Source organism: Talpa occidentalis, unplaced genomic scaffold (genome assembly GCF_014898055.3).
Source record: "Talpa occidentalis isolate TD23 unplaced genomic scaffold, MPIMG_talOcc4v2.1 talOcc4.8, whole genome shotgun sequence".
Taxonomy (NCBI): domain Eukaryota; kingdom Metazoa; phylum Chordata; class Mammalia; order Eulipotyphla; family Talpidae; genus Talpa; species Talpa occidentalis.
The window spans coordinates 40,369,305-40,513,483 of NW_023605194.1; the positions used below are offsets into that span (position 1 = coordinate 40,369,305).

Here is a 144,179-nt window from a genome sequence, read left to right on the forward strand (position 1 = left end):
TATAAAGCCAGTCTGGGCTTGAAAAGTTCCAATGGGGCATCATTTACCAAACCTTGCTCTCCTTGCAATTCTATTACAGGATTTAGTCCAGTCAAGACTGGAAGGAACACTGGAGAGCAAGACATGATTAAGCCACCTCATCCCCATCTCCAGGATCTAGGTAGCCTAGCCAGACAACCTTGCTCTTCAACTTTACTGCAGTAAAAAGGTAACAATCCCTGGGATGAAAACAGATTTGGGAATGACTAGATGTCTATCTACACTCTTCTGTAATGTCACAACAAAAAAGCCCAATCCTAAGAATGATAACCCAGATAAACAGTACTTGTCTTTATCCACCAATGACCGTGGTTTATCTAAGGAAGAAATGTCCCACTGGAGACCATCTTGTTCCCAACAAATTAAGAACCTCAAAGAGGGCCTCCCCGGTGGCGCAGCGGTTGAGCACTGGGTTGCGAAGCTGCCCGCTGCCTCTGCAGCGCCGGTTCGATCCCCGGCTGCTCCCCGGCCACCAGAGGAGGGTCCCACATGGCGCGCAGACCTCTCCTGCCGCCCGCTGCTCCCCTCAGCAGTGTCCTTCGGTCCTTCTGCCTGCTCTGCTCCCCGCTCTGGCTCTGGTGAATTCTCTCACCCTCCCGCGCTTCTGACTGTACCCAGTGCTTGTATAAATCAATTAATCAATCAACCTTGTATAAATAAATAAATAAATCTTTAAAAAAAAAAAAAAAAGAACCTCAAAGAAATGGAGACCTGCCAGGCAAAAGTGAAGGGACATTAAGCAATGCTTTTGATGATGCTTGACTAGGACAACAGAAGCACTACATAGGTGGGAAATGCTAGCTATGTTTTCAAACTAACTCTGAGAAGTCACTCGATGACTCTTAAGGTCAAAACTTGCTTCCCATTTTAGACAAGAGAGATGCACCTTATACCAACATTAAATCTGGAGTGATGCCACATATAAGACATTTGAAGAGAACAGTGTGCTGTGTGAATCTTGAGGTTTTTATTGATAGTGAAGTTAGAAACAAGGAAACAAAAAATAAATGAATCACTGTCTATGGGAAAAGCATTCTGGGCACTTCTCATTCTGATTATTACAACTGTGCTAAGATAAAAGAATGGGGCTAAAACTTAACTGTCTAAATTATCAAAACACATTGTCCTTAGGAATGAAGATTCTGTAACAAAAACAACTCTCATGGAAGGTTTTTCTTTCATTCCCAGTACATACAGTACAGACAGTTCCTGACCTATAAGGAACACACAAGAACAGCTGCTGATCTGCCTGAAATTGGAGCCAGCCCCTCTACATCCTCAGATACTTCACTCCCTCCTACCCCATCCTCAATATGGTTAAATGAAGAAACAGCAGAAAGGGCTATGGTGGTGATTCGACCCAGCTAACCCCAGACAGGAGAGAAGCCTGGAGATGCAGGACTTTCAGTGACCATCCAGCTGGGATGGTCCCAGGTAAATCAGAAGGAGCTGGTCATCCTAAACAGGAGGGAAATCAAGACATGCAGACCAGTTCTGGCTCTACCTCTCCTTCCCTCCACCAGCAATAGTCTAAATCCTTTCCCTTTCTAAGCTTTGGTCTCTTCACCTACAAAATGACAGGTGTGCCACTGACCACTCAGATCAAATCTGAAAATATTTTGTGAACCATGAAAAAGACAAAGTCAAAGTAACAGTAAGTTACTATTACCCATCCCTCCCCCAAGATGGGTGAGAACTACCCAGGGCCCAAAACACTGTTTTCCCTGGGCTCAGAGAGGCATGGGGCTCAGGATTATCATTAATTCTTTTGAGGTTAAAGAACTCCTGTGGCCAGGCCTGTGTATCAAACTCTAACACAGTGACATAGAAGTAGTATTCCAAGTTCTAAACCCAATCTGTATGTAAACTGGGGATTCTATAAATATCAGTTCAAATTTTCAACACAACTCAACATATCCAAAGACAATTTCCCACAACCAAAAACCCCATTCGAAGCCCACAGTAGTACTCACAGAAATAGAAGCAGTGGGATCCAGCTGATATTTAGCTGCAATACCAAAGCGAGTGCAGTTGGTACCTGATGTCCAAGCAAGGTTTACTGAAGTGTCAAGATCTTCACATACTTTCTGATAAATTGATCCTCCAAATTCTGTCCCATCATTGCTAAAAAATATTTTAAATCAGTATCTCTAGAATAGACAATATAATAATGTCTAAGGCACTAAGCTAATATTGTATGACTACATTTAAATATGAGCCATTGCTCTCATGGGTCTCTAGTATCCTACTAAAATCTTGAAATATTTAAAAGGTCTCTTTTTTTTCCTTTTTTTTTTTAAGATTTATTTATACAAGAAGTGGGGTACAGGCCAGAGGCGCGGGAGGGTGAGAGAATTCACCAGAGACAGAACACGGAGCAGAACAGGCAGATGGACCGAAAACACTGCTTAGGGGAGCAAGGGGCAAGGCAGGAGAGGTCCGCTGCGCTCAACCTTCACAGCGCTGCTCTCAATCCACTGCGCCACCGGGAGGCCCTATAAGGTCTTTTTTCTGCCTATGTCCCAAAACAAGGATTGATCAAATAAACCATGGTACAATCATTCAATGGGATTACAACAGAATTACACATAATCATGTTGTAGAATACATAATGTTGTTGGAAAATGATCAAAATGTTTATTAAGTAGAGGAAAAAGGATTATAAAATAGGTTTGTCAGTATGTATTTTATGTATATACAATTAAAAAAAGGCAAAACACCAAAACATTAAAAAGATTATATATCTAGATGGGGGGGGGGTTATGGTAAATTTTGGTTTTCTTCTTTGTACTTCTGTTATTTACCATTGTTTTTATAAGAAAAAAATAAAATTTTGTCAAGTCTGTCCCATACACCATGTATTTGAGGCAATCCTGGCAAATCAGCCTCTCAAATGTTACAAACAATTAAGTCAAATGAATGCTGTACTCTCTTCTGAAAAACCAAAGCACAGCAAATCCCATGTGAAAACGAACATTTACTCTCTCTGCATCAAAAGTTAGTCTAGGGCCTCCCTGGTGGCGCAAGGGGTTAAACACCACACTATGATGCAATCCGCAGCCTCTGCAGCATGAGTTCGATCCCTGGCCGGCCAGGGAGAAACCCACATGGTGAGGCAGATCTCTCCTGTCTCGCCCACCGTTCCCCTCAGCAGTGTGTTTCAGTCAATCTGCCTGTTCTGTTCCCCATTCTGTCTCTGGTGGATCCTCTCACCCCCCACATCTCTGGCCTGTGCCCCAGCTCTTGTATGCATACATAAACAAATCTTTAAAAAAAAAAAAAAAGTCAGTGTAATGTTTTTTACTGTATACCTTTGAGGGGCACCCTAGAAATGCCCAAGGATAGTGATATTTTAATGTAAAAAAGCCTTTAGATTGTACCTAGATTAAAAAAAGTACTCACACATTAGTGTGTAGCTGGAAGTCCCCAGTCCTGTAGCCCACTGCAAAGTTATTCCTTGTCAGTTTTGATTTGGCACTATCAAAGGTCATCTGGTACCCAGCAAGCCAGCCCTCATAACCAAAGACAGCTGAACCATGGATTGCAGGTCCAGCAAAATCAAAGTCAACATCACAACCAAGGTTTATACACTCTCTCTTGTAAGAAGACTTGATTTTACCACTTTTCTTTCTGGAAAAAGAAAAAAGTGACTTAAAAACAATGCCAATGGGACAGATAAATACATTACTTCTCCAGAAAAGTCACAAAATAAACTGCAGTATAATAGGAGAGTAAAACAAGTAGCAGAATAATCATAAAAGGGAAAAGAGAAAAAAAAACCTCCAATTGAGCACACAGGGGCAAATGGGGTAATTAGACTGCCACCACCTTAAGAAGACTGCTCCAAGAACTGGCAACCACTCACAGGTCTCTCAGAAACATGCTAATTACCAAAGTCAGCACCACAATAAAAAGAGGCAAATATTTGAAAGTAAGCCAATGGTCGTGCTCCAAGGCAGAAACAGAAATTTGCCAAGGCAGCTGAGTACACTATCAAACACTAAATCTGCATCTTTCCTAAATATACAGAAAAGGAATACTTTTAATTTAAAGGATTAAAAAATACCCATGCTTACCCTGTGTTTGGTGAAAAAGTGGTATCAAATGTCAACTTCAAACCTTGACAGATCTATTTTAAAAGAAGAGTTTATTTTCAATTTTACAGTCTTCAAAATACAAAAATAAAATAAAGCAAGCACATTGTCAAAATGTTACCTGGTCTTCAATAGCAATTTCTGTTCCCAGAGTGTTATCAGTGTTCCATTTCTCTGTGAAAGTCAGACCATACTCACACCACTTATATTTGGTCTCCAAGGTCCCAGTAACTTTACCAGTGTCTGTATTAGATGAACCAGATGTTGAGAATTCCTAATAAGACAATAAAGAGCTTCATGATTTTTCTTGTAAGCCTAGAATAAATCCACTGTTTAACTTACACAAAAGTCATTAACCAAAAACCCCACTGTAGCACTTTGTAATTTTAAGCTCCCTGAATACTCTTACTCTCTGCTACTGAGTATTTAGAAGAGTGACATATTAGCTTTTAAGTTACCGATTGCCACCTTGGATTACAGCGACCATTTCTAACCAATCAATCACAAGTTAACCTGTATCTAATTCTCAAGTGAACAATAAACTGTACCCCTCTTAAGAAACTACTAAGGTGAACTGGGGCCTGGTGGTGGGGGTAGGGAGCTGAAAGACATAGATGTTTTGCCATTGCATTCAATCTACGAAATACTGAATAAAATATTAATTGATATTCTATTGTGAAATGTTTCCTGAAATTTCTTAAAGCAGAAGCACCCCACTATAGGACTCTATGTGGAGAACAAAAGATGTTTTTAAAAAATTCCTGGTAATCCCAATATCTGGTTTCTGAGAGTCTTTACCAGGTTTCATGCCTTTCCAACCACATGCACACACTCAATTAAAAAAAGTAGAAGGAGGGAATTATACATTTACTCTACAACTGGTTTATATTGGCGTAATAGGAACTATACTGTGTACAACAGATGACATTAGTGGGGAAGGATATCTAAATATAGGGATCAATTTTAAATGTATTATAAGTGTATTATATAATGATGTATGTGTAGCAAATAAAAGCAACTTTCCAATCCCTAATTGCACACTAACCAAAAAGGAAGGCATAATATAAAAGAGGGTTTTGAAATTTAAAATCTGCTACAGATAATCCAAAAATCTAATTGAGAAAGTATGCAGACAAGCTACTAAAACCTTCCAATATAAAATATCAAAACGCCCTCAGAAGTTCTGATCCACAAGTTGTCTTCTAATCATGGTTACATGCTCTGGGCACTGGAAACCAAAGTTTAAAGACAGCTGATAGGAACTAACATAGGACTTCAACCTGAAATTATGATAGCTCCAAGATTAAGGAAATATCAAAAATTGTATCAACAGAAGAAAAGGCCAAGTATCTTTCACTTAGAAAATAAAACATTTGTATAACTACTGCTTTGCAGTGAAGCAAACTTAAATACTTACGTCTTTTACACATTGTTCTGAAATTAGAGATTTTCTTTAACAGGAATTTCAAGTCTAACTTGACACTCAATGCCTATACTAAATTGCACTGGATTGTGTTAAGAAAGAACACTGGATATAATAAAATAAGGAGTCCTGGCATCCAGTTCTGGCTGTCTCACTAAATGAACAACACCGAAGACAACTTTTTTTTGGGTCTCAGTCCTGCCTGAACTGTAATAACAAAACCTGGAGGACTAAAATGAAATGACACTGTGAAAGCGCTGCAAGTTTTCATATGCTCTACACAAAAGGAAAGTATTATTAAAACAATATATATGAAGCATGTTCTAGCAGATACTTGGAATGAAGAATATGCATGAATAGCTATTTTTATCTTGAGGGACACGTCTTGAGACCCTTCCCATTGTCATCCATCATCATCATCCCATAGATTAATAGCGAGCCTATATACATGCCAAGGAATCCTCAAGATACAAAACCAAGACCACACAATGGGAACAAAATTGGGTCAGATGACATCACTGGGAGAGTTTACACCCTTCACTCCATCACCAACTAGGCTTCTATATTCTAGGGTGCCTTGGACATTTCTGCATTTCAGATGCGAAAACAGAAGCAGGCATTAACAGGACTATCTGGGACTAGGTACTTACTTGATGAATACTACACATAAAATGAAAATAAGGACATACTTTGTCTAATCTAACCCAGCTCTTACACATCTTTCATGATCTTAAACCTAATTCCATGACACTTTTTTTTTTTTACCATGGCTTTCTTTTTTTTTTTTTTAATTATTTATTTATTTATACAAGCACCGGGTATAGTCAGAAGCGTAGGAGGGTGAGAGAATTCACCAGAGCCATAGCAGGGAGCAGGACAGGCATACTGACGAAGTACACTGCTGAGGGGAGCAGCGGGCGGCAGAGGAGGTCTGCATGCCAAGTGGGACCCTCACCCAGCGGCCGGGGATTGAACTGGCGCTGCAGAGGCTGCGTGCAGCTTCGCAAGCCAGCGCTCAACTGCTGCGCCACCGGGGAGGCCCCTACCATGACTTTCTTTAACCCAGTCCACAACAAGCCTTTACTTGCCAACAAAGATCTTGATTTATCAAACAAACTGATACTTCATATACTTCTCTGCTTAAAATTTATTTTGTCTCTCCAACCAGCAAGTAAACTTTTTAAACACAAGAACTGACTTCTACTTTTTTAAAGGTCTTTTGTGTTTCGATGTGTTTAAGGGGTCTCAACAGGTTAAGAGTGAGAACATAGAAACGAGTCACTGCTCTGTGATCTGTCACCATAAGCTAGTAAGTCACTCAACCACACTGAATACTCAGCCTTCCTTTCAGACCAAAAAAAGCCAAATGACAAATGTGACCAGAAATCTAAGTCTAGGCAGTAAGAAACTGCAACATGGTTAATTTTTAAAAATACCAATTATACGCAATTATGTAGTTAACAACTATAAGCAAGAATATATCAAAATAACCAACAATGTTCTATATGCACACATTCCAATCCCTAAAACAGAAAAAAAAAATTACACAAGACTAAACTTTATTCCCTTTGAGGAAGTTTGCTAGGAAAAAAAAAAAATCAAATTATCTAAATTCCTCTTTAAAAATACCCAAATCAGGCCTCCTCTGGTGGTGCAGCAGTTGAGCACTAGGTTGCGAAGCTGCCCGCAGCCTCGGCAATGCCAGTTCAATCCCCGGCCACCGGCGAGGGTCCCACATGGTGCGCAGACCTCTCCTGCCGCCCGCTGCTCCCCTCCGCAGTGTACTTCGTCTGTCTGCCTGCTCTGCTCTCCGCCCTGACTCTGGTGAATTCTCTCGCCCTCCCGCACTTCTGACTGTACCCAGTGCTCATATAAATAAATAAATAAATAAATAAATCTTAAAAAAAAAAAAAAAGAAAGAAAGAAAAAACAAACCCAAATTAGGCACTCTAAATTCACAAAACAAATGTGGAAATCCTCCTCAAGGAAAACCACTATATGGTCATTATGTAAATTATTAATACACTCAAATTAAGAGTTACTGAATATTTTTATAATCAGAACACTTAATGATTTTAATAAATAAATGAAAGACTTGCAAAAAAAACCTAACAGATATCCTGCCTTCCAGCTAGTAATCTTACTGAGTAAACAGAGACCCACATGAACAGTCTTTCCTGAGTTCTTAGTACATATAAAGTAATATGAAAAACATGAAAATCAGAAATTATATTCAAAGCCAAAATTTACTATTATACAAATTCCTTAAATATACTTAACTTCTGCCTCTCTAAAATAAAATGATAAGCATCTTTCAGTAATGACTATTTTATAGATTGGAAATTATATAAAGGGTCATCAGAACTTAGAAGTCATCTAACACTCACCACACCACTGCATGACTTTGTTTTCACATCCAGTTTCACCAACCCAAAACCTTCAAGTAGAGAGCAAAAGGTAACAAAATTATTCTTTTGCATAAAAGATGAGCACCAATAATTGTCTATACATTAGAAAATGAAAGCTCTCACATACTCAAGAGAATAAATTGTGTATCAATATGATATTTCAATGAAAAAATTTGTAATTATTCTATGTAAACCGACACGTAAAGGACAGAACATCTCTATGACGCATGGCTAGTGTTATGGTGTACGGCTGGTACCCCTCAAAAAATGTTTTCCATTTTAAAACTAAGTATCAGATCAGAAATCAACTGAAACTGAACTTAAATCAACTGAACTTAAATCTCAAGAATACCAATGTTCTGAGGATAAACATTTATCCCAAAGAGGTATCTCCTCGTGAAGTTAATAATCTAAACTGGGAAAATAATCAAAAATGGGGATGACGTACGGAATGGCAACAAAATCTTCAAAAAGAAAACCCAAATTCACCTGAAAAAGTTTATAACCCTTAAGACTCACCACCACCACAAAAGTAGAACAGTAGTACATCATAATTCTAGTCAATCAAGGCCTAAAATATATCTGAAGGAAAATAAAACAGCTTTTTTTTTCCCTGAAGTTACAGAACTATTTTATTAGAAATTTTATCTGAGGGGCCTCCCCTGGTGGTGCAGCGGTTGAGTGCTGGGCTGCGAGGCTGCCTGCAGCCTCTGCAGTGCTGGTTCATTCCCTGGCCACCAGCGAGGGTCCCACAAAAAAAAAAAAAGGAAATTTTATCTGAAATGCATGTAACAGAAAAATTAATGTAGCAAGATATTTACAATATGAAAAAAAATTAATTTCCCAAATCCAAATACATATTTAATCTAAATCACATTTTTACTTCTCATGTAAGTTTTTTTTAATTCTTACCAAATCCTTTGTTGAAAATATCTCTGGCAGCTTTGCCAAGGTCAGCATATGATGGAGGAATACACATCGCTGGAGGGAAAAAAAATTCCAGTGTTAATATTACTGTTGTCTCACTTTCTGTACAAGAACCAGTTCATGGGGCCTCCCTGTGGCACAAGGGGTTAAGTCTCAGCACTATGAAGCTCTCAGCAGCCACTGCAGCACTAGTTCGATTCCTGGCCAGCCAGGGAGATACCCACATGGCGCAGCAGACCTCTCCTGACTTGCCTGCTGTTCCCCTCAGCAGTGCATTTCAATCAGTCTGCCTGTTCTGCTCCCCACTTGGTCTCTGGTGAATCCTCTCACCCACCCCCACCCCCCTCCTCTGGCCTACACCCCAGTTCTTGTATGCATAAATAAATAAATGTTAAAAAAAAAAAGAACGAGATCATGAACCCCATGATGATCTTTACATCAAGCTGTCCAACCTGTTGTAAATGGACCACCAGCAATTACAATAAAATGATCCATTAAGGTTTTTACCAACAAAGGCTTATTTCTAAAATGGATAACCCCAGTAAAGTAGCTACACAACCGTGAAAATACATTTCAAAGTAAAAAAAAAATACTTTCTATCCCCAAGTATACACAGTACCTACAGACTCACCTCCTAGCACCATTCTAAAAAAAACAAAACAAACACATATACATATAATTTGCCAAAATTCACTATACTGGACTAATTCAACCAAATGATAGAGTGAAAACCTAAGACAATACTCTGACCCCCAATATATCCCACAGTATCTCACGGAGATAAAAACTAACATTAAAGGGCAGAAAGAGACTCTGAGTATGTAAATATTAGAACTTAAAAAAAGCACAGTCAGCTACACTTCACTTAAGTGTCTACATTAACTAAATATCAAATGGCACGTTAAACATATTAACGACGACAGTCAAGTCATCCGCCAATGCTGTGTGCTTATATCAAGCAATCTGAGCAGGTTACACCAGCTCATTCATTCTACAAAGCACGTCCACGCCCTTAGGAGCACATGTAATGACCTTGCCTTCTCACAAGGGGGGTTACTACTTCCTCTAGGAAACTGACACAACCCTCCAAAGACTGAATCCCAAAATTTATAACTTTTTGCTTTCTAGTTCGTGAAAAACATGTCCAAAAGCTTTAGGTGAATGAGGCCACCGACCAACTCCCCCCGCCCCCCCCAAGTCTACCCTCCATCCGAAATCCAGCAGCCCAGCCCCTCCTCCGCAGTCCGCGTGCAGTGGCCACTGAAAGGGACGCCAATCCAAGCCCTTGGAGAAACCGAGGGGTAAGAGGAGACTGCGGTTTCCTGGTCGACAGGATTCGACTCCCCCAACACGGTCGCCACAGAGATCCCCGCTATACTTACTCCGCGGGCAGCTCGATCCGTAGGACGCCATAGCGAGGCCGCGGGAAGAGGTGATCTGCGGGAGGGACAAAAAGTGCGGTCAGGGAGGGTGAGCTGGGTCAAGGGAGCAGGGGGTGTCTCCGACAGAGAGGGGCAAGGGGCCTAGGGGCCGCGCGGCCATCTTAGGGAGCCAGGGCCGACCCCGAGTCCGGTTCAGGCCTCCAGCTCAGCCGCTAGGGCCTAGGCCCTAAGGGAAGAGTGATGCGGCCAGGGCTGTACCTGATGGTCTCCTGAGGGTGGCGGCCGCCGCCGTTCCGCTCGTAGCTGAGGCCGGTCGGCTAGCTCGAGGTCCGGCTGCAGCTGCCGCGGCTGGAGGGCGAAGTGAAGGAGACACCGTTCCGCCCGCCGCAACCCTGTCCTCCTCCCTTCAGGACCCCGCCAGTGCCCTCGGGGCTGCCCGCCGCGCCTGCCGCCTCAGCGTCCCCCGCTGTCCACTCCACCCTGTTCCGGAACGACCACGTGGACCGAGGACAACCTGTCCTCCAGGGTGGGCTGCTCCCGTCTGTCGGCGGGGACTAGAAAGGTAGAAACTGCCGCACTTTCGATCAGGCAGCGACGAGGACAGCCCCACAGGCGAGGGGGCGGGAACGGCGGAGGCAGCGAGGAGGGGACCTCGCGGGCGGGGGATGGGGCGGAGGCCTCGCGCGCGCTCGTCACGGGCGGGGCGGGGCGTCAGGCGCGTGCACGCACAGGGCTGGGCGCGGCGGCTCGCACCGTGGGTCACGTAGATCTTAGCGACTCCCTCTCGCGGATGTGCTTCCCACATCTTGCAGAGACTCTTCCTGTGCGGGGCATCTGGAAGGAGTCAGATGCGTTTTACGCTCAGCAAATGCTTGCTGCGCTTGTGTAAGACATTCTCCCCCGGCCCCTGGAGAAACAAGTGAGGCGCAGGGGGGCCACCTCCAGCACCTCACTCCCTTTCTTCGTCCTCCCACCGCGATGTAATTGCCATGCAGGGCTGGGCTCCATTTGAGAGGCCCTCTTGGCTGCCCGTCCTGGAACAAACTTGAGCACGTCTCAGGGTGCCCCTCCCTGTCTCATGCTGTAATAGGGTGGTCCCCTGGAAAGGGGAAGGAGTTCTTCCCACTAAAGTCTCATGTGTTTTGTGTTGATGCTGCGGATGGCAGAAACCATTTAGAGCAGGCAGGTTTTGGGGGGGTCTGGGGTGCTCCTCTCCCTGCCCTGTAACAACGCCTTTGAGATCCCTTTTGCCACCTGTTCCCAGCTTCGGGATGAGGCTGCTTTACACCCGCACTGAACCGGAATGGGGTGGATGAATCAAACCAGCTGACCAGACATTACGAAACTGCACTGAAGTTCTCTGGTTGTGGATGATGAGTGAGGGAGTCAAAAGAATAAGAAATAAGCCGTCTAATGAGATAGAAATGGGGTCAATTGAAGCTCCGAAATCAATCGCCAGTCCCAGCAACTTAACCCATCGGCACCCCAGTTTCCCCATTTGCAAAATGGCAAGTGTAAATGAGATGTAGTGGTCTCAGCATTCAGCTATAACTATGAGCAAAAACCCTTTCGCTCTGATTTCCCCTGACTTTGAAAGCCACCTCTGCTCATATGCAGCCAAGGTTCCATGCTCCTAGAGGAGAAAGAAGATGGCTAGATAGGTTTCCATAATCCAAATCCAGGTAAAAGCTGCAACCTGATGGATGTCCCTCCCACGAGCACAGTCAGCAATCTTGCCTGGTCTCAGTTGGGATTACTCATATAAAGGTTAAAAGTGTGTTCCTTAGAGTCCAGACACCAGGTTGATTCTTTTATTCAAACTCAGACAGCATGGTCTGAAAATTAGTCTGCCCTGCTGGCAGCTGGTCTGCTCTGGCTATGTTTGATGCTATTATATGGCTAATGTCAGGAAATGAAATGCCATCCCTACTGCAGCATAACACATCACCTCCCCCAAAAACCCAGTCTCTGCTCAGTCACCTCCATTCCCTGAAGTAAGATTCATTCACATTATGAACTAACTGTAACATAAACTCCCAGGGAATTTTATTTTGCCATAGTACAAAGATTTGAGGTTTCTACAAACCCAAGGAATTGTATACAATACCTGTTAACCAGAATAATCAGAGCAATGTATCTCGAAGTTGGATTCGGTAAACCCAATTGAGTGCTACCATTCAAATGGACTTTTATCCAAAGTCCATTAACCCAAAATAGCATCAGTAGCAGTTACCACTTAGAGAGCAACTACTATCTGCCACCCACAGGAGATGCAGAGTTCATTCAGACTCAATTCTCAGCCCTCAAGGCACTTAAGAGTCTGAGCAAGTAGGAGGACAAAAGTTCTACTCACTGTGGGAAGGGCCATAGGAAGAGGGACCAGGGTGAGAATAAAATGGATGATTCCATTTCAGGTAAGTATGAGGAGCCAGGGGCCACATCTAAATGGAGTTGTCCAATAGGCAGTTATTAAGTCTAAGAGAAAGGTCCAGGTGGGAGACGCTGACCTGAAATTTTTAATTATGCTAACCATAGGTGTGATTAAAATCAATGAAAGGTGGGATAGGAATAAAGACAGAAGGCTTAAGGGTACTGGTGTTTCAGGGATAAGCATTAAAGAACTAATGAAAACCATTAGTTGGCCAGTAGACTAAAAAAAAAAAACTAAGGATGACTGCTTTCCTGGATGCCAAAAAGAGAGAATAGTGGGTGAAAGAGGGAGTGGTCCACAGTGTCACATCCTGAGGAGTGGTCAAGTGAAGGAAGGAAACTATTAGTTACTGTTACCCCCAAACTTGACATTTTTTTAAGATTTACTTATTTATACATACAAGAACTGGGGTCTAGGCCAGAGGTGTGGATGGGTGGGTGAGAGGATTCACCAGAGACAGGGTGGGGAACAGCACAGGCAGATTGACTGAAATACACTGCTGAGGGGAGCAGTGTGTGAGACAGGAGAGGTCTGCGCACCATGTGGTTTAGCTTCTTGGATGGGGATTGAACTCATGCTGCCGTGACTGCTGGTAGCTTCATAGTACTGAGACTTAACCCCTTGCGCCACCAGAGAAGCCCCTGCAAACTTAACATTTTAAGACAATAAACATTCTACTTTCTGAGAGTGTCTGTGGGTAAATATAAGGGAGTGACTTAGATGGCTGATTCTGGGTCAGGGCCTCCCATGAGTTTGCAGTCAAGATCTTAGCTGGGGTTACCACCATCTGAAGGTTTATGCTAACAAATTGCTTTCAAGATAGCTCCCTTTGGGCCTCCCCGGTGTTGCAGCGGGTTGAGCGCAGCGCTGTGAAGCTGTCCGCAGCCTCTGTGGTGAGGGTTCACTTCCCGGCTAGCCAGGGAGATACCCACATGGCACAGCACACATCTCCTGTCTCGCCTACTGATCCCCTCAGCAGTGTTTTTGGTTGCCTGCTTCTTCTGCTCCCCACTCTGTCTCTGGTGAATTCTCTCACCCTCCCGTGCCTCTGGCCTGTATACCAGTTCTTGTATAAATAAAATAAATCTTTTTTTAAAGATACAAGAGCTGGGGTACAGACCAGAGGCATGGTGGGGGGGTGAGAGGATTCACCAGACACAAAATGGGGAACAGAACAGGCAGATGGACCAAAGTACACTGCTGAGGGGAGTAGCGGGCAAGTCAGGAGAGGTCTGCCGCACCATATGGGTTGCTCCCTGGCTGGCCGGGGGATCGAACTTAGGCGGCAGAGGCTGCAGGCAGCTTTATAGGTTGCGTCTTAACCCCTTGCACCACCAGGGAGGCCCTAAATAAAATGAATCTTAAAAAAAAAAAAAAAAAGCTTCCTTCAGCATGGTTGGCAAGAGAAAAAAAAAGATGGCTCCCTTCTGTGGATCTTGGCAAGAGGCCTCAGTTTCTCACCATGTGGCTCTCTCCATGGGCTGCTTGAGTTCTTCCTGATATAGCAGCTAACTTCTCCCAGAATAAGTTATCGAAGCTGTGGTTATGATTACAATGTGGGACACTGGGTTTGGGATATATGGTTGGTAAGTAGCCATGGAAGGGTGAACTGGAAGTGAGGTTCACTGGAGTTGAGGTGCTCAAGGACAATGGGTGAGGCTAGATTCCTGGAGCTGTCTAGACAGCCCACACACGTCCAATATGCAATGGTGGCATAGGCACAGGTTGTTGGCAAAGATACTAAGGTCACCAGGACATTGATATGATAAGAGGTAGCAAGGAAAACTATGTGTGAGTCAGGTGCCAAAGTCCCCAGGGAACACGGGAGTGACCAGGAAACTGGGAATAAGTAATGGCAAGTAGAGATTACAGAACTTGTGTCATGAACCTCAAAGGATATGATTTTATAGGAGGGTGGAAGAATGAAGAAAGTGGTCATCCTCAACACCAGGTCCAGTCCTAGGGTAGGAATGGGCATAAGAGAATGAGTGTCTTGGGATCCATTATCAATGGGAAAAGGTAGTTTTTTTGCTAAGGCGAGGAGAGCAAAAGAACATTTGGTAGTGAAGCTAAGGACTTAGGTAGTTTGTTTATGATAGAAAAATGTTCTAGAGGGCACTGCGAGATAAGTGGCAGGAAGGGTAGCAGTGGCATGACAAACTAGGAAGGAAACAGAGACAGGAGTGGTCTGCTGTGCCATATGTGGGTTAATTCCCTGGCAGGGGATCAAACTCAGGTCATAACAGTGATAGTGCTGAGACTTAACCCCTAGGCCACCAGGGAAGCCTGAAAACTGTTTCTTAGTCAACTCTATCCCCACCCATTCATCCACTATATAATAATGACAGTGGTAATAATAAACATGATCAAAATAATAATGGCTAACATATACCAGGTACTTTCTTTGTGTCAGGCACCACTCTAAACATTTCATATGCTTTATTTAATTCTTTTAAAAACCCTAAGAACTACTGTGCCCTTCTAATATAGTAGGAAAGTTCAAGGAACTATAGATGAAAAACATGAGCCTACCAAGTTTAGGTAACTGGCCCAGTGTAAGTGGTAGTGAGAAAATTTAAGCCCAGCTCTGAGTCTAGTTCACATGCTTAACCACCTTTCATATTTCCACCCCAGTGTCACAGCCTTATCCAGTGAGAGTGACTAATCATATTTGTGAACATTTATTTTTTTTAAGATTTTTAAAATTTTATTTATACAAGAACTGGGGCACAGGCCAGATGTGTGGAAGGGTGAGAGGATTCACCAGAGACAGAGGGGGGAACAGAACAGGCAGACGGACTGAAATACACTGCTGAGGGGAGCAGTGGGCGAGACAGGAGAGGTCTGCTGCACCATGTGGGTATCTCCCCGGCCCACCGGGATCAAACCCACACTGCAGATGTTGCGGACAGCTTCACAGTGCTGCTCTCAACTGCCTGCGCCACCAGGGAGGCCCCATATTTGTGAACATTTAAATGAGTCCACTATTTTGGACTTCAAAGTTTTTGCCTTCAAAATTTCTCCACTAAATTTGTGAGGGCATGAGCCTCCACAATGAGGGTAAAGAAGGAAGAAGGAAGCTGGCGTCTCTAGATCTGTCACTGGGTCACTGCTAGACATCTCATGGCACATATCCCATAGCTACTTGTATCCATGGTGGTGCTGCCCTCAGTCTCTGGGCCTGTTGTGGGAAGCAGTGGAAGGAGGGTGAGAGAGTGTTCCAAGGCCAGAGAAAGTCATGAGGGCAGCTTGGCTGGCAGCCACCTGGACGCTCAGTACAAAGGGAAGCTGAGGAGGAAACCAGAGGGACAATGGACTATTTGACCATAGGAGGTGGGTCAATTTGATATTGGATGACCCACCTTCCCTCCCACTAATTTGAATTCTCCTACCCTTCTGGTTGGAAGTAGAGCAATTGAATTTAAATGATTCACATGTTATGTCTGGAGACTAGAGGCATCCTCAGGGCTGGTTATGGTTATACAGACCCACCCATGACTAACTTTTAGAGCCACCCTCTTGCTCTAAGAGTGGTGTGGGGACTACACACCACTGCCAGAATATACAGCTGAGTGCACGACTCCCCTCCATAAAACAACCCAGTACCAAGTTAACTACAGGCTAAAGCCCTCCACATTATAGCCTAAACCTGACTTTCTAAGCCAATACAGTGCTTTGTTGAACACTAATTATATAGGGCATTAATTGAATTTACATATTGTATTGGGGCAACTAGGTGCAGGGTGGGCAGGGAGGTCTGGGGCCAGTGAGGTGGGCAGCAACCAAGCCCCATGTCCCCAACCCCCAGTGAATGTTTTCACTTTCTTTCTAGGCTCTTTCTGGTGTTCTGTCAAGGTACTGCCTTTCCTGTAGTCACTCATCCTCTCGTAACCATTCTCCCGTAGCTATCCTCTGTCTCTGAGTGGTGCTGCCCCTCGCCCTGACCTCTAGGCTCAGGTGCACACACTTACACATGCACGCACACCCATGCGCCAGGTGTCCACAGTCAGGCACTTGTGCCCCACGCCCACTCTCCCAAGCGCCTTCTGCATTAAAACAATCAAGGCAGCAAGTGATAGCCGCAGAGGCTAGTGGAGCAAAAAGCCTGATTAGTTCACTTACCCTACACATATATAGAAAAAGCCCTATGATCAAATAGGTGTGGGAACGGTTGGATTAAACCAAAGTTTAATGCACTTTAATGTCTTAACGTGCAATTTCTCAGTCTTGAATTTTTGTGCATGATGAATCTCTGAAAGAAGCGTGTCATATGTTCCAGCTTTTATTTTATTTTTGCATAAAAGAACTGGGGTATAGGCCAGAGGTACCGGGATTGGAGGGAGGAAGGGGGGGGGGCGTGTGTGTGTGTGTGTGTGAGAGAGAGAGAGAGAGACAGGATTCACCAGAGACAGAGTGGGGAGCAAAATAAGTGGATTTACTGAAACATACTGCTAAGGGAAGCAGTGGGCGAAACAGGAGAGGTCTGCTGTGCAATATGTGGGTTAGCTCCCTGACTGGGAATCAACTCAGGCCATCTCGATGATAGTGCTGAGAGTTAACCCCTTGCACCACCAGGGAGGCCCCCCACATGTTCCAGCTTTATCAAGGAGGAATTAAAAGACTAGTGTTGGAAGTGTGCCTTCTCAAATGTCATTCTCAGTATAGTTATCCCTGAAATTTAGCCAATTCTTTTAAGCCTATCCAGGCAGCCACCAAAAATGCACTGTTCATATCTGCTGCTGTGATAAGCACATCATACCTTAGTGAAGTCTGCCTGCTAAAGCCAGTGAAGTCACACAGGATGCTCCCTGCTGATGGCTGAGCATGGAAGGATAGTCATGCAGTAGGACTGAAAACATGGGACTCTTCTAACAGGCAAGAATGAGGATGCCTCTTTGGCCTGGTTGAAACTTTCAAAAAACTGTAGTGCCATCTGAAATGCTTCCTATTCAATCTTCTTTCCTTCCTTCCTGTATTGAAACCTTTTATCCTGCGTTTTTCTTCTTTGTCCATCACACACCTATACCTCAATAATCTCTTGCACATCAAATTCCATCTTGGCATGTACTACTACTCAGAGGATGTGAACTAGCATACCCACCTCAAAAGATTCCTAAAGTTTTTCCAGATCCAGCTTCTCCTTGGAGTCTCATGTCAGTTTTATGGCCTCTGTCTTTTATGATCTTCACTGAGAGGCCTCCTAGGACACTAGGGAAGTTCAAAGACTCTGGAAGACAGATTCAAATCACTTACTAGTAGTAAACCTTAACAATGTTCCTCAACAAGCTGTAAAATGGGGGATTGATGTCATTATCTTGCAAAATCTGCAAGGATTAAATAAAACATTCCATTCATACAGCAGATGCTCAACAGAATGATTATGATCATTATAGTCATCTGTGTTTTCTCTGCTTTCTACTATTAGATTATTAACTCTTTTTTTAAGATTTATTTTTTATTTATTCATGCATACAAGAACCCGGGTACAGGCCAGATGCGTGGGAGGGTAAGAGGATTTACCAGAGACAAAGTGGGGAGCAGAACAGGCAGATCCACTGAAATACACTGCTGAGGGGAGCAGCGGGCGAGACAGGAGAGGTCTGCCATGCCATGTGGGTATCTCCCTGGCCGGCCAGGCTTGAACATGCGTTGCAGAAGCTGTGGACAGCTTCACAGCACTGTGCTCAACTGCTTGTGCCACCAGAGGAGGCCCTCTGTATGATTCTAAATAAATACGAGACTCTCCTTGGAGGTGAACTACCCTTTTTTGGCGTAGTCCCTCTAGGTCTCTCATTGTTCTGGACGTGGACTCTGAGTAATCCATGTTCATCTTGCCACCACACATCGTAATGAGACAAAAGCCAACTCCAGGAAATTTTCTCAGAGTAGAAAAGTCATAGTTGGAAGAAATGCCCAACTCTGCCCTGCACTAATGGCCACTCTGCTCTCCCAATTGGCAAGTATGTTCATGAGTAGCAAAGGTCTCCTTCCCCAGGCAACACCCTCCTGTTCTAACATAATGAGCTTTCATGACCATTCTGCGTTTCCCTTCATTTAAAACCTTATGCTACAGGACAACTCCATGGGCATGAATTGTGGACTTTTTTTTTTTTTTTTTTTTTGAGGTGGAGAAAGTCGGGAGAGGTACCTGTTAAGAATCAGGGCTGCCACCACAGCTCCCCTAGAAGTAGAAAAACCACCAAATTAATGAGGTTCAATTCTAAAAGCCAAAGTGTTCAAAGGACACCTCTTTCACTTCCTCCATAATAACATCACTTTTCTGTGAGTTTCCAGTAATTTTATGAGACAAGCTACAAAACACCATTTGAATGACTCACTGTTCTTTGCAATGCTAAGGACTTCAAGTATTCTTAATTTAGATTAACTATGTCCAGCTGACAAGAGTTGGTTTTACTGAAAATGTATCAAGAGAAAATCAGATTTATTATCTTCAGGAATCTAGTAGAACTATCCTAATAAGCTGCTCCTGACTGTAGGTCTTAAGGGAAATAGGTTTTAATGAACAAATGAGAATATTTTTGTAATTGAGGCTATCAATTGTTAATATGAAAGGGTTAGTTGTCAGATGTTTAAGTTACTTGAAATGCTTGGTCTTATCTATACTATACCACAATATTTTAGTTGAACAAACCTTATGTTTATAAATGGCATAAAATAAACTATCCAATTTGTCATCCTAAATTAGTGAAGTCCCAGTTAATGCCTTAATAGCCGTGTTAGCAGGAAATAAATTTACGGTACTCAGCCCTCAGAAGGCACACTCAGCCTTTGCATGGGCTGTACTTCCGGCCAGGGTCCTTCTATTCGTTCAGATTTTGTGACACGCAACATTCCTCCTTCTCTCCCTTTATAAATGTTTATTAAGCAACTGGTATGTGTCAGACACTGTATGGGGAACGAATTAAAAAATTAACAATCTCATGGTCTAGAAAGAACAAACATGAACAAGCGCTGTAAACTACTATATACACGAACAATTATTATAAAGGGTATAAACAGAGGACAGTGGTGTTACAAAGGGAATCTATTCACTCTTGGACTATCGGGAGGTCTCAGAATTACATGGATTCTTAAAAATAAAGGATGTATTTGTGTAGAAGATGAGGGGAAGGGAAGCACATAAGGAAAAATAAGCAGGTGTGACACAGCATGGCATGGCAGCTCAGCAAACTGCAAATAATATGGCTAGAATGGAAATTGCAATAGACAGGATGTTAGAGAAACAAGTTAGCAGATGAGAGATTATTTAGCAAGGCCAGGTTGGAGAAGTCAGCTGAGCCCAGATCACAACGGACTACAGAAAGTGCCTGCTCAGGTTTTACCTCCTTCATGGTATGGCAAGCATGAACTGATACAGCCCAGATCAAGGGGAGCTGGCTGTCCTCAGTACTGGGTCACAGCACAGCTGGAGTATCATATTTAGTATAATGATGGCAAGCTAGGGGGCATCGATGAGTGGAAGAGTTTATCTGGTCCTTTTTACTCCATCTTTATCATAGAGAGGTCTATTAAAAGTGTATGATATAGTGCATTTAATTCCAGACAAAGCCAAGTAAGCACCAATAAACTTAACAAGGACGTTGCATTCAAAATACAACAGCCTCAGGGACTCCTGGTGGTGCAAGGGTTAAAGACTCAGTGCTATCAAGCTATTGCCATCCATTGTGGCATGAATTCAATCCGTCATGAGTTTGATCCCCAGCCAGGGAGCTAAGCCACATGGGACAACAGACCTCTCCTGTCTTGCTCGCTGCTCCCATCAGCAATGTATTTTAGTAGATCTGCCTGTTCTGTTCCCCATTCTGTCTCTAGTGAATCCTCTCAACCCCTGCAATTCTGGCCTATACCCCAGTTCTTGTATGCAGAAATAAATAAATCTTAAAATAAAAATACAACAGCCTCAGAGCCAAGACTAGCCTTCTGAAAGCAAATTTCAAGTCAGTGTGGAGATGGATATTGACCAATATGTCTTGAAAAACACACTCTGACTTCTTAATGAGTAGAACCGGACCTTGCAAGATATAGACCAATTTTAAGGGGCTTTAGAAATGTTAGGTGTCTCAGTTACCTGTTGCCACCTAATAAACCATACCAAAATAAAGTGGATTAAAACTGAAGTTGCAATTCTGTATATTGACCGGACAGTTCTCCAGGTCTCCCTTAGGCTTATTCACACAGCTGCATCAGCTGGGGGTCAGCTGGGTCCCTTTCTCTTTACATCTGTCATCTCTGGTTCCATCATGGGCTGGCAGGTTCACAGCCAGCACTACAAGAGGGTGAAAGTAGAAGTTGCAAGGGCTCTTTAGGCCTAGCCTCATGAGTCACATAATAGCACTTCCACCAAATTTTATTAGTCAAAGCCAGCCACAAAGACAGGGGTGAGGAAAGAGCTCCTCTGAGGGAGCGTGAAGTTACATTGCAAGTGGATATGCAGTCTACCAGAGAACGTGGTACTTAGGGCAAAAACACTTATATGGTATGGGGTAAGTGCAGAAAGGCTGAAAAGCACAGAAAGCCTCCCCCATGCCACCGGCTGCAGAGACAAAATATCAGAAAAAGTGAGGGAAAGGTGGCTATTAACACTTTTGCAGTCTCAACCAAGGACTTCAGTATAATTTAGAGAATCTAGAAGGGCAAACATAAAGGTCAGCAAGGGAGGCCTCTAAGAGGACACACTGCTTACTCATATATCCTGACTCTCCAAAAGAAGTCACTTTGTCGGGATGTTTGGTTCAGGTATTGTAACTCACAAAATAATAGTATCATCTTATACTCCAATACCTTTCTATAACTGGGGTATTAACTGTCTTCTTTCAAGAACCTTGGGAATTGAGCAGAACAGGGACTCTTATTCTTTTTCTTTTAAAGATTATTTATTTATGCATACAGTAAGCTGGGGTATACACCAGTGGTGCGAGGGTGTGGGAGTATTCACCAGAGACAGAGTGGGGAGCAGAACAGGCAGACTGACTGAAGTACACTGCTGAGGGGAGCAGCGGGCAAGTCAGGAGAGGTCTGCTGCGCCATGTGGGTAGCTCCCTGGTGGAGGAACAAACTCATGCAGCAGTGATAGCTTCATAGTGCTGAGATTTAACCCCTTGCGCCACCAGGGTGTCCCTCTAATTTTTCTAATGACAAGGAACATAAGGCCCGGAGCGGCTACTCTCTAGTCCCCCAGAAGGTTGGCACAAGAGTGGGCTTCTTGTAATTCCCTCTCAGGTCCCATGCCAGGGCATTGTCCTAGCCCTTGATGCTTACTGAGGCTTCCTTCCAAGAAGATAATTAAGTCATCCCCTGTGGTGTGACATCTTCAGTTTAGTTCACTAGCATCTAAGGCTTTGTATAAATAACCGGGGACATGTTCACCTGCTAGTGAACAAAGGAACTGGCTGGGGCTTACTGGGGCCTTGACATTTAAAGCAGTACCCCCCTCAACCTTATAGGATAGATATCACTTTTTACTTTCAAAGTACTGTTACAGTATGAACCGTTGGATCCTTGAGTTCATCATTCAGTGACAGTGATGCTCTTTCCAAGTTTAGTACATGTGCTGCTGAAGTGAGTACAATGACAATATTTAACAATTGTTACTTACCAGATGCTTTAAAATCCTTTGCCATTTATTAACTCAATCCTCATAATAATGCTGTGATGGTACTATTACCACCTTAAAACTGAGAGACAGAGAGGTTAAGTAACTTCCCAAGGTTATACAGCTAGTAAGTGAAGGAATCAAGATCTGAATCCAGGCACTTGGCTTCCAGTGTCACTACCCTTAGCCACTATATTACAGCGCCTTCCAAGTATTATCACCTGTTATATCAAATGAGGGAAATGAGAAAAAATGGCCTGGTGACCCGCCTAACTCACACAGTACTGCTACATCACAACTAGGAGACAGAACTCAGGTCTCCCCTGTAAGTCAAGCACTATTACACTGTGATGGTTGAGGTTACCAGTCATTGCTATTTTATTTTTTTAAAGATCCATTCATCTATGCATACAAGAACTGGGATACAGCCCAGAGGTGCCGGGGGATGAGAGGATTCACCAGAGACAGAGTGGGGAGCAGAACAGGCAGACTGACTCAAATATACTGCTGAAGGGAGCAGCGGGCGAGTCAGGAGAGATCTGCTGCACCATGTGGGTATCTCCCTGGCTGGGGATTGAATTTACGCTGACGTGGCTGCGGATAGCTTCATAGATTGCATTTTAACCCTTTGCACCACCATGGAGGCCCACTGTTGCTATTTTATTTTATTTTTTTATTTTTTTTTTTTAAATATTAAATTTTATTTTTATATTCCCCCATACAATTGCAAACGCCCCATTCTGACCCCAATCCTTCCCCTCCCGCCCCCCACCCCCCAAAAAGTGTCTCTGGTTCATAGTTTTTTGTTGATTTTGATTTTCACTTTCTTATATTCATTTTCCTGGTCCCTTATTTAAGTTTTCTAGATTCCTGCTATGAGTGAGACCATCCGGTATTTTTCTTTTCTTTTTGGCTTATTTCGCTGAGCATGATCCCTTCCAGCGCCATCCATGTTGCTGCAAATTGCATGTGTTTATCTTTTTGAATGCTGAGTAATATTCCATGGTATATATGTACCACATCTTCTTGATCCAGTCATCTACTTTTGGGCATTTGGGTTGTTTCCAAAGCTTAGCTATTGTAAACAGTGCTGCTATAAACATAGGAGTGCAGGTGCTCTTTGGAATTGATGTTTCTGTGTCCTTTGGGTAAATACCTAGGAGTGGAATTGCTGGATCATATGGAAGCTCTATGTTTAGTAGGTCCAGAAATCTCCACACAGCTCTCCATAGTGGTTGGACCAGTTTGCACTCCCACCAACAGTGCAGAAGAGTTCCTTTTCTCCACATCCTCGCCAACATTTGTTGTTGCTAGTTTTTTTAATATGTGCCATTCTCACTGGTGTGAGATGGTATCTCATGGTAGTTTTGATTTGCATTTCCCTGATTGCAAGTGATGTTGAACATTTTTTCATATGTCTGTTGGCCATTTGCATTTCCTCTTCAGAGAAGTTTCTTTTTAGCTCTTCTGCCCATTTTTTGACTGGATTATTTTCTTTGTTGTTGCTGAGTCTCATCAGCTCTTTGCAGATTTTTGTGATCAGTCCTTTATCATTAGTGTTGGGTGCAAAAATGTTCTCCCAGTTGGTGGGGTTTCTCTTTGTTTTTGTTATTGTCTCTTTTGCTGTGCAGAAGCTCTTTAATTTGATGTAGTCCCAGCTGTTTATCTTTCTCTTCACTATCACTGCTTTGGGTGATGTGTCTGTAAAGATGTCTTTGATGTGCAAATCCCGTAGTGTTTCGCCTATATTTCCTTCTATGTATTTTATGGTTTCAGGTCTTATGTCTAGTTCTTTAATCCATTTTGAGTTGATTTTTGTGTATGGTGTGAGGTAGTGGTCAAGCTTCATTCTTTTGCATGTAGCGACCCAGTTTTCCCAGCACCATTTATTGAACAAACTTTCTTTGCTCCAATGCATAGTCTTTGCTCCTTTTGTCAAAGATTAGTTGACCATAAATCTGTGGGTTTATTTCTGGATTTTCTATTCGATTCCATTGGTCTGTATGTCTGTTCTTGTTCCAATACCATGCAGTTTTGATGATTATGGCTTTGTAGTAGAGTTTGAAGTCTGGGAGTGTGATGCCTCCATTCCCTTCTCTTTTTTTCAGTAGAGCTTTGGCTATTCGGGGTTTTTGGTGATTCCATATGAATTTCATCAATAATTGTTCTATTTCTTTGAAGAATGCCATAGAGATTTTGATTGGAATAGCATTGAATCTGTATATTGCTTTTGGTAGGATGGCCATTTTAATAATGTTTATTCTTCCAATCCATGAGCAGGGGATGTCTTTCCATTTCTTTGTGTCTTCTTCTATTTCTTTTAACAGTGTTTTATAGTTTTCTTTGTATAGGTCCTTTACCTCTTTTGTTAGATTTATTCCCAAATATTTGATTTTTTTTGTTTCGATAATAAAAGGGGTGGTTTTTTTTGATTTCTTCTTCTTCAGATTTATTGTTTGTGTATAGGAAGGCTACTGACTTTTGCGTGTTGATTTTGTATCCTGCCACTTTACTGAATTGATTGATGAGTTGAATTAGTTTTTCTGTGGAGATTTTGGGGTTCTCTATGTATATTATCATATCATCTGCAAATAGTGATAGTTTGACTTCTTCTTTCCTATTTGGATTCCTTGGATGTCTTTCTCTTGTCTTATTGCTCTGGCTAGGACTTCCAGTATTATATTGAAAAGCAGTGGTGAGAGTGGACATCCTTGTCTTGTTCCAGATCTTAATGGAATTGCTTTCAGCTTTTCACCATTGAGAATGATACTGGCTGTTGGCTTGTCATAGATGGCCTTTATGATGTTGAGGTATGTTCCTTGTATCCCAAGAATTTCAAGGGCTTTTATCATGAATGGGTGTTGCACTTTGTCGAAAGCTTTCTCAGCATCTATTGATATTATCATATGGTTTTTATATTTCTTTTTGTTGATGTGTTGGATAAGTTGATTGATTTTCGGATGTTAAACCATCTTGTGCCCCTGGAATGAATCCAACTTGGTCGTGGTGAATTATCTTATGGATACATTGTTGGATTCTGATAGCTAAAATTTTATTGAGGATTTTTGCATCAGTGTTCATTAGGGAGATTGGCCTATAGTTTTCCTTTTTTGTGTTGTCCTTATTCGGTTTTGGTATTAGTGTAATATTGGCTTCATAGAACGTGTTTGGTATTGTCCCTTCCTTCTCAATTTTTTGGAAGAGTTTGTGTGAAGGATAGGCACTAATTCGTCTCTGAATGTTTGGTAGAATTCATTTGTAAATCCATCAGGTCCTGGGCTTTTGTTTTTGGGGAGGTTTTTAATTACCATTTCAATTTCGCTGCTTGTAATTGGTCTGTTTAGGTGTTCTATTTCTTCTTTATCTAGCTTTGGGTGATTGTAGAGTTGTAGGAATTTGTCCATCTCCTCTATATTGTTGACTTGTTTCCATATAACTGTTCATAGTAGTTACTGATTATTCTTTTGATTTCTGCTGTGTCCGTTGTGATTTCTCCTCTTTCATTTATGATTCTGTGTATTTGTGCTTTCTCCCTTTTTTCCTTTGTGAGCCTGGCTAGGGGTTTGTCTATTTTATTTATTTTTTCAAAGAACCAGCTCTTGGTTTCATTGATCTTTTGGATTGTTTTTTTAGTTTCAATTTCATTTATTTCTGCTTTGGTTTTTATTATTTCTTTTCTTCTACTGGTTCTGGGGTTATTTTGTTGTTCTTTTTCTAGATCTTTGAGCTTCGAGATTAGGTTGTTTCTTTGAGTTCTTTCTTGTTTTTTGATGTGAGCTTCTATTGCTATATATTTTCCTCTTATTACTGCTTTTGCTGCATCCCATACATTTAGGATATTGGTGTCCTCCTTGTCATTCAATTCAAAGAATTTTTTAATTTCTTCTTTGATCTCCTCGTTAGTCCAGTGGTCTTCCAGTAATGTGGCTTTTAATCTCCATGAGGTAGGATAGTTCCTTGCCTTCTTTTATGATTTATTTCTAGTTTGATGCCTTCGTGGTCAGAAAAGATGGTTGGTACGATTTCAATCTTGGTGTATCTGTTGATGTTTGTCTTGTGCCCCAGTATGTGATCGATCCTGGAGAATGATCCGTGTGCGCTTGAGAAAAATGTGTACTCCGTTTTTGTTGGGTTTAGTGTTCTATAGATGTCTGTTAAGCCCAAATGCTCTAGGTCCTTATTTAGAGCTTTAGTTTCTTTACTTATTTTTGTCTTGTTGATCTATCCATTGTTGATAGTGGTGTGTTGAAGTCTCCCACTACATATGTGTTTTCTCTGATGTCTGTTTTCAGAGAGGACAACAGTTGTCTGATATATTTTGGTGCTCTTTCGTTTGGTGAGTATATGTTAATGAGTGTTATTTCTTCTTGAAGTATTGTCCCCTTAATCATAATGTAGTGACCATTGGGGTCTCTTTTATTTTTTTTGAGTTTGAAGTCTGTTTTATCTGATATAAGTATAGCTGTTCCTGCTTTCTTTTTTGGCCCATTTGCTTGTAGGATTGTTTTCCATCCTTTGATTTTGAGCCTATTTTTATCTTTTGTAGCTAAATGTGTTTCCTGGAGACAGCAAAAGGTTGGGTTTTTTTCTTAATCCAGGCTGCAACTCTGTGTCTTTTTATTGAAGAGTTTAGTCCATTTACATTTAGAGTTAATATTGATATGTTAGCATCTGTATTTGCCATTATGTTTGTCTTTCCTTTGATTTTATTTATTTATTCTTTTAATAACTTTTTTTTTTTTCTGGTCTTCTTTCGTTGTTATTCGTCCCTCTGAGGTTCTGGCTTTAGGATTCCTTGTAGTATTTTTTGGAGTGGGGTTTAGTCGCAATGAAATTCCGGAATTTCTCTTTGTCTGGGAAGGTCCATATTCTTTCTTCATGGAGGAAAGAGAGCTTTGCGGGATAGAGTATTCTTGGTTGGCATCTGTTTTTTCTTGGAGTCTGTTGACTATGTCCCTCCACTCTCTCCTTGCCCGTAATGTTTCTTCAGAGAAGTCTGATGTCAGCCTGATTGGTTTTCCTTTGAATGTTATCTGTTTTCTTCCTCTTGTCAGCTTCATTATTTTTTCCTTGTCCTGGATTCTTGGAGCTTTACTATTATGTGTCTTGCTGTGTTTTTTCCTTTCGTCGTGGAAGTTTGGTGTTCTTCTTGCTTCTTGTATATCAATTTTCAGCTCCTTCTTCTCATTGGGAAGTTCTCTTCAATTATATCCATGAATAGTTTCTCTGTTCCTACATCTCTCTCCTCTCCTTCTGGAATTCCTATAACTCTTATATTTCCTTTCCTCATGGAGTCAGATAGTTCCCGAAGTCTTTCTTCATTCTTTTTCTTCGTACTTCTCTTTCCTTTTCTGTTTGGTTTCTTTTATTTCTGTGTCTTCAAGATTACTTATTCGTTCTTCCATTTCATCTATTCTGCTTTCATTGCTTTTCCCAGAGTTCTTTTAGTTCCTCCATTAATTCTTTGATCTCTGCATTTCTCTTACTTCCTCTTTAGGGACTCAATTTCCTTCTTCTGATCTATCACTTTTTTAATCATGGCAATTTAAATTCTCTTTCTGGAAGGCTCAGAAGTTCTTCCAAGTTGCTGTCGTTGCAATCTGGGGAGTGGTTTTCTTTTTGTGGTGTGCTTCTTTCCTGAGGAGTTTTTAGGTTGCGTGTGGTTCTTCTACTCCCTACTGTCTGTTTTCTAATTTGTCGTATGCGTTGGGACACTGTGTTGCTCGGACTGACTGACATCTTGGGTGAACTTCTCCGCTCCCCTCTGGCTCTTCCAGGAGCCATCTCTGTCTTCTGGGGGAGCTTTCTGCTGGTTTTAGGCAGTTTTTACTGAAGAAATGTCCCTGTTCTCAAATGGCGAAGCGGGATGCAGTCCTGCGCCTCCGGTTTCAGGCACACTCTTCTGCGCACCCGGTCTGCCCCCGACGTGGGTGCCTGCTCCCTCTGTGGGCTCAGACTGCTGGTCGGAAGGGGCCTGGCGTGGAATAACTTCCCGGCTGGCCACTGGGTCCTCCAGAAACCTTCTGCCCTTGTCAAGCAGTCTTAAGAAATGTCCTGTTTTATAGGGTGTTAGTGACTTTTTTTTTTCCTGGTCGCTAGGTGGCGCCAGAGATCTCTCCTATTGTCCTTGGGGGGCTGTTTTTCGCCTCCCCACCCCGTGGGACAGAGAACAGAGCGGGAATGGTAGGGTACACCTCAACAGCTTTGGGGTGCTGTGTCTGCCTTGTGCCCCCGTCGTGGAGAAACCACGCCCCGAATTTTCGTGCCCCGGGTCTCAGTTCAAAGCCCTCAGTTCCAGGACGCGGGCTGTAGCCCAGTTCAGTGGCGAGGGAATGGCGCCTTTTGCACCGCTCCCGTGCCTGGGCGCCTGGTTCCTGCTCACTCAGGGAGGGACCTTCACCTCAGTGAGGACCTCCGCGCGTCTCCCCGCAAGCCTAGGTCGTCTCCCCGCAAGCCTAGGTCGCAGGCGCGGGGACCTGGGCAGCCGCGATCCAGGTCTGCACTTGCTTTTCAAGCGCGCGAGCGCGCCGCTATCCGCGCAGGCTTACCAGCAGCCCGGGCTGTGTGCGCGTCTCCCCGGGGTCTTTGTTCTTCTCTAATGGCGCCCGGAGTGTGTTCGCTCACCGCCGCGGTGGATCCTGCAGGGTTCGCCTCAGCTCCCGTTCACGGGGTGTGGTGGCTGCAATAGTTCCTTTCCACTCACAGTCCCGCTTGCTACGTCGTTTGTTCTTGTGGGCCGTTTGGTTTGTTTGTTTCCTCCTCTCTGCTGGTCGGAGAGTGCCGCCTCTGTGGGCGGGGGAGGGGAGCAGGTTTCTGCGCTTCCCTCCCTTCTAGTCCTCTTTTATGGCCAGTTTTCTTCTTTGGGCAGTTCGCTGGCGTCACCCGTTTATCTTCCGTGGCCCAGTTCTCACTGGGACCTGCCGCTTTTCCTCCCTATTCACTTTTTTAATGGGAGATCTTACTCGCAGCGTCTCCTCGCCGCCATGTTGCTCCGCCCCCTCCACTGTTGCTATTTTAAATGAATTTCCTAACAGGAAGAATTACAAAGGGTGATATAGGTGGAGCCCAGAGTTGGAGGTCAAATTTTGAATTTTGAATCTATGCCAAAATGTGCTACCCTATGGCTAGGGAAATGAAAATGTAGTGTATTTAAGACTTTCTTTATTCCTTGGCAACATGCTGATATGTTCCTTGCAAAGAAATAGGGTTACCTTTAAGTTTAGAAGTAGAAGATGAAGTTGTGAAAATAGTAGCAGCTTAGTGAACAGTCCCCAGAAAAAAGGTTTGGTAAAGAGAAGGCTAAGGGAGTTCATGCACCTAGTGCCTATGTATGAAGACATCAGGAAGGGTGCAGGGAGAAACACAAACACATTATACTGCCCCCAGATGCCATTTATCCCAATTATTGTCCAGGAAAGGACACATCTCATGTCCCCTGCTGCCTAAACTACAGCCTAACCTGTTGCCTTCCCCTTGCAGCCATGTATGAGCATGCAGCTACTGATACTCATGACCTATCTAATGTTCTGAGAGCCACCTTCACCTCTGCTAAACCCTGGCCTATGCCAACACTGAATCCAAGAGTCCTCTCGGATGCTACAACTTAAATACTTGAACCACTCATGAACTCCTGGCTCAGGGTGGCAGAATTGTGCTAAAGACCAGATTCTTCTCTCTTGGCTGGAGCCAAACCTCTCCAGTGTAGGATCTGGTAAGGGTTCTATCTCTAGATCTGGCCCATGAGAATAAACTTTCATCAAAGCTAGGGTTCTCTCATTTCAGGGCCAGTGTCTTATCATCACAAATATTTTTCCCCTGAGAGTCCTGTGTGATTTAGGATTCAGAATACCATCAACTGCTTTGTACATTGGTCTGTTATTTACTCCTCAATGTCATGACAGAATGGGGTCAGCTGATCTGATTCTGACCACCAGTGAAACAAGAATTGAAGATGGAATGAGAGAAGGACAAAACTGTGCCCATCCACTGATGATACTATCTACAACTTTGTAAAATATCCTAAGGAATCATGACTTTGACAAAGTCACAGGATAAGGTCAACATCCAAAATTAATTGTATTTCTGTATATTGGTAATATACTATTGAAAATCAAAATTAAAAGACAGAATGAAGTAAACAACCTGAAAAAACTAAGAGATGTTTGCATAAATTCTACAGTTTTACAATTTACAGGATACTTTCACTAGCATATGGAGGAGAACTACGGAGCTTTGTGCACACATGCATTCACACTCCACCCTTCTGAAATGCCCTTGGGAGGGTGTCTCAGATGTAAAATCTGGTCACCTCTAGATGTGAACCAACCTGATTGAGAGCATGAACTCACCTGGGAACCCGACAAATGAAAATTCCTCCCTTTGACTGTAACACACTGAGGAGATAGGATCTAGCAATGTGTTCTAAAAGTCAGGTGATTCTGATTGTACATTTTTTTCAGAGCAGCAACTTCCATAGCTAATTCTGTGCCTAGTGACAAAAGCACTGAAGCTGCAAGAGGTTTGTAGCACCCTCTGCTGGTGTCCACTTGCAGATGCTGGCCTCTGAACCAAAAACAAGGCTTTCATAAATCTTGTTTACCAGTCAGTGGATTTCTCCTTCAAGTGAAGAAAAATTTAGGAAAAATCTTATTATATCCACTGCCTCTTCCACTGCTGACTCCATTCTGTCATGATATTCAGGAGCAGTTTTTATTTCCTTCATTTCCCCTGGATCCTTATAAAGGACCCAGAGGAGCTTTATGAAACTTTCAGGGATGAAACATTACCCAAGGCTATAAAGTTGCCCCATATGAAATGAAGCTGGCCTTCCCTACGTTAGCCTAAAGGTAGTGTCATTCTGGCTCCAGCGAGGATGTGGAATGAAGATTCCATTCCCCTACACAAAACCAAAATCCCTCAATGGCTTCCCTTGACACTTCAAACAAAATCTAATTTTTACCAGGACCTTTGAGGCCTGCATGATTAAAGCCCTTTAATTTCAATTTCTAATCACCCTTCCCTTTGCTCACCCTTAAGACAAACTGGCCTCTTGCTTGCAGAACATGCCAAGCCTATTGCAGAGGCCAATACATTTGCTATTTCCTCAACCACTAGAGATAGCCATACGGGTTTCTTCCCTCACTCCATTCAGGTCTTTGCTCAAATGCTGCCTCCGCAGAAGGCCTATTAGTGCTGTCAGGCAGCCAGTGCTCCCTGTCACACACTATCCTTTTACCTGTGTTGTACTTTGTATTTGTCAGAGCACTTTTGGCTACCTAAAGTGCTAATTACCACCAGCTAAAGATCACCAAGAATATACAATAACTTATTTTTTATATTAAACTCGTTGCAGCAAGTGACTAAACTCAATAGAGAAGAGTGGGGAATCTCAGAGATAGTTAGAAGGAGCTAATACAGGACTTGGGCTTGTGTTGGGTGAGCTTTCAAAGAGCTCAAGAAAACAAGGAAATAGAATACTTGTCTGGATTTGAAGTTTTCACAAAGCTGGGGCAATTCACTATCTTAGCTTTTATGAAGGAGGCAAAGAAATAATTATTTGTATTAATCAGAACAGGGTATATGGTTATTTTCATGTTGTGTAGTGTCTGTGCAGGCCTCATTACAAATGAAGATGGTATGGATCCATCACGGTCACACAGAGTCCTTACCTGATGGTGATATTCTATAAAATGAACATTATTTAAGTGTTCAGTAGGGGAAAGCCACAATAACTAGGCCAGTTCCTAACTGACAGCTGTCAGGCATATGCTTTTCTTTTTCATGTATTTGTTTATTGCCTAAAGATTCCTGACGGAAGCAACTGTTTGGTTTACTGCAAAAGTACCAGTGCTTAAATAGTGCCTGGCATAGAGTAGGTGCTCAACAAATGTTCAATAAATATTTTTTCCCATCTTCCATACCTCAAGCACGACACATCTATAAAAAATTCTTCGGTCTCCCTGGTGGTGCAAGGGATTAAGTCTCAGCACTATGGAGCTATCAGCAGCCACTACAGCATAAGTTCGATCCCCAGCCAGGGAGCTGACCCACATGGCACAGCAGACCTCTGTCTCACCCGCTGCTCCCCTCAGCAATGTATTTCAGTCAGTCTGTCTGTTCTGCTCCCCACTGTGTCTCTGGTGAATCGTCTCATCCCCTGCACCTCTGGCTTACACCCCCATTCTTTTTTTTTTTAATATATATATATTTAAGATTTATTTATACAAGCACTGGGTACAGTCAGAAGTGTGGGAGGGTGAGAGAATTCACCAGAGCCAGAGCGGGGAACAGAACAGGCAGACTGACGAAGAAATACACTGCTGAGGGGAGCAGCGGGCGGCAGGAGAGGTCTGCGCACCATGTGGGACCCTCGCCGGCGGCTGGGGATCAAACTGGCACTGCAGAGGCTGTGGGCAGGTTTGCAGCCCAGCACTCAATCGCTGCACCACCAGGGAGGCCCTACACCCCCATTCTTAGACACATAAATAATCTTTAAAAAAAATTAATGCAGCTTATTTACATAGAAAGGGAATCAGATAACATTTGCAAATTGGCAAAAATACTAAAGTTTAATAATACGTTATTTTGGTGTGAACAGGCAAATTCATACATTGCTAGTGGTAAAACAAATTGGTACAGCTAGTGAGGTCAACCTGACAATAACAAAATTTAAAATGCACAAAGTGGGAGAGGGGATGGGGTAAAAAAATGCATAAAACCTTTGATCCAACAACTTCACCTTATACAATGGGACAGCATACTGCATCATCCAGAATGAAATAAAGAAAAAGATTTTACAAAGTAAAAAATCAAAGAAAGAAACAGGAATGAAACAAAGCCCATTCTTTATGTATATAAGTGGAAAGAACTAATGCAATATATGAAAAAGCAGCAGTAGGCCTCCCTGGTGGTGCAAGTGGTTAAGCACCGCACTATGAAGTAATCCGCAGCCTCTGCCGCACAAGTTCTATACCTGCCGGCCAGGGAGCAACCTACATGGCGCTGTAGACCTCTCCTGACTTGCCTGCTTCTCCCCTCAGCAGTGTATTCAGTCAGTCTGCCTATTCTGTTCTATACTCTGTCTCTGGCGAATCCTCTCACCCCCTGCATCTCTGGCCTGTACCCCAGCCCTTGTATGCATAAATAAATAAATCTTTAAAAAAGAAAAAGCAAAAGCTCTCAAACCATCAAGCTAGAAACTGGTGTTGCTCAAGCTGGCCTGGTATGCACAGCTAAGCCTTGTTTTCTGTAAACATAAAAAATGATGTTCTCACAGAATATCAACACCAGAGATCTGTGAAGCATGATCTGTTGAGATCACTACAAAAACAAGATTACTCAGTAGTCATGTCTGAACAGACAAAAACACAAACGAACATTACAGAAACACAAAACCAGTATCCCTCTATCATGGCTAATATGAGTGAGTGCTTTATTTATTTTTCCTGCCCTATTATAGATTAAGATATGTAATAGAATTGCCCCACAACCTGAAAGCACCCAATTCAGAGCAAATTCTCACTTCCTTAAAACTCCCCCTAAATTACCTAACATAAATCAAAACTCTCTAAGATGTCCTTTCCCCCACCCTCTGAGATGTGCTCCATGGTGTGCATTCTCCTCACTGCAACAGACAATACACCCAATTTATTCAACAAAAAGTGTGTTCTATACATAAGTATACACTGTATATTGTGTAAAATAATGTAAAACCAAAAAAAATGTATTTGTATATACATAGAGTATCTCTAGAAAAACACACTTGTGGGGCCTCCCTGGTGGCGCAGGCAGTTGCACGCAGCACTGTGAAGCTGTCCACAGCCTCTGCAGTGCCAGTTCGATCCCCACTGGCTGTGGAGCAACACACATGGTACGGCAGACCTCTCCTGTCTCGCCTGCCGCTCCCCTCAGTAGTGTATTTCAGTCTGTCTGCCTATTCTGTTCCCTGCTCTGTCTCTGGTAAATCCTCTCACTCTCCCACACATCTGGCCTGCACTCCAGTCCTTATATAAATAAATAAATCTTTGGGGGGAAAAAAAAACACTTGTTAAAAAAAATTGCTACTTGGAAGAACTAAACACCTGGGCACAATGGTAGAAGTTAAAGTTTTCAGTATATAGTTTTTAGCACATTCATAATCTATTTACTAAAACCTAGTTAACTTCTTTAAAAGATACTAAGAATCACATGCACCACTGTTTGAAGCAATAGTAAAGAAAATTCAGACTCTTGACTGGGTAATTGAGGTTATGAAATTTCTGCATGTGAGAGTTCAACTGTGTTGCAGTCCTTTAAATTGAATCACTACTGCCAAAATGTACTTCAGCAAAGCCTCTAAAATCAATCTGTTTTTTTTAAAGATTTTATTTATGCTAAAAGAGCTGGGGTGCAGGCCAGAGGTGTGGGGGTATATGTGAGAGGATTCACCAGAGCCAGCTCACACTCCACTTCATGCCTCAGTCTAACAATCCAACAAACAGCTTAGGTGCATAGCCAGAAAGAGAGATGATTCTAGATACAGAATATAACATACCTAGATTTGTATTAAGTCAATCTGCAGTAGTTAGCGGCTTACTTGCTTGGTGTCTTTACCTTCCTCTGCTGAGGGCAAAGACCTCCTGGTTCCTTCATGTACTATCTTGGGGCCTCTAGTCTTTCCTTTATTTCCAGTTTAATGTTTTATGTACTTTCCACCATCCTCTTTGACTTATGCTTTTGCATTTTACCAATTCTGCATTTTACCTGTTTTACAGAACTACTTATATCTGGTCCCACAATTTAGACACTTGCAAAAGGCATTCCCAGTGCTTCCACTTATAATAAAATTAACAAGCATACTTTGTCAACACACTCTATCAACAGTTCACTAATATATGCATAAATCCAATTTTTTTTCCCTGCATGATAAATAGAGTCATTTAAACCTGTCATCATGTCCTTATTACTTTTTCTTCAGGGAGAGCTTTGTTCAAGTTTCACAGGTTAGTGGACTTTTCTTGGATCCCTCAGTGCCCAGTAAGCCCACCCTCTCATAAACTACCATTAAATGAAGACAGTAAAATTGACTGTTAGTTCCGTGGTTTCCTAAACATTTTCTTCCTCTATCCTCAAATGCCTTTGTCAATGGAAAAATGAAACCCAAATATGTAAAATTCAAGCACCAGATGAAAATGGCAAACCCCAATCCCTTCACATACCTTTAAAACATTCAGCCAGGCAATTTTAAAACTAATGGTCTATGTCACCATGAAATGTTGTTAGTGTTTTTATGTCCTCTTCCCGGAAATACATAGATACAGATAATTCTTGGGGGCACAGGCCCTGTTTCATTGACTTTAAATTCAGTTAAAATTTCAACATTATGAAACAGGTACTGAGCCAGCTAGGCTACAGTACTATCTTAATCTGGTCCTTAATACAACAATGAAGTAGGCATGTCTCCCCACCCCTCATCTTACACAAAAGAATATGGTGCTGGAAGAAGATCCAATTTTATCAGTAGATTAAACTCATATCCGGGGCCTCTCTGGTGGCACAAGGGTTAAGACGCAACCTATGAAGCTATCTGCAGCCACTGCAGCATGAGTTCGATACTCGGCCAGGGAGCAACCCACATGCACAGCAGACCTCTCCTGACTCGCCTGCTGCTCCCCTCAGCAGTGTACTTCAGTCAATCTGCCTGCCACTCTGTCTCTGGGTAATCCTCTCACCCCCCACACCTCTGGCCTATACCCCAGTTCTTGTATGCATAAATAAATAAATCTTAAAAAAAAAAAAAAAAACCCTCATATCCAGGTTCCCAAATAAAGCATTTCCTATCCACTAAATAGCTTCCAGGTCTGTTCTGGACTTTTCTGTCCTACTGTGCACAAGCAGCTGGGGCCAGCACCAGAGTTCCTCTAATTAATGATCATAAAGATAAGCCCAATCATGGATTAAGTACCTGTGGCCCTGTACATGTGACAATGCTCAGTGTTCTAACTACTCCATGGTTCTGGGCTACCGGGCTTACCCCAGCAACTGCTCTCTCCCTTCTCCAAATCTACCTGACAGGATGATATAATCTTCCTTTATGATCTACAGTTGTAGTAAACCAAAATCAAACTAACAAAAATGTTATGTCCATGAATAAGAAGCTATTTGCTTCCTTTCCCTCCTTCTCAAACTTAAATTACAATTATTCAAATGCCCTCAGAAAGGTCATTTAGCTTTCTAGTTTAAAGGGAGGGGAAAGAGCAAATGTTCAGCCTAAAGGAAAACAAAATCAGTAAATGCCAGCGACTAGATACTACATTAGGTTTTAAAGTTATAGGGTGCAATCATTTGTAAAAACAAAAATTCACTATGTGAAAAACAAACCAGCTACATTAAAAATGCAGACATTAAATAAGAGACTGAAATCCAGGCCTCCCCTGGTGGCACAGCGGTTGAGCGCTGGGCTGCGAGGCTGCCCACAGCCTCTGCAGCACCGGTTCGGTTCGTTCCCTGGCCGCTGGCGAGGGTCCCACAAAAAAAAAAAGAAGAAGAAGAAGAGACTGAAATCCAACTTTCAAATGTTTTATTTTTAGTGTTTTTAAACATTTTAATACAACAAAGATATAAAATAATATATATTAGTTAAATCTGGATTTAATTTAGAATTAAGATATTTACTTATGTACAATACTGTGCTTCAAGGTATGGCTACCACAGGAACTTTCTTTCACATCTTCAAGTAATACTACTTTCTCTGCGGACAAGGGTGACCTTTAGGTAGAATTCATAGAATAAAACATGCCCACTTTAATCCAAGGTAATTTTGCTTCCCCCAGTAAAGTACCAGTTCTTACTTCCTTTATTTCATGTCATAAACACATAAATGTCCTAACAATCTATAGATTCTTTGATAAAATAACTTAAAATTAGGCATTTTTAAGATGACATTACTGACTGATAATATCATTTGGCTATGTTCAGACAACCAGTAGTTCAGATTGGAACAGGCCTGAAAGAACAATGAAATAAAAACAGTATTCCTTCTCCCTCCCTATGAGGCACAAAGCTCCCTTATGTTTAAACATAGGCTATAGACTGAACAGAAAAAAACCTTTGGTTAATTTAGGGTAGAACATATTCTAAAAACCAATTTTTTTAGTAGCTGAAATATGGATTAAAGATTTCACAGATATTTTTACTAATCTTGATGCAAAGTAATATATCACATTTTAGTTATTTGAGATAGGTGCCAATCACTGGGGCAAGGGATAGGTCAGAGGGGAACGAAAGTCTAATTCCATAGTAATTTCAATCATTCAAAGCCACTTAAAGATAGAAAAATAAAAAAACCAAAAAACTCAACCTCTTTCCTTTCTCATTGGTCACCCAAAGTTTTTGACTTTTGATTTTACTAACAATTCTCCTCTACAGAGGTTTAAGGGGCAATTTGGGCTAAATTTTACAGTTTTACAAATGCAAAAACTGTCTTAATTGTCAAGTAAAATTGGCAAAGTGACATGCTTTCTTGGCTTTGAAACTATACAAATGAAACCAATACTGTTTAAGAAAGTAAATGGACTATTCTAAAAGTATCTCAAATGCCTGAGCACCTTAAAGAACTGACAAATGAATATTATAATTACTTTTAAAAAGGGATAACTTAAATATAAAGAGACTATAAATTTATTAGTACAGAGTTTAAAAAAAATATGGTTATTCTTAAGTATTTTGGCAATAAAATCCTGAAAAAAGTTCATATGAAATTGCCTTTTGCTGACTACAGTCAAAGCAGATTAGGTTTATGAATGATTTCAAATATATGAACAACACTTTCCAAACAAATGTCTCTAAAACAGATTGTTTCATATCAGGAACAAAAGGATTTGGAAATTCTGTTCTCAATTTACAAATTATAACATTTTTAGAATTCTAAGGAACAATACTCAGGCATGTACAGGACACAAAAGAATGCTACATGCAGTGTCAGAGTTATATTAATCAGCAGGTCTCTTGCTCAGTGGGTCTTTTCGCTTGTCAACAGTCCACACTTACCTAAATGACTATTTCTAAGACTAAACTCATTGTTTTCTGACTTAAAAAAAAAAACAACTAATAAACAGACCCAACATATGGAAACTGTACTTTTATCCCAGCAATTCTGGCCACAGAGAACTATGGAGATGATACCTACATAGAGAATTCTGTAACAAAGCCAAAAACCTTTCTCCCCCAAATTTTGGTGTTAACAGAAATCTTACCTTCTTCAAAATCTCTTAACCCTTACAAACTTCAATTACCCTTGAGTAACATTGCCTTGCATGAACTTTAAAAAGAAACATAACAAAAAAGCAACACTGCCCCCAGAAACATAGAAAAGGTTTATTTTCTATGGCCTTGAATCAAAGGCTTTCAATAAAACCAGAAGTTTGCATTCCAAACTAAACTTTCTTGGTTATTTCTATATTAAGGATTCAATGATGCAAGTTGCTAAAGTTTGGAACTGTAGAACCTAATACAAGGTAAAAAATATGTAGATCTAAGGCATGTAGCTTCTTTACCTAGCCACATTCACACCCCAAATGTAAATTTTAATTGCTACCTTGACTGTGGTTTAGATTTTAAAACAACAACAACAAAAAACCACAAAGACAAAATCTGGAAATTTCTGGACAATACAAAAAAAATTTCTGGACAATACAATACAACTAAAATATAGGTTTCATATTTAAAAGTCTCAAACTTTTCAAAGCGAGACTTGAAGATGATTAATTGATGTAAACACGGCCTTGTAATAGTTAAAATAATAAATTATAAATCTAGCTTACCTTTTTCTCCAAAGATAAAGCAATGTTTTTTTTTATAATCCTTATTGCAGTCTGCTGTTAGGCAATCTCAATAGCTCTGCAAAGCTATTTTTTTTTCTATTTTATTCTAGAATAGAATCCACATGAAGGAAATAAGATCGACATTCAAAAACTTATCATTATTTAGTATTTAACACTCTTGAATTAATGTTGCTACAGATTTTTTTTCAAACACTTCCTCCAAAAGTCTCAGTCTAGTAAATTAGATCCTCTACTGTCATTTAGGAAAACTGGCAGTAACACATCTTTAGACCACAAGGGTCAAATCAGTCTAAGTGAGGAGAAAAACATTCTTCACCCTTCATTATTTTGCAGTTTCTTCAGTTGTAATGTTAGCATTTTTGTCCCTATGTCACAGAATCAATAGTTTAAGATGTAAAATTCTGAAGTATAAGATTTAAAGGCATAACTTGAATTGTAATAGTTAAAATTATAGTGTGCCATTTCTCAAAATGAGAAATAAAAATCATTGTTCAGAGCAAACCCCAATTGGGATCATTTTGCACTGGTCAAAACTTGTTTGTATAATATTCCTTTCATGACAATCCTTTTATCCCTCTGTAGTTTATATAGATGTGGGAAAATTACCCAAAGTGCAAAATTAAAAAATTTCACCCATATAAAGAGCAAGATTCTGCCAGAGTGGCCTGATTTTAGACCTTAATATGCCAGGCACTTCTGCTAGGTTCCTTGCTTTAAAATGGAATGCAAAAACTACACAATTACTATTCCAAGTAGTTATCATTTGGGGTTCTAATTCCAATTCCACAACCATTCTACTGTCATAACTACTATACAAAATCATTAAAAGTAAAGTGACTAATGTTATCACAGAGGTCAAATTACTTAAGGTACTAAAGTTAGTGTTATAAACAGCAACTAAGTTATATCACCTTCTGACTGCCAAATTCAGACTAAATAGAAAGAATGTATGTACACAACCGTATTGAAAAACAAAAAGCAATGAAACTTTTTTTTAATCCAAGTATGTCTGAGATGGCTTACTTCTAATGGTCAGAATGAGAAATTTCAAAAACCAAAATTTATATTATGCTTGCAACCTGTTATAAATTTCTTTTCAGAGAGAAAAAAAAACATTCTTTGCATGCAGGCCTCCCTATTTAAAAAGACAGAAGAACTTTAACATCTAGTAAAACACTCCACTATTTTGCTCATTAGATAACAGCATTAAAGAAGCATAAAACTGGGGTGTCATCTGTCTAACAACTATAGCACAAAATTATTCCAGGTACCTATATAACTAACATTAAGCCAATTTTACTTTGTGGATGCAACCATTTTTCCCTTATGAATATTTACTGATAGTCATACTGAACACTCAGAACAAAACAGCAACTCCAGTCTTTTTTTGCATCTTTGGTTAAAAATGCCAGCTCTCTATTTGTATTAATAAGGACACCAGTGTTTTCATCACAAGTACTTCATCACCTTAAGGATAGTTCCTTGCATTTTTTTCTTGTTCCAGACACCCTGATATGTTCAGTATGCTTTTCTTAAAAATGGTTCAGAATGGATCTCTTTTAAGAGTTGTACTTTTAAAAAAGACACAAAGATTAGTTCAACTGAGCACAAATACTACTCAATTGGTGGAGCTTTTCTTTTGAAGACAACTAGAGTTTCAAAAATTATTTCTTGACCAGAATCCTACTAGAAAAAAAATCCTTTAACCAGCAAATTGCTTAAGTTAATTTGCTTAAGTTCAATAAGCAAATACTCAACACGTAAGGATAACAGGCCAACTTCAATCACAACATTAAGTCTGCCTAAAGATAAGGGGCAGAAAACATCTACTTAAACTTTCTGTTCAAACAGATATATAAGGACTCTTGATTGTTCTTCCTGGCTTTCTGTAATCACAGACTTGCTCATAACAGGGAACTTTACTTTGTCAACATGTAACACAGAAAGCAAGGCATCCAGGAACAATCTAGAGGGAGAAAGCAAAGTTATTCATTTTCAACAGTTACTGTACATTTAATCATGAATCCATTACACCAAGATGATCTCATCCAATTAGTCTTTTCATTATTGCTGGTTTTGAAAATGGCCAACAATATTCATTAGGTACTGTACCATTAACATTACATTCAAAAAAAGAAAACATAGGAAACCAAATCCTCGCTCTCCTACTTTGCTGATATGCTCTGGTATTGGCCAGAGTATGGTAGTACAAAAAGAGTCTTGTGGTGATATAAAAGGCAATAAACACATCAATGGAATAATGTTCATGGGCAGCCAAAATGAAGAAGATTCCAAAGAGGTTGAGAACCCAGGATAAAGTGTGCAAGAAATTCCAGCTTCTTGGTGTATCTGGGAAAAGGACAGAAAGATCATTTTAAAACCACATTCCTTCTAATGCTTCTTAGTCACATGTTTCTTAGTCTGTTTCCTCCTATGTCATACAACTTGACACCCTATAGTCACTCAACTAGTTACCTAATGTACACAGAAATAGTAAAGATATACTTACATTCAGTGACAAAGAAATTCAGCATAGTTAGGACAACCGTGTGACCACTGAACATGTAATCTCCACAAGTGTGAACACCAGTCAGAGTCATACCAAAGCCACTCCAAATGGCAAAGGCCCGGTGTAGTTTCTCCCATACACTGCCATATATCTATAAAGAAAACATGAATTAGTGCTTCAAATACTTAGAGCTTCTGAATACCCACTCCCATTGAAATTTAAAAGTTGAATGACTTACAAGTAAGACCTAAGTAAAATCATCAGACTTCCAGTCTAATCAATTTCAGACATCAAAAATGGGTGGTCATGTTTGGCTGTACTCAGAAATATTTTGATATTTATATGAAATCAATATAACTCAAACTCCTCTATTACAAGTTTCCGTAGAATCCAGTATCACATTAGCATTTCCTCGGCAGTTCTTGCCAATAAGAAATAGGTTATGACAGGGACCAATTGGTACCATTCAATATCCATTCTCCCTTTCTTCATTGGTAAAGAGAATCTCAAATTTATCTGAAGTGGCTATAAACTCAACCAAATTATTGTACTTCCCAAACTCCCTTGCAGCAAGGTGTGGCTACTGAGTGTATGATAAAATGTAAATGAAAGTGTAAATGATGTCTGGGCTCCAAGAAACCAATTTACAAAAATTAGTTGTGTTTCTATATGCAAACATGAGCTAAAAGAGAAAGAAAGGAAGAACACAATCCCATTAACTGCAGCAAAAAGAATTAAATACCTAGAGGTAAACTTAACAAAGAGATAAAAAGGCCCTATACAGTAAAAATTGCAAGCCATTGTTAGAAGAAACAAAAGACACAAAGAAATGGAAAGATATTCCCTACTCACAGTTTGGAAGAATTAGCATTGTTAATATGGTCATCTTAACCAAAGCAATAAACAGAAAGATTCAATGCAATCTCTATCAAGGTTTTGTATTCTTCAAAGAAACAGAACATGTTACTGAAATTTATATGGAACCACAAAAAATTCTGAATAGCCAAAGGAATCCTGAAAAAATAAACACCAAAAAACAATGTGTTTTTTGTAGTGTCATGCTCCCAGGATTCAAACTATACTACAAAGCTATAGTAATCAAAATGCTATGTGCTTTTAACAGCACAACACAGGTGAACAGAGGTAAAACTGTATTGGAGTAAGAAATGAGAACTGGGGGTTGGGAAACTAAGGGAAGAAGGATCCAACAGACTGGTGGAGGATTATAGTGCTTTGGTGGCAGGTGTGCTATGGTAGCATACATCTAAAAAGATATGAACCCATACCTCAAAATCATATACAGGGTTATAAACCAAATTTACCTCAATACAAAAAAATAAAAAAATAAATAAAAAACAACAGATGACACCTGAAATCTACAGGAGCAAATGAAGAAAACTGTAAGGGACGAGTAAGCAGGTTTAGATAGAAAACTCTTGATAGACTTTTTATACTTTTTATATAAAGTTTATTTATATACTACAGGCATGTGAGAAAATGTTCATCATTTAGAATTTAGAATGGCTCATATCAAAACACCAGAAATAAACAAGAGTTTGTGAGAATGTGGAGAAAAATGAACCCCTTCTCACTGTTGGTTAGGAATGTAGACTGCTCTAGTCCCTATGAAAAACAGTAAGGAGGTTTCTGAAAACATTAAAAATACATCTGCCATATGATCCAACAATTGCACTCCTAGGTATCTACCCTAAAAATGCAAAAACACTAATTTGAAAGTATATATGCACTCATTTTAGCAATATTTACTCATTGCAGCACTATTTATGACAATCAAGTAGAGAAACAACCTTAAGTGCTCAAGGACTAATGAGTGGATTAAGAAGATGTGGTGTATAAACACACAGTGAAATACTCAGCTATTAAAAAAAAAAAAGGTGATAGCTTGACAATTGTGACAAGAATGAGGGAACTGGAGGGGGTTGAGCTACTTGAAATAAGTCAGAAGGAAAAAGGCAGAAGCCAGACAGTTTCACTTGTAAATGGAATATACAGAAATAAAACCACAGGGTCAGATAGAACAAAACCAATTTCGAACCCTAGAACTATAGAAAATGGAGAGAAAATGGAAAGCAGGATTTGGAGGGGGTCCAGTGAACTCTGAGTGCCTTGGTGGTAGGTGTGATGTGGTAACATACATTTGAAACAATGTGAAGTTATAACTAAATCGTTGTAATCCAATGTTACCTAAATTTAAAGAAAAAAATTCTGGGCAGTATTATTTATAAAGGAAAGAGAGAATAGCTAGGAGGAAGTCTTTTCTATTTTCTCTTTTATCCTACAACTCAAACATGATAGCTGAAGTTCTAGCAGCCATCTTGGACCATGAAGCAGTCTTCAGAAAGACAGAAGAATCATGGTTTTTTTGAAGACTCCATAAAGTTCACAACACTTGACATGGAGTACCTACTTTCAGACTTCTCTTATGACAGAGAATAAACCATTGCTTCTTAAACTACAACCATATAGAATACTTTGTTATTAGCAGCCCACCCAACCCTGACTTCCACATGTAAGATTAAAAAGGAAATCTATTGAGGATGAATTTGAGCAAGAGTCATAAAAAACATTTAACATAACAATACAAAAATTGCTAAAATATTATGAGCATTTACTATGTGCAAGGCATGCTGCTGAGTGCTTTGTTTATTACTGCATTTAATTTTCACAACAATACTATGAAGCAAATTAATTGTGCAAATAAGCAACTGGTTAAGAGGGGTAACATAACCAGGATGTGAACCCAGGAAATCCAATTCCGAAGACCTATGTCCTATGGATTTGACTATGTCTAATGAACAAAAGAAACAACTCTGTCAGATACCACAATTTTATCAGAAGTCTCAGCTACTGACCATACACTACACAGCTTTACTTTTCTGTCTCAGTTGAGGGCAAGTAAGGGAGAGGAATTTATTATTGGAAAAAGAAGAGAAGTTATAAACATACACATGGTTTGGTTGTTACATGACTTCCAATTAGAATAGGGTTTGAGATGCTACTCTTCTGGGGGAAAAAAAGGCTGGGAAGAACAGAGACTGCTAGAAAATTGTCTCAGACAGGAAACAAGTGATGCCCATGAAAACAAAGCAATTTCTTGCTCAATTATTCAAGTTTCCCTATCCTTTCCAATTATAAATGTACCAAATATTCTCCCAGGAGGGGAAAAAAAATGAAGCACAACATGAGTAAGATGCTCTCATGATAAGGTGTAAAAATTTGTTTTAAGTGCTTTTTTCCTGAAGGGGGGGGTGGGGTCCATTGCTAAATTTCAAAAACAGGTATGATTTGATTCTGTCCCCAAACCTACTTCTGGGAATTTGCTTTCAAGCAATTAATTTATTACAATGAAAGTACTTTAAGAAGCTCACAGTAAGGGATTTGAATGCTAGTTACTATCAAGTAACTTTCTATTTTTAAGGATTTCAGCAAATAATGCAGGTCAATAAGTAGGTTATATTACAGTCCAAAGCAATTAACAGTATTTAGGACAGATTTTAATAGAAACATCCATATATAAGTAACTTATAATGAAAAACAGTTATTAGAGACAGAAAAAGGACTGTCCAAACTGTAGAGGATGGTATTTATTTTTGTAGCACATGTTGCAGCCCTATGCACATATATTCTTTCTTTTTAGTAGATGACCCACAATTAAATCCCTCAGCTATGGGAAATTCTCTTTTGAATGTAGTAAGCTTACATTTTTCTTCTTTTAAATCTCTTCTAAGCAGACATTTTTAGCAAAATGTATAACAATTTTTTAAAAATTTATTTATTTATACATACAGGAGCCGGGGTGTAGGCCAGAGGTGAGGGGGAAGTGGGGCAGTGCAAGGAGTCACCAGAGACAGAGTGGGGAGCAGAAGGCGAGACCGGAGAGATGTGCTGCACCGTGTGGGTTAGCTCCCTGGTTGGGAATCGAACTAGTGCTGCAGTGGCTGTCAACAGCTTTTTAGTGCTTAACCCCTTCCACCACCAGGGAGGACCTGTATAACAATTTTAATGTGTATGTTCTAGATTGCAGAATTCCACTTCCAGGAATTTATCATAAGGAAATTATTAAGTAAAAAAGTATATATGTATAAAAATGTTTAAGATAGTACTGTTTATAAACAGTAAGATTTAGAAAGAACATAAATATGCATCATTTACAAACTAGTAAATCAAACAATGAAACAGAACACTATGCAGTTCTTAAAAAGATAATATATATACTAGATATTTTTCACCACAAAAAAGTAAACACTATTAAATAAGCCACAGATTATTATCTGTAGTATAATCCTATCTTTTGTTTTAAAAGTATTTACCTATATACCTATATATTAAACTTATGTGAAGGCCTCCCTGGTGGCGCAAGGGGTTAAGATGCAACCTATGAAACTGTCAGCAGCCAATGCAGTACAAGATCAATCCCAAGCCAGGGAGCTACCCACATGGTGCAGCAGACCTCTCCTGGCTCGCCCTCTGCTCCCCTCAGCAGTTTGTTTCAGTCAGTCTGCCTGTTCTGTTCCCCACTCTTTCTCTGGTGAATCCTCTCACCTCACACCTCTGGCCTAGTACCCCGGTTCTTGTATGCGTAAATAAATAAATCTTAAAAAAAAAAAACCAGGTGTATATGTAAGCATGCTTAAAACTAGTCTGTGGCTATATACACAACTATTAACAGAATTATTCATATGGTAGGGTGACCAAAAAAAGAAATTATATGACCTTTTACTTTTTAATTTATTTACTTTAAAACTTTTTCTATAATTTTCGCATTTTTACAGTAAGCTCACATGATTTTGTAATTGGAAAAAAAGGTTTTCCCATTTTTGGGAATAAAAGAAATAAAACATTTCCTTTACATTTAATGTCATATTAAATTTCCTCCTTTTCTTACAGGTCAGTTAAGCATTCCTAATACCAGGAGAAAGTTTTGTTGCCCTTCACCTCAGACTATTATTTTTAGCTCTTGATCTCCTTTGGCTGCTTAAACTTCCCTAGTCGGCATGTCAACTATTGATATTACAGTAGAAGAGCTGACACTTTTTGTTTCCCACTTTACAAACAACATTAAAACAACAACAAAGGTATTAATATATACATTTGAAAATTCGGGGACAAACAAATAAAGCATGATGGTTCAGCAAGGTAGGATAATAAATTCTTTTGTCTAAATTTAACAAGTCACAACAGTTACATTTTGTATATAAAGATGATTTTCAGGTGAATTTTTTTTTAAGTATTTCATTACACTGTTTTTTTTTGGGTGGTTGTCTCAACCTTCATAAATGTTTCTTTTTCAAACTAACCAGAAGAGGTATGTCTAGAGTATATCTATAACAAAAAGTTATACAGTTTAATACAAAAAAACCCCACAAAAACATTATTTACTATATTCCCCCAAAAGTAAAGTAATGATTGATGACACAATGAAAGGACCAGTCACATTATGCGGAACATCATAATGATGCTGAGGGTGGGAAAAGAAAATGATAATTGAAAAACTTTTTTCTACAGTTCCACAGCATAGAACTACCACTATCAGTGTACAGAAGTTCAGAGAAGCAGATTCTGGCTTAAGATTTTTTACCAAATAGGGACTCCCTGGTGGCGCAAGGGGTTAAGCACCGCATTATGAAGCAATCCAAAGACTCTGCAGCATGAGTTCAATCCCCAGCCAGGGAGCAACCCACATGGCACAGCAGACCTCTCCTGCCTCGCACACCACTCCCCTCAGCAGTGTATTTCAGTCAGTCTGCCTGTTATGTTCCCCGCTCTGTCTCTGGTAAATCCTCTCACCCCCCCCCCACATCTCTGGCCTGTACCCCAGCTCTTATATGCATAAATAAAATAAATCTTAAAAAAAAAATTACCAAATAATTTGTAGAGGCTTACTATAAATATTATATACAAAAAAGCACATTTTAATACTAAAAGCAAAGTCCTAGACCCATTGCATAAATGATGCCATTAACCCACCAAGAACAAGAAGAAAAAGCATGATAAAGAAGGTAGCAGGCTACCTTTCCAGTACACTGCAGATGCTGTCCTGGTACGGAGAGGGAAGTCACAAACATGGTAAAGCAGCGAAGCAAGAATACAGTGCCCATCAGACTACAGAGCCTTCGCAGAAGGATTGACCTGTAAACAGAGCGACCAAAAAGGAAGAAAGATCAGAAGAAAGCAAACCAAAACACGCCAGGCATGAAATGTTTACTTAAAGGGAGAGTAAGCAGGAAAGCCACTAACTAGACTCTTGGAAGAGATTGGACATCTCAAAGACCATCTAAAACTTCATTGCTGAGCCTCCCTGGTGGTGCAAGGGGTTAAGCACAGCACTATACAGCTATCCACAGCCATTGCAGCATGAGTTCGATCCCTGGCTGGCCAGAGAGTTACCCACATGGCACAGCAGACCTCTTCTGTCTCGCCCGCGGCTCCTCTCAGCAGTGTATTTCAGTCAGTCTGCTTTTCTGTTCCCAACTCTGTCTCTGGTGATTCCTCTCACCCTCTGCACCTCTGGCCTAGTACCCCAGTTCTTGTATGCATAAATAAATAAATCTTAAAAAAAAAAAAATCATTGCTAAATAGAATTGTCCCTAATGATGGAAATGTTTTATAATGGCATTTCCTATAACTATCTACAAGCAGTACCTGAGCACTTTAAATGTGACCAGTATAACTGAGGAAGTGAATTTTACTTTTATGACATTTTTATTAATTAAGATTAAATTGCCACATTGCATCTGCCACATTGGACATTACAGATCTAAGAGCATTACTTTATGGATAAGGAAAAGTAAGAGCTATTCAAGAGGAAAACAATTAGTATCTCATATGACTCTTAGCTTAGTGTTAGGTCAGGTGCTCATGAATTATTTATTGAATGTAAGGGAAAATAAAATGTGATTCTTGGGATTTTCTGCTCATTCATTACATTGTAATTTGGTTAATGATAGTAGATATGTAGCTTCTAACTCAAATTTAAGTTATAAAGGCATAAGTGTATTGTGTGCTTATTTTTTACTGTGTTAAGCAAAATAGACTATGAAATTCTTAGGTATACATATTATGCACTATACATTTTTAAAAAACGTTCCTTCCTCAAAAACACCACCAGACACAAGATTAGGTGTATTAGCGTATGCCCCTGGGATGAAACCTAGGAATATGCAGTTTAACAAGTGGTACAAAGACACACTTTAAGAAACACTGATTTTTATAATTAAACATCAATACTTGCATTTAACTGGCCACTGTTATGCTTTGCTGTATGTATCAAGAATTCTTATAAGGTCAACTCTTGTTTTGAACAGTGGAAAAATTCAAATCTGTGGTTTGTGAGAAAACTTTACGCCAGAAAGCAGTAATGATACTATGGTTTGAAAAACATAAACCTATGGTTTTAAGCAATCCACACTTTCAAATATTGCTATAAAACGGGAGAATGAACTACAATCTGTGTGCATTTCATAGTGTGACAAGAACAGTAATCATGAAACTGAACAAAGGGTCAGAGAAAAAAAGGACAAAATTAGTAGGCAAATTATATTGATAGATCTGAGACATACAGCATGGAAGGGGGCTGGAGAGGATTGCTACAAGAGAGAGAAGAGCACAAGTGACTATGGTGATGGTTCATGGGTGAGGTGGTCATGGGAAATTTATGGGGATTACACCTGAGGGAAGAAATCAAATATTGTGCAAAAATGAACAATTTAAGAAAGATAAAAAAGGGGGGGCTGCTCTGCAGGGCCTAGACAGAAAAAAAGAACAGCAGTCATCAACTTTTCCTTTCATGTCCAAAGCACTGAAACAACTGCTGCTTAGGACCCAAAGCCTATGACTATAGTTTACCTCAGGTACTCCCTGGTGAGACAAAAGGGTCAAAATTCAAGAGTGTCCTTATTCCTTTTCATTGTCCAAAGACATAGTAGTTCTATATATTTAACAGTTTTTTAAATTTTTTCTTCACCACATGTTATTTTTTAATCTTAAACAAGTAATTTCTGCCCATTGAAGTGGAAAAGAAGTCTCCTCTTAAGTTTCTCATGTTGGGGGCGGGGATCACTCCCTTTTTATTTCTTGCTGAAAGTACAAAAAAAGCACTCTCCCTCTTCACCAATTTTCCATTGCATCTGAACCACAATGACTAGAAATGCAGAGTATGTAAAATAACCTTTTTAAAAATGGATCTCCTCTGGGCAGAGAAAATCTTTTCCATCCAAACATTTAACCAAAGACTATCCTTGGGCGAGCTTGTATTCTTCTACAGAAAGTGACATTTTCAATTTGCTTTTTTTTTTTTCAGGGATTTATTTTATTTACTTATGCATACAAGAACTGGGGCGTAGTCTGGAGGTTGAGGGGTGGTGAGAGGATTCACCAGAGACAGAGTGAGGAGCAGAACAGGCAGATTGACTGAGATACACTGCTGAGGGGAGCAGCGGGCGAGACAGGGAAGGTCTGCTGTGCCACGTGGGTCAGTTCTGTGGCTGGGGATCGAACTCATGCCAAACTCATCCCACAGTGGCTGGCAATAGCTTGATAGCACTGACACTTTAACCCCTGCAACACCAGGGAGGCCCTCAATTTGTTTCTAAAGAAAGATAAAGCTAGACTATCAAAGGCTGCTCCACAGCTGATCATCCCCATCCTCTGATCTTTCCCTGCAAAATACATTCAGAATATTACTAAATGTGTAGGTAGTATGCCCCTAGGCTGTCTCCTTTACTGGTTAGTTTCTCTAAGTCACTATTATGCCACAATGACTAAAGAAGGAAATTAACAAAGAAATAGGAAAGGGAGAGACAAGATTTGAGGACATTTACACAAAACAGACAAAACACTTTGAGTCTTTTAAATGGAGTAAGTGAGGTACCTGTGCTTGTGAAGAAGAAGAACCAGGAGCCAAATGTAGCACAGAATCATACCACATACTTCTGTCATGGCAAAGGCCCATGGGATTCGTGGAACACTGGAAGAGGGAGGGAAAATAACATTTTACATTTATTTTTCTTTCTAATTTTTTTAAATTTACACTTTATACTGAAGAAAAGTATACGCATATAAATTACGTCACCCTTTTCAATAAGATATTCTTCTAATAACTTCTTTCTGTAATATGTCTTTTGAGAGACGGTATTTGGAGAAACTGGGGGAAAAAAGTACTCTGTGTATCAGAACCTGTTAGTTGTTTGTGATACCCATCCTGAGTCTATGTAAAGTAACAACCTTTTCTCCCTTAGTAGAGTATGGGAGACTTAGACTACCACAAAAGAAACTGGGAGGAAAGCTCGCTTTTTGTATGATGTGCTCACTTCAGGATCCAGACAAGCAGAACTTGAACTTGATTCTTGTTTTAGAAGCACTAGAGTTTTTGTTTTGCTTTAATCCTTTATTACTGTTCTTTGTGGTTTCCTGTTCTCTTTACCTTTTCTATTGATTCCTCTTTCCTTGCCAAATTCACAGCTCCTATAGTTACCCACTAGTAAAAGGCACATGGCATTTCTCAATTTAAAAAAGAAGAAATGCAAATGGCTAACAGGCATATGAAAAAATGTTCAACATCACTTATTATCAGGGAAAAGCAAATCAAAACCACAATGAGATACCATCTCACACCAGTGAGAATGGCCCATATTAAAAAAAAAAAAAAAAAAACTGGAAACCATGAATGCTGGTAAGATGTGGGGAAATAGGAAGCCTCTTACAGTGCTAGTGTAAATGCAAACTGGTGTTTAGCGGAGGTTCCTCAAAACACTATAAATGAATCTACCAAGTGATCCAGCAGTACCACACCTAGGAATCTACCCAAAGGACACAAAAACCTGCACACCTATCTTTATTGCAGCACTGGTCACAACAGCCAAGATAAGGAAACAGCACAAATGCCCCCAAACAGGTGAATGGATCAAAAAGCTGTATTATATATACACAAAGGAATACTACTCAGTGATGAAAAAAGATAAACTCATTCCAGTTGCAACAACCTGGATGGAACTGGAAAGTTTTATGCTAAGCGAAATAAGTCAGAAGGAAAAAGATAAATATAGGATGGTTTCACTTATATGCTGAATACAGAGACACTAAACAAAAGGTCAAGAAAAAGACAAAAATTGCAAGACAAGGCATACAGCAAGGGAAGGGAAGGGAGAGATGTCAAAATGGGGGAGGGAAGAGCGCAAGAGAACACGGTGATGGTTCGCAGGGTATATGGTAGTGGGAAAACCAGGGGCTCTACACCTGAGGGAGAAACTACTGTACACAAATGAACAACAATGTAAGAAAAATAAATAAATTTAGTGGAGGGGGAAAGGAAAGAAAGAGAGAGAGAGAGAGAGAGAGAGAAGGGAAATGGAGGAAGAGAGGGAAAAGATGTAAATGAAAAAATCCAAAAAGGTCACCTCTGAGTAATAGGATTGTGGATGGTTTTAATCTTAGTATATTTTCATTAAAAACATTTATACAATGCCATGTTATTAATAGCTAAGTATAAAGGTATTTTGAAAAAGAAAACATGAAATTTGAATTAATAGTACTAACAGTTTAAACTTTTATGGAGTAACTGAAGAGAGTCAATCATCTTCATTCAGGGACTCATCTTTTACCCATTAACCTCAGAAAAAAAGACTCACCTAATGTCTGACATTATTGGGGAAGTGGTTATTTCAACATAACAGAATATTTCAGTGTAAAGAAAGACTCCTTTAAATAACGTCTAAAAATATAAACTTGTTAAGATGAACATTACAAAAACCCAATCATATATATTTGATAGATTTTATAATGCTTATGATGAAATGTCTTCTGCTCTACTGCAAACCTAAACCTAATTTCTGATCTCCAAAAGCAATCATTTTCACTCTTCTAGCTATTTTATTTGGCATCAATATAACCACACACATGTGCACACATACCCTCTCTTTTCCCCACGCTCTCAATATTATTTCACAATTTTAAGATAACTTTTGGCTTTCACTTAATATATATTATACTTATCATCCATAGCTAAGTCCGTAGAGGGTGATTAACTCAAAATTCTCTATTCTTTTTCAGTTTGCTGTTTCTTATGTGACTAATACCAATTCAATCATCAAATTACTTTTATCAATTTCAACTTTACTTCGGGAGAAATGTTCCACAGAGCTATTCCCCCTCATTCCAATTTAGAATGATTGTATTTTCTTGTGCCGAGGCGTAAGTATTTCTTGGAATAAAATGTAACCATCCTCATGGGAATCCCTGTCTACACTAAATTATCGGTTTCCTGATTTCCACACCTCCTCTTTCTCAGCTTACTTCTTAGTTTTGATGGTACATATTCCTCTAGTTGTTTTCTGAGAAAGATAGGTTGAATGATAACCTTGTTTTTGATGTCAGATTTAATGTGATTTATACCCTTTTTAGCCATACAGTTTGCTGAGATTTGACAAACATATTCAGTGTGTGGCCAGCACCAAAATTAAGATCAACAGAACAATTCCATCATCCCAATGATTTCCTTGTATCCCTTTGTAGTCAATCCCCTTCCTTACTCCCAACCTGGGGCAACCACTGATCTAATTTCTGAATTTTTTTAATAGCTCCTTGCAGGAAAGCATATAAATAGATTCATACAATATTTACCTACCTTTTGTATAATAATCATACATATACCTAGTCATACATTCCAAAGTCATCCATGTTACTTCATGTGTAATTCTATCAATTCTTTCTAAGTCCTAGATCCATTCACTAGTTGGTGAGTATTTAGGTCTATTTCTAATATGGAATGAGATTGAATAAAGACCACAAACAGGTTTTTGCATGAACATACCTTCATTTCACTTGGGTAAATACCTAGAGCAGTAGAATTCTTGAGTCCTCTATTAAGTGGATGCTTATCAAGTTGTTTTCAAAGGAGTTGTACCACTTAACATTTCTATTATGTAGTAAGAGTAATAATTACTCAGCATTCTCATCAGGACTAGGTATTGTTGTGTTTTTTTTTTCCATTTTAGCAATTCTAGTATGTGACGGGTTGGAGAGAAAAAAATTTGAGACTTACACATTTAAACATATCCGTATCTGCCTTATATCTAACTGAGAGCTTGCATGGAGAATTCTCAGTTATACTTTATTTTTTCTCAGAATGTTGAAGATATTATTCCTCTACCTTCTAACTTCCGTTGCTCCTAAGAAGTTTGATCCTATTTGGATTCTAATCTATATATCATTTGTTTTCTCTTAAGTTTTTAGGATCTTCTGTTTATATCCACTGTTCTGCAATTTCACTATTATAGAACGTGGAGTTGTTCAACTTTAATGTATTGTTCCTCCTCTTCCTTTCAACCTGTAAAGTCATATCCTTTAGTTTTTCAAAACTTCCTCTATAATGTAATGTATGTGGACTAACTGAATTGATTTAAATTTTTCTTCTCTACGTTTCATCTCTGATCTACATTTTATATAACTTCATCAAATCTATATTCCAATTATCCTGCTGGGTTTTAAATTTCTACTCTGTTTTTCATTTCCCCAAAATTTTTATGCCTCACTTTTTTAAGCACTTTGTTAATTTAAATGGATATCTAATTGCAAACTACTTTTAGGTATACAACATGACTCATTTGAAATCATTGAGAAAGATTATAAATATATTACTCTTAACAATTTTCAAATATGTGATACAATATTATTGCCGGTAAGAGTCCATGCTGTGCATTACACCACTTGATTTACTTACTTTTATAATGGCAGAATTTGTATCTCTTTGATCCCCAACAGTTTTCTGTCCTCTATATTTTTCCCTTTTTACAGCCTCATAGAATGCAACTTCTCTTATCTCTCTGACAATATTTTTTATTAAGTATTCTTCTGGTCCCTATTGTGTTTCCCAGCTCCCTTTCTCTGTGTTGGTCTGTTTATTCCCAAATGTCTCGTGATACCTGACTGACCATTCATATTAGACAGTGAAGTACTGAAAAAATAATTGGACAACCTGTGCATGAACAGAGCAGCTTGTCAAATTGTATATTTCACTGCAGAATGATTGGGCATAAGTCTGACTAATTAGATTGGGATATCTACCTTAATACAGCATCTACAGTCTTTTACTCTTATAATTGTTTTACCTGTTTAGAAGATTGGGATTGGGTGGCAATGGGAAATGAGACTTACTTCTTAAGGAAAGCAGTTGTCAGTCTCAGTGATCAGTAAGCAGACTTACAGTTAATCATCTTGAAAACATGTACTTTTATTCTCCTCTGGGCATGAGAACATGGGCATGGTGTCCTGAAGTCCAGAGTCCCCTTACATTCAACTACTATGAAGAAAATACAACCTGTCTTCTGTTGGACCTGTGCAGATCTGACAGTATATTGTTGTTTTTTTTTAAAGATTTATTTATTTATACAAGTACTGGGTACAGTAGGAAGTGTGGGAGGGTGCGAGAATTCACCAGAGCCAGAGCGGGGAACAGAACAGGCAGATGGACCAAAATACACTGCTGAGGGGAGCGTGCCATGTGGTACCCTCGCCGGTGGCCGGGGATCGAACCGCCACTGCAGAGGCTGTGGGTAGCTTCGCAGCCCAGCGCTCAACCGCTGCGCCACCAGTGGAGGCCCTGAAAGCTTCTTAAATCAACTTTCAACCAATTCTTTCATATTTAGCATCTAACTTTACCTGAGCCTAGAGTTACTGTTTGCTGCCTGTTTTGGGTTTAGTTCTATTGTACCTATATAAATTTACCTCTTGAACACTGCTAGCCTGCCAATCTCACAACAAGCACTTAACTTTCTATTTACAAAACTCACGCTGTCACAGTTTTTGCCTTCATGGGACATATGGTGTCTCCCACCCACCACATGCACACTTTTCACTCTCATTTTGGTGGAATGTTGTGAGGAAACTCTGAAATGGGCACTTAGTATCTCATTTATTTTGATGTATTTCTAAAATGCATTACACATGAACTTTTTTCTGGATAGAATTTTCTTGGGTAATTCAGAATCATTAGTGTGAACAAGGATTATTACACTGAACAAGGTAATGACCTCAGGGACTACTGAGAAATGAAAGGCAGTTAAGCCCCAGATTAATATAGTTTTGCCATTATTTATGTTTGCTAATTGGGTCTGCCTCTAGGAGCATCTCTATCTCCTTCGAATTTTCTGCTTATGACACACTGAAGATCTTGGAGTTGTGTCAACTAAAGCTTCAGAAGCAAAAATGAGCAGGAAAGCAGTTAGGAATATTCCCAGGGGACAAGCACAGAGTAAAGAGGAAATGAGATGAGGAAGGCAAGGAAGTAAGGCAAGGGTGAGGCATCAAACAAAGCCCTGTGGGGAACTCAGGCAAAGGTAACTTTGGTTCAGTTATGTGGGGAATTTGGGTGACAGTAACATTCTAACCTAAAAGTTGTCTCAATTAGGGTGAAGAGAAATGAAATATTTATACACCTCATCAACCTACTAAGGGATGTAAATTTCCAGGTATTTTTGGCTCTTCTTCCAAGCAGGCAAAGTGTGTTCCAGTAGCCCAAGAGCTCCAACAAAAAGACAATTGTTGAATGTTGGAAATAACAGTGTACAGGACAATGGAAAAGAGATACAAAAGGATATAGGAAGAAAACTGTCAGGCACTTGCTACCATTCTTTTAGGAATAAAGTTTAGGTACTAAAGAGTAGTGGGTGGCAATGTAGAGTTAGGCAAATTTTGGTTTCAAATCCCCACTGCAAATGGAAAACAAGTTTAAACAAAATCTTTGTACACCAATATTGGGAACACACATTATTAATAGCAGTCCCTAAGTAGAAACAACGCAACACATTTACAAACTAATGAAAAAGTAAAATGTAGTATTATTTCATTCAATGAAACAGTACTCTGTAACAAAAAGGAATGGGGAAAAAAATACGTTGCTAAATGGGAAAAAAATTTTGGGGGGCCATTCTTGTACAGAGGAGATAGTCATGTTAATCTTCTCTGTATTAATCCAATTTCAGTATTTTTAGTATTTAAGTATCAATCCAATTTTAAGTATTTGTACTGATGACGCAAGCACTATAAGAATACTCTTGAAGATATTATCTAAATGAAAGAAACTAAACACAAATGAAGTCACATGTTCTGATTCCATTTATAAGAAATATCCAGAATGGGCAATCCGCAGAAAGAGAAAGTAAATTACTGATTGCCAGGATCTGGAGGAGGAGGCAATGGGTATAACTAATAATGGATAAGAGTTTCTTTTGGGGGAGATGAAATTATTTTGGAATTACGGTGATCATCGCACAACTTTGTAGATATACTAAATGCAAATGAATTATGCACTTTAAAATCAGATCTTCATTGCTTTTTCAGACCATCTTCTTTCTATTCTCCCATTATGCCTTGTTACAGAGCCATTCTACAGAATCTCAACATCCATTTTCAAGAATTTAGCCTCTGGTTCACTGTCATTGTTTCAAAAACTTTTGTAATATGTGTTGTCACTCATTTCTCTTTTTACTCCTCCTTTTATCCATGTCTTTTATTCTACTTCAGTGAACCAAATCCATGGCTATAACCTGGACCTTGTCATTACTAAGATAACACCTCATAATTTCAAGAATCCTATGCTAATCAACTCTGTCTTTCCATCTTACTCCTTATACTCCAAGTTCAATAATTCTAAAACCTAAAATACATTGCTCTTATAACATTTTCACTGCTCTTCACATACCTCACATCCCTCCCTTATGCAATGAGTTCATGGTCAGTTATTATAATGTCTCCCTTGCCCTTATTCCTTATTAACTGGACAAAACTTCAACCATTCTCCATTCCTGTTATTTGCAGTTGAGTGTACAAAACGTACAAATATGACTACTAACTTGAAGAACTTTAGTGCTGCCACACCACACAAGTCAATTCACTTTCCCAGATGACTATTTTATATTTCATTTTCTCTTCAAATCCCCATGCTGTTCATAGAAGAAATAAAAACAATCAGGAAATTACTTCCCTGTGTACCACTGTCACATCTAGCACCTTCTACCATTATATTTTCATATTTTCTACCTTTCCCTCTGTTGTGATGAGCATTGCATGCACCTAGAGGCCAGTTCTCTCCCATCTATTAGATTTCATCCCTTTTCATCCTCCCAAAGGCATGACTACAACAACTACATCCTGTCTTTCCTCAAACATCACTCCTCTCCCCCCAATTTGGGTCATTCCTATTATCAATACAATAAACATGATATAATATACTTATTCCCCTCACCCCTATCCCCACCCCTACCCAAAACCCCACAGTGATTCCATATCCTTTCTCTCTCTCCCCAAGCTCCAGCTTCACTTCTCTGCTGCCTTGCAGGAAGACTTGTAAGACCTGATAGTTTCCAATGTCTCTCTTTCCATTTGCCTTCTCATGGTCTCCTCACCCATTTTTTTTTTACTTTTAAAATTGTGATCTTACTAAAGAAACGTTGAAAGAATAAACACTTTATATTCTTTACCTAAATCCATAAATCGTTTACAATAATTAACATTTGGCCACATTTGCTTTATTTCACTTTTTGTACATACCAACATATGCATACACACATGCTCTTTAGGAGGAGAATGAACCCCCAAAGTAAGTTGCAGATGATGATACTTAACGCTAACTATTTCAATATGTATTCCCTAAGAACCAAATACACTATTAAACCCAGGAAACTGTTAGCATTGACTTATATGATTATTTAATATGCAGTTCATATTCAAATTTTCCTAATTGTCTCCGAAATGTCCTTTATAACAGTGCTTTTGTTTTTGGCTTGATAAAGGAGTCAATTAAAGTTCATGCATTGTTCTTGCTATGACTCTTCAATTTCCCTTGCAATTTCCCCTGGCTGGCTTACTTCTGCCATGACACTGACATTTATGAAAAGTCCAGATCACTTGTCTTATAGAATGTTCCATGTTCTGAATTTGTCTGAATATTTCCTCATGAGTAGATTTAGGTTAATCTTTTTGGGGGAGGGGGGCAGGGAAGACTGTTACCATAGGTAATGTGAATATAACATCTAATGCACATAACCAGTTTGTCTCACTGTGATACTACTTTTGATCATCTGGTTAAAATGCTGGATTGTCAATTTGACAAAATTCAATACCCATTTATAATAAAAACTCTCAATAAAGGACACATAAAAGGAGAGTATCACAATATAATAAAACCCACATATAACAAATCCACAGGCAGCATTATATTCAAAGGTGAAAATTGAAAGCTTTTGCTCTAAGATCAGGAACAAAATGAGCATGCTCACTAACACATTATCCAACATAGTATTAAAAATCATAGAGCAATTAGATAAAAAAAGAAATAAAAAATTCCATTTACAGTTGCACCAATAAAATACCTAGGATTAATTTTAACTAAAGAGGTAAAAGACCTCTATAAGCCACTACTGGAAGAAACTGAAGAAAATGAAAGATAATCCTGTGCTTGCAGATTGAAAGAATAAAAACAGTTAAAATGGCCATTTTACCTAAAGCAATATACAATGCAATCCCTTTGAAAATCCCAATGGTATCCTTCAGAGAAATAAAACCCAAAAAAAAAAAAAATCATAAAATTTATTTGGGAACATAAGACTCAAGAGCCAAAATAATCCTAAGAATGAAGAACCAAGTGGAGGTGTCATGTCCCCAACTTCAAACTATTCTACAAAATGATAATAATCAAAAAAGCATGGTTTTAGAATAAAAACACACAGAACAGTGAACTGAACTGAGAGAACATAAATAAACCCACAGATATGTGACAAATACTTTATGAGAAAGGAGCTAAGAACCTAAAATGTAACAAGGTAAGTTTCGTGTTGGGAAAACTGGACACTTATAAAAAGAATGAAACTACACTACAACCTTATACCATACACTAAAATAAACTCGAAATGGACTAAACACTTGACTGCAAGACCTGAAACCATATAACACATGGGAGAAAACACAGATAAGTTCTTTAACATCAACTGTGGCAGTATCTTTGTGGATGTCTCTAACAAGGGAAACAAAGCAAAAGTACATGAGACTAAAAATTAAAAAGTTTCTGCACAGTGAAAGAAACCATAATTAAAACAAAAAGGAAACCCACTGAATAACATATCTGCAAATCATATACAGAGAAGGGGTTATTAGCTATAATATATAAAAAAATCATAAAATTAAACAATAAAAAGTAACCAGATTAAAAAACAGAAAAGACATAGAGATACCAACAGGCACATGAAGACAATCATCATCTCATTACTAGGGAGAAGCAAATAAAAACCACAATAAGGTATCACCCCATACCCAAGAGAATGGTTACTGTCATAAATAAAGGGAACCTTTGTACACTATAGAAATATAAACTGGTATCATCATCATGGAAAACAGTGTGAAGATTACACAAAAACTTAAGATAAACCATCATATTTATTCCACTTCTGGATATTTACCAAAAAAATCCAAAACACTAATTTGAAGAGACATATGTACCCCCATGTTCACTGCAGCATTATTTACAATATCCAAGAGTTAGAAACAACTTAAGTTGCCATCCACAGATGAGTGGATAAAGATGTGGTATATAAACAAAAAGGAATACTACTCAGTTGTTTCTGTAAACAGACAAAATCCTGTCACTTGTACCACAAAGGATGGAACTAGAGGGTGTTATGCTTATTGAAATATGCTAGACAGAGAAAAACAAACACTATATAATGTCACTAGCATGTTGTAGACAAAGAAACAAAACAAATGCAATCAGACTAATCCCCAACCCCCCACCAAAGACAAAACAAATGAATGAATAAAAACAAAAATTTCTTTCAGAAAAAGTTCATTTTTAAGAATAAATAGTAGTTACCAGAAGGAAAAGTAGAAAGAGGGTCTGTAAATTGGGTGAAAGGGGTCAACTGTATGGTGATAGATGGAAACTAGAATGTTGGTGCTGAACATAATGTAGTATTTATTAAGCCATATATCTCAAACCTGTCTATTAAAAAAAATGTTATTTGAAAAATTTAAAAATGTTACATGCCTCATCTTGCCATAGTTAAGTTATCCCTCTGTAATTAAGTAATAGATGAGATGATTCTTTCAGATCAAGTGACTATCCTGCTCCCCAATGGCCTTTCATCTAATGGATTTTAGTACCCACTAATAGCATGCTTGAATCAATTATTACAATGGAGATCCACATGCTTTCTTCCTTACATCAGTAGTAAGTCCAGTTCAGTTGGAAAAATTATAAACAGCAGAGGAACTAATAGCTAATAGCTTCTTCAGCAGTTTTCATGAGTCTCCTTATTTTAGTACCACACTTTGATGTGCAGTATCCAGAGCTTTGAGAAATCTATAACACAAATTGGGCTAGTTCTCAGTTTTCACAACTACTGTTTTAAAATTAGGTTATTTTAGGTCTGCCAGTTGCCACTCATCATCTCCTTTTCAAATTTTCAAAAATGTATGGCTGTTTTCTCCTCTTATCTTATCTGCCCATCCTTGTGGGCCTATGACTTAACAAAAAAACCTCTTTACTAGTAGCCTAGGTTTGAGAGGAGACAAATGTGATTTGTCTATCACTCTGCCATCTTAATGTAGACATTTTAATTCCCATTATTTAAAAATGCATATACTGGGCCTTCCAGGTGGCACAGGGGTTAAAGTCTCAGCGCTATCAACCTATCGCCAGCCACTGCAGCATGGTTCAATTCCCAGCCAGGGAGCTAACCCATACAACGCAACAGACCTCTCCTATCTTACCCGGTGTACCTCTCAGCAGTATATTTTAGTCAATCCACCTATTCTGCTCCCCACTCTGTCTCTGGTGAATCCTTCCACCCCCAGCACTTCTGCCCTATACCCCAGTTTATGTATGCAAAAATAAATCTTTTAAAAAATACATATACTATAAAGCACATTTACTACAGGGCAAAATGTTTTCTAAAAAGAAACAAGAAAACACTACAAACTCTAAAAAGGTTTTTAAAATCAGAAATATGAACACTAATAGTTGAGTATTTGTTCCATTTTTATTTATATGTATTGCATTCTTTTTTATGCATCTAGCATTTAATAAAAACAATACTATCAGTGAATCAGCTTACATTATTTGTGATAATTCCAATTTATCTGGTGATAGAAGAGACCACCCACATTTTTGGAAAAGCATAATAATCCTATTCATCATTAAAAAAATTGATTTATTAAAAACAACATTCCAGGAAACTGTTTTAAAATCTGAAATGCCCAAGGAACTATTGCTATAGGTTAAAAATTAAGCAGTGGTTTTGTGCACTCACCTAGTTGTAAGGTCTAATTACTTTAAGAGAAAAAAGCAAGTGCAAAGCATATTTTTATATTCTTTGCATACAAAAAATATACCACCATATAAAGCCAACAAAAAATATGCATCAATCAAAACAACGGTAAAAACAAAAACATGTAAGTATCATAAATTTATTATCATTATTGCTATAGCACTCTTCTACAAATTTGGCAACTATAAATAAAACTTACCTGTCTAAGAATATATCTGGGAGTGGTGGATAGGTCTGCATGTCAGGCACTCGTTCATGGACTATAACCATAATGAAAGACGTAAACCCGAATACTATAAAAACATATATACAACTCAATATGGTCTTCCAGTACTCTGGGTCCAATCTTCGAATAGAATGTTTGTTTTTACCATTCATGTACTGGAACTGATCAGAATTCAAATCAGTGATGGGTCCGTCACAGTCATGTGAAGGCTCCCCATTACAGAGCCACTCTGCACTCTGCAGGGCACTGATGAAAGGAGTCATGGAACCCAGGGGGCTGTCGCTGTTGTATCCCATCTCTTCTAAAACATCAATATGTATTTTCTGCAATTTTCGGACTGACAGCATTAACCTTTTAATATCCCCTAAGACTTTGATTTCCAGAGGAGGAGACCGGAGATCATATTCAGTCAATGTTAGCAATGTGATTCCATCAAGTCGGTGCTTATTGCATAAAATATCCACATATTCAAAAAAGCCTTCATCCTTTAACCAAACAGCTACATGCTTGGTGGTCCATCGGCGAATGCAAAGTTGATTAGGACCAGCCATTTCCTCTTCTACTTTCTGTCAAGGGAAAACAGGGAAAAAAAACCCAATAACTTCAGTGGGTCCAAACAACTGCTTTGAAGACCAAATATACACAAGCATACCAGAAAGAGTAATTCACCTACACTGGCCTAAGGCTTCTAGAAAAAAGGAAAAGAAACAAAAATTACTCAATAATGAGTGGTATTCAAAAGATTGACATCCGAACACATCTATGTATATAACCACAACAGCACAAGGAAGGCTAATGACCATTAGAAAAAGCCTAGGGCCACCCTGGTGGCGCAGGCAGTTGAGCTTAGTGCTGTGAAGCTGTCCGCAGCCTCTGCAGAGCTAGTTTGATCCCCACCCCACCGGCCTCAAAGCAACCCACATGGCGAGCAAGACCTCTCCTGTCTCGCCTACTGCTCCCCTCGGCAGTGTTATTTTGTCAGTCTAACTGTTCTGTTTTCCCTGCTCTGCCTCAGGTGAATCCTCTCACCCTCCTGTGCATCTTGCCTGTACCCTGGCTCTTGTATAAATAAAATAAATCTTTAAAAAAAAAAAAGAAGAAAAAGCCTACTCTTGAGAACTGAGAAGAACACCCTTTAAAGGAATCTTATAAAATATAGAAACTTCAGTTATATGTAAAAATTAAAATTCAGAGATCTTCAAGTCTTGGAATAAGTATCTCCCCCTTCTTGGAACAGAAAACCACAAAACAAAACACTACAAGTAATTTCAGCAAAGTCCATATGTCAAGTTTATTATATTTACTATACATATAACAATTTTTAATGAACATCTATATGTAAACTTAAAGCTAAACAGCCAAATTCTTTCTATACTTTGAATCTTCTATTATAGAATTGAACAAAGAATTTCCTTCTTAAACTACCACTGAGATTTTAGTGATAACACTTTAAAAAGAAAATTGTCATTTCAGTGTACCTGTAAATCCAGGGACCAAAACTTTATAATTCAGTTATAAAAGTCCAGTAATGTACTGCTTTCAAAAACACTAATAATTTTTACCATTTGATCCCACATGACTGTTTATTTTCCCTTTTTTTAAAAAAAGATTTACTTATTTATACACACAAGAACTGGGATGTAAGCCAGAGGTGCAGGGGGCTAGAGAATTCACCAGAGACAGAGTGGGGAACAGAACATGCAGATCTCCTGAAATACACTGCTGAAGGGAGCAGCAGGTGAAACAGGAGAGGTCTGATGCACCTCTGATCCCTGGCCAGGGATGGAACTAATGACGGCAGTGGCTGGTGACAGCTTGATAGTGCTGAGACTTTACCCCTTGTGCCACCAGGGAAGCCCCTATTTTTCCTTAAAATTGAGTTACTTGGCCCTACACCAGCTTTATAAATTTTATCAGATACACAAGACAAAGACCTACATAGGAAAAATCTATTTTTTCTCTAAAGTGTTATCTCAGTTACCAAAGAGTGGGAATTTTGGTATTTTTCAAATCTCTAAAGACTAAATCTGACATGATTTTTAAAAACACAGTAGGAAAACTGAAGGATTTTTTTAAAAAAGAAAATGATACAACAAATATTACACTCTTCCAATTGCAAACACTGTTTATTAATCTGGGCATGAGTTATATCAGTAAGTTCACTTTGTGAAAATTCATCAAGCTGTATGCCTATGATCTATATACGTTTCTCTACAATATGTTAAAACTTTATTTTAAAAGTTTGCTTTAAAAAATAAAAAAACATCAATGCAAAAGAATATCGCTCCCTGATGGCTTTCCTTTTTTCTCCTCTAAGATGTAATAATTCCTGATTTGGGGAGCTATCATTCCTTTATAACATGAATTTTCCGCTATGAAAAACCTTCTATGCTTCCCTATACTGAGGAAAACAAAAATGCATTCTTCTCACATTCACAAACTTGTCATGAAGACTTATACTCACTTGAAAAAAGAATTAACTATAAAAGCATTACTTACACCATCAAAAATGTTAAGCAAACAAGAAATACACTCATTAATTATTTATTTATTACTCAAAAGCAATCCTACTTTTTGAAAGACTTTTGGAATAAGATCTATTTCGTGCCAATAGAGCTTTTAATATTGTCAATCTACAAAAGCCTTTCAGTCTTAAAAAATTAACAGTAAATCCATCCATAAGAAGTTGACGTTTTAAAAGTCAATTCTTATATACTTTAGAACTACAAAAACTCTTGCTCAGCTCTTCTTTGTAACTATAGTATATCATCACCATCCCAAAAGTCAAGGAATTATAAATTACTTAACAGTGTTAAAGTGTCAGACACTTTAACATGGGACTTAAAGACAAGAAGCACATAATTTTATATTGCTTATAATCATATATAAAATTCCTTTAAAATATGATTTTGCTGTGTTTTACTTCATATACATAGACAGACGGTTTCATCCTATCCATTATATCCATCAGTCCCCAAGGTATGATCTGAATAAATTACTTCATCCTTGAATATGCAGTAAGAACAGGCTATAGATTCTACAGTTACAATGTAGCAAGACTAAGAAGTTCCACTCACAGAAATTACTACAGAAATTAAAAAAGATTTTTAAAAATTGTTACTTGGCTACCCTTCCTCTTTCTTTAATAGCTTACCACCAGTGGGTTCCAAGTCACTCCCATCCTTGTAGCATTAATATTCAATACATTCGTCTTGCAGACTGCTTAAAATGATCTTCTCATACGTTTTCTTTTCCATCTTAGATCACCAGTTCTTTACACCCTTATTCAGGCTAACAAACAGACTTTGATGTTGGCATTTTAGTGGCTAGAAAGCATGAATTATCATACAAGGAAGGCTCCTGGAAGTCTTTGAGCTTCAATGCCCTAAGATGATGACACACATTCCACTGTTGTGCTTCAACAGGTCAGGGCATGCCCTTTAATTGCATGCTACTACATATAGTTAGAGGCCTATATTTAGGTAACACTGTAAAAATCGGCAAGCAAGAGGCATATTAACAGAGGATAAAAGCTTCGGGGTCAATTTCATATTTATATTGTGCCATAGGAAGTACAAGGAATAGGAGACTTTGAACAAAGAATGTAACTATAGGTCTCATACAAATTCACAAAATTAAAAAAAATCAACTTAGTAAATGGTTAAGAACACTTTCAGCTTTAACAAATAATATGAACCAATTATCAGTTAAAGGGACTTCTGCTTCTGGCCAAGATACATTAAGAGGAAAAGAGATTTAACTTTCCCACACAAAACGGCCAAAAAATAAGTGGAAATACTAGGCATCCGACAACAAAGGAGATCCCTAAGATCCCTGAAAAACAAGTTAGGTGAGCCCTACTGACCCAGTATACATCTTTAGAGTTTTGAAGCCATGAGAACAACAGCACAGAAACTGGAGGAGGTCTCACAGATTCACTGATATGGAAAGATGGAGCTGAAACCTGGGGAGATCAAAGTGACTAGTACTCATGGACTAGAATGCTAGAAAGAAAGATGCACAGAAAACTAGTTACGAACTGCATGTTTATGAGCGCCTCAAATTCATATCTGGAAATCCTAACCCCAATGTGATGGTATTAGAGCGTGAGTAGGACACGAAGGGTCTAAATGGAATTAGTGTCCTTATAAAAGATACCCCTGAAAGTTCTCATACATCCCTTCTGCAATGGGAAGTCACAGCTTTAAAAAAAACACAAAAAATAAATGGAAATTCAAAACTAGAAGAGGACCATGGATGAACCAAAGTAAATACCCTTATCACACCAAATCTACTGATGTTTTGATTTTAGCCTCCTCAGCTTCCAGAACTGTGAGCGAAAAAAGTAAGTCACATCACACAGTCTACGGTAGTTTTGTTATAGCAGCGCAAATAGAGTAAGATGAAACTACAGACATCTGTAGAGTGTATCCCTTGAATAGTCATGCAAATGCTCACCAGCACAAGTTAAGTGCATGAATCAAATAAGATTGAGGAAAGAACCACCCAGAAATATTAGAAGGCAATACCCAGTGCTCAAACAAGGGCAATAAAGGTGTCTATCCCAAATTATCAGACTCAAAAAAAAAAAAAAAATTTACAATCCACGGGGCATTGGGTTGAGTACACAGAAAAGAGGTGGCCACAATAAGGCAAAAAACAAAAACCAACAAAAAACCCTAAAGAAATCATTCTCTATAGGGATAATTCCCCCTAACCCCCACCCCTGCAACATTAGGCAATTTATGGAGAAAATTTTAGTTGTCACAACTTGCAGATGGGGGCCATCTAAAGACCAGAGCCTAGGGATGCTGTTAAATATTCTATAACGCACATGATAGCCTTTAACAACAAAGTAATTATCTGACCCAAAATGTTATATACAGTACTGACACTGAGAAACCCTGCCCTAGACTAAACATGCCACCTGAACAAATCTTAAAAGAAACTCCCCAAAGGATCAAATTGTTTTAATTTAAAACCAAATCCCACAAGAAAGTGCAAGAATTCAACAGATAAAATTCACAATGCCAGATCTAATGAAAGATTACCAGGTAAAGCATAGAAGTAAGAAAATTTATATATACTAATACAAAGTTAATCAATCAAAATTGACCCAGAATTGACAGGATTAACAGACAAAAAAAAATATTAACAGTTATGAAGATGGTATAATATACTTTCAAAAAGTTAAACAAAGAGGGCCTCCCTGGTGGCACAAGGGGTTAAGATGCAGCCTATGAAGCTATCCGCAGCCACTGCAGCACAAATTCAATCCCCGGTCAGGGAGCTACCCACATAGCGCAGCAGACTTCTCCTGGCTCGCCTGCTGCTCTCCTCAGCAGCGTATTTCAGTCAATCTGCCTGTTCTGTTCCCCACCCTGTCTGGTGAATTCTCTCACCCCCCTCACCTCTGGCCTGTACCCGAGCTCCTGTATGCATAAATAAATAAATCTTAAAAAACAAAACACACACAAAAACACACACACACAAAAGTTAAACAAAGACTGGACAAACAGGGGGATTCTCTGGTGGCCTAGGGGTTAAGTCTCAGCACTATCACCTCTACAACCTAAGTTTAGTTTCCAGCCAAAGAGCTAATCCACAAATGGCACAGCAGACCTCTCCTATCTCACCCACTGCTCCCCATAGCAGCATATTTCAGTAAATCCACCTATTCTGCTCTCCAGTCTGTCTCTGGTGAAGTCTTTCACCCCTCCCCGACATTTCTGGCTTACATCCCAGTTCTTCTATGCAAAAAAAAAAAAAAAAACCACCACACACACCCCAGAATCTAAAAAAAAAATACTGGACACATTAAAAAAGACCCAATATAAACTTACAGAGATGAAATTACAACATATGTAACAAAAAACACACTGGGTAGGATTAACATCTGATCAGAAGTATAGAAAATGAGTAATAAATGTGGTAAAATAGAAAATAGTCAAAATAAAATCGGGAAGAAAAGGAATATTAGTCAGACTTTAAAAGGAACCATGAAGGTAGTGTGTCAAGTGAAATAAGCCGGATACAAAAGGATAATAAATATTATATGCTTTGCTTAGATGAAGTACCTTGAATCATAGAGACAGAAAGTAGAATGGTGGTTGCCAAGGGATGAGGGTACGGGACAATAGTGTTATTGTTTCATGGGTGGGTACAGAGCTTCCAGATGAGAAAGTCTAGGAATGAATGGTGGTGATTTGCAAAACAATGTGAATAAATTTAAATTAATTATCACCGAATTATACATTTAAAAATGGTGAACAAAAGTTTGTTATGTATGCTTTACCATGATTTTTAAAAAAAGGAGAAATACGTAAAGAATTTCTGTGATAGAATTTCAAACTGTGTAGTAGATATGTAAGTATAAGGAGAAGAGAAAGAGAAAACAACCATGGCCAGAAATTTTCCAAATTTGGTGAAAACTATAAACATATATCAGAAAAACCCCAATAGGGCCCTCTCTGATGGGATTAAGTCTCAGCACAATGAAGTTATTGGCAGCCACTGCAGCCTAAGTTCGATCCCCAGTCAGGGAGCTAACCCACATGGCACAACAGACCTCTCCTGTCTCACCTGCTGCTCCCCTCACCAGTGTATTTCAGTCATTCTGCCTATTCTGCCCTCTACTCTGTCTCTGGTGAATCCTCACCGCCCCCCAGCACTTCTGGCCTGCACTCCAGTTCTTGGAAGGATAGATAAAAAATCTTTAAGATAAATAATCAAATAAACAAAAAGCTCAATAAATCCCAAACACAAGAAACACAAAGACTATTCCAAATCATAACATAATCAAATTGTTCGAAGCCAGTGACAATGGGATAATCTTTTAAGCAAAAATGAGAATATAGACTCATCATGTACACAGGAGCAAAGATAAGAATGACAGCAGATTTCTCATTAAAAGCAATGCCAGCTAGAAAACAGTGAAACACCTTTAAAGTGCAAAGGGATAAAAACTCACCAACCTATATTTCTATAATCAATAAAGCTGCTTTCCAAACAAAGGTAAATTATTTTTCAAACACACAAAAGCTGAGCAATTCATCACCAGCAGATCTGCATTACCAGAAATATTAAACAGAAGTCCTTCAGGCAAAACAAAAATAAAACTGACTATCCCCTAAATTTTTCAACCCAGCCCCACTAAAGAGCTACTTGTGAAGCTTGCCTCCAGCCCCACTGAGGCTGACTCTGGCTGTGGTTCCTTGGAGCCCATCAGTCAGGAGCCCACCTTGACTTCCATGCAGGTCCAGTCTGGGCGGGGGCTGAGCTTTACCCTTTTTTAGCAGATGCCAGAATACTGGAAGTGGGCTGAAAATGTACCAACTTGATTGGAGTTTAACCTGCACCAATCAATCGCTGGGATTGGAAGCCCCCTCCCCTCGGCTCCTAGTGTTCAGTTATGAAGTCCAACAGGTACAGTCTCCCCTCCTTCCCAGTTTGTACTTATGTAAATTGTAAACCTCCCAATCTGATCTGGAGCTCTCATGGGTGCCAGGGAACTAAAAGGAGCAATCAGGTTCAAAAAATCAGGCACCCTGGAGGATATTTAAGTCAGGCTCCAACCAGCTTGAGGTGTATGAAAAGTGAAGAACTCTTGGAGAGGTAGTTGGAGAGGCAATCAGATTCACCCAGAACTTCACTGAGCTGTAACACTGAACCCTGTCCCCTGGCATCATGCCTTTGAAGACCTGACCTCCCACACTGCCTCCATTATTGCCTGCTGAGTAACACCATTGCCCTTCACTAAGTATTCCTAAAAGAGCAGGTTGGTTTTATGCTCAGCATTTCTGAGACCTATTTGGTCCCTGCATCTGACACGTCTGGCACCAATCCCTGGTGCTGCTGCCTTTGGTGCTGACAGGTCTGGTGCGCAGTGCCACCTGCTTAGCTTTCGGACTACTGTTGCTGACTCAGATCGCTCTTGTTTAGACCTTTGTGAACTTCAAGACCTTCTAACTCTTCTCTTTCTCCCAACCACTCTCTCTCTCTATCCCCTTTGTAGATAAACCCTGCTGTTACTGAACCCTGAGCCTGAGTTGTGTCCTGTAACTGCAGTTGAAGCACATGGAAAAGAACGCACCAAACGTGCTATTTTGGCTTTCCCAGGCCATTTGGTTACACTACCACATTAAAACAGGAATTCACACAGGCAACAGAGAATACCAGAAATGGTAACTAGAGGGATAAAAAATAGACAACAGCAAAGTCCAACATCCATTTATGATGAAGGTCCTTGAAATTCTCGGGGTAGAAGGAACACACCTTAACATGATAAAAGCCATATACAACAAATCCACCGCCAACATTATTCTCAATGGCAAAAAGCTGGAGGACTTTCCTTTAAGATCAGGAACAAGACAAGGATGTCCTCTCTCACCACTGCTCTTCAATGTAATACTGGAGGTCCTAGCCAGGGCAATAAGACAAGAGAAAGACATACAAGGAATCCAAATAGGTAAAGAAGAAGTAAAACTATCACTATTTGCAGACGACATGATAACATACATAGAGAACCCTAAAAACTCCACAGAAAAACTACTCAAAATAATCAACCAGTTCAGTAAAGTAGCAGGATACAAAATCAACACACACAAATTAGTAGCCTTCCTATACACAAAAAATCAATCAGAAGAAGAAGAAATCAAGAAAACCATCCCTTTTATAATTGAAACCAAAAAAATCAAATACTTGGGAATAAACCTAACAAAAGAGGTGAAAGACCTATACAAAGAAAATTATCAAACACTGTTAAAAGAAATTGAAGAAGGACCTCCCCTGGTGGTGCAGCGGTTGATCACCAGGCTGCAAAGGTGCCCGCAGCCTCTGCAGCACCAGTTTGATCCCTGACCGCCAGTGAGGGTCCCACATGGCGCAGCAGACCTCTCCTGCTGCGCCCACGGCTCCCCTCAGCAGTGTATTTCGTTGGTCTGCCTGTTCTGATCCCCGCTCTGGTGAATTCTCTCACCCTCCCATGCTTCTGACTGTACCCAGTGCTTGTATAAATAAATAAATCTTAAAAAAAAAAAAAAAGAAAAGAAATAGAAGAAGACACAAAGAAATGGAAAGACATCCCCTGCTCATGGATTGGAAGAATCAACATTATTAAAATTGTCATCCTCCCAAAAGCAATATACAGATTCAATGCTATTCCAATAAAAATCCCAACGACATTCTTCAAAGAAATAGAACAAATGCTGATGAAATTCATATGGAATTACAAAAAACCACGAATAGCCAAAGCCCTACTGCTAAAAACAAAGAAGAAAGGAGGTATCCCTCTTCCAAACTTCAAGCTATACTACAAAGCCATAATAATTAAAAGTTTGATATTGGAAACAAAACAGACACATAGACCAATGGAATTGAATAGAGAGCCCAGAAATAAAGCCACAATTATATGAACAACTGATCTTTGACAAAGGAGCAAAGAATATGCAATGGAACACGGACAGTTTGTTCAATAAATGGTGCTGGGAAAACTGGACCTCCACATGCAAAACAATGAAATGAGACCACTACCTCTCACCATGCACAAAAATCAACTCAAAATGGGCAAAAGAACTGGACATAAAATATATAGAAGAGGGCCTCCCCAGTGGCACAGCGGTTGAGCGCTGGGTTGCGAAGCTGCCCGCAGCCTCTGCAGAGCCGGTTCGATCCCCAGCCGCCGGGCAAGGGTCCCACATGGCGCGCAGACCTCTCGGGCCGCCCGCTGCTCCCCTCAGCAGTGTACTTCGGTCCTTCTGCCTGTTCTGCTTCCAGCTCTGGCTCTGGCGAATTCTCTCACCCTCCCACGCTTCTGACTGTACCCAGTGCTTGTATAAATAAATAAATAAAATCTTAAAAAAAAAATATATAGAAGAAAATATAGGTAAAACACTACAAGACATACATCTCAAAAATATCTTTAAAGACTCATCACCCAAAGCAGTGATAGCGAAGGCAAAGATAAACACCTGGGATTACACCTAACTGAAAAGCTTCTGCACAGCCAAAGAGACATTAACCAAAACAGAGAGACACCCCACTGATTGGGAAAAAAATCTTTGCACTGCATTCTACTGATAAGGGACTGATCACAAAGATATACAAAGAACTCACAGGGCTCAACAAAAACAAAATAAACAATCCAGTCAAGAAATGGGCAGAAGAACTCAAAAGACATTTCTCCGAAGAGGAAATGCAAATGGCCAACAGGCATACGAAAAGAAAAAATGTTCAACCTCCCTTATCATCAGGGAAATGCAAATCAAAACCACACTGAGATACCACCTTACACCAGTAAGAATGGCACATATCAAAAAAACAAGCAACAACAAATGTTGGTGAGGATGTGCACTGCTGCACTGCTGGTGGGAGTGCAAACTGGTCCAACCACCGTGGAAAGCTGTCTGGAGGTTCCTCAATCTACTAAAAATGGAGCTACCATACGATCCAGCAATTCCACCACTAGGGATCTACCCAAAGGACACAAAAACAGTGATTCAAAAGAGCACCTGTACACCTGTGTTTATTGCAGCACTATTTACCTATTTACAATAGGTAATTTACCAATTTACAATAGGTAAAACCTGGAAACAACCCAAATGCCCAAAAATAGATGACTGGATCAAGAAGATGTGGTACATATACACAATGGAATATTATTCAGCAATCAAAAAAGATAAACTCATACCATTTGCAGCAACGTGGATGGAGCTAGAAGGAATTATGCTCAGTGAAATAAGCCAGAAGGAAAAAGAAAAATATCGGATGGTTTCACTTATAACAGGAATATAGGGGAACCAAATAGGACATCAGTGTAAAAAAATAATAATTACAGTACAAACCACAACAAAGCAAAAACAGACAATCATAAACCAGAGACATACTGCAGGGGAGGAGGAGGGAGAGTGGTGAGAGGGCGGGAGGGAGGAGCACAGGAGACTCTGGTGATAGTGCATGGGTGCCTTGGGGAAGGAAATTCTATGGAGACTCAATCTGAGGGGTTGGGGGGAAGCAAATATTGTCTAAAAAAAGGTGAAAAAAATTGATAAATGTTAAAAAAAATTAAAAAAAATAGACAACAGCACAAAAGTTGGTGAACATGGAAATACATTAATGACTATTAAAATAACTCTACTCCAGAAAGAGGAAATATTTCTGAATATATTCCATAATATTTCAGTATTAGCCTGATACCAAAATCCAGTGAAGGTATTACCATCTAAAAGTACAGCTTGACAGCTGTCATGAGAAAATACAAAAGTTTATTTCTTTTTTTTCACCAAATTAAAGTCAAGAATATATAAAAAGGATAACACATCATAAGCAAGTGGTGTTTATCCCAGGAATGCCAAGTTAGCTTAGACTTAAAAATTAAAACAAAACAATTCTCCATAGTAACAAGCCAAAACAGAGAAACCACACAATCATCAAAAGATGCAGAAAAAGCATTTGATAATCATTCATTCCTAATAAAAACTCTAAGTGAACTAGGAGTAGAGAAAAACTTTATCAACTTGAAAAAAGGGCATCTTCAAAAAACGTATAGCTGACATCATACTTAATGATTAAAGACTGAATACTCGTCCTTAATATCAGGAAGAAGACCACCATTACCATTTTATAAAACATTGGAAGTTCTGGCCAGTAGAATAAGGCAAAAAGAAATTTGTAAACAATACCATTTACAATTGCATCAAAAATAAAATACTCAAGGATAAATGTGATAAAACATGACAAACACACCAGGACACTAAAAACTAAGACTGCTGAGAGACATCAAAGATAGAAATAAATAATGAGAGGTGGGTAGGTCGGAAAACTCACAGTTAACTACTTCTCCACAAATTGATCTATAGATTCAATACAATAAAATCCCAACAGACATTTTTGTATAGATATTGATAAACCTTATTTCAAAGATTCCTATGGAAATGCAAAGATTCTAAATGCCAAAACAACTTTGAAAAAGAATAGCTAATTTTAAGACTTACTGACGGAGGCTTATTAAAGTAGAAAAATTTAGGGTGGAAGTTTTCACAAGGTCAAAAACCAGAGGTGGGGATAGGAACGATTAAGTCTTAAACTTGGTCTTAAACTAAGGGAATTTCTAGGAATCTGGAGTGGAGGAAGACTATTATTAGTTATAGAAGAGCAACGCAACCTGACCCCAAAGCAATAAATTGCACAGTAATTTCATCACAGAGCAGTATTTAAGGACATCTCATACACTGGTAAAATGCAGATCTTGTCCTTTAAAAGACTAGCCTCCTATGTCTAGGCATCTCTCTCCTTTCTCTTTTCCCTTAATCTGCCATGTGCCAATGAAGAGGGCAATCTGCTGAACTCACTCTCAGAGAGACTCAAGAACCCCACTCATTGGACACATCAACATACAGTAGCTTTTATCCTACTGTTGTATAACAAACCACCCTAAGTTTACTTAGTGACCACCAATATTTCCTGCTGCCTGGACTTCTCTTATTCTGAAAGCAAACAGCTTCTCCTGTGTTGAATTCCCTTTATCCTGGCAATCTTTTCCTTCAGGAACAGCCCAGTCCTTTTTAAGTGGCTGTCTGATTAGGTCAGGTCCACTGGGCATAATCTTCCTTAGTCAACTGTGCCACATTATATAACCTAATCAAGGGAGAGATATAGGCCATTATATTTGCAGTGCCCTCACAGTATACAAAGGTCATAGGATGCCAACTTAGAATTTTTGTCTATCACTACTCTAATCAGGACAAAGTGGTACTGACATACAGATAAATGAACGGAAAAGAATCCAGAATCCAAAAAGAGACCTATATCTATCGATTTTTATTTATTTATTTATTTATTTATTTATTTGCGGGACCCTCGCTGGTGGCCGGGGAACGAACCGGTCCTGCAGAGGAAGATTACGCCCAGTGGACCTGACCTGCAGCCTTGCAGCCCAGAGCTCAACCGCTATACCACCAGGGGAGGCCCTATCTATCAATTTTTTTAAAAAATACATGTAAAGGCAATTCAGTGGAGGAGATTTTTCATCAAACGGTACTGGAACAGATAGCCATATGCAAAAATATACAAAAACCAAAAATCAATTCATACCTCTCATCACATACAAAAATTAACTTAAAATGGATCATAGATATTAACATAAAATCTAAAACTAGGAAACACCTTGAAGTAAACATAGAAGAGACAAATCTTTCTGATAACTTGGGTAAAGATTTCTTTTTTTTTTTTTTTTAAGATTTATTTATTTATACAAGCACTGGGTACAGTCAGAAGCGTGGGAGAGTGAGAGAATTCACCAGAGCCAGAGCAGGGAACAGAACAGGCAGACTGACGAAGTACACTGCTGAGGGAAGCAGCAGGCGCGGCAGGAGAGGTCCACACGCCATGTGGGACCCTCGCTGGCAGCCGGGTATGGAAACAGCGCCTTAGAGGCTGCGGGCAGCTTCGCAGCCCAGGGCTCAATCGCTGCGAAACCGGAGAGGCCCAAGATTTCTTAGATGTAATATAGAAAGCAAAATCTCTAAAAGCACAAATTCATAAATTGGACTTCATTTGTCTAGGAAGGAGACCAAGGACTTGTATGGATTTTAGTCTGCAAACTTCTGCATTGTTTGAATCTTTTATTATTACCATTACGAAGTTCTACAGTGCCTTAGGTTAGATTTCTAGAAGTGGAACAACTACATCAAAGAATCTGATATATATTTAGGCATTTACTCCCAAATACTCAAAAGTTTGATTCAAATTAGAAAGTACTGAACTGCAAAGCAAAAGCACTGTCCAAAATGTTACTTTATGCATATAAAGGAAATATTTCAATTTATTTTTTTAAATGTTTGTTTATTGCATAGAAGAATTGGGGTGTAGACCAGAGGTGCAGGGGGTGAGAAGACTCACCAGAGACAGAGTGGGGAGCAAAACAGGTGGATTTACCGAAATACACCGTTAAGGGGAGCAGCAGGCAAGACAGGAGAGGTCTGCTGCACCATTTGTAGGTTAGCTCCCTGGCCAGGGATCAAACTCAGACCGTAGAGGTGACAGCTGAGACTTAACCCTTAGGCTACCAGGGAGGCCTGTTAGATAAATTTTAAAAAACATTTACTCTGAAGTCATGAGTAACAATTAGTAATTATCAAAGTTCAATACTTACTAATTATTGGTTATCAAAGTTCAATACTTATCTTCACGCACTGTGAGAACAGCCAACTACTACAGAACCTGGTAATCAAAACACATTTCTCAAACTTAGCTCCAAGTAATAGATAATAAACAAAAGTAGCTGACTGTTCTCTACAAAATGAAATAAAAGTGGGCCTCCCTGGTGGCACAAGGGGTTAAGCACCACACTAAGAAGCAATCCACAGCCTCTGTAGCATGAATTCGATCCCCGGCCGGCCAGAGAGAAACCCACAGGGCGAAGTAAACCTCTCCTGTCTCGCCCACTGCTCCCCTCAGCAGTGTATTTCAGTCAGTCTGCCTGTTCTGTTCCCCACTCTGTCTCTGGTGAATCCTCTCACCCCCTCGCATCTCTGGCCTGTACCCCAGCTCTAATATGCATAAATAAATAAATCTTAAAAAAAAAACACCCAAATGAAACAAAAACTATCTTATCTTTTGGGTGAACTCTAGCTAGAAATTCTTGAAAACTATAAAAACTGCAACTTTCAGCACATCAACTCTTTTACTTACTAGCAAACATTTCTTTTCGCTCCATATTTTTACTTTATACTAATTAGAGATTTCAGCAATCTGACAGCAAAAGAGCTCAATATATTTCCTATATTTCCTATCAAGTATTCCATACTTATTAATAAAACAAAGTCTTAAGTTTGCACCTATTAGTGACCAAATTCCTTCACAAAAATGTAACAATTGTGTTCTACATTAAAAGTGCAAATACTGTATTTCAGTCTTAAATAAACATAATCATCCCATAAACATAGGAGATGACTAACAATAAACCCCTTCCCTATTTTCTGCCCTGTTGAAGCTATTTGTTTTGCCCCACCCTACCTCTGACTGACCAGATACAGAACAATCTAGCCACTATTGGAAATGATTCATTGATAGCATGATATGTGAATCACCAGTGACTTGGTGTCTAGGACAAAGATGATAAGTGGCATTCAACATCCCTTCCAATCTGCCTCTAGTTGTTTCGCCCTAGAGACAGAAAAAACAAAAATTATTTCCAGAATCCCTTGCAACTAGGATTCTAAATGTGAATTATATTCCACAAACTAGTTGCTCTGACATGAGATTCAGAAAACAGTGAAGTAGGGGCCATTTTCATGAAGTTTAGGCTAGCCACAAGAAAGACTGGAAATGCTGTGTTTGTCAGTCCAGCCCTTTGCACAGGGCAGTTTGTCTCTTGCAGCTGAACTGTGACAGAATATGCCTATACAGGCTCTTCAGTCCATTATCTTTCAAAGCATGTGAAATACCCAAAGTCAAAGAGTTCAAGCTTTCTCATAAGGTACACATTGTGGTTCAATTCTAAGTAAGGCAAAGTAGCTTGTGTGTGTGTGTGTGTATGCACCTCATAGCTATTCTCCACTGCTAAGTCTGCTCTCAGATTCAAACACCGCTCCTTTGTGTGGAGTTCTCTGACTTTGGGATTTGTTTCACTTGATGCAGATACTGTGAGTACTCTGGTGAATACTCTTCTAGTCTCCATTATGTAATTTCAGTTACCTACTAGCAGTATGCTAGCATTTGGTATACTTTTGTATAAAGGTTTTTGGGCCTTTCTGTTAGTGTAACAGGAATCTTCATAAAAAGAAGAGGTTTCCAGGTTCTATGCCTCACCAAGTGGGGCTGAGCTGCCAGGGGAAGCAATAGAAGACTTGCAGGAGACAAGGAGGGTGTGCTTGCTTCTCAGCTTTGGACTTGCTCAAGGTACTTGGGGGACATGGAAGAGACTTAAAGACACTTGAAAACCCATGAATGAGTGAGAGACACATTGGAAGGCTAACAAAGGCAGCTATTATCTTGTTCCTTTCAACCTTGACTTGCCTGACCCTTCTGCCCCACTTCCTATGGTTTCCTGCCAGAGATGCCTTAGACTTGTCTGAATGTCTGACTGGACATTTACCTACACAGGGATGGGTAACTTTTAATATTTCAGTGTGAAGCTATATTCTTTATTCTATATTCTTTCTGTTCTTCCCTTTCTACACCCAAATATCTATTAAAGCTCTTTCACATTAAGAGTATGTTTTGTCTTTATGCAGTGGACTGCAGAATCCCTTTAGAGCATGCAAGTTTGGTGATAACCAAGGTGCCCTGCTGCCTGCCCACTAATACTAGTATTTCTGAAAACAATTCAGGGGGGTCCAACTTTTGGTCCTCCAGATGGTTATGTATGGACAATTATTTCAATCCCTCCTTGTTTGCCTTTTTGAGAAAATGGGCCAGAGTAACTAGGGATAATTCAGAATTACAATGGTCCTTGACTTCCAAAATATACTTCCCTTTGACCTCCAAAATATACTTCCCTGTGCAAAAAAAACGGAAACCCATGGATCCAAAATTAAGCAAACTAAATAGGATATTTAAATAACTGGTATTTTAAAGTTTCCAGGAGACATCAGGACTCTAAAATTGTATTCTTCCAGAATACTATTACATAGTTCAATGAAAAAGATAAGAAAGCCTCTGAAGCCCTTTTTGACCTCTTTCTTCCCCGCTATCCTGTATCTGCCTTTTGTGCTGTCGTAAGAATGAACCTCATTGGGCTGGATGAGGTCCTCTGTGTTCCAAGAACTTGGCATGGTTCCAAAATGCACCTGGGCAGAACTGTGGGTAAAATCCCATTTGCACCAAAAGCTTATTGCTAAACCTCAGGGGAATTATTTCAGCCTTCTTTTGGTTATCTTTGAAGTGGCTCTAGAATTTGTGTTCATAGAATTTAATACTACCAGAAATAAGGGGTCTCCTTGGTGGCCTAAGGGTTGTCACAGGGCTATCACTGCATGATGGTCTGAGTTGGATTCCCAGCCAGGGAGCTAACTCACTTATGGCGCAGCAGACCTTTTCTGTCTAGCCCGCTGCTCCCCTTAACAGTATATTTCAGTGGATCTACCTATTCTGCTCCCCACTTTGTCTCTGGTGAACCTCCTCACCGCCCCCCTCTGGCCCACACCCCAGTTCTTCTATACAAAAATATAAAACAGATCTGTATCATGTGGTATATTAGAGATGACATTACCAAAATTAATTTGTAAATGAGTTTTATATAATTTGAAAGGGCTTATGTAAATCACTTCTAAAGCTCAGAAAACAGAAACTAACTCAATGTTTTTCAATTCATGGGGTCTTGAAAATTATTGGTAAATATAAGCTAGCTTAAACTTATTGGTTTAAAATACATGTGTTTTTTGGGCCTCCCCGGTGGCGCAGTGGTTGAGCGCTGGGTTGCGAAGCTGCCCGCAGCCTCTGCAGCGCCGGTTCGATCCCCAGCTGCTCCCCGGCCACCAGAGGAGGGTCCCACATGGCGCGCAGACTTCTCCTGCCGCCCGCTGCTCCCCTCAGCAGTGTACTTCGGTCCTTCTGCCTGCTCTGCTCCCCGCTCTAGCTCTAGTGAATTCTCTCACCCTCCCGCGCTTCTGACTGTACCTAGTGTATGTATAAACAAAACAAAACAAACAAATAAATAAATAAATAAATAAAACATGCCTCTATTAAAAAAAAAAAAAAATACATGTGTTTTTAGAGTAGCAGCATGTCTTATTCTACCTGATAATAAAAATAGAAAAGACATCCAAAATGGAGTCATTCATGCTGGGGCCCAGTCTTAATACCAATCTCACTGCAGTTTCAACCTCTCCCAAAATGTCATACTAAACAACCAACATGAAGTTCCTAATCAGCACCAAGAAGGTAAATATTATGCAGGACAAGACACCTCCCCATTTCCTAATCCTGAGTGAAAGTGACTTTATATGTATTAAACTCCTCCTTTGCTAAACACCTTGTCCCACCCTTTATGTCTACAAATACCTCTTCTCTATTTTGTGTAAACACTTGCAGCACCTAGATGGGATACTGCCTGACTCATGGATAGTTCAATTAAATCAAATAGATTTCTAAATGTGTGAATTTTGTTTACTTGGCTTATTAATCCAAATAAACTTGTGTTATCAAATAAGAAATAACTTTAAAAGAATAACCAAATTTGCTTTAATACTTTCTAAAATTTTTATGGATAATCTAAACATCATTAATGGAAGTAAATGGTTTAAAAAGGTGTAATAAATAGGATAAGAATTTCTAAGTGTGGCTATGGGATAACTACTGTTGAGTTATGGTGATAGTTTTATATGGTATTCTAAGCCAGCAACACTTGAATTTTTTAAAGCCAACTTTGATGGTTTTGAATGAACTGAATATAGTGTATGCCAACTTGATCAGAGGCACAAAAGAAAAGAACCTCAAAGTAAAAGGACCAGCCTATGTAGCTATCTTTTGCTGACTGAAATGTCTTAACAAAGAATTTTTTAATCAAAGTGAATGTTCAAATCTAGGATGCAGTCTGACAGATTTTACTGTGAGCACTGTTCTAATAATCACAAGTTTTGACAGCGAAGAAGGGGAAGGCACCATACCTAATACAGGAATCTGCACATAAACATATAGCATAGGCTGCCCGTACACACTATATGACTAATGGTATTTTCTTGACACTGAAACTCTTGTTTTGAACTGAGATTCATATCTCATGATGCCTGAATGAGTACTGGACATTGACACCATCAGATGTACCAAGGTCAAGATAACCGGAAAGCTGGTAAACAAGTTCTGGGGACTGAACACAAATCACTATCAAAAACTGTGATGGCCTGTTCTCCTAGGCTGTTGGCTTATGACTATCTTTGTTTAAAACTCATTATAAAAAGACCAGCTTGAAGTGAAATGGCAGAACATTTTGCTCAGAGTGCTATGCCCACAGCTCTCTCAGCTCAGTAGTAAGCTATGTGAAAAATAAAAACACTTATAGATTTAATTACTATCTCTGCTTACTGGCTTTTTGGTGGTAACAGGTAGCAACAGAAAACGGGCCTTTTCCATTAACAGTTTGAGTTTATGGGCCTCACTGGTGGCGCAAGGGGTTAAGTCTCAGCACTATGTAGCTATCAGCAGCCACTCAGTACCGAGTTTGCTAGCCAGCCAAGGAGCTACCCATATGGCATAGCAGATCACTCCTGTCTCGCCCACTCCTCCCCTCAGCAGTGTATTTCAGTAAATGCACCTGTTTTGCTCCCCACTCTGTCTCTAGGGAATCCTCTCACACCACCCCCCAACCCCCCCCACCACACCTCTGACCTACACCCCAGATCTTGTATGCATAAATAAATAAATCCTTTTTTTGGTTGGTTTGTTGTTTTTTATTTTATGTATTTTTATATCATTCTTCATTTTTTTACAATTTATGCTTTCTCATCTTGGTTATAGTCCCTGTGAAAGTCCCACCACAAATTCACCCATGTACCATCACCATAAATAAATAAATCTTTAAAAAAAAAAGGAAAAATACATAAATAATAGTAAATGTTAATAAGTTGTATTATGTGGACATGTTATTAAAACAGGCATTCTAAAATTATATGAAATTCCTAGAAATCTAAAATGTCCTGGTATAGTATTATTGTAATAGAGGTACCTCCATAACCATGTTCTGTAGCCCCATTTACATGCTGCCTCCTTGCACAAGCTGCTGGGAACTAAGGGGGAGAACTGAGAATCCAGGTGAAGCTACACAGCAAGGAAGGCAGGTCGTCTCAGAGGAGAGACCCTCTCAGAGGAGAGATACTTCAGATAGAAAGGCTCATGTCTCAGTGTTGGACTTGCATCAGGGACCGAGAGGAGAGGTGAGAGGAGATATGTAGAGATACTTGAGACTCCTGCTGACAAAGGCAGCAGTTATCTTGATTTGTACTTTGATTTTGCTCCTTTGGCCTCAGACTTGCCTGGCCCTTTTTGTCTCCTTTCCCCACCAGAAGGTGCTGTAGACTTGTGGCAAGCTTTTCAGGACTCAGTGGCCTTACTTTGGGCCAACTTTGTTTGGCTGGACATTACCCACAAGGGGATAGGTAATGTTAAGTGTTTTATTGGGACACTAATATCCTTGTTTTCTCTTCTTCTCTATACACACTAATTGTATTCAAGTTCTTACATACTAGGTATGTTGTTGCCTTTTGCACAGGAATGGCCGGACACCTTTAGATTGTGCACGCAAGTTCAGTGGTCCAAGGGTATCCCTTGGTTGCCCACTAACATTATTACTTGAAGTTCTGGTTGTTATTTTAAAATATTGTATGCCACAGTCATAAGCAAATTTCCTTGTCAATTGTGTGATAACCAGCTTGTTATTATCATTTTGAAGTCTGTTATTTACAGATGTTACTATTTACTTTGATACTTTTACCAATGTGTTTCATCTTCAGAGATTCACCAAAAAAGATGTTAACAAATGTTGCAGAATACAAGTTTCTGGTAACTTTAGAATTATAAAATTGAACTGAGTAAGAATTTCCAGAGCTTACAGAAAAACTAAGCAAAGTTAAATTGTAAGAGATTAAATGAACTGATTAGGATGACCGTAACTTTTATTGAAAAAATTGTTGAAATTGAATGTTTTTGAGTTAAAATTGCTATCTAATTTTGATTCATCATTCTTATGACTTGAAGGTAGCAAAAGGTAAATCATAATGTCAGCGTCATTTTGAAAAAGGAAATGTCCTTTAGATCAAGAAAGGTTTGAATCTTTTTAAAGGATGTATTTCTAGCACATAAAGCTAAGTGTAAATAATACAGTTCTAATTTTATACATATACACACTGCACACATTTAAAATCTATAGACAAAATAAGCAAATTAAGATTTGGAAAAATAGTAAGATCTACTTATTTTCAATAGTATATATAAAATCATCAATCTATATCCAAAATGAGCTGCAGCACATGGCAGTTGCCTTTATGCGGTTGTTTACTATTTGAATCTCATTGAGTCTACACAGTATTTTTGTCTTGACAAGCAATTATTATTCTGTATCTTCTAAGAAATGGTTAATTTTGTTGCCAAGAGTTTTGTGTATTTTATATTAAGGAGTATTATCTCACTACTTTGAGTCATTTTGACTCATTACATAATACATTTAGAATTTTTAAAATTATGATCAGTTATTTGTAGTAATGTTTCTGATCTAGTTTTCAACTGCAGAGATTACAGATTTTGACATCACAATTTTTACCTGCTTTCAATTACCTATTCTAGGGGTTGAGGCAAAATACAACTTGGTGGGGCCTCCCTGGTGGCGCAAGGGGTTAAGCACAGCACTGTTAGATCCCCAGTAAGCCAGGGTGAGACCTCTCCTGTCTTGCCCTCTGCTCCCTTCAGCAGTGTATTTCAGTCAGTCTGCCTGTTCTGTTCCCCACTCTTTCTCTGGTGAATCCTCTCACCCCCTGCACCTCTGGCCTGTACCCCAGTTCTTGTATGCATACATAAATAAATCTTAAAAACAAAATACAACTTTGTGAATAAAAATGAAACATTTACTTTTTCTCCCCATCAAATCCTTCCAGAATTTGGAAACTCAGTATTCTTATTTTCGCCACAACAAAAGTCTGTTTTCTTTGGGCATTACAACTAAAATCTGATTATTAAGCAACAACACAAACTTTAAGAGTCTATGCGATTAATCACAATTCTTGCTGTATTTAGGCAAATTAACAAGCCAGGTTTATTGAAAGTAGACTTATTTTGCCATCAAATTAATTATCTTTGACAGAATGTGGTCAACTGCAAAGGAAGAGTTATATTTGCATCTTTGTAGATAGCAGGTGCTAGTATTGCTTTTGAGGGCTTTTGTTCCCTACCTGTAAACTAAACTGTACACTGAATTCTAGCTTCCTTTAGTGAAGCTGAATTATTGGTTACACCTACTATTTTGTTGTATGATCAACCAGAAACTCAGCAGGGGCACATCATTAAATCTACACTACAGAATAAAAGCGGGAACCACTTTCCATCTGACACGGAACACGAAACACCAGGAATGAATCTTCCAGGAAGCACAAGATCAATAAACCAAAAGTGAAGAAATGCAATCCAATGGTTGATCAAAAACACTTTCCAATGTTGATCAGTGATGATTTCAAAGAAAGATCTTGATCAAGATGGGAAAATTTGAAAAGCTGGTATCACTGGAGCCATTTTAAAATAAGGGCAAGAGTAAGCCACAGCAGAAAAACTGCTTACTCTCCTCTTTAAACTGGATCTGACCCTTGCACTGGATCAAATGCCAACATTCCAAGAAGTCAACAAAAATGAGAGTATCCTATTAGAAAGAACTGATAATGAGAACTTTTACCTACTTTTACTGTGTGACCCCTTTACCTGATCATTTTATCTGATGACCATTACCTCATCCTTTTTTCTTCCTTGGACCCATCCTGAAAATGTGTTTTTGGTTTCTCCATAATTCTGTATATCCTGAATCACAATTTTCTGCTATTTTCAAATTAACATATTTCAGCTTCCCTGCTAACTTTGCTGTTCTCTTACTAAAGGTCAATAACATACTTAAGAAAACTAATAATATCATCCAATTATCTCAAGAGTGTATTTTTTTAAAAGACTTATTTATTTACGCATACAAGAACTGGGTTACAGGCCAGAGGTGTGTGGGGGGGTGGGGGAGGGTGAGAGGATTCACCAGAGACAGAGTGGGAAACAGAACAGGCAGACTGACCAAAACTCACTGCTGAGGGAAGCAGCAGGCGAGACAGAAGAGGTCTGCTGTGCCATGTGGGTTGCTCCCTGGCCGGTAGGGGGGAATTGAACTTGTGCTGCAGAGGCTGTGGACTGCTTCACAGTGCTGTGCTTAACCCCTTGAGTGACCAGGGAGGCCCTCAAGAGTGTATTTTAGATTTGTTCTTCATCCAAAGTCAGGATTCAATTTTGGGTCACAAATTGCATTTGGTCATCACTTGTCTTTCAGTGCCCTGTAGCGTTGGGGGAAGACCTGAGCTCAGAAATTTGAGTTCAGAAGAATTTGAACTAAAAAAAAAAAACTCTGAGTTCAGAAGAATTACGTTCAGAAACTGAAAACATATCCTCAGGATGGATCCAAGGAAGAAAGAAGGATGGGGTAATGGTCATCAGGTAAAATGATCAGAAGAATTGAGTTCAGAAATTTCTTCTGCTGAATTACTACATTCTGAATTTGCCTGGCTGTTTAGTAATTTCTTCTATTCTTAGTCATTATATAAAGATGTCAGAGATTAAGAGCACATCTAAAATGAACACAGATTTTCAATAATTAGCATTCATGTAACTATTCAGATGGCACTGGTAGTATTTCTTAAAACATTAATGACATTTTTAATCTTCACGTGAAGCTACAGAAACAAACCATTTTCTATTATCCCTGTTTTCTCCAAACAAAATGCCAGAAAAGAGGCAGTTTGGCAAGACAAAACTTTTAAAACATCAGAGAAAAAACTGTGGCCCCACCTCCACCCCCACCTCTACTCAGCAAAGGATGAGTAGAGAGCCTACATTTCTCATCTTGTCAGACTGTAACTAGGCCATATCTTCCCTCCCACTAGAGTGGTATCAGAGAAGGTCAAGCAGGGAGCAGTCTATCATAATTGCCTAGCAATAACAAGTCCACCCCCACCTGCTAACATGGTATCAGAGGAGAGGGAGTAATAGACTTCTAACCCCACCCAGCACTGATGAGGCACCCCTCCCCTCCTTAGCAAGACACTATCAAAGAAGGCCTAGTGGAGAAATCACTGCTTATTGGTAACAAAGCTTACCATACACCCCATCCTCCCCCTACAAACTCTCCCACCACTGGGGAACAATGAGGGGATCCTTCCCCTCCCATCCAGCAGAGCAGAAAACCTGAAATTCTACCTATCACCAAGTAGGTGACACCTGTAGAAAACAACAACATGAGCAACCAACATCCCTCACATAGATGTATGTAAAAGTCCTTAACAAAATTATTAGCAACCAGAATTCAGAAGCTATCCGCAGCCACCACAGCACGAGTTCAATCCCTGGCCAGGGAGGTGACCCACATGGCACAGCAGACCTCTCCTGTCTCACCTGCTGTGCCCCTCAGCAGCGTATTTCAGTCAATCTGCCTGTTCTGTTCCCCACTCTGTCTCTGGTGAATCCTCTCACCCCCCACACCTCTAGCCTGTACCCTAGTTCTTGTATGCATAAATAAATAAACCTTTAAAAAAAAAAAAAAAAGAAAGGTAGTACTCAAACCTAACACATAAAGATTGTATGTTGAGACTCCTGATGGAAGAAATCAAAGACCATTCTGAATAGACAGATATTTATTCCATAACCATGGATTAGCAGAAAATATAGTTAAGATTTCAAATCCTGGGCCTCCCTAGTGGCGCAAGGGGTTAAGACCCAGCACTATGAAGCTATCCGCAGCCAATGCAGCACAAGTTCAATCCCCAGCCAGGGAGCTACCCACATGGCGCAGCAGACCTCTCCTGGCTCGTCCGCTGCTCCCCTCAGCAGTGTATTTCATTACCTCTGCCTGTTCTGTTCTCCACTCTTGTCTCTGGTGAATCCTCTCACCTCCCACACCTCTGGCCTGTACCCCAGTTCTTGTATACATAAATAAATAAATCTTTCTTTTTTAAAAATGAGATTTCAATTCTCTTCAAATGACATAAATGTTAAAACAATTCCTACAATAAATTTGTTGATATAGACAAGACTATCCTAAAATGTATATGGAAAGGTGAAGAAAATACTACAAAAGCTCAATTCTGAACAAGAATAAAAGTGTAAGAAATCACTCTACCCGACTTCTTATATAGCTATGGCAATTAAGACGATGTGGCACACATATAAGTACATACGCACATCAACTGAACAGAATAGAGAAGCTAGAAATAGGCTCACACCAAAAGAGTGGCCAGGTGATTTTTGACTGAAGTGCAAAAGCAATTCAATGGGGAACAGTTGAAAAAATAGTGCTGAAGAAGTAGGCTATTCATAGAGAAGAAAAAAAAAAAAAGAACCTCGACCAAATTTCACCCCTTACGTAAAATTTTATTAAAAATGAATCAAATTTAGTGCTAAATTCAATTTTAGACAATAAACAAGGAAAGATAAAAAAAAAAATTAGACAATATCATAGGAGAAATCTTTAAAACCACGGATTAAGAGTTTCTAAACCGAACACCCAAAAGTACAATAAAAAAATAAAAATAAACTCAACCCCAACAAAATTAAAAATTTTTCTCCACAAAAGGCACTATGACAAGAATGCAAAGACAAGCTATAGACTGGGAGAAAATATTTACAAACCACTCTAGATGCATATCTTCTGGGTTGTTAGAGAGGTCATGATGCATTTTTTTTTCTCTTTTTGCACAGAAGAATTGGGGTACAGGCCAGAGGTGGGAGCAGAGAGAGGATTTACTAGACCAGAGACAGAGTAGGGAGCAGAACAGGTGGATTTACTGAAACAGACTGCTAAGGGGAGCAGTGGGCGAGACAGGAGAGGTCTGTTGTACCATATGTGTGTCAGCTCTGTGGCAGGGCATCTAACTCAGTCCGCAGAGGTGAGAGCGCTGAGACTGAACCCCTGGGCCACCAGGGAGGCCCAATGCCACATTTTCCCTATGTTTTCCAAAGAAAAAATACATTACAACTTTTCCAACAACCCAACAGAATACATAAAGAACATAAAATACATAAAAACCCAAAAATTCAATTAGAAAGTGGGCAAAAGAGGCATGACATCAAAGAGGATATACAAACGGCAGACGAACACATGAAAAGATGTTCAATATCACTAGCCACTAAAGAAAAGAAAATTAAGAAAGACTATGATGAGGTACTACTACACAGCTATTACAACAGAACAAATTGTGATAACATGAAAAGCTAGCAGAGAAGTCAAAGAAACTGGATCTCTTACATACTGCTGGTGGTAAAGCAAAATTGTAAGTCATATGGGTAACAGTTTAGCAATTAAAAAATAATATTAAAATAAACATACTTAGATTAAACCAGCAATTGGCATTTCTCTGGGTATTTACCCCAGAGAAATGAAAACTAATGTCCACATAAAAACTTGTATACAAAAGTCCCCAGCTTCACTATTTACAGAAATTGAAACATATAAAAACAAACATTCCATAATATGTAGGTAAACAAACTTTGGTACATCCATACCATGAAATACTACTCAGCAATAGAAACTAATAAACTATGGATACATATATAACTTAGATGGGTCTCAAGGGTATCATGTTAAAGGAAAAAAGCCAATCTCAAAAGTTTACATACTGTATGATTCCATTTATTTTTTTAAAAGATTTATTCATGTATACAAGAACTGGGATATAGGCCAGAGATGTAGGGTGTGTGTGAGAGGATTCACCAGAGACAGAGTGGAGAACAGAACAGGCCGACTAACTGAAATACACTGCTGAGGGGAGCACTGGGCAAGAGTCAGGAGAGGTCTGCTGTGCCATGTGGGTAGCTCCCCGGCTGGGGACTGAGCTTGGGCTGCAGTGCCTGCAGCCAGCTTCATAGGTTGCATCTTAACTCCTTGCACCACCAGGAATGCCCCAAGTATGATTCCATTTATATGGAAAAACAAAATTACAAGAGGAAAACAGATTAGTGATTGTTAGAGATTAGAGGCAGTGTGTCCAGGTGAGGGGTCTGTGTGGGGATAAAACCCAAAGGAGAGCTTTATAGTGATAGAATAATTTTGTATCTTGAAATTGGAAGCAATGTTTATAAAATCTAGTCATGATAAAATGATATAGAACTGTACATGATAATCAGAAAAGTTTCTTTTAAGAAAATGAAAATATGATTTCTGACTGAATCATATCACACTTAAATAGAAATGAAAACAAAACTTGAAAAAATCAATTAAGTTCAATTATTAACCAATGCACATATAAGTACACTAACAGATAAGTAATGAGGCAATTAGCAAGACCCGAAAGTCCAAAAGAAAACCTGATTATAAAACCAGTTCCATTACCCACTAACAGTATCACTGTGGAAAATAACTTACCCTTTATACTTCCAGTGATTACAAACAGAAACTAATTAGAATTATTAACCTCATATTTTGTAAGTCCAGGTGACTGAATTCTTACATTACACTGGAAGTGACCTGGACTATTGAATACTATTCCTCAACTTACAGCTAAGGAAACTAAGTAGGGCTAGAATTTTTTCAGACAGATATTCCACAACAGAAGCTAACATAAAACCCAGAAAGCACAGTAGTTAAGAATGAAATCAAGCTGCCTCTGGTCAAACTGCAGATTTACCACTTACAGCTATATGTAAGTTACTTAACCTCTATGTGCTTTGCTGTTTCTGTTTGTAAAATGAAGGGACAGCAGTTTTTACCTCCACAGGCTTGTGAAGATTACATAGAATACTTGAAATGCATTTGTAATAACATTTGGCAAATAAAAACTATTCAGTAAATGTAAGTTAATACTGACTTATATCATCAACTTTTTTCTTGGCTAGAGTAGTCCTAGGCCTGAAATTAAATCATTAAGATAGCTATCAATTAATAATCAAATCCACTCTTAACTCCTGAAATCTCTGGGTTAATACAAAAACATGAGTATTTGGAAACAACTGCTAATAAGTCATAAGGTTTTGCTCAGGGTAGAATCATCTTTCATCATACAATAATGTAACGAAGTACCATTAACTGAAAATATAATTATGATACATACAATAGTGAGTCCAGTTAACCAGTGCAGTATTCTACAAATCAACATAAGTTCCTCATATGAAGACTTATTTAACATGAAATGTAAATAAATAAAAATATTTCAACAGGCACATACCACTCACCAACATTTTTAAACAATATGTCACAGGTTGATGCAGCTGATTATCATTGTTGCCTAAAAATATATCTTTAGTTTAACAATCTGGGAAGAAATTGTGGTAATTTCCCAAAGTGACAGGCACCAATAAGTTGATATACACAAATTATCTCTCTGGTCTTACTTATGCAAAAACATGAGACCAAATGGCTTCTATAATTTATCATTGGCAATTGGCAGAATACAGAGGATATAGCTACAAAAATGAAACCTTAACTCTTTTCTACTGTACCCAGAGACAACTCACAACAGCACAGCTATGGAAAATGGCTCAAGACTTCAAATTCCATTACAATACCGCGAAAATGCATTGGATTTGGACCCAAATTTAATGCAGGGTTTTGGCAATCTTTGACTTTCATGGCAATCATGTCTGTTCAAATGGAGAATATACTGATTTACGTATGCTGGATTTTTCTTGTAGTTTCACACTATTATGTGTGAGTATGTACAAAATACTCTAAAATACTAGAGTATAACTCTCTGAAACAACTGTCCTCTTTAAAAACTACACATTCCGGGCCTCCCTGGTGGAAAAAGGGGGTAAGTCTCAGCACTATGAAGCTATCAGCAGCCATTGCAGCACGACTTCGATCCCTGGCCAGGGAACTGACCCACATGGAACGGCAGACCTCTCTCCTGTCGTGCCCGCTGCTCTCCTCAGCAGTATATTTCAGCGATCTGCCTGTTCTGCTCCCTGCTCTGCCTCTGGTGAATCCTCTCACCCTCTTGAGCCTCTGACTATACCCCAGTTCTTGTATAAAAAATCTTTTAAAAAAAAAAAATCTATCAATTCCTACCATAATTTTTTTAAATTCTCACATTGATTTTCTGCTGTTTTGATAAGTATTTTTTTTTTTAAAGATGTATTTATTTGTGCATACAAGAACTCAGGTACCGGCAAGAGAGGTGCGGGGAAGGGTGTGTGTGTGTGCGCGTGCGCGCACACGCGCGCCTGGATTCATCAGAGTGGGGAGCCTAACAGGCAGACTGACAGAAATACACGCAGTGGGAGAGACAGGAGAGGTCTGCCTTGCCACGTGGGAATCTCCCTGGCAGGCCGGGAATTGAACCCGTGCTGCGCTCAACCTGCCACACCACCTGGAGGCCCCTACAGAGGTAAAATTTACCAAAGAACACAAACCCTTTCTGGTAAAATTTACCTTTAAAGACTCCCACTGTCATGTTGCACCTAATTCTATACCACCTCCAGAACTACTTCAGCTCAATAAATGATACACAGTCCAGTCCAGTTCATATCCTCAATATGAAACATTTTACATAATGATCAAAGTTTAGTGGTAAGTTTGATGAAAGGTTCTTAACCTGGTTGCATGCCAGAACACACCAGCAAAGAGCAAAGAAGCCAAGTGCATAAAATTTTAATTCTTATTCTAATCACTAAAGCAATATTTGGGCAGGCTAACAATTTGACATAGTGATTGATAACAACAAAAAAAAATTTTTTAAATATGATACACCCCCAAATCAAATCAACATATTAGAAAATAAGAAACGGGCTCAAGACTTCAAATTCCATTATGATATTGTGAAAAATATATTGGATTTGCACCCAAAATTTAATGTATGTTTCAGTAATCTTTGGCTCTCATGCCAATATTTTATTGATGAAACTGACACTGATTTAATTAATCTCAAAGTTCTAAACTGAAGCCAATTTGCAGGTATTTCCAAAAACTTAGTGATAAGATTTAGTAAGTTAAATTTGGGCCTCCCTGGTGGCACAGAGGTTAAATCTCAGTGCACTGTCACTACGATGGCCTGGGTTAAATCCCTGCCGGGGAGCTAACCCACATATGGCACAACAGACCTCTTCTGTCTAGCCTGCGGCTCCCCTCAGCAGTGTGTTTCCGTAGATCCACCTGTTCTGCTCCGCACTGTTTCTGGTGAATCTTCTCAACCCCCACTGCACCCCACCTCTGGCCTACATCCCAGTCTTTCTATGAATAGAATAAATTAATAAATAAATAAATAAATATTTAGGGGAAAAAAGGCTAAACTTAATCTATAGTATAATTCATGGTTCTCGTCTCCTACTAGACTATCTTGTCAAAAATTTTAAAAGAACAGAAAAAGGGTCAAGATAATAGACATATTATCACCTCTTCTGCCATAATTCAAAAGATTAACTAGATGCCTAACAAAAATGTAAGATAGGGCCTCCCCAGTGGCGCAGCGGTTGAGCGCTGGGTTGCAAAGCTGCCCACAGCCTCTGCAGCGCCAGTTCGATCCCCGGCTGCTCCCCGGCCACTGGAGGAGGGTCCCGCATGGTGCACAGACCTCTCGGGCCGCCCGCTGCTCCCCTCAGCAGTGTACTTCGGTCCTTCTGCCTGCTCTGCTCCCCGCTCTGGCTCTGGTGAATTCTCTCACCCTCCCGCGCTTCTGACTGTACCCAGTGCTTGTATAAATAAATAAATAAATGTTTAAAAAAAAAAAAAAAAGTAAGACAATTACAAACAGATGGTCACTCCTATAATACTCTTTTAGGTGACAATACAAATAGATGGTCACTCCTATAATACTCTTTTAGGTGACAATACAAATAGATGGTCACTCCTTCATAATACTCTTTCAGGTACATATCATGAACATTGTTTTATGGTTAGACACTGATGAAACTAACTGGTTATGACTAAGTTTTCTTAGTTTCTACCATCCTAAACAAGAGTCAAAATAAAGTCACATTTATGTTACATCTTCCAGTGAAGTGATCATATTACCAGGATGATCTAGTGTGTAGGTAACCAGAGCATCTCAACACAGAAGCATAAAGTCTAGAAGGTTATGTTTAAGATCTAGTGATGATGGTGCTGTGTATGTGGGAGTAGCGGGTGCAAGAATATTCATGGCACAGTTCTGTCACAAATCTATATCCACATATTGAGATGGTAAATTACCAGGTGGTAACAGAGGCAGCAAGAATACAATGAGCTATTCTCCAAGAGCGCCTGACCCGAGCTCTCCTATTTTGAGTTAACATCTTGATTTCATAAAGGCAAGAGAACAAGATCTAAAGAATTACTGTCATGACAATATCTATTCAAGTGGCCCCTTCTGTTCTGGACCAACTATTGATATAATCACTCCATGTGTTACACCACACCTTGAGAGGGAAAAAGCAAAACAAAAAAAGTTTCCAAAACCACATGCAAACAAAAATTTAAAAACACAAAAATAATATTTTGTAAATAACTAAGACCTTATTACAGAAAAATACATGCACATGAGAAAAAAAGTGGAAAAAAAATTGATTCCCCCAATCGTTGCAAAAAGTAAAACATTTACTCTGGCAAAAAAATAAATCCACACAGTCCACTGAAAGGATTACACTTAGTTCATACTGTATTTTTCCCCTAAAACCATAATCTTTCAAGAATTTCATAGGTAATTTAGCAGAATATGGAAATGTGTTAATTTCTCAATTAGTCAGTTTTGTGTTCAAAATGAATTCAACCTTCATTAACAATACACCACAATATAAAGACTGAAAACAGCAAAGGTTTCCACCTGTAAGCTAGTGACTACACTGGGTAGCACTACTAACCCCATATAATAAGATAGGGCTTGGAGGAAAGATATTGAAAAAGAACTAGTTATTATGGTCATTTTTTAATTAAAATGATAATGACAGTATTCATTTGAACATTTGTGATTCAATCGTTTCTCAAGATTAATGTTCAAATTTCAATTCTCAAAAAAGTCATGAAAATATCTCTAAACCAGCTATGGCAAGGTTTTGAGAATGCACTGAGGATCTAACGATTAACAAAATAAAAATGCTTACAAGCAGTTGCACAACGTAAGAGTCTGTAGAATGGAGAGAGTGCTACTGAAATAAAATCTGATTTATCTAATTATGTCTGGATATTGTGCCATAAAAGTAATGAAAGCTCTTTCTGGAGTAATAGATTTTCTTGATTTGTGCAAAAACTGCTCTTCCATAAAACTAATTTTCTTTACAATTAAGTGGCTCTGAGAACTATCAAAGTGCAAAAATTAATGAAATAAATATTAGGCATGCTGGTATATTAACTGTACAACTCCATCTAAGTTTCTTTCATCAATTTTGCAGTAACACTGAGATGTAATATTAATAAAGAGGAGTTCAGTTCAGCAAACATTTATATGGCAAGACTTACTCAGAGCTAAGTATGAAGACAAGATCACTAGAGAATCTCAGTCTGGTGAGGGTAAACAGAAACAAAAACAATAATAATATTATGTAAACTTCTTCAATTAAGCATCTTATGTATTAGGTAAATACAATAGCTTCTGATAATAGCTAAGAGCAAAGTTAAGAATTCATCTCTCCTGGGCCTCCTTGGTGGACCAAGGGGTTAAGACACAGCACTGTGAAGCTACCTGCAGCCTCTGCAACAGGAGTTGGATCTGGCCAGCCAGGGAGCTATCCACATGGTGCAGCAGACCTCTCCTGTCTCATTCACTGCCCCCCTTAGCAGTGTATTTTCAGTCAGTCTGGCTGTTCTGTTCCCCACTCTGTCTCTGGTGAATCTTCTCACACACACACCCCCCCACACACCTCAGGCCTGTATGCTAGTTCTTGTATGCAAAAATAACTAAATCTTTAAAAAATTCATCTCTCCTTTGAAGAAATAATTACTAGTCCACTGAGCATCTGAAGATATGATATATAGTCTATACACATAAACTAATTTAAAAGCTGTCACAATCAGTAAATTATCACCTTGTGAAAATTAAACACTAGATATCAATTTAGAGTAAAAATACTTGATTCTAAGTATTTGTTTATATAGCCAAACAACTATCAAATAAATGAGTTGTAAAAACATGATACACAGCTGACTTCGAACATGAAATCTTGAGTCAACAATTACAAAAGGAAATTCAGTTCTAAAGTGAGTATAAATATTGCAATCCATATTTTCCTGGCACAATGATGGTTTTGATACTATGTCTTCTATACAAAGCATCTGTATACCCACCTGTTCCAGTTCTGTTAACTGCCAACTGTAAGCATCCTCTATTATTTTTCCAGATCACGTTACTAAAAATATCATTCCTACAATATCTGGAAAATTGGATTAATATTAGTCTGTCAAAAATAACCCTCCAATTTTCAGGAGGTAACTTCAATTCTAGGCCTGGAGGTGAGAAGGCGATCTGAAGACTTCTGGACTCTGGTGCTTTCAAATATAATTTTATATTAGTCCCTTTTAACCCAGACACCTGCACTGACCATATTTTCCACCTGTGGCAAATACATGCATCAAGTCAGGCAAAGTGGAATCAGTCAATACTAAGTATGTGTAAAACAAGAGCACAACGCTCGTTTTGTTAAAAATTTTAAATACAATGTATTAATCTTCTCTTAAAGACCTGCTTTGTCTTATGTTTAAAACAAACATCTTTAAACAAAGAAACAAAAGGGAGGGAGGGGGAAAGCAACAATCACCGTTAGAAAAAATCCAAGAGGTCTGTTTCAGATTCACTTGTTTTCCCCAACATCACTTCCTATTCACGCCTTCCTCCACCCTTTTGGGCAAATCAGTGTTTTTAACACCCCCCCTCCCACCCCAGATTTTTAAAAGGGTCCACCATTCACAGACGAGAAAGCCCCAGAAGCCAAATATATTACCCTAGAGACTGCCAACGCTTTGAAAGACACCTGAGAAGATGCCAAGTCCTAAATTAGGTCCCCAAGGGCGCCTTTTCTTTCGTGACCACATTTCTTTTTCTAGCTCTGGGGCCAGACTACCCACCAACAGCCCCCCCTCTCCTAGTCAAACCTAAACCCTTCCTCGGTCACCTCCACCTCCCTCGGGCCAGCGATCTGTTCAATCCCAACCCGGTGCCGCCGAGCGCCATGTGGTCGCTCCGGCGCCGGTCCAGCCCCCCCGAGCCCTCGCCCCACTCCTCCCCCGCAGCCTCTCCCGCTCCCGCCCACCCCCCCGCCCGCGCGACCCCTTCGTCCCCCTCACCACCCCGCGTTCAAAACCCTCCAAGCCCTCGCCTCTAGGAGGCCACACGCCCCGCCTCCCACCCCCTTCGCCCCTCAGCGCCCCCGGCAGTCGCCACCCCTCAGGCCCTCGGCTCACCCCTCCATTTCCCTCAGATTCCGTTCTCGAGCTGCGTCTCCAGGCTCCCTCAACCGTCTCCCGCACCCTCTCCGCATCCTCCACAGCCCCGGCGCCATCCCGGCTCCCCACTCGCCCTTGGCTGCAGGCGCCCCCCAAACTCCCCTCTCCGCAGCCTCAGCTCCCGCTCACCTCCGCGGTCCGAGTGGGGCTCCCCGGACCCCCCTCCGAGTCGGCGTCCGAGCCGTCGGAGTCGAGGGTCCTGCGGGCCTCCCCCGAGTGAAGCGCCTCGAGGGGCGGGGGCGGCTCCCGGCGCGGGGAGCCGGAATGGAGACGGGGGCGGTGGCGGCTTCGCGCAGGCATCGCGCCGGACCCGCGTCTCCGCCGCGCCGGCCGCAGCTCCAAGCCGAACCGGAACTGCTTCGGGGGGCGGGGCTCTGGCGGAGGGGCGGGGCCACCGGCGGGAGGCGGGGCCCACGCCGGAACAGACGTGCGGCTGGAGACAGGCACGCGGCGACAACCGGGATGGGAACGCGCTCTCGGGAAGCCTGAGGCGCATGCGTCAAGCCAAAAGCCAAAGTTGGAGAAGGGAAGGTGTTTAGGAACAGGGAGTGGGCCTGTGGGGTTAGTGAAAATGGAATTTAGGAGCTAGAAGAGATTAGCCAAATTCCTTCGGTGGAAGCACCCACCTTCTTCCCACGAGTCAGCCACCAATGATCACTGTTAACCTTTACTGCCCTTAGTCTTTCACAACCTAAGCCAAAAGCCATATAAATGTCTGCTTTAATCCATGTTCTAACATCACAGGGTATTACTGTTGTAGAGCAACCCCGATACAAAACGGGGTGCCTGACTGTGGGTCCTCACCCGCGCACTTAAAAGGACTCATCAATGCTCTACTGCAGGCACACGCGAAAGGTTCATAAAAGGTTTATTTACAAGGGAAGGGGAAATGAGGAAATGTACAGCTCTGGGAGAAAAGTGGGAGACAAAGTTTTAAATGAGTCCTACCCAATCCTCCGATCAGGAATCCCAAAATGGCGCTTTCAGAGTTGGCCGCCAGCCAGGAGCGGTGAAGCCAGAAGGTGAGCGATCGCCTAGCCAGAAAGCCCCCAAGGCCCACGTGTTTGGTTTTTATATCCAACCTGGCTGTCCAACTCCACCCTCAGGTCCCAGCCACCCTCCCTTGGTGGTGATGGGATTTGTCTTTCCCAATGTCTTGATGGCTTTAGTCTGGAGTGGGGGTGGAGTCCACAAAGCCTGTATGGGATTAACTCAGGACATTATTTCCCCCTAACATTACGACACAGAAAAGCAAGAAACTTGCCTGAGGTGTGGCGGTTAATATTCCTAATAAGTAGGAATAAGCCAGTGTTCCTACTTAAGTCTAACAACCCGTGCTCTTCTCACCTCACTCTATATTCCACTCTGAGGGAAGACCCCAGCCCAGGTCTGGCATTGGTATAAACCAAGTCCAAAACCACCCCTGGCCTGGGTTCCAGCACCCCTTTGGCCTTGCTTCTCCATGCAGTGCAGACTTCAGTGGCTCTGATGGAGCTGGGAACAGATTATGGGTCCTGTGTGGGTGCAGATTGCTTCCAGAGGATGCCCTGTTGTACCCTCAAACTGGACTCAAGGCTAGGGAGAGCTGGGAGCAGTGGCTGGTACCCCTCCTGGCTTCATCATGGCCTTGGTGAAGTCACCTCAGAGTGGGCAGAATGTCTCACCTCTTCTGCTGATAACCAGCTCTGGAAGGACAGACACAGACCTTTCTCAGTTTCTATTTTGGGGACAAAATCCTTATAGGAGAGGAATCTTCCTCCAACCCCAGAATGTTTCTGATGACACATCCTTTGGCTCCCTTGAATCTTCAAAAAGTCGAAGGCAACATTCCCTTCCCTTCTTCCCGCCTTTGAACATACATAACCCATTTCAGCCTTCTCTTTTGAAAAATCAGCTATCTCCATTACCAAATCATTCTTCAAGCCTTCCTCCACAAATGCTGTGAGCACCCTATAGATAAGGTCCTCAGTGTCTCCTCTCCACATTTCTCTGACTCAACAACTCAGAAAACCTGCCCTGAGACCCATGATCATATATAGACACATCCAACAGTCATAAAGTTCCCACCCAGTTTGTGGCCACCGAGACCTACAAAGCCCTTTTAAAAACCATTCATGCTTGAAGTCAGCCACCTCCTCTCCAGCCTGCATCTCTACTTTTAACTCAGTACCCAGAACCAGTCTTATTCAGGGCTCTAAACCCATTAAATTCAACAAATGTTTCTTAAGCACCTACTATTTGTTAGATGCAAAAGTCCTTTGTTTCATTTAATCCTCACATTTCTTTGAGGTAGGTGTAATTGTCCTTACTTTACAGTTGAAGAAATTGAAGCTGAGAGACAAGTGACTTGCAAACAACTTCAGGTTGTCCCCGAGTTTAGGGGGCTGATGGAAAGGAAAAAGTCTAGTGCTCTCTGGAGGCGCCTGTGACTTGCTGAGTCACTTGCTGCTATCTCACCTGTCCCTGCCAATCTCCGGGAAGGAGAAATGACACTGGAGAGGACGGGAGGAGTGACCACAGAGAGGAGTGGGAGGGTTGATCCATGGCTGAGGCCTCGGTACCAGAGCTGAGAGGCGATGCCGATGCCATGCCTTGCCCCAGCATCCTGGAGCTGGAGGTGCTCCTGAGGGCAGGGAAGATTTCCAGCAGCCACGTGGATGAAGTTTGGCCCAACCTTTACATAGGAGATGCGTGAGTGATAGCTGGTGAAGCAGATGTGGGGGTGGGGACTAGAAGAGACCGTCCTTGGGCCCTGAAGGAGGATACGAAAGTTCCCGTGGTGCAGTAAGGCACTCAAAAGAGGGGTACATCAGGGAGAGAACCCGGCCTTAGCGGTAGAAAGTCTGGGTGGGCTGCTGGTCAAACATGAGCAAAAGTAAGGAAAAAAGAGCTTTCCCAGCAGAGGGATTGTTTACAGTGGCAAAAGAATCAGATATGGGTTGCAGTAAAGCCAGAGAAGGAAGACAACCCACAACACAGAGGAAAAAAATTGCAAAAGCCAGACTACATGTCTCGGACTACAGTTCTAAAACTGGAAAGCCCCGGGTGGGGCATGTAGAATGCGTAGGATGAGTTCCTGCATTGTTGTTCCCTTTGTCTTCCAGCTGGCAGGACTAGAACTAACCTGGGATGCATACCAATTTATCCTGTCACAGGAGTCTTCTATAAAGTGGCAGCTGCCCTAATGACATTTATTTGGCTGACCCGTGCCCCCTATTTTGAGTGTCAAGGGAGACCTGGTTTAAAAACAGAAGAGCTCAGGAGCCAACACTCTTGCCAAGAGAAAGAGGGAATGGCAGCTCTTACCGAAATAAAATAGATAAGAGAGGGAGAGAGACCAAGGATGAGGGGAGCAGGGTATTCATCCTTTCAAGCCCATGGCAACCAGAAGGCCATGCCCCCATGCTTCAGGACCCGCCACAGAGTAGCCTTGGCTGGACCCCTCGGTTCGCAGAGGACAACCAACTAGTCACTGAACACTAACCCCTCTCTAGAGAGAAAAAGAGAGACCAAGAGAGAGGGGAGCAGGAGAAATCTTACCAGTGCCATGAAGGCCCACAATGGGCACCATCATGATGTAGGTTTGGAGAGGTGTTGGGTTCAAAGAGCAGGGTGCTTGGGTTACCTCTGAGGAAAGTTTCGTCAGAGCTCCCCTTTCAGCGGCACACGGCTAATTTCCCCATGAGGCAGACATTTTTTTTTTTTAAAGATTCATTTTATTTATTTATACAAGCACTGGGTACAGTCAGAAGCGCGGGAGGGTGAGAGAATTCACCAGAGCCAGAGCGGGGAACAGAATAGGCAGATGGACTGAAAAACACTGCTGAGGGGAGCAGCGGGAGTGGCAGGAGAGGTCTGCGCGCCATGTGGGACCCTCGCCGATGGCTGGGGATCGAACCAGCACTGCAGAGGCTGCGGACAGCTTCACAGCCCAGCGCTCAACCACTGCGCCACCAGGGGAGGCCCCAGACATTTAGTTATATCCAAAAGGCCAGGTTTATTATAAAAAGGGAAAGAAAGCAAAGACACAAGTGGGCAGCAAGAGCTGCCCCTGAAAAGGATAGGCTTGATAAAAGGACGCCTGTATAAACACAGGTCTTGGGAGGAGAGCCGTCTCTACTGCTTTGCAAAAGAAGATCAGTGAAGAGAGACACTTACATAGTCGTAGGTGGGTAGCTGTGTCTTGCCAGGTGAGAAATTGCACTGATACGTGTTCTCTTTAAGAGGTGTTTATTCCTTTGTGAAATTGTTACTTGTTAAATTATTTCTCCAGTGTAACTAGGTAGACTTGAAAGGATGGATGATTCTCTACAATGACCCTCAATCTCCGTATCCTCAGCCTCCATTCTGTGGGATACTTTCCTATAGCATTTCTACCCCCTACCTCCAATTTCTAGTCTTGTGAGGCCTCCTTCCCAAATTTTTTTCACTTAGCATCCATCATACACCTCTCCAAGCCGACATCAGGCTCTTCACCAGAGATGTAAGTGGAGTGGGAACAAGGAGAAGTAGTTGTGCTCCGAGTATGCCAGGCACAGGTTTTCCCCAGGACCCTTGTGAGCTGGAAACATGCAGTGACTCTGTGTGGCCACTAGAGGGAGCAGGGACCTTGCCTGAATGGTGGCCTGGAGCTCTCACAAGTTCACTCCTGGATTCTTCTAGGACACTCAGGACAGATACAGGGGACAGAAGCCTGGGGAATGGTGATTTGGGGTATGAGATGGGGTGGACAAGGAGGTCCCCCTCCTGTTTCTCAGTCTCCCTACTCTGGACTCAGAGTGGATGAGGAAGACTGACTGAAGGTGAATCAGGGAAGGTGTCACCTCTGAACATGTGCAGATTAGAAGTAGGTATGAGGTAGTGGCCAGGAGAGACGGGATATGTGTGGGAGGGCATGGGGCAAGAAGGGAGATGTAGGTGGATCTCAGGACTGAAGCAATTCTTTCCTTCCAGTCTTGGCCAAAGCTGGGACATATCATATCAGGAAGCAAAGAGGATCTAAAGATAACTCTATACCACCAACTCTCCCACCAGAAAGCTCTAAGGGTAGAACAGTGAGCTGTGGACCCCAATTCAAGCTTGCTGGGTTCTTTCTGGATCCCTATGGACCCTAATGGCTCTGTTCCTCTGAAGCAGAGGGCCAGGCAAAGCCTCCTTCCTGCACTCCACGGCTCAGCCAGCCTCAGCCCCTTTCCCCCCCTCCCCAGGGTCACTGCGAATAACCGCTTTGAACTATGGAAGCTGGGCATCACCCACGTGCTGAATGCTGCCCACGGGGGTCTCTACTGTCAGGGAAGCCCTGATTTCTACGGCAGCAGTATAAGCTACCTGGGGGTGCCAGCCCACGACCTCCCAGATTTTGACATCAGTGCCTACTTCTCCTCCGCAGCTGACTTCATCCACCGTGCCCTCAACACACCTGCGGGTAGGACTTGGGGTCTGAACGCATATCCTTGTTCAGTTATGGGGGGATGTCTAGCTTCCCTCAACATCGGTGCCCTTCCATCACTAGTTTTTAAAAAGACAGCAGGTTTTTTAAGTCTCAGCTTAGTGCTCCAGCAATTTACCCAACTACATTGTTTCACATACAGGGAAACAGACCAAGAATACAAAGTCATGCCACAAGTTAAGAGCAGTTCAGGTTGGAAGACAGGTCACCGAAGTAGTAAAACATTTCTTTCTCTCAATTACTCAGCCTTGGGAAGTCACTATTTGGTACCCAGATGTCTGGTTTCTGCCCCAGAGTACTTTCAAATGGAAAAAAAAATCTAATATCCAAGTTACAACAAAGGAGCCTGGGGAAGCTGGAGCTGCTCTGTTCATCCTGGGTGATAGTTGCACCCCTGGCTCCCTGACCCTGGAAAAGTCAGTGTCCTTCTTTGGATATCAGTTTCTCTTCTATATGATGGGAAAGACAAGACTACACTTAGCACTTTTTAACACCTGACATTCATTTGCTCTCCATTCATTCATTCACTGTGCCAGGTATTGTGCTTGTTACTAGGAATGTGCATTTAAATAAGGCAGGGTCGCTACCCTCATGGAACTTGCAATTCAGTGCCTGGTAGAAAAACAGTCAAATTGGGAAGTTATATGAGTGCTATTCATATGAATGGGCATACTGACTCCATATTTACTGGGTCACATGCAGAAAGCATGAGCTGTTCTGTGATTCAAACGATACCATGAATGATCAGGAAATCCTGTGCAAAGAAGCCATGTCTCAGCTGAGATCTGACAATGAAAAGCAGATATTAGTCACATTAAAAGCAGGGGAAAAGTTGTACAGGTAGTCAGAATAGCATACGCTTAGGCTGGTGGCCAGAAACCATGGCAGTTTCAAGGACCTGACACTGTCCCTAGAGCTGAGAGTAGGGTGGGATAAGGCTGTAGGGTTAGCAGGGGCCAACTTATAGAGGGTCTCCTACACCATATTAAGGAGTTTGGACCCCATCCCAGGGTAGGCAAAACAAGTGTGGGTCTGCCCATCTAACATATCAGGAAATTGATGCCTATAAAGGCTGTATGATTTGTCTAGGGTTACAGAGTAGGCCCAAGACAGGTCAGGGAGAGGAACTCAGGTCTCACTCCAAGCTCTGGGTGGGCCAGCTAGTGGGAAAGGGTCTTTTACCAGGATGTCTTCCTCAGCCAAGGTCCTGGTGCACTGTGTGGTAGGTGTGAGCCGCTCCGCCACACTGGTCCTGGCCTACCTCATGCTGCACCAGCAGCTGTCCCTACGCCAGGCGGTGATCACTGTGAGGCAGCAGCGATGGGTCTTTCCCAACCGAGGATTCCTCCGCCAGCTCTGCCAGCTGGACCAGCGTCTGCGGGGTGCAGGCCGGAACTGAGGGGCCAGGTGAGGGCTGGGCAGGGCATGAAGAGGTGAGCCTGGGTGCAGTCAGAAGTAAGAGGTCAGGTGAGGGTCTGGGCAGAGGGCAAGGGTACAATTGAAAGGAAGGGTTTGGGGGAGGGCTGGCAGGGGACATGGGGTGGGACCAGTTCAGAAACTCGTCAGGGCTGTGTGTGGCCAGAGGTGAGTGACAAAGGGGGCCCACTCCCCAAGCTACTCAGCTCCCCTTTCTAACCCAAGATCCCACTAGGGCCTGGTGGAGGCAATCATCCAATAGGACCTCAGCCTCCCCCAGCCCATCCAGATGCTTCAGAACCCAGAGAGAATAGAAAGGCTAGGAAGGAAAGCAGGGAGGCATGAAATGGAAGAGGTGAGATGCTGCCCAGACTGCCTTCTTGAACAAACACCATCGGGGCTCACCTGAACCCCGCCAAGGCAGTAATATAGCCAGTCCTGGCACCTGAGGGTGTTCCCAAACCTCTGCATACCCTTCCCTCAGGTCTGGACTCCATGCAGAGCTCCACGGAAAACCCAGCTGCAGCTATCACCCAGGCTTAGTCAATTCCATGTCACCCCTGCCTCGCCATTCCCACAATAGGGAAAGAAAGCAGGGGCTTCTGATACCAGCCAAGACCTCCTCTTGCGTGATATAAAATCCTCCTGTCATCCTGCCATTCAGTTTTCCACCTTGGATCCAGCACCCTATACCCGTACTGCCCTCCCTCCCCACCCAATCATTCTTTTTTTTTTTTTTTAAGATTTATTTATTTATTTATATAAGCACTGGGTACAGTCAGAAGCGCGGGAGGGTGAGAGAATTCACCAGAGCCAGAGCGGGGAGCAGAGCAGGCAGAAGGACAGAAGTACACTGCTGAGGGGAGCAGCGGGCGGCAGGAGAGGTCTGCGCGCCATGTGGGACCCTCGCCAGCGGCCAGGGATTGAACTGCGCTGCAGAGGCTGCGGGAAGCTTCGCAGCCCAGGGCTCAACCGCTGCGCCACCAGGGGAGGCCCCCAATCACTCTCCTGACCTCAGAAATCTACAGAAGGAGCCTCTCTAGCCTCTATCCCAGCCCAATTCTAGAGACCCCTTTAGGACTAAAAGGTCTTCCTGAAGTCTGTCAGACTCCTTCTTGCCTTCATTTACCCCTGCTTTCCTTTTCCAGGGCCTAGTGCATCTGACAGTACAGCAGATAGTCTTTGAGTTGCCCACAGGGAATGGACACCTCTTCCCAGGCCACCTCCCTCCTGCTGGAGGCCCTAGTGTGTCGAGCTGCCTAATAGGAGGAACTGGGCTCCTCCCGCAGCAGCACAGCTCCTTAAGTTCCCAGCCCACAAATGCTAGCCAGGGTGCAGCTGTAGTTTCTCTAACATCAGCCCTGTGTTTTCCTCCAACTCTGTTGGGAGGAGGGGGGTATCTTCCTGGAGTGGAGTGTCTGTGGAGACACCAGTTCTCTGAGGGAGGGCAGAATGCTCACTGCCTTTCTCGCACCATGCCCAGATAATATTTGCCCTGTCTGTCTCCAACAGCCCACTTTCCTCATAGTCACATCCCACCTGGGGTGTCAGACCCCCAGAATGCTCTCTGCTCCCCTTATCCTGCCACCAGCTTCTGCTACCCATACTTCTCTTTCCCTCCTTCTCCTCAATCCTGACTATAGCTCTGGCCCACCACCCTCTGGCTCAGCAGGGCTGCCAGCTGAGTTGGGGGTGCCTTGCCGAGGCTCTTCTAAGAGTTGGGAGAATAGCAGGAAGTCTCTTCCAAGGACTTCCCAGGCATGGCCCAAACCTCCCTCCACTCATAAGAGCTATTTTGTATAAATAGCCCAACTAAAGGGACGCACTTTAGCAATACTGACCCCTTCTGCTGTTGGGAGGACTAACATCTTGGGAAAGGGATAAGGGTAAGGTGGAGAGCTAGGTTTAGAGTTTGGGGATGAATGTAATGGCAGAAAATTAGGGTGATGGCTAGCATTGGGAACTGGGCTGGGGTTAAGTTGGGTGGAAAGCTTCTGTGGGGCGCTCTGAGGGTTGGGGTACCTAAGAAGAGGACAAGAATGGTGTTATTTCCATCTTACTCTTTGATTCAGGAACCTCACAGAGTAGTAGATTTCCGATCATGCTCTGTCACCTCACTTCTATAGGCTTGGGGCCCTAAACACTCTGACCTCCAACCTCAGAATCCTTACCATTAGGCAACTGACTTTGGGGGAGTCAGTTGGGCTACAGAACTTCACAATCCTGGGGGTGCCATTCACCAAATAGCCTGTGCAACTGTACACAGTAGCCCTGAGGCTGGAGACTCTGAAAATGAGGGGGTTATAGGGGTAGGTTATCTCTTTTCATTAGTCTTAGGCTCCAAACCTGCCTCTTCATCCTTCCCAACACCTGTACACACCTGACCGCACAGAAAACTCAAAGCAGAAGCAGGTTTAGGTGACAGTTCTTAGCCCTGCCAATCTGGGGCTTAGTTTACCTGCTCGTAGCACAGACCTTATCTCGCCCTCAGAACTGGTCCATACTCCCTGCCACTGGGCTCTGCTACTATATTTCCCTGGTGCTGGCCCTACTGCTACTGCTGCTGCTGCTGCTAGAGGCTTTGACCCCAGTAGATGCTCAGGAGATAGTACAGTACAGTGTGGGGTTATCCCTAGAGCCTATAATTTTCCATCTGTTTCCATCTGCTCCCACATCCCCTTTCAGCTTAAGTCTTAAGTTCCACAGATAAGAGTGGGCTGCCCTCTTAACCAACTCCTCAGGCTCCTGGGCCAGGGCCATAAATTCCTGGAGTGGGGGATGGGGTGGGAGTGGCACATGTGAGAAGAGTGGGGAGACATTCTAAGTATTCATGATGGTGCTTGGCCACAACTACCTCCACCAGTTTTCCCTGGGGCCCAGGGAGCCTGAGCAGAAGCTATGCCCAAGAGCTCAGACTTTAGACTCAGACTTCAGTGGGGGGTAAGGTTGTGGGTGTGTCTCTGCATGTGTCTAAGGTACTGGGAGTGTGAGTGAAGAAGAACATATAAGAATGGGTGTATGCAAAGAGTTCCTGGATAGCAGGGAAGATTTTTAATAGATACAGACCCAAGGTCCCTAACTAACCACAGTTAGCCTTGGGAGAGAACTCAAAGACCACTTCCTGGTCTCAAGGAATAGTGGATGAATCAGGAATGCCTTCTGGGGGACATAACAGCGTGGCAGAAGGTAGACTGGCTCCTGGATACATGGCTTCTGATTGTGGGCAGGAATGGTCTTTATAAAGACTTGCTCTGAACCCCACTTATACCTCTGTTAGCCTGCCCACACAACCCTCAGCTTGTATCTTCTGGTTCTTAATTCTGGGCCAGTCTTGTAGTCCTCAGCTCCCCACAGAAGGCCCATGGACCTGAGTTCTGATGTTGGCAATGCTTCCATTTCTGTCTGCTTTAAGATACTCTCCTCCCTAGGTTCACTTGCCTAGGTGACACCACTGGGTTAGTATGGCTTCCTTCTGGGAACCCTGCTGGGCTGGGTGAGGGCTCACTTGCCTAGGTGAATTCCCCCTGAGCTAGTGTGTGTTCCTCACGGGAACCCCCGATAGGCTGGGTGTGGGTTCACGTGCCTAGGTGAATACCACTGGGTTCATATGGGTTCACACAGCTATATGAACCCCACTGGGCTAAGTATGTTCATATGCCTAGATGCACCCCACTGGTGTACTATGGGTTCCTCATAGGCATCCCCACTGGGCTAAGTGTGGATTCACTTGCTTAGGTGAAACCCACTCAACTAGTGTGGGTTCCCTTACCTAGGGGAACCCCACTTGGGCCAGGGGGATTCATAATATGAACTCCCCCACTGGACTAATGGATGGTGCTTCCCAGTGATGGGTGAGGTGTGAATGAGGAGTTATTGTTTAATGGTGGTAGTTTTAGTTGGGGAAATGAAAACATTGTTTAAAAGGAGGTGATGATGTTCACACAACAGTGTGAATGTATTTGATCGCACAGAACCGTGCACTTAAAAATGGTCAAAGTGTTAAATTTTATATTCTGCATACCTTATTACACTTGAAAAATTGGGATTAATCTCCCTAACATCCTGGGATATAGAGGTTATTACCTTCCCCCCTTCTTAAAAAAAAAAAAATGATGAAGCTAGGGCCTCCCTGGTGGTGCAGGGGTTAAAGTCTCAGCACTATCAATCTATTGCTAGCCACTGCAGCTTGATTTCAAACCCTGGCCAGGGAGCTGATCCACATGGTGCAGCAGACCTCTCCTGTCTTGCTCACTGCTCCCCTCAGCAGTGTATTTCATTCAATCGGCTTGTTCTGCTCTCCACTCTTACTCTGGTGAATCCTCTTACCGGTGCCCCCTGCCTCATACACACACCTCCGGCCTACACCCCAGTTCTTGTATGCATATATAAATAAAAATAAATCTTTAAAAAAATTGATGAAGCTAAGGCTCAGAGAGGTGAACTACATTCCCAGGATCACACAGACTTTAAGTAGTAGAGGCTGACCTGGATGGCAGGCTTCCCTCTCAAAGGCTACATCATCTAGATGCAGGAGTCAGAAAGAAAATTCAGTCATTTTCAAGGTAGCAAGAGTTATCAAGTACAAAGAGCCAGACACCAGGAGAAATGGACAGTAGCTGGCCCTGAAGGTTAAGAGTTAATTTCTAAATCTTTTCTCTTATGTTCTTGCAGGTTCTAATTTTGGCCAAACAAGCTCTTCCAGCCTAATCAGTGATGTGGTGCATTGTTTTGAAGATAAAACATTTTTCCTGGTATGAAAGTAAAAAAAGAATGCAGAGTTTGCTTGGAGAAGCAGTCCTGATGCCTGTTAGCAACCATCTGAAAATGATCTTGGACTCATTGATGGTGGCATGCATGGTTGTTGACCGATTTTTTTTTTGTGACAATGATTAAAACCATTTCCTGAACTCGTCTGAATTTCTCCCTCTGAATGAACCAGAAACAGAGCCTCAGGAAATAGGTAGCCCCCCCTCCCACCAAAAAAAAGGTAACTAAAACCAAACTTAAAATTTTCCTAAAATTACTAATTACTCTTTGGAGATTCTCCAGGCCAGGGAGGATCTGAAAGGTCAGCTACATGAGTCCTCACTTTTCTGGGAAGGTAATGGGGTGACTGACTGACCCTTGATCCCTTTTCAGGCATTCTGCATCCAATGAAGTAGAGTGGATATGTGACCCTCATGGTCAGGCCACTGGGGACTGAATGAACCTTGGGACCCTGGACCCAAGAGAGACCATTCATTCACTGGCTGCAAACTTATTACTTTCAGTTTTTGGTTCAAAAGGACAACCCCAAACATCAGATTCCTTCCCTCAAGAATGCAAATACAGAGACATGGAAGGATATTCCAGCTGCTATGGTACTTTTTTTTAAGATTTTTTTTTAATTTATGCATATAAGAACTGGGGTGTAGGCCAGAGGTTCAGGCTGTGAGAGGATTCACCAGAGACAGAGCGGGGAACAGAAGAGGCAAATCTATTGAAACACACTGCTGAGGGGAGCAGTAAGCAAGACAGGAGAGGTCTGCTGCACCATGTGGGTAGCTCCCTAGCCAGGGATCGAACTCAGGCCACAGTAGCTGGCGATAGCTTGATAGCACTGAGACTTTGACCCCTGCACTATCAGGGAGGTCCTCCAGCTGGGACTTTTGAGCTGAAAGGTGATGGGTATTTGAGGTTGGGTGCACACGGGAATGTAGAAGGGTGGGCTCTGACCCTCTACATCCTAGTGATAATGCTGAGAGGCTGGATTAAGTTTCACCTGAGCCCCACCTTAACTCTGGATTTTTCTGTTACATGCCAACAAATCTTTCTTCAAATTTTACTGAGCTTTCTTATTATTGCTTTTTCCCAATTATTATTTTATTGTAACCAAAAGAAACATCTCTACAACCTTCCAACACATCCTTTCTTTAACTGAAATTGTTTGAGTAGGCGCATGATCCATGAATCTAAACAGAGCACATCAAAACAGGCAGAGCTTCTTTTGAAGTGTTTAGCAGGCAAAGACACCGCTTTGCCTGCTCTAAGTGATGAGATCCTTTTCCTGGTCTGAAGCCTTTAGAGGAGGGGCAAAGAAGACACTGTCCACAACAACCCCTTTTCTCAACCTTAGAAATGCGTTATCAGAATTTCCCTGAAGGTTCTGGACCAAAGGTAAAGCTGGAGACTATTGAGGCTGAAGGGCAGGTCAGGATCTGGGAGAGAAGGAACAAGCCAGAACAGGGCCACAAATAGGTCTTTTGTTTTTCCAGGGCCCCCCCAAGAATACAGCTTTTGTCTAGGGGGACAGAAAGTGGCCCTGAGCTTAAGACATTCCTGGGGTAAACTGAGTCTCGCCGATGCAAGCGGGCTTAGCGTAAGAGACGCTGGGATTAAACCAGTCTGGTGGCTCCACTTTTGGCATCTTTCCCAACACACCTGCAGTGAAACTCCCTGCCTGCAGGCCTCTTGTGGAGGCCACATCTAGCCTCCCATTTCCCTTCCAGCTGATTCTACAATCCCTGCAGACTTCCCTGAGTGGCTCCTAGAAGCTGACTGCTGATAAGGAAAAGGATTAGCAGCAAACTTGACTCTCCCTCCAGTCTCTGCCAGACCCACCTGAGGCATGGGCATGTCCCCCTACCTGGGAGCATCTTCTCTGGTCATCAGATGGGCCTGACTTAATTAGGATCAGACCCAGCAAAGGAGGAACTCTTGAAAAAGCACAGGAAAGCCAGAAAGAATTAAATTTTGAAAAGGAAATAAATAAACAATAATTATTGGCCATATCTGTGAAACTGGGTGCTCCTTAAGTGCCTGGCACTGGGCCTGAGTGGTAACCTCAGATGTGCTGCCATAAACACTGTGAGCCCACCCCGAGTGGCGGGGGGGTGCTATGGCAGGTGTGAAGGCTCAGCTGAGAACAGTGGGCTTAAGTGCACAATTTATTTGGGTTGACTGGCTTCATGCTGGTGGGAATCTGCTTTGGGGGAAAAACAAACCCAAGTATATGTTTAGATTTATCATTTCTACCAAAAGCACATATATCTCATAATAGGGCTCGAATGGGACTCATTTATGGGCAGGAATTACCACACATGTGAGCTTTGTTCTTTCATGAGTAGACTGAGATTATAAATTACTTTTTAGTTAAGTCATCTCCCTACCACCCTAAGAAATGCCTCTGGCAGGGGTCTGTCAGTCCTGTGTGCAAATACCTAGATGTTGTTGGCATGGACAGTCTCACTCATCTTCACAACACCCACCCTAGGCATCATGATCCCATGCTGCAGAGGAGGAACTGAGGCAGAGGAAAGGGAGGCCACCTTCTTAAGGTTTTGCAGCCAGTAATGGACAGAGTCAGGAGTCTAACTCCAGAAATCTTGATATAGGATTGATGCTCTCTACACTTAGGTACTTTTGTAGTAAATCTTTGGAACAACCAACCGAATGCTCCTTTAACTTCACCTTCATTGCAGTGAGTTAGAAGAGAATTAAGGCCAATGGCAAGAAAACTGAATGGGATCAAGACTTAACCAAAGTGCAAATTTGATCCCACTTACCAAAATAAGTCAAAGAAAACCTGGAAAGAACATATTCAACTGCATCTCTTCCACCTATCCACCTCCAATTCCACGCCCAAATAACAAAGTGCTAAGTTTGGAGGGAAGACTTAAGGCCCTGAAGGATTCTCTATCAATGAGAAAGACACAGAGCTGCCCTTTGGATTCCAGAACAAGGACCAAGAAGAATACACTCCAGGGAAGTGGCTATGCTGGAGCATTATAGTTAAACCCCAGTAAATGAGTCTTCCCAGCCTCACTGGCCTCCACCAGACACTGAGCTGCCTCACTTGAATCAGTGACTTGCCTTGACCAACAGATGAAGTGGAAGTGATGGCCCTTCAGCGCTGGAACCCCGCCTTCACCTTGCACTTTCTAACTTTGTGTTCATTTTCTTGGAAACTCAAAACCTCAAATGGTGAAGCAGATTGGGCTAGCCTTCTAGGTGGAAGTCCATCTGGAAGGGAACCATGGTGACTGTACTGTCAGCTAGACCACCTCCAGGCATGTGAATGCAGTCACCTGGACCCTCCAACCCAAGTCAAGCAGTCAGATGATCATGAACCAAGCAGAGCTGTCCACATGGTCAACCCACAGAATCAAGAGCAACAACCAACTCATCATATTCTCTTCACCCAACTCTAAGTCAAAGTCATTTGTTACACAGCAGTTATGGCTGAAATAACTAACACAGTTATACCAAGATTCTCTATGGAAACCATAGCAATAAAATGAATTCCAGTGTCATCCCTCTATCTTGTATAGAAGTTTCTGGAGGACTTATTAAAATATCTCTTAATGTGTCCTTAGCTCACTTATTAGGACAGTCATAACTCAAGAGTGATTTTACTTTTTTTTTTAAAGATTTATTTATTTATGCATATAAGAGCTAGGGTACAGGCCAGAGATGTGGGGGGTGGAGAGGGTGGTGACAGGATCCACCAGAGACAGAGTGGGGAACAGAACAGAGAGACTGACTGAAACACACTGCTGAGGGGAGCAGCGGGTGAGACAAGAGAGGTCTGCTTCGCCATGTGGGTAGCTCCCTGGCCAGCCAGGGATCGAACTCGTGCTACAGAGGCTTCGGATTGCTTCATGGTGTGGTGCTTAACCCCTTGCACCACCAGGGAGGCCCAAGAGTGATTTTACTTTTATTCACTCATTAATTTTTTTTTAAAGATTGATTTTTTATTTATTTATGTATCCAAGAACTGGGGTGTAGGTCAGAGGTGTGGGGGTGGTGAGTGAGAAGATTCACCAGAGACAGAGTGGGGAGCAGAACAGGCAGACCTATTTTAATACACTGCTGAGGGGAGCAGTGGACAAGACAGGAGAGGTCTGCTGTGCCATGTGGGTTAGCACCCTGGCCAGGGATCGAACTCATGCCACAGTGGTTGGCGATTGCTTGATAGCACTGAGATTTTAACCCCTGCACCACCAGGGAGGCCACTCACTCATTAAATATTTGGCTGCTGTTTCCACATAAAAGAAAGAACTATCTTCACATTGGGGACACAGAAATTCAGCACAATACCATCCCCCACTATCCCCCAGGACAACAGTGGTGGAAGAAGATGCTTACGCAACAATTCATTCAGCACTATGTTAAAAACTGGGGATGCAATGGTAGGAAAGTCCCAGCTCCAATCCCATGGAAGTCTGTGTCTAGTGAGGGAAGTGGACATGAATAAGTAGAATACAAGTAGGTGGTGTAAATGCTGTGAAGCAGCACTGAGCACTTAGTTCCCTGATAGAAGGACAGGAAAATCTACTTAAGGAAATGGCTTAAGTTGAGCAGGTGAAATGCCTAGCCAAAAGGAGGGAAGGAATGTTCCAGATCAAGGGGAAAGCATAGACAGTGCTTCTCCCCAGGAGTGGTCAGGGTGACTTAGGTTAACCTGGAACCCAACTCTATTTACATATAAGCACAAAATATTTTTTGTATGGTTTTAATACATATTAAATTTTCCTAGAATGCAATGACCACATAAATTTAGAGAAGACTGAATTACACTTTGCTTGGGAATGTCTGTTGCTCACTATTCAGGAACAAAGTACTGGCAGCAATTCTACTGAACATGCCTGTGATGCAGGAGTGGTTGACAGTCCCCATCTAGCTCTTCAGCCTTTGCACCTGTGACCTAGCTGCAGTATTTCTACTCGTCACTTCAAGCACTTCATCAGGAAGTACTTGGCTACATTAGGTCTTCCAGAATTATAATACATGCAATTTTCCTTTTCTTTTTAAGATTTATTTATTTATACATACAAGAGCTAGGGTGTAGGCCAGAGGTGTGGAAGATTCACTAGAGACAGAGTGGGGAGCAGAACAGGCAGATGTACTGAAATACACTGCTGAGGGGAGCAGCGGACAAGACAGGAAAGGTCTGCTGCGCCATGTGGGTCACCTCCATGACCTGGGATCAAACTCATGCTGCAGTGGCTGTGGATAACTTCATAGTGCTGCACCTTAACCCCTTGTGCCACTAGGGAGGCCCCTACATGCAGTTTTCTTATGGTTATGGGAAGACCACAATGAAAAACTCACAACGAAAAACCCTTCTACAACCTTTGGAATATATCACTAATTTGGTGATAAAAACCTCAGGCATAGCTCTCTATACACTGAAGAGTGTACAATTTCCTTCCTTGATCGAGACCTTCTAAGCAAACTTAATGCACAGATTATTTTCTCATCCCAAGATGAAAGGATGCACCTAAGGGTACCCCAGGAATATGCCTTGTGGTTCCAGATGGTAATCAGGATGCTCCGCCAAAAGGTGAATCGTTGACCACGGAAAACTACTGGAGAGTAAGTAGAGTAGTTTGGTCTGATAGAAGTCTGGTATGTGCAAAAATCCAAACCCTCTAAGAACAGAATTGGTGGAAGGGAGCAGAGCCTGAAGGAGAAAGCAATATACCCTGAAAGAGGAGGTATTGCAGGAAATTCAGTCTGGCCTTACTTGGCCTGGTGATCCCCCTACAAAATTCCATTATTTTTTATCAGTAAAGAAATTCCACACAAATCAGTACCACTTTGTTCAGAATTTGAGGGCCATTAATGACATTGTCCAGGACTAATATCCAACCGTGCCATATACTTACACCCAGCTAATTACTGTGCCTGAGATATTTAAGAGAAGGAAAAAAAACCTAAATATTTTTAAGTTTCTGTTGTAAGATACCCGAGGATTGACTTGAGAGTAGACACTGGAAGCCCTGAGATGATGAACAAGATTATGAGCCTTCGTTGGTCATTGCTCTAGCTAATTTTTTTCCTTACAAAGTCCAGGTATGTGGCACAGCATCTGAAACCCTATAACCTCGGCTATCAACATTCCTAGTTTTGGGAATTTGATTTTGAATTTTTATTTTTTTATTTTTATAACTCTGATATTTGTATAGGAGCCTATGTTGGATTTCCCCCCCCTTTTTTTTTTTAATCTCTTTGCAGAGTGTCTTTGTAAATGAGTAAAATTGCAGTTGCATAAGATATTCCACATGAGTTAAATGAAAACTATGGGAGCTATCTGTGTTCAGAGGTCATATGTACGTCTTTCTTCCTTTATTGTGTAATTTTCTGACCTTAGGAGGTTATTACACATTGGTATAGACAGAAATATAAATGTCTTTAAATTTTGAGTTCCTGAATAAATGGGAATTGGTATAAGTACTTCCAGGAGGCGAGATCTGGCATAATTTTTGGTTAATGAAAGCTAATTTAGAATTTCAGTTTGAATTGACAAACGTATATCTTTGGAGCTGCGTATTTTTTTTTCTTTTTACTTGTGCTATTTGTGTTGGGTACATGTTGCACAGAAGAGGTGAACTTAGTTTGAGTTTTTATATTGGGTAAAATGGGAGTTGGAAAATTGTATTTTTTTTGAAGATTTATTTTTATTTATTTATGCATACAAGAACAGGTGTGATGGGTGGGGTGGGGGAGGGGTGAATTCATCTCATGTTTTTCCCACTAAAAAGGGAGAAATTTTATGGGGTGTTTCAGGTGCTCTACTGAGGTTCCATAAAATTTCCTCTGATCAATCAAATGTAAGATTACCAATTTTCCCTAATTTAGATTTATGTGAATTTTTTGTTGTTGTTTTAGGGAAAAAAACATATCTTTCAGTTACCCAAGCTATGGCTGAACTCATCCAGTACAATACTGACAGCTGAACCTCAACTTAACCTCGGTTCCATAAGTGGAATTTTTTTTATATAAGTGGAATTCCTTACCTTCAAAAAATCCAACTTAGGGGACTCCCTGGGGGCAAGGGGTTAAAGTCTCAGCACTATCAAGCTGTTGCCAGCCACTGTAGCATGAGTTTGATCTCCAGCCAGGGAGCTGACCCACATGGCACCGCAGACCTCTCCTGACTCCCCTCAGCAGTGTATTTTAGTCAATACGCCTGTTCTGCTCCCCACTCTGTCTCCAGTGAATCCTCTCACCTCCCACACTTCTGCCTACACCCCAGTTCTTGTATGCATAAATATATATCTTAAAAAAAAAAGATTTAGCTCTTCTTCAACTACTCTCAAATAGCGTCCTCCTTCTGTGGAGACAGTCTCTGCTTCAAAGGCTCAAATTTCTAAACAACAGGTCCAGTTCTTAGGACTTGTCCTTACCCCACAATTTCAACAACTTTCCACCAACAGAAAGAAACTTATCCTACCCATAGAGCCTCCTGCCACTAAGAGACAACTTTGAACATTTCTGATAATGGCAGCATACTGTCATACCTGGATCCCAAATTTGGGCTCATCATTAAACCCCTCTATGATGCCCTTAAGGGCCCTGAGGAGTCACCCTTGGAGGTTAAGTCACAGCACTATGAAGCTATCCCCAGACAGGGAGTTGACCCACATGGTGCAGCAGACCTCTCCTGTCTCACACACTGCTCCCCTCAGCAGTGAATTTCAGTCAATCTGCCTGTTCTGTTCCCTGCTCTGTTTCCGGTGAATCCTCTCACACTCCACACCTCTGGCCTGTACCCCAGTTCTTGTATGCATAAATAAATCTTAAAAAAAAAAAAAGTAACCCTTGGATTAGACCACAGAAATGTTCCAATCTTTGGAGACACTTAAAACAGCCCTCACCTCTGCCCCTGCCTTAGCTATTCCCAAACTGCGAAAACCTTTCTCTGTATATTCATGAGTGGAGAGGCATCTAATTGGGAGTTCTAACTCAAATATTGGAGCCATCACAACAGCCAGTGGCCTATCTCTCTAAGACCCAAGATACCATGAGCCAAGGCTGGCTTCCTTGTCTGCAAGGTCTGGCAACAGTAGCCCTTTTAGTTGAGGAAGCCATAAACTCACCTGGGGCAACCTCTGGCTGTCTATACACCCCACCAGGTGATGGAGGTTCTGGAAACCAAGGTGATCTACTGGCTGTCAGGTAATAGAATCATGAAGTTTCAAACCCTCCTTCTTGAAACTTACTTATCAAACCTTGCCACACCCTTAATCCTGTCACTTTGCTCCCTGACCCCAGTCCCACAGCAATAGAATACACTTGCCTGGAAGTCCTAGGTGACACCTGTGCTGCAAGGCTGGCCCTCCAGGACATACCACTTATTGATTCTAATGCTGCCTGATTCACAGATGGCAGCAGCTTTATTCAGGATGGTGTCTGAAAATCAGGTTATACCATAGCAAGCCTAACTGATGTTATCAAAGCTAAACTCTTGCCAGGAGGCAGGAGGCAGAACCTCTGCTCAAAAGGCTGAACTCACTGCACTTACCTGAGCCCTAAAGCTTGGAAAGGGGCTTTGTCATCTTAATGTGTACACTGACTCTTCTTATGCCTTCCCTGTTGTCCATGGAAGAAGACAGCCTTACTAACAGCCCAAAATAACCCTATTAAAAATTCCAAGGATATTCTGCAATTACTCTATTCTGCAAGGATATTCTGCAAGGCTATACGCCTGCCCGTGAGAGTGGCAATTATACACAGTAAGGGACCCAAACACCCAACAGTACTGAGGGTGTGTACACACACCCAAGTACCCAACACACTGAGGGACACCTGGAGCCCACTCCTCATCTCGCTCTGTTAGTTCTGGGAGCTTACCCGGGGAACACTGGCAGCTTGACTTCCTTCACACCTCCACGTAAAGGGCGTAAGTTCCTGTTAGTCCCAGTAGACATCTTTATGGGGTGGACGGAGGCTTCTACCAAATCTAAAGAGTCCTCCAAGGTGACTACCAGGGTGGTGAGAGGATTCACCAGAGACAGAGTGGGGAGCAGAACAGGCAGATCGACTGAAATACACTGCTGAGGGGAGCAGCGGGAGAGACAGGAGAGGTCTGCTGCACCACATGGGCCAGCTCCCTGGGCAGGTATCTAACTCAAGTCACAGTGGCTGGCAATAGCGTGATAGCGACTCCAACCCCTGTGCTGCCAGGGACTGAGGGGATGAGGGAGGCCATCATCCCTCGTTTTAGCCTGGCCCTGTCTTTACAATTCCCTTCTCAAATCACTCAAGGTGTTAGTGCTGTTTTATAAATTAGTTACTAAGGACATACAGCCTGGTGACCCCAGTCCTCAGGGGAAAGTGGAAGAGCTAGCCAGACTATTAAAAAAAACATCTTACTAAGCTAACAGTTCTGGGTGGATCATCTGCCTGTGGGAGCCCCCGTGCAACTCCGGTTAGTTTCCTATGCCTTTATGAACCCCCACAGGGCCTGCCTTGCCTAGGGGAGCCCCACTTGATACATGTGTTCGTATGCTTTGATGAACACCCCATTGTTCCAGCGTGGGTTTCCTTGCCTAGGAGAATCCTCTTGTGCCAGTGAGGGATTCCTATGCCCTGCTGAACTCTCTACTGGCAGAGTGTGTTTCCTAAGTAGTGGAAGCTCCCTTGGGCCTGTGTAGATTCTCTTGCCTAGGGGAGCCCCACTTCTCCCAGCAGAATTCATAATATGAACCCCTTCCCCACTGGGGCAGTGTGGGTTCCCTAGTCTAGGAGTATCCCACTTGGACCAGTGTGGGTCCATAAGATGAACTCCCCGGATCAGTTCATTTTCCCTCATCTAGGGGAACCCCACTTGGACCAGCAGGGGTTTATATTCCCTGATGAACCCCTGTGGGGCCACTATGTTTCCTGCCTAGGGGAACCCTACTTGGGCCTGGGGGATATTTATGACATGAACCCATTGCTGGGCTCTTGTGGGATCTCATTTAAAACCCACTGGGCTTGTGAGAGAGCAATTGCCTAGGTGAACCCTACTGGGCTAGTGTGGGTTCCTCATTGGAATCCTACATGTCTGGATGAGGGTATACTTGCCTAAGCGAACACCCAGTTCCTGGACTGTGTGGTTTTCTCATGGGAACCCCTCTCAGCTGGGTCAATGTGTATTTGCTTAGGTGAACACCATTGTACTAGTGTGGGCTCCTCATGGGAGACCCAATGGGCTGTTTTGAGTGTGCACTTACCTAAGTGAAGCATACTGAGCTAGTAATGGTTTCTCATAGGAATCCCTCTGGGTCACATGTGGGTGCATTTGCCTAGGTGAAGCCCACTGGGCTAGTGTGGGATTCTCTATGAAGATCTTTCTAGCTCTAGGACATCTCTGGTGGTGCAGCACTATCAAGCTATCACCAGTCACTGCACCTTGCATTTGATCCCCAGCCAGCGAGGAGACCCACACGCACAGCTGACTTGATCTGTCTTTCCCATTGCTCCCCTCAGCAGTGTATTTCAGTAGATCCACCTGTTCTGTTCCCCACTCTGTCTCTGGTGAATCCTCTCTCACCCCCAGCACCTCTGGCTTACCCCCCAGTTCTTGTATGCATAAATAAAAATAAATCTCAAAAAAAAAGGATCCTTCAGACTCTGACTTTCTGCCATGCTCCACATAACCCTAGAAGTCCAAGGAAACTTTTAAATGGCTTAATCTGTCTTCCTCCTTGCCCCAGAATCAAAATGTGCATATAGACATAACACAACTAGACCCCTGTTAAGCTGCTTTTACTCCCAGCAGGGCCATGAGGCCAGCTGCAGCTGGCTCTGACCATGCCATGGAACCAGTGGGTGAGCTGGGAGTGGCTGGGGGAGGCCAGGAAAAGGGAGCAGCACATCATGCTTTATAATTAAACTCAAATCAAAAAATAGAAACAGCGTCAATTGTACAGAGTCAGGCGGCTGGAAGCAGACAGCACAAAGTACCGGAGAGAAAAGACCACAGTCTGGACCAGATACCCCCAAGGTGGGTAAGCACCTCTATTTCAGGAAGGCCATAGAACATGCTGGGTAACACACACCTGTGCCTATGTGTATTGTTGCGGATTGAATTGGGAAAAGTTTGGGTCAGACAAAAAGGCACAAATCAAAGTCAAGTCAGGAAGATCTGGGCTTTAATCCTAGCACCCATGCTGATGGGCTGTGTGACCTTGTGGACATTGCTTAATCTCTTAATCACTTTCTTGTCTGTAAAATGTGGATGATTATATTATCAGACAAGGGTAGTGTGGCAGATTAGTAAGAAAATGTAATTACTTAGCCCTCTCTTTTACATAGTACATCCTTAGCAACTGGTGAATATAATAATTTCTGGACAGAGAAAGAAACATCAGGAAACAGATAGAAACTAAGCCTCAATGTCCTTTGGGGAAGTTACTCTCTACCCAGACCATGGCTTGGAAGGGTAAGCATAATAATAATAGTGATAACAATAATAGGATGCACCATTTCTTGGGCATCTATGATGAGACAGACTTGTGGGAGGTACCTTATTATTTCATGGCATTCTCACAGCAGCCCACTTATGAAACCGGCCCAGCAAAACACACAGATACAAGTACCAGACCTCCTCCAAGGTCTGCATGCTGAGTGCTCTGGCAGCTCCTCACTGGCAGCATGCCTGGCACCCTCTCTGAGAATTCCCTCCTCGGGCACCTCATTTACCTTGTCTTGAGGTCTCCAGCCCCATATGTCCTATGGCCATAATCCCATTTGGTCTCCCTGAGGGGAAGAGGCAGAGAGAGTGGATAGGAGAGAAGGCCAGGGGGATTATCTCCTGGAGCTGCAGCTGAGGAGGTGGATGGCACACAACTGACCCCTGCCATGGAGGGGTCTGTGCCTTGGCCTGAGCCTGCCAGTTTGCAGGGTGCTATGCTGGGAGGGTGTGTGGGAGCAGGAGCACCTGTGGGAGGGTGGGAGACAGAGGTAACAGGGGTGAGCATCACAGAGAGGAAAAGAGATACTAAGGTAGAAAACAGGTAAACACAAGTTTACAAGTTTACAAGGTAGAACTTGTAAACACAAGTTTACAACAACACAGGAACATGAAAACCACTGTCCACAGAGGCAGCTGTTCGGCTTATAAGGGAGATGCAGGAAGGAGCAAAATAAGGGCGAGATAGAGTGAGTAGGGAAAAGGGCCAGGCCTCAATCTGTCCTTACTGGATGTTGCACCCATGCGTCACCTGCCAGTGGCTAGGAGATGTGGCAAGGAGATGTCGGCAGGGTTCTTGGTAGTCATCTCTTGGTGGAGGCTAAAAATCTGGGGAGCTACTACAGTCACTGACTCCAGTCCTTGGGTATGTCTTGGATGAGTCACTCACTGGGCAGTGAGTGGGATAAAGCAGACAGTTGAGGGTACTCATCATTAGAAGTGGGACTCTACATGGGATCTGACAAACAGAACCCCTAAGTTCAAGGAAAAGATCCCATTCTCCAGATCTGGCATTATGGCTATGCTCCTAAGAAGCTGAGGGGTGAGGAGGAGGGCCCAGTTTTTGTCTCAACTTGAGCTTGGTTGTTGGCTTATAGGTACAGCTGGGCTGCGAGGCACCTATCAGCCACTGGGCGGCGGCCTTACCCCATGCCAAGCTTCCCAAAGTCCCATCTGGTCCTGCCTGCGGCTCAGGCTGACCCAGCTGGTGGTTCCAGACAAGTGGGGCTGTTGGATAACCCTGGTGCCCGGGGGCTTCCCCCACCCTGACACACCACAGTTTCCCACCCTGCAGTTACAGCATACCCAGTCACTCCAGTCATTCTCGGCTCAGACTCACAGAGAATGCTGAAAGTCTGGCAAAGCCAGGATCTTAAACATGAAAAAGAAATTGGGGTAGACAGAGCTAAGACTAGGTCCAGGTCACAGAGTAAGACCTTGTCTGGCTCTCCTCCCTCCCTCTAAAATTCCCTTCCCACACTGCAGGTGGCCTTCCGTCTTCATGGGGAGTCCCAGGCCCAAGAATCTTTATTCCAAAATGATGACAGAGTGGACCTGGGGGTTGAAAGGACTGTGCTCCAGTCCACAGTGGCCTAGGTGCACTCTCAGCCCCACCCCCATGGACCCCAAGGGGAGGAAATGGAATTCTGGCCGCTTCACAACATTTGCATTCTAAGTGGAACCCACCTCAACCTTATTCCACTCATATGCTGAGTCCCGTCCCTACACCCACTCCCCTACTCCCAGTCCCAGACAATGCCCTAGGTAGGTGGCAGGCCATAGCCTGCCCTGAGAGGTCAAGGTGGGGAATGAAGGGGAAAACTGGGTCTTCACTCCCACCCTGCCCACCAACTGCCCACTGGGTGGGCTTGGCCAAGCCCGTGGCCTCCTGGGTGCCTATGCCTCTTTCTGGTGCTGGCGCTACCCATCAAAGAAATAAGACAATCTTCCCAGTTTGTACCTTCCCTAGTTACTGGTTGAGGGGGCCAGGGACAGTTAGCCAAGAGAAGTACTCCTTCCCAACACAGCACCAGCCCCAGGTTCTGGTGCCACTGCCATCACAGCTCTGCAGGGTCTCGGAATCCCTCACCCAGCTGACTCCTGACACAACACAGCTCACCAGGGTGAAGCCTGACCTGAAGCACTGGCCTGAGAAATGGGGGTAAGGAAGAAATTCCCAGGGGCTAGGGCTCACAGCAATACCACCCCCAAACTCCCTCATGGAAGGTTTAGTGACCTCTCTCTGGTGTCTCTAATGATAACTCTAAGGCTATAACTGGAAAGGGGACAGAAGTGAAGGTGCACAGGCTGGATTAAAACCCCAGACTTGCTACTTATCAGCCATTTGGTTTTGAAAGTTACTTTAAAAATTTCTCTGAACTTCCTCCTGTGTAAAACAGAGACCCCGCCTGAGTGAGGCACCAGTCCAAGAGACACATTAGCTTTAAGTGGTATGGGAATGCTAGCACATGTCAGTGAACATCCCATCCCCTTACCGCAGAAAGGGAATGCCCTCCAAACACCAGAAATTGGGAGGAGCTGGGGGCCCCTGAAGAAGTAACAGCAGAGGAGAGAGCTCAAGATGAACTGCCCAGGTTGTGGGGCCTTCCAAAGTGCCCTTGGAGGGACACAGCCATCGGAGATCTCCATCCCTACAAAGTCCCAATGACTTAAGGGGTGGGTTTTGCACTGACTAGTTCCCACAACAGGGAACTCTAAGGGCCCCTTGGCCAAAGCTTCCAACAAGAGGGCAGGAAAGAAGGTGTCCCAGCTCTATCACAGTGACAAGGAGTTGAGTCCCTTGTTCCCTGGGGTAAAGGTCTAGGCCTCAGTCCCAGTTGAGCTGGTTACTAACTTCATCTGAAATAGCTGAGGCCCTTCCCAAGCATCCCAATGGCAGCTGGGCACTGTTCCATGCCTGGGCCTGCCTGCCAGCTGGACCACCTGTGGGGAGCTTGCCCCAGCCACCTTGGTGTTCACTCTGTTCTAGGATGGACTCACTGCAGAAGCAGGACCTTCGGAGGCCCAAGATCCACGGGGTGGTCCGGACGTCCCCCTACCAGCCACCCACACTGGCCTCGCTGCAGCGCTTACTATGGGTTCGCCGGGCTGCTACACTGAGCCATATCAATGAAGTCTGGCCCAACCTCTTCCTGGGAGATGCGTAAGAAAAATCTCTGGGATGGCGGGAGGGGAGTGGAAGGAGTAAAAGGGGGAGGCTCCAGAGCCTTCTAGGGCAGAGATGGCATTCTCTTTGCCCCCTACCTTTTATCTTTCCACATTTTTCATTTAAAAATTTTTTATTTATTTATTTTTATATAGAAGAACTGAGGTGTAGGCCAGAGCTGAAGGGGGGTGAGAGGATTCACCAGAGACAGAGTGGGGAGCAAATCTACTGAAACAACAGGCAAATCTACTGAAATAGACTGCTGAGGGGAGCAGCGGGTAGGGCAGGAGAGGTCTGCTGTGCCATGTGGGTTGCCCCCTGGGCAAGGATTGAACACAGGCCATAGAGCTGATAGTGCTAAGACTTAACCCCTAGCCACTAAGGAGGCCCCTATCTTTCTCTTAATTGCAGAGATAGAACACACACGAGAAAAGTACAAGGAGCATTTATGAATAGTTGCATCGCCCAGGTCAAGAAATAGGACATTACTTGTGCCCCCAAAACTCCCCGTGTACCCTTCTCATATCATCCTTTTTTTTCTGGTAGATAACTACTTAGAGTTGAAATAATTATTTCCTTGCTTTTCTTTACAATTTCACTACCTATGTACCTAACAATGTAATTTTGCCTGTCTTTTATTTTTTATTTTATTTTTTTAAAGATTGATTGATGGATTTATGCATACAAGAACTGGGGTACAGGCCAGAGGTGCAGGGGGAGGGGATGAGAGGATTCACCAGAGACAGAGTGGGGAGCAGAATAGGCAGACTGACTGAAATACACTGCTGAGGGGAGCAGAAGGTGAGTCAGGAGAGGTCTGCTGTGCCATGTGGGTTGCTCCCTGGACAGCTGGGGATGGAACCCATGCTGCAGCGGTTGGTGAGAGCTTCACAGCTCTGTCTTTAACCCCTGCGCCACCAGGGAGGCCCTGCCTGTCTTTTAAAGTTCTTTATGAATGGACTCATATTTTGTGCCTGGTATCGTTTGCTCAAAATTGTAAGATTCACCCATGTTATCATGTGCAGATGCCATTTATTTATTTTTCATTGCTCTATACTTTTCTATGGTAGGAGTATATCATAGTCCACCTATTCCGTTGTATTATAGAAATTTGAGTTTTCACACTTTTTGCCTATTATGGATAGTGATCATAGGAACTTTATAGTATATGTGTTCTGTCACTCTCTATATACAGAGAGATTAGGACTGCAAATCATTTTGTCTGTAAGTTTTCTTAAAAATTAGAAAATATGGATTAATATATATAAAGTTTAGAACATTTCCTTACAATTTAGAAAATATGAGTCAGTATGTTATTAACAGTAGGAAAAATGCCTCACTACACACAACCAGTGAGACCTCTTAAAAAATGTATGTTGAACTATACAGAAATATGCTTTTTCATAATACTTTTTTTTACAAAAATGTTCTCTTCATAATCCCCCTTCACAATTTATTTTAGAGAGCTTTTAAAATATTCACACTACATAATTTTAAAACATTTTTTTTTAATGGAAGGTTTTTTTTTAAAAAGATTTATTTATTTTTATACAAGAATGGGGGTACAGATCAGAGGCATGGGAGGGTGAGAGGATTCACCAGAGACAGAGTGGAAAACAGAACAGGCAGACTGACTGAAGTACACTGCTGAGGGGAGCAGCGGGCAAGTCAGGAGAGGTCTGCTGAGCCATGTGGGTAGCTCGCTGGCCAGGGATCGAACTCATGTTGCAGTGGCTGCGGATAGTTTCATAGGCTGCATCTTAACCCCTTGCGCCAACAGGGAGTCCCCATATTTAAGGCTTTTTATGCATGTGGCTAAGTTGCCCTCCAGAAATGTGAGCCTGAGTGAAAAGGGATCCTGACGTTCTACTAGAGGATCCCTATTCCCCCAGGCCAGTCCACAGATTCCATTCTCTCTCCTTAGAGGGGAATGGCAGAGGAGGGAAGGGGCCAGTTCTAGTTCAGCCACAGCTGACCCAGCGAGATCTTTCCCCACCCCTCAATTGCCCCTGTGCTCTCCCTCCAGGTATGCAGCCCAAGACAAGAATAAGCTGACCCAGCTGGCCATCACCCATGTGGTGAATGTTGCTGCGGGCAAGTTTCAGGTGGACACAGGTGCCAAGTTCTATCGTGGAATGGCTTTGGAGTACTATGGCATCGAGGCCGATGACAACCCCTTCTTTGATCTTAGTGTCTACTTTCTGCCTGTTGCTAGATACATCCGAACTGCCCTGAGTGTTCCCCATGGTGAGCCAGGGCTGGGGGTGGAGGTGATGGGGCAGGATCTGGGCCTACCCATTTTTTCAGTAGCACGGATGGGTGTCCAGAGCTACACATCCCTTCTACAACCCTCCCCCTCCATGGGGCAAATAGTTACTACCATGTAATGAGCATACCCTTCAGGAACACCCTGAAAAACAACAAAAACAGATATTGCTAAGGTCCAGTGTGCCTGCAAGTGTAACCATATCCCTCAGTCAGAGGCCAAGTATTGGAGAGAAGGTACAAGACCTAACTTTTGCCAGGCTCCTCTAGAAAGGAGGCTTGGCACAGGGCTGCAGGGGCAGGAGAGAGGGTGGAATTGTGGGGAGGTGGGGAGGAAGGTAGTCAATATCCTCTGCCACAAACCTAGAGGACTCTAGATGTACTATACCTCAACCCCCATCAATATTGCAAAGTATGCCAGAAGAAGCACATTCTATCAAGTAAAGGAAATCCCAGTTGCTAACCTTAGCTCTGCTACTAAGTTGCAGTTTTATCTTGAGCCAGTCCCTTTTCCTCTCTGGGCCTCAGTTGCCCCATCTGACAATGAAGACAGTGTCAATATTCCAGGATGATGTGATAGGGCTGGAGGATGGCCAAAGGGGTGGGCAGCGTGAGGGCAGGTGGCTGATACTGGGTTGGGTCTCCCTGCAGGCCGAGTGCTGGTACACTGCGCTATGGGGGTGAGCCGCTCCGCCACGGTTGTCCTGGCCTTCCTCATGATCTACGAGAATATGACACTGGTGGAGGCCATCCAGACAGTGCAGGCCCATCGCGATATCTGCCCCAACGCGGGCTTCCTCCGGCAGCTCCAGGTTCTGGACAACCGATTGGGGCAGGAGACAGGGCGGCTGTGACCTGGTGGGCATCCCAGCCAGCATGGTCTGACATAACCTGTCTGGCCCAGGGGACAGTAGTGTCTGCTGTTTCCAGTAAACTTGAGATGTAGCTAGCGCATGGGCACATAGCTGAGGCAGAGGCAGGGACAGCTGGGTAGTGACCTTTAGCGGGTGGATTTCCCTGACCCAGTCCAGAGATTCTTTATGCAAAAGAGTTCAGTCTGTCTCTATAATAAAAGTTGATCATAATAAAGACCGGAGATCCTCTGGTGGTTTGTGGGGTAGAGGCTTACTCCCAGAATGGCCACAAATTTGAGAAGGCCTGCCATCTCGGATTCTGCACAGGGAAGGAGGGTGAGTTCATGTCAAGGCTTCATGAAGGTGGAGGCCAGGCCCATTAGTGATCTCTGCTTGGATGCGAGAGAGAGGACTGGGAGAGAATTAGCTGATCTTTTCCTCATCTTCTCATCATTTAACAGTCACCCAGGAGCTAGATAGTCTGTATAAAGACCAAAATTCGATGCCCCACCATCATCTCCAAGTCCTTCCTGTCCACACCTGACTACCAAGGTTCACTGTGCATGCATAAATAGCATCTCCTGAATCTAATCTTTTCATTTACACTCTGCTTACAAAAGGACTGACTAAAAATACAGGCACCTAGACAACAAAGGTGAACAGTGCCAGAAATCTAGGTGAAGGATAGTTATACGATGGAGCAAAACATTCAGTTCTGAGCTTCTTAGTTCTTATGCCCTAATAAGATAAACACCATAAAAAGTCTGCAGGTTCCCCACCTGTAGATGGTACAAGGTAGTATAAGATTTAATGGGCTGGTTCCTTCTATCTCTCTGGCTGCTCCTCTTTATCCTTTGCCTCCTCCAGCTGACCCTCAAATGTCAAAGTTTCTCAGGTTCTGGCCTCTGCCTCCTCTCTCCTCAGTGTGATCCTCAAGGTGATCCTCCTTGAGGAGGTGATCCTTCTCACCTTGCTCCAATCCACAGCCTCCAGTCACCTTTAAGCTGATGACTCCAGAGTAGCCCCATTCTCTCCTGAGCTAAAAACCACGGTACCCCCCTGGTCTCCTCTATCTAAATACTGTATTTGATCTTCGAAATCACCTGAACTTTTCATCACCCCAGGCCCATGCCTCTTCTCCATCTCCCATTTTAGGGAAGGGTTGCCACAGTCATAATTACCCAAGTTAGTGATAGGTGTCACCCCAGACTCCTGCCTTTTCTCCATTATCTTATGGATTCTACCTCCTATAAATATTGCTTGATCTGCTCCCTTAGTTGCAACTTTGTGACTATTCCAATTGAAGCCACCTTCACCTCTCACCTGGATTCTTGCAACAGCCCAGTCTCTCTACCTTGCCCCTGTACTCTCCATGTGGCACGCAGATATCTTACTAAAATGAAGTTCTGGTCACATCACTCCACTGCTTACAACCCCTAAAGTACAAACACTTTGACAAAACATAAAGATGCTTTATGACATGATACCTTCTGATTATCCTCTGCCATATCTCTTACCATTCTTTTGCAATTCCATCTCAGGTAATTAAGCAGCATATCTACCTGCAGGTTCCAGACTGCCCCACACCCTCATCTCTGGCTTTTTGCACACACTGCAGGTCATGCCACCTGAATGCCCCACTCTTCCCACTTTTTGCTGGGGTCTCAGTGAGGTCTCAGATCAGATGTCACTTCCAGGAAGTCCTCCTGGCTCCAAAGCGCGATGGAAGTGCTCCTTCTCTGCTTACCAAAATGTCCATTCACTCTTTGTGATATCGCCTATCACTCCAACTTAAGATTGCCTGCTGCTCTGTCATTCTCCTCAAGCTGGCCATCTCTGACCAGGTTTTCCTTGGGCTGCCACACACTCTGGCTATGACCTGCCCTCAGATACAGCTCTGATTCCACGCACCAGTAGCCACAGATTAGTACCATGGCCACTAGATCCTGTTTACAGAAGCCACAGTGTTGGTGAAGGCAGGGGATCCCAGCTGGCCCTTGAAGGCATCTCCTCTCCTCTCAGCTCCCCCTGCTTACAGCATCTCACCATTTGGTCACCCTGATACACTCTTCCCAGTAAATCTTGACCCCATGGGCCACTTTTGATTCCCCTTCTGCAGGGCAGTCTGCCCTCTCTTGGTGGCTTAAGGGGTCTTTGCCCTTCTCTGCTGTCTGATCTATTTCCAGAGGGTAGGTGCTTTTCCTTTGTGCAAATCAAAAGTGCCCCTCTGAGCAAACTAGCCTTTCAGGAAGAAGTGCTCCTGGGAAAGAAGCATAGTCAAGGAAAAGGTGTCCCTTCCCCCAAGTGGATGTAGCTCTAAGTCAGGGCGCCCAACTGAGCATAGGTTGTGTGTTAGGCCCTAGTCATGTCTTCAGCAACTCAGAAACTGCAGAAACAAATGCTACTTTGAGACACAGGGATTAATATCCCTATTTTACAGGTGAACAAACTGCTAAGGCTCAGAGAAGATGAAATGAGGCTGGAATGTCGCCTCCTGGATCCAGGATCTCTGGGCTCAGGCCTCAAAGGGCAGGTACTTCCAAGTTAGCTTCTCTGCTCCACTCCCTGAGCACTTGGTCCCTTTCCCAGCTGGCTGTTGGCTGCCTTAGGTATACTCCAGAGGCCTTTTCCAAAGGGCAAACCTACATCCCAATTGGAGGATGATAAAAGGGTTTGGCGCTGCTGTGCCTGACCAGGCAAAATCCCTTTCCACTCTGGGCATGGAAAACTGTTCTCAGTTCTTCCTTAGCTTGGTGGGGCCTATAATTCTCCAGAACTAAGTAATCCCTGCTCACTTGCCCAATCTGGAAATTTCCAATTTCCCCCTCTGTCTGCAACTCAGTCCTTGCTGCCCTATCAACAGGATTCAGAGTAGTAGTGCCAGAAATCACTGTCTAATCTTGCTTTCAAGAAAAAAGGTAACAATGATTCAGGTTATAGTGTTTAGATGAAATAACTGTGATCAAAAAGAAGCTAAGCCATTAATGAAACTATACAATATTACATGTAATGCTCTTAACCCTCTGACACAGGTCTTATCAGTGCAGTTTACAGATGAGAACAAGGGTCAGAGGGGTTAGGCCAGACAGCAGCTGACTTTAACTGAGAGTGTATTATGTGCCATTACATAAGTCAAGGTTGGCTAAGGCTCTCACAAACAAAGCTTTTTTCCTGAAGCAAGCAGGGAAGATGTCAAGGCCCAATATATATTATCTCCCCTCTTACTCTATGGGCCAGAACTCAGTCACATGGGTAGACCCCACTTCAGGGGAGGCTGGGCTATGCAGTCAAGCAGGGTTCCTAGAAAGAAGAGGAAACTCTAGATGCTAGTGATCATAACTGGGCTATTCCACAGTCAATGTTGATATGAGATACAGAGAATCATCTAATTCTCATAATCCACAAAAGGTAGATACTAATATTAATATTCCTATCTTATAGATGTGGAAACTGAGGCTTAAAGAATTTAGGTCAACTTTCTCAAGGTCACTTAGCTAGGAGTGGGAGAATCATTCCATAAACTCAGATAGCAAGCCTGTGTTCTTCAACACTTCCTGAGCTTCATTCTGTATTGGCCTTAGCGGCTTGTTTGCCAAAAGAATTTGTGGCAGAAGCAGCATTCTGAGGCTTCTGTGGCTGGGTCATAAATGCCTTGTGATTTCTGCCTGGGTATCTTGGAGTACTGGGCACCCCAAGTCACCATGCAAGAAGTCTGACTACCCCAAGTCCACCCTGCTAGGGAGGCCACATGTCCCAGCTGAGTTCAGATTTCAGTCCCTGCCAAGACACTAGATATTTGAATGGCTCCTTCTTGGACCCTCCAGATCAGCACCTCTGCCAGGGACATACCACCAAGTGACCATCAACAGTGACCTCCGTCAGCACCACATGAAACAGAAGAACAGTCCATTCAAGCCTGCCTGAATTAAAGACCCACAAAATGATGAGATGTGAGAAAATGCTCTTATTTTAAAATCACTAAATTTGGGGGTAGTTTGTTACACATCCATAAAAAAGCAGCACAGCAGCAGAGCCAGGTCTGACCCAAATTCCCAGTTTTTAGTCACCAGTTTAGCCCCTGCAAAAAAGGACTAGAATAGTCACATCCATCCACCCCTGTGGCACGTGCATGAAGATGAGGTTTCACACCTACAGAGGAATGTAAATGACAGTGGAGCTTTGGCTCATAGCTGCCCGAGACTGACTTAAGAAGATGGTTTCGAGTCCAAGGTGAATACTGGTAGCAAAGCCTTTGAGGTGGGTTGGGCGGGAGGGTTTTCAAAGGGAACATCTCCCTCCTCACCTATCCCAAGCTCTGTCCGAAGCTTAGCTACCTACCATCTAGGCCAATAGACATCTGAGTCCCCCAAGACTTTCTGGCCACCAGAGACACCTCTGGTTGAGGAAAATTCGAAGGGAAATATCCCATTCCATCCCTACCTACCTAGGGATGTGCCCTCCCTGGAAAGCAGGAGTCTGCTACTGTTATTCTCCCTTTCCTCAGATGATCCTGCTCTTCTCAATTTATTCCCTCAGGTTTCTGTATTAACCTCCTCATCCATGCTGCCTGAATCATTTGATGTCTCCTTGGAAGCTGCTAGAATTCTCCTTTCTGAAATTTCCTGTATCTTTGTTGTGGCTTCAGAGTGTTCCATTAGCCCTTATGTGCCCTCTCTCCCTCCAAACCCTGCCCCTTTACATCCCTATATGGGTGTATTCTGGCTTGGCCTCATGTATCTGCTGGGCTAACAATGGAGTTCCTCGGACCTATGACTAGGGCGGCGTCAGGCTAGCTTTCAAGCTTCCCAGAGCTCTGTCTTTGTGCTGTTGTTAAGACTGTCCTGGCTTTGGTAGTGAGAGGGGAGGAGGGTTGCTGATTAGATAGACATGAGAAAATATACACAGGTATAAAGCACTGGGACATTTGCCCAGGACCACATGCATGCTTTAAAAGGTTCTTCATTTTAATGATCAACTTGTAGGCAGGACTACCAAGAGGAAACGTGGTGGTGGTGTGAGGAGGTGCTTCTAGTTCCTTTTAGACCTGACCACCCAGATGCACTTTGTACAGGCTATGCCAGGCCCCATGAGGCCACACCCATTTCTGAGGGATGTCTGGTGTCACAGGCTGTCTACCATAGGACCCTGCTATCCTAACCACTGACATTTGCATTAGGTTGAACACCTGGACACAGACTTTCACTTGCTCCCAATCCCTTTTACTTTGGTAAAGAGCAGCAATAGATATTTGGGTGGCCATGTATCTGGCTAAATAGAACCTCTCCTAACCTCTTTTATAGGTAAGTGGCTAAGTGACTGCTTCTGGCCAATGAGGGATAAGTGGAATTATAGTGTGGGACTCTGTATAGTCTCTACAGGGGAGGAGCTCTCCCTGATCCCTCTCCTCCCACCTGATCTATTGTACTGCCCTGAAGGTGAATGGTATTGGCTGGGTTCCCTGCTAGTTCTGGATGCCCCTGCTTCCACACTTCCTTTACATGAGAGAAAAAGACATATCTATCTTGTTGAAGCCACTATTTTTCAAGTCTCTAATGTGTGCAGCCCAACCTGATCTTAACTGTTACACCTCCTGACTCCCTGGTAGCCAGACGCCTGTGAGGCAATCTGACCAATGTAAGAGGCTGCCTTTGATGAGTCCTGTTTCCTGAACAAGAGCAACTCAATGAGGCCCTCTCTCCTGGACAGTTTGAGGGGCAGACAGAGTTAGGCAGCAGGACAGGTAGGGAAATACCTAGAAAGAGGTCATAGGCAGCAAAAATCATGAAGAGGAGAAGCAGAGGGAGTCGGCTGGTAGTGACAGGAGTATCAGAAGCCCAGAAGTAAATTGCTTAGTTCAGGTAAAGCCAGAGTCCTGGACTAAGGAGCAGCCCACACCTCCTGAGATCCCACAAAAGGTACCATGTACCCTCCTTCCCGTCTCCAGAGGATTCCCTATGTTCAAGTATGCTCTTACGATGAACCTCAAGGTCACTTGATTGTGAGACTATCTTTTGTCATTTGAAAAAACCTTATGTATTTATTCATGAATTTCAATTAGACCAGAGGCTTTGTGAGACAAGAATGGGTTGCTTTTGGCAGGATAATGGCCAGCAAATTCAGGCCTGTCTCAGAAATGGCCACCACACAAATGTGCCTGACCTGACCTATTTTGCTCTCAACTCAGCTTTGTTCCTCCTGAGAAGGAGCGATATGCCAAGCTCTTTACAAGAGCCACCTCTACCACCCCTGAGGGGAGCTGCTAGGGCAGGAATGGAGCAGCAGAAGGAGCCAGCGCTTGGGACACACAGGGACTCAGGTTTTCAGTCAGACCCATCCTTCAGCTAGTTGTGTGTGCCTGAGTGAATAGTGAACAATGAACCTCAAGTTCCTCCAGTGTTAAAAAAAAAAAGGGGGACGATAGAAGAATTGCACAGGTCTGTGGAGCAGCCTGCATCTCCTGAGATCCCACAAAAGGTACGATGTACTCCCTGATCTCTAGCAGGTACCCTGTGCTCAAATATGTTCTTATGATAAACCCCTAAGGTTCACTGCATAGTAGGAGCTTGGCAAAAGCTTTTGTTTCTTTCCTTCCTGCTGAGACAACCAGGGGCTTGGGAAGTTCTGGATCTCCATCCTTCTTGGGTGAGGGGTGCAAGGAATGGTCACACAGGCCCCAAGAGATACTCCATCTTTTCCTGCAGTTACTCAGAAGAGCAGTGGGGGTGTAATGGGGCTGTCACAATCAGCCTGAATCTAAAAGATCATCATCTGGATTCACTTTCAAATTCTTTTAAATGGATGTATGTGATTTATAAACTTTTGCCAAGCAGTTTTACATACATAACAGGCTCTGCATTCTATTACAGGTTTCTTAAATATGGTTGTAAACTTACATTAGGATATTAGGCTGTAATGACAAATGCAGCCCTCTTATGTAAAACCCAATTCTCCAAACACTAGAATATTTGCTTAATGAAAAGAGTTTTACAGTCTCTCCAGACTCCCAGTTCATCTTTATTCTGGTCCTTAATTTATAAAAGTTAAATGTCTCTTTCACACACAAATCTCCTCATTTCTTCTTCAACGAAAACTCTGGTGTGGCCTGGCCCAAGTCCATGAGCCTTCACACACACATACAAACACACACACACACACACACACACACACACACACACACCCGATGCAGGCTTATGAGGAAAATCTGGAATGTCTTGGAGTTTTTTCTTTTCCATTACAGTTCAATAAAAATGTCCTCATAAAAGTTCTAGGTAAGCAATGGCTTTGCCAGCAGGATGGAGTTACCCATATCCCAGGAAGGCCTCCCTCGTGAGATGGGGAAGGAAGGGCAGGAAGCCAAAGAAAGTTCCTCCACCCTCCTCCCCCACAAGATGGGCTCTTCTAAGAAACTGGAAACAGTCTATACCAGGGGGAGATTGGGGTAGCTTCCTTTCTGAAGTCCCTCTAAATACTTCCATCCAAGAGGCCAACAGGCACTAAGCCTTATATTAGGCATAATATATTGAAAATCCTAAATAGCCATGTTTTTCATTCTTCCCTCCCATAATCAAGTTTCCTAGAAGCAGGGCTACCAGGTAAAATATAGGACACCCATTAAATATGAATTTCAGATTAGCAATAGAATTTTAGTATAAACATGTCCCAAACATTGCAGAGGCCATAACTTATTCTCAAACTTTATTTGCAAATTCATCATCTCTAGCTGGAAGTCATTTCATCATTATAGCTCCAGAGAAATAGGAAAGGGAGGTCAAACCTAGTAGGAAGAGGCCCAGAGGATGTTCTGGAAAGAAAGGAAAAAACAAACAAACATGGGTTGGCTTAAACAGACAGCTTGAAGAAGAGGACAGAGGAAAGGGCAGTTGGCCTTGAGGCCTATGGATAGTGACCTCCATTCTCTAAGACAATGTCCCAAGAACAAACTGAAATGTGGAGTCAGGGTTTTGCTCTCCACTCATTTAGGCCCTGGAAGGAGGTCACTTTGGCCCACATGAGCAGCAGCCGGGCGGAAGGGACCATGGCATCAGGGTCCTCTCCCCACATTGCCTCTTGTAATAAATCCTGATGAACATCCATAATCCATGTTGGGCAAGAGAAGAGGATTCTGAGAGTTACCATTTTTAACTGGCCAGAGATTGGGTTTTATTTATTTATTTATCTATCTATCTATCTATCTATCTATTTATTTATTTATTTATTTATTTTTAGCAAATTAAGTGTCCTCAATTCCCAGCAGGGTAGGGCAGAGCTTTTGGGAAAAGATTAGAAAAGCTGAAGAAAAATACACATCTCTCTTTCTTTTTACCGAATAGCAACCACATGAGGTGGGTGAGAGAATGCCTTGTTCTACTGTTTCTTCCATTTCTAGAACACTGTAATAGGTGCTGTCTGAGGAATGGTAGAGCCAGTGATTTCCCTACCAGGAGGACTGCAGTGATGAGGGCCTCTCTGGGTCCTGACTTCTTGCCCTGAGATTGCCCAGGACAGTCTGACACCACGTGCCCTGACAATGAAGCAGTGAGTTGCTAATAAAACATGAGTTTCTTTCCTAATTCAATTTATCAGCATTCAAACAGGGAGAAGTTATATCGTCATAGTCAGACTTTATGAAAACAATAGTGATGATGTGCTAGAAGTCTGTGTTAAGCACTTTATTTCATTTATTCCTAAACAAACAACTCCCTCAAATTTAAATTCATGAGGAATCCTTTATAATTTCCTTCAAAACACATCCAGGATCTGCCCTACTTCTCACAAACTCTGCTGCTCAACCATTTTTGACCAAGTCACCAGCATCTCTTGCATGAACAACCCGAACAGCCTCCTCTCTTGTCTCCTAGACTCTACTCTTGCTCCCCATATACCAGTCCCCACATAGCAGTCAGAATGCTCTTAACATGCATTTCAGGTCGTGTAACCTTCCTCCTAGAGTACAATCCAAGCTCTTTACTGTGGCTAAAGGTGCCATGGCTAGAGGCCCTCGTCTGCTACCATTCTCCCCTTTATTCACTTTATTGCAACCAAAGTGGCCACTGAATGCATAAGGTACAGGCTAGGGTGTTACAATAGACTCCAAAAGAGATTGGCAAAACAATTAACCAAAAATTGCTTGTTTCTCCCTCACACATCTATACAGAGGTAGGCAGTCCAGACAGATGAGGTGACCCTGCCCCAAGAGATCATGCAGGACCCAGTCTCCTTCCACCTCACTGCTCTGCCACCCTGACTACTGTGCTCATCTGCCGGACTGAAGCTGGGTCACAGCCACACTGTATCCCGTGGCTTTTCATTGTCACTACTTCCTGGGTGCTTCCTGGGTATACCTTGTTTCTTTCCTTAACCCTGCTTGTCCTCTGTACATAGTCCCTTATTAATCTCTCTTCATTTAAACCCTCCCCAGTGAATTCTGTCTCCTGTTGGACCCCGACTGGCCTGGGTCCACTGTACAATGTGTCAAAGTCAACCTCTTCCCAAAATTGAGCTCAGGCCAGACAACAGGCTATCTTCCCTCACTCCCTTATCAGACAGTGGCCCTGAAATTTAAGTGGGACTGGCTCAAGGTCACGATTGGGTTGGCTAATGTCTTTCATTGAACTAAAATATCTATGGCTGTTTGGAGTAATATTGTTTGTACAAGTGATTGCTGAGTGGCCTACTAGCCTAGCACCTTTTCATCTGACATTCTCATTCAGCCTTCTTCCCTCATTACCAAAGAGCATCTTTATTAAGCCTCCCAGCTCTTCTGGGAAAACCTCACCCCTGTGCACCCCCATCCCAACTCTCACATTCTGAAGGCTCAGAGGTCTGCTTCCCCAATAAGCAGCGAGTTTGCCCAAAGAAGCCCTGATCTCTTGCCTCCTTGTCCTGCCACCTGCTTCTAGAACAGCACCTGGACAGAGTAGTGCCTTACCTCAGTAAATGTCTGCTGAATCCACAGGGAGATTTCAGTTCCCAACCCAATGGTTTGTTAATTTTATTCTTGTAAGTATTTCTTAATCCATCGAATGGGAGCTAAATGATTGCTCACAGTTGAGAGGGAAGAAAAAGAATAGCAATGATTAGTATGTATTGGTTATTTATTCCAAGCCAAGTTTTATGGGCATTCTCTTAGTAAATTTGCATAATAACCCAAGAGATTATCCCAGTACTATTTCCACTGCACAGATGAGGAGACAGGCTCACAGAAGTTAAAGAATTTGCACTGGCTTAGAGCTAAGTGGCAGGGGCAGGATTTGAATCCAAGCACATGCCCTTCATTCCTCTGCTCTCTTGCCACCTACCCACAAGTAATCACACTGTCAAGCTTCATCAATGTCACTTTGATGCACTAACAGGCCGTGAAGAGGACAGAGCCATCTATCTGTAAAATAAACAAGTCTTGGCATGAAGACAGAGGTGCTAATAGAGATACAATTTACCCATTTGCTGAGATCACTGACAGACTTGAGCAGAACTCAAATAGCATTCAGTCTCCTGGGAGAGCGGGTAGTTCGGAGGGACCCCTGTCCACAGCCCATGCTGAAGTGCTCCAGAGCCCCCAGCAGGATGCTAGCAGCATGCACTCCCAGTGTTTTGACAGCCAAACAGATAAACAGTAATATCGATTTCAGAGAAACATCCTCAGGCCTTAGCCTTCTCTCCAAACTAGATGTCCTCACATCCCTCAGCCATGAGTTAAGTGACAGCTCCATGATGGAAGCACCTGGCAGGCTGCCAGCAAACTCCAGGCTACCCACAGAAACCTCCAAAGCACCCACACAACAGGCTTCAGAAATTGGGGACAATTCGAGCTAGCAAGAAAGGATGGCTTGTGATTGTTCGTAAAGGAAAGAAGGAAGGTCAGACCTGGGCAGGAGGACAAGTGAAAGCTCCTCCAATTCCCATCACCACACTCACTTGCCTCATTCCCAGAGACTAGATCTGGGCTGCTCAGGCTCACCCTGTGGGGCTATTGAGCACTTAAGATGTGGCTGGTCAAGCTGACACGCTGTAAAACACTGCTCTCAAGCACTATACATGGAAAAAAGAATGTCAAATATCTCAATAATTTCTGACATGAATTACATGTTGAAATAATATTTGGGATACAAGCCATTAGACAACACATTATTAAAATTATTTTCATCTGTTTCATCTTGTTCTTTAATGTGGCTACTAGAAAATGTCACTTTGCATATATGACATGTATTTTTATTGGATAGTGCTAATCTAAAGGATCAAAAATGTGATTGAATCAAAGTGAATAAATATAACTATTTTTATCAAAATGTAAATTATGTGAAAAGAATAAAAATGAAATCTATTTCCTATTTTCATGAGTTCTTTTTCTAACATAGTATCTACTAAAAATAAAAGGAACCTATGATCATTAAATACCAAAGTTTTAAATCAAAATGATCTAAGTAAACCTGAAAAACTTGAAAATTTTGTTAAGCCATATAAATTATTGGGATAAAAACTAAATTACTGACCATTCCAGGAGTCAATGTAATGAATTGGTATTATGCTTTACACATTACATCTAGACCTACATATATATTTCATAGAACATGAAATATTCATATTCTATGCATTGTTTAATATACCAAAATATTCCACAGCTGGTGTGCTGCAGCTGTTGTATCACACTCCAGAAACCTGAGGCAGGACACAGGTGCCATAGACACTCAGCTCTCCCCAGTATGTGTGTTATCTGAGCAGAAAAGAGGACAAGCTGAATAAGCTGTCTCTTCTTTTCCCCAAGCTCTTCCAACCACTCCAACCCTCTTCATTCTACGAGGTTAGTGGCAGACAACCCATCAACCTTCATGGAAGTCAGACTCCATTACCTTTTTTGTTTTGAGGACACAGTGAAAGAAGGGGAAATTCTCTCTCTGTGGCCTAAATGATGTTTGTCACCAAAATGCTGAGCTACAGGTCACACTCTGCTAGTGCTGAAAGCCAAACCCAAGTGAACAAGATACTCATGGATCCTATTTGTTTTTTAATTCACATATTGCAAACTTCACTTTCCTTGGTATAGCTTTACTGACAAATGTATCTAGTTGTGTAATCAACCTCATGACCAAAATACAGAACAATTCCAGTACCCCTCAAATTTCTTTCCAGGGTTTCAGAGCATCAGATTTCAGTATGCTTGTGTTTAGCTATTCTCATAGGTGTGTAGCAATGTGTGTGTTTGTGTTTGTGACTTGCACAGTCTCCTCTGTTCTGGTGCCCCCTCAGTGGGGTGGGGACAGAGGTGACATTCCACTTTGCTATTTCCCTGTAGGGCTGAACTCCCAACAGGGCCCCTCACCCAGGTAGGTCGGACCTGGAAACAGTCATTGCAGGTCTGGCAGCTCCTAGATACTGACTAGTTCTCCTCTTAGACTGGGGATTTATCCAGAAAATTCCTTGGTGGGATTTTCTGTTGAGAAAGGGAGGTCCCCACTTAGTCTACTTGGGAAGCTGTGACTAAAAGGGTTCTGACTTGCTCTGCATAATTGTAAGGGAAGAAGAATCAAACCTCTTGAAGTACTTGCATCTAGAGAGGCAAGATCAAGAATGGAGAAAAAGGAAATATGTGAGGATAATACATATGGAGAGGAGCCTCCTGGGGAGAGAGACAGAAGTCTGGAGGGAGAAATTCCCTGGGGTTGGAACCCTGCCAACAGTTTTCTAAGAATAGCAAGTTAGACATTGAATTTGGAGTGTCTCCAGTTGTGCGCTGTGGTCCCCTTGGCTACACACAAAGGCCTTGGATGGGTAGGGCTTCAGAAGAACAGAAGAGGATGATGTCAGTGTGGGGTGAGGTTGAAGGAGTGAGCAGCTGAAGGGTGCCAGTGAGGAGGGAGAGGCACACAACTGAAGTGGAACCAAGTCAGGAAAAATGACAGTCATCTACCTATAATCACTCCCAGGCTCCCAGGGGGAGAACAATCCTTCAAGATGTTGAAGAGGGCTCTGGACTTTCTGTAGGACTTGGGCCTCAGTTCATTGCCTTTTTTTTTTTTTAAAACATATATGAAAGAAAAGAGAGATCTGTAGGAGAGCAGAGAATGTGCAGTCATCAGACTACATACACCTGCCACAAAGATACAGAATTGGCACTCTGGGTGCCCTGGGATCTAGCAGGACTCAGCACCCACATATACTCAGCTGTCCACAGAGCACTAAAAGGCTCTGGATCTTTTGGATCCAGAAAAATCTGGGTCCAGAATGTTAAGTTTCGTGTATTAGTTTCTTATTGCTGCTCTAAACAAATGACCTCAAGCAGTGGCTTAAAACACAAATTTATTATCTGGCAGTTGTGTAGATCAGAAGTCTGACATGGGCCTCACTGAGCTAAAATCAGAGTTAGGGCCTCCCCGGTGGCGCAGCGGTTGAGCGCTGGGTTGCAAAGCTGCCGGCGACCTCTGCGGCGCCGGTTCGATCCCCGGCTGCTCCCCGGCCACCGGAGGAGGGTCCCACATGGCGCGCAGACCTCTCCTGCCGCCCGCTGCTCCCCTCAGCAGTGTACTTCGGTCCTTCTGCCTGCTCTGCTCCCTGCTCTGGCTCTGGTGAATTCTCTCACCCTCCCGCGCTTCTGACTGTACCCAGTGCATGTATAAACAAAACGAACGAACAAACAAACAAATAAATAAATAAAAACATGCCTCTATTTAAAAAAAAAAAAAATAAATAAATAAATAAATAAAATCAGAGTTAGCAAGACTGTGTTCCTTCTGTGGGTTCCTAGGGAGAATTCATTTCCCTGTCTTTTGCAGCTTATGGCATCTTTCCCCTTCTTCAAAGCCAAGTCCTTCTCACTCTGAATGTAGTACTGCCAACTTCTCTCCTGCCTCTCTCTCTTCTACTTTTTTTTAAATAATAAATTTTATTTTTATATTCCCCACACAATTGCAACCCCCCCATTCTGACCCCAATCCCTCCCCTCTCTCTTCCACTTTGAAGAGTCTAGCCATTACATTGGGCCTACCATGATGGCCTAGGACACTGTCTCCCTTAAAAATTCAGATGATGGGGCTCCCTGGTGGCACAAGGGGTTAAGTCTCAGCACTATCAAGCTTTTGCCAGATATTGCAGCATGAGTTCGATACCAGGCCAGGAAGCTAATCCACATGACACAGCAGACCTCTTCTGTCTCACCCGCTGCTCCCCTCAGCAGTGTATTTCAGTAGATCCACCAATTCTGCTCCCCACTCTGTCTCTGGTGAATTCTCTCACCCACCCCCCACTCCTCTGGCCTACACCCCAGTTATCGTATGCATAAATTCTAAAAAAAGAGCACTAAACAAAAAAAAATTCAGAGGATGAGCAAACGTCTTTCCACCTGCAATCTTAATTCCCCTTTGCTTATAACATGATCTATTCACAGATTCAAGGGATTAGGATATGGGCATCTTTGAAGGAAAGGGGCAGTACTCTGCCTACCATATCTTGCCAGTGGGTCTAAATAGAATTCTGAGCCAGAGAATTGGGAGAAAGAGAATTTGAGGCAAATGCCTTCATATCTCTCCTCCGGGGAGATTCTGGGGAAAAGAAGTTTGCTAATGTAAATACATGGGTCAGAAAAGTGGCAGTGGGGAGAAATCTACGTTAAAAGCTACCATAGGTAAGTCCCTAAGGAGGCACATGATCCCAGCAGCTGTTTCTGCAGGCTATACTTCACCAACACTAGTCCAGCTTGCTGTTGCACAGAATCCTGGGGGAGATCCTGGGCACTGGAAAGAGTTGGAGACATGTCTGAGTCCTGTCGATGGTTATCTGGCTTGCTCCCATCTCAGTGTGATGGTCTACAGTGCAAATTTGCTGTGTGTATACAGGAAGCTCTTGGGGTCATCGACCCATTGAATGAGCTCTGCCCTTAAAGTTGTGCAGGGAAGGATATTGTTTCTTTCACAGGATGGCACTTCTGTGACTAGAGGACTAGCCAGGTGTTCCCGGCCATTGCCACTAATCTTTTCTGATAAAATCTTCCCAGGGTTTTCTACCCTTGTCACCCTCTCTTGGGCATGCTTTAATATGTGAAGGATTGGGGGGCATCTGGGTGTGAGGAGGGAGCCTCTAGTCTTTTGGTGGATTATATGTAGCATCTACTTAATGGAAATGGTAATCCAACAGCCCACCAAATTCTTTTCTTGGTTTTATTTTCTTGAACATCCTCTTAGTGTGAAATAGTATCTCTTTTATCTATCATCTACCAATCAACCTATTATCTAGCTAGTGATCTATCTATCTCTATCTATTTATCTATCTATCTATCTATCTATCTATCTATCTATCTATCTATCTATCTATCTATCTATTTATCTATCAGTCCAGATGTCTCTGGATATTTGATTTTTGCCCCTTGCTGAACCTACATCTTCAGTGGTCCCACTTGTCTTCTTAGCCCTTGACTTGGGTTGGGGCTGGGGCTAGCCCTGCAGGATCTCAGTTAGACGGGAATCTTTCCTCAGGCTTTGTCAATTTCAACATCTCTGGCTCCTTAGTTTTTGCGATAATTGCAGGAGGGCCTCTTGGCTCTTCTGCTTTGACTCTAGCATTTGACAGCAGGGCTATTTGATACCCAATGTTTAAACCTTCTTGTGTACTCATATCCTAAGTCTCTGCCTTGTGAATATTCTTTGTACCAAGAATCAAAAAAAGTTAAGTCTTTTACCAGTATCACAATGAAGAATACTAACAGAAAGAACCACCTTAAATAAAATTGGCAGTAAACCTGAAAATTGAGAGGAAGGTTTTGGCAGAGGACATTATAATGACCTCAACACAAAAAGACCCTGTTACGTAAAGGATGTGGGGAGACTGGTGACCCTTCACTGCTCCCCCCAATCCTTTACAAATTAAAGCATGCTCAAAAAGGGGTGACAAGAAGAAGGAAGGGTAGAAAGCCATATTATTTGTTATGAGGAACTACAGAAAGAACTGGAAAGGTTTTACTAGAAAATTAGAGGATCTCAGACAGGACTATGCCCCTCAACACTAAAAAGGATGATGACCATGGTGTCTTGGATAGGGTTTCCTGGAGCTGGAGGCTGGAGCCAATGAAGCAGAGGGTTGAGACAAAAAAGCACGAGGAGATCTAGAATGACAGTTGAATTGGGACTATTTTCAGCATCCTAATACCATCTAGCATTTTAAAAATGTTTACCACATGCAAGGGACTGTGTTAACTACTTTCCACATTTCATCTCATTTAACCCTCAAAAAAAACACAAGAGAATGGCATTATGGCTATTATCCCTACTGAAGCCCAGAAGGGCTGGATACTCGTTGAATGTCTCATGGGAAATGACACAACGCAGATGAACCCAAGTTTACAGCGTCTTGGCGTTTCACTGGCAGCCATTTCACTGGCAGCCATTCCATCCATTTTCCCCACCTTATCCCCCAGACGATTCCACAAACTCCCAGAAAAGACTGTAATGGAGAGTGCTCCAGGCAGACATCCCTGACTCTCCCATGGGCTCCATGCCAGTGGGCAAACCTCCTTTGTTCCAGCTGTTTGGGGACAGAGCCCAGGCAAGGGCCCCACAGACCACCTGGCCTCGTCCATCCTAAGAAAACAAAGCTGGGAAATTCCTTGCCTGTGCCCACCCAGCAGTTACACATCCTGTCTCTGTGTCTGGGCAGGGGCAAACTTGTGGTCTCCTCTAGGTACAGGACTCCTGAAGTCAAAAGTTTCAGGTCACACTGGCAAATCATTTTGCAAGCAGACGCTGTGGGTCTCTTCTCAGACTCATGCAAGGTCAGCGTCAGCAGATCTGACCCTAAAAATAGGCTTTCGGATGCCAGTCGAGGTGGCCGGGTACGTGGCTGCCACACGCCCCACGGATCAGCACCTCCTGACCAGGCCGGCAGGCACAGGTAAGACCATTCTGTGGGTCGGCTGGCACCTCTTGCCAAGTAAGTGTTTTTTCGGGGTCCGGGTGTGGGAATTAGAAGCCCCCTTTCCATCTTGTTTCCAAAGCTAAAATGAACAGCTAACATCCTTTCAGTGTGAAAGACTTCTTGTTGCCCTTTCTCTAGAGATTCTATAGAATTTTCTCCACTACTCTCCCTCTAAATCTGAGCTTCAGTGCCTTATTTCTAAAGGATAATAAAGCAGGCTAAAGCTCATTGGGACTTTCTGAGGCATTCGATGTATTGTATCATATATCATATTCCGGCAAGGTTCTACACTTGTCCATTTAGCCAGGAAAGAAGAAAAAAATCTCATTGGCGGTGGGTGGAGAGACACACTGCCGTGACTCACATCTCATGTGAGGCAGCACAAATTATAATAATACTCAAAACTCAAAGGAGGTGAATTCCTCCTGCATCTTGGTAATGCTAAGCATCATTTATACACAGTGACTATTTTTGAAGCTTTTCTCATCCTGGTGGAAGATGAGGCTGGGTAGATGGGGAAGATGGGTCACCAAGGGACAGAGTCACTTGACCAACACAGCACGTGTAGGTAGAAAGGTGGGAAAGTGTCCTACATCTCAGACGAGGGCTCTCCCATTAGACCCTAGCACCCTTTGTCCTGGGGTCCTCATGGGCCTGGAGCCCAGGTGCTATAGTGAGTGGGGGGCTCTGGCTGTTTAGGAGAGTTGACAACATTCCAAGGGCAAACACTATTGAGTAAGAAGGAGGGAGGCCTGAGGAGCATGCATGGAGAAGTGGTCCTCACAACGCCTGTGGGTCTGCTATTCAGTGCTCTAAACTTTCCCTGTAGTCCCTCCTTGTTCTCTTCATGAGAAAATATTTTTTATTACATTAAATGACACTTGCAAACAACACTTGAAGAGTTTGTGACCCAACTTCTGTACAGGAAAGAGCTTTGTGCATGGGGAGAGGAGTGGGACTTGAAGAGGTCTGAGGAGTTAGGGGGAGATCACTTGGTCTTCAAGGCTCTTCTGGGAAAAGCACATCTGTGAGAAGGGTAAAAGGGGAGGCAATGGTCCTCCAATGGTCCCTCCAATCTGATAAGCTGGAAGCCCTCATTGGGAACACTGAGGTGTCCTGGGGTGACACTGAATCAGAGACTCTGAGTCCTGCTAAGAGCGGAATTAAAGTGGCTATGGCCAGCCCCAAGGGGGATGAAGAGCAGAGCGAAGGCAGTGACACCAGGGGCTTGGCCGCTGAGGCCCAGCTAAGTCAACTTGGGGAGGGAACAGGCTGCCCCCAAGGCTGCAGAGCCAGGCTCAGTCTTCCCTAGACACTGCACAATCTTCATGAGGTTTCCTGTTGCTGCTGATGTGCTAGACACTGTTCTGAGAGCCTTTCTTTCAAGTATTCACATTTACTCCTCACAACAGCCTCCCTTACCACATCTCAACTTTATAATGAGAAAAAATAGACACAAAGAAGTGAAATGGTGTGTCACTGTCGCACAGCCTGGACGTTGATGGAGGCAGGAACACAGTGCACCTCAGAGTGTGGTGGCACAGCCACTGTGTTCAGGTGCCCAACCCCTAGTGGGTTGGGGACAGGGGTCACATTTCACTTTTTTCCCTTGAGGCCTGAATTCCAAGTGGGCCCCTTTCCCA

General features: G+C 42.0%; 4 protein-coding genes and 1 non-coding gene across 8 annotated transcripts in view; 3 read left to right on the plus strand and 2 right to left on the minus strand.

Moving 5' to 3' along the window:
- VDAC2 (voltage dependent anion channel 2) overlaps window positions 1-10,924 on the minus strand; it is a 13,090-nt gene extending 2,166 nt beyond the window's left edge. The window contains exons 1-8 of the mRNA XM_037497987.1: window positions 10,532-10,924; window positions 10,274-10,328; window positions 8,877-8,945; window positions 7,944-7,993; window positions 4,255-4,407; window positions 4,116-4,168; window positions 3,442-3,669; window positions 2,013-2,163 (exon numbers count right to left, since the gene is read on the minus strand). Of these exons, the coding sequence (XP_037353884.1) occupies window positions 2,013-2,163; window positions 3,442-3,669; window positions 4,116-4,168; window positions 4,255-4,407; window positions 7,944-7,993; window positions 8,877-8,945; window positions 10,274-10,304 (735 nt within the window). The 5' untranslated portion in view covers window positions 10,305-10,328; window positions 10,532-10,924. The remainder of the gene's footprint in view (window positions 1-2,012; window positions 2,164-3,441; window positions 3,670-4,115; window positions 4,169-4,254; window positions 4,408-7,943; window positions 7,994-8,876; window positions 8,946-10,273; window positions 10,329-10,531) is intronic.
- Window positions 10,925-36,863: 25,939 nt separating this feature from the next.
- SAMD8 (sterile alpha motif domain containing 8) lies at window positions 36,864-96,527 on the minus strand. Its single transcript, XM_037495736.2, has 6 exons — window positions 96,398-96,527; window positions 62,179-62,771; window positions 50,537-50,632; window positions 47,679-47,796; window positions 41,647-41,797; window positions 36,864-41,486 (listed from the first exon to the last, which is right to left on the minus strand). Exons 2-6 carry the CDS (start codon window positions 62,754-62,756, stop codon window positions 41,182-41,184), a joined length of 1,248 nt encoding a protein of 415 aa, XP_037351633.1. The 5' UTR covers window positions 62,757-62,771; window positions 96,398-96,527; the 3' UTR covers window positions 36,864-41,181.
- On the plus strand, window positions 80,483-80,544 carry LOC119234974 (small nucleolar RNA U54). The gene has a single exon (XR_005122745.1). It is a non-coding gene; the product is annotated as a small nucleolar RNA U54 (small nucleolar RNA).
- Window positions 96,528-98,810: 2,283 nt separating the features above from the next.
- Window positions 98,811-103,116, plus strand: DUSP13A (dual specificity phosphatase 13A). Its single transcript, XM_037497183.1, has 3 exons — window positions 98,811-98,959; window positions 101,476-101,693; window positions 102,917-103,116. Exons 1-3 carry the CDS (start codon window positions 98,811-98,813, stop codon window positions 103,114-103,116), a joined length of 567 nt encoding a protein of 188 aa, XP_037353080.1.
- Window positions 103,117-121,042: 17,926 nt separating this feature from the next.
- DUSP13B (dual specificity phosphatase 13B) lies at window positions 121,043-130,554 on the plus strand. Of its 4 annotated transcripts, XR_008549944.1 has the most exons (7): window positions 121,043-121,516; window positions 122,345-122,518; window positions 124,548-124,768; window positions 125,438-125,598; window positions 128,081-128,173; window positions 129,465-129,590; window positions 130,177-130,554. XR_008549944.1 is itself a non-coding variant. In XM_054690288.1 (5 exons), the coding sequence occupies exons 1-4, from the start codon at window positions 121,062-121,064 to the stop codon at window positions 125,638-125,640; spliced, it is 1,053 nt and encodes a 350-aa protein (XP_054546263.1). In that variant the 5' UTR covers window positions 121,043-121,061; the 3' UTR covers window positions 125,641-125,644; window positions 128,081-128,119. The 4 variants fall into 4 exon arrangements, 3 of the variants coding, with proteins under 3 accessions (XP_054546263.1, XP_054546264.1, XP_037352120.1); XM_054690288.1 differs by lacking the exons at window positions 129,465-129,590; window positions 130,177-130,554 and having other exon boundaries at window positions 125,438-125,644; window positions 128,081-128,119; XM_054690289.1 differs by lacking the exons at window positions 125,438-125,598; window positions 129,465-129,590; window positions 130,177-130,554 and having other exon boundaries at window positions 128,081-128,119.
- The last annotated feature ends 13,625 nt before the right edge of the window (window positions 130,555-144,179 follow it).

Coding starts and splice junctions, on each gene's coding strand:
- SAMD8 (XM_037495736.2), bottom strand. CDS start 62,756: ATGGCTGGTCCTAATCAACTTTGCATTCGCCGATGGACCACCAAGCAT. Junction 50,633..62,178: donor CCAGATATATTCTTAGACAG/GTAAGTTTTATT, acceptor TCCCTCTTCCAG/TGTTCCACGAATCCCATGGG. Junction 41,487..41,646: donor GAATTTCTTTGTCACTGAAT/GTAAGTATATCT, acceptor TCCTTTTCCCAG/ATACACCAAGAAGCTGGAAT.
- DUSP13A (XM_037497183.1), top strand. CDS start 98,811: ATGGCTGAGGCCTCGGTACCAGAGCTGAGAGGCGATGCCGATGCCATG. Junction 98,960..101,475: donor AACCTTTACATAGGAGATGC/GTGAGTGATAGC, acceptor CCCCCTCCCCAG/GGTCACTGCGAATAACCGCT. Junction 101,694..102,916: donor TGCCCTCAACACACCTGCGG/GTAGGACTTGGG, acceptor TGTCTTCCTCAG/CCAAGGTCCTGGTGCACTGT.
- DUSP13B (XM_054690288.1), top strand. CDS start 121,062: ATGCTGAGTCCCGTCCCTACACCCACTCCCCTACTCCCAGTCCCAGAC. Junction 121,517..122,344: donor CACTGGCCTGAGAAATGGGG/GTAAGGAAGAAA, acceptor ACTCTGTTCTAG/GATGGACTCACTGCAGAAGC. Junction 122,519..124,547: donor AACCTCTTCCTGGGAGATGC/GTAAGAAAAATC, acceptor CTCTCCCTCCAG/GTATGCAGCCCAAGACAAGA.